General features: G+C 37.9%; 2 protein-coding genes across 7 annotated transcripts; one reads left to right on the forward strand and one right to left on the reverse strand.

Annotated features, from left to right (window-relative positions):
• The first annotated feature begins 38,883 nt into the window (after window positions 1-38,883).
• DMXL2 (Dmx like 2) lies at window positions 38,884-94,184 on the forward strand. 6 transcript variants are annotated; one of them, XM_075045247.1, is made up of 44 exons: window positions 38,885-39,111; window positions 47,970-48,095; window positions 49,831-49,902; window positions 50,594-50,672; window positions 51,308-51,461; window positions 52,430-52,496; window positions 54,365-54,543; window positions 55,259-55,442; window positions 56,445-56,619; window positions 57,390-57,623; window positions 58,721-58,998; window positions 59,202-59,898; window positions 61,698-61,819; window positions 62,907-62,996; window positions 64,366-64,483; window positions 65,233-65,352; window positions 65,816-66,043; window positions 66,769-68,448; window positions 68,754-68,864; window positions 69,610-69,779; window positions 71,117-71,214; window positions 71,377-71,542; window positions 72,485-72,749; window positions 73,480-74,576; window positions 75,680-75,871; window positions 77,517-77,593; window positions 78,251-78,381; window positions 79,073-79,321; window positions 80,920-81,101; window positions 81,453-81,583; window positions 82,508-82,593; window positions 82,838-83,039; window positions 84,099-84,216; window positions 85,021-85,083; window positions 85,479-85,565; window positions 85,650-85,771; window positions 86,525-86,663; window positions 87,266-87,326; window positions 87,413-87,540; window positions 89,106-89,183; window positions 89,776-89,867; window positions 90,458-90,510; window positions 91,620-91,837; window positions 92,698-94,184. In XM_075045247.1, the coding sequence occupies exons 1-44, from the start codon at window positions 39,025-39,027 to the stop codon at window positions 92,905-92,907; spliced, it is 9,216 nt and encodes a 3,071-aa protein (XP_074901348.1). In that variant the 5' UTR covers window positions 38,885-39,024; the 3' UTR covers window positions 92,908-94,184. The 6 variants fall into 6 exon arrangements, with proteins under 6 accessions (XP_074901353.1, XP_074901348.1, XP_074901351.1 ...); XM_075045250.1 differs by having other exon boundaries at window positions 74,197-74,576; XM_075045249.1 differs by lacking the exon at window positions 38,885-39,111 and adding an exon at window positions 39,339-39,668.
• A 400-nt stretch (window positions 94,185-94,584) lies between these two features.
• On the reverse strand, window positions 94,585-118,079 carry GLDN (gliomedin). Its single transcript, XM_075045253.1, has 10 exons — window positions 117,717-118,079; window positions 113,214-113,265; window positions 110,875-110,892; window positions 109,594-109,701; window positions 107,243-107,389; window positions 106,153-106,278; window positions 101,264-101,344; window positions 101,057-101,182; window positions 100,167-100,317; window positions 94,585-96,822 (listed from the first exon to the last, which is right to left on the reverse strand). The coding sequence occupies exons 1-10, from the start codon at window positions 118,077-118,079 to the stop codon at window positions 96,366-96,368; spliced, it is 1,629 nt and encodes a 542-aa protein (XP_074901354.1). The 3' UTR covers window positions 94,585-96,365.
• Window positions 118,080-130,501: the final 12,422 nt, after the last annotated feature.

Consider the following 130,501-nt stretch of genomic DNA (forward strand, 5'->3'; position numbering starts at 1 on the left):
GCTCTGAAAGCATGAACGGCTCTGCATGTGCAAATCATGTTTCACCACAGTTTAAGTACATATGTAACTATTTTCAAGCTATTATGTTCAAAACAAAAGTAATGGAAGTTTTGTGTTCTCCTCCCACTTGCATAATAACTGACTGCATTTAATTGAAACCTTCCTAAAAACTTTTGAGCTGAGACTAATGGTGGCAGTTTTGAGACAGCAGAATTTTTCAAAAAATGTAGCTGCTGTGGATAAAAAGAGAGCTATAATGAAAGTCCGTTTGCAACATTAACTAGAGCATTTACTGGTGCAGAAATACCAGAAATTATCAACATATATCTTTGCTCAGGTAGGCTGCAGACAAAAATTATATGGCTAAAAGGGAAATTCTTCACTGGATTTCCACAGGTTCAAGGTGTATTATCCCAAAAGCTTAGTGTGAAAGAGAAAAAATTTTAATTTTGATTTCTACAAGCCACTTGCTTGAGTTCCCAGAAGCAGAGAAAACTGCCTGTAGATGTACAACAAAAAGTCAAGGGCAAATCTTGAACAAATAAGAACTATGTTAGCATTTCTCATGTGAGTTGTCCCAGTGGTTGTTCAGGCATGAAATAAAGGTTTTGTTGATCACAGTAACAAGCAGTCAGTGTAGTGTACCAAAGCCAAAAATTTCTGTATCATTGATCAGTTTATACAGATATTTAGAGTCATATCTGGGAAAAAAAATAGATGTTTGATGTAAAGAAGACCTATCTCTGAAATAATTCAGTACTCTCTAAGCTAAGGTAAAAAGGTATTGAAAATTAAGAAATTGTAACATGTCCCAGTGCATATAGTTTACTGTTTATAGGAGATAGAGAGCTAGATGCAGTAAAGGACATAAGCTCAGAAGCCAGATTTTGACTTAGTACATAACCCTATAATAGCCTAACAGCCTTCCTCTTTTACTTAACGTCCTCTATGCCAATGGCGGGATTCATGGGACATCCAGATGCTTCCCTCCTGCCTAGAACCCTTCTGAAACATAGAAATGAAACATCCCTTTTTTCTTAGGAAGCCACCAAATGAGCAAATTTTAAAAGGTAGGGCGCTGTTTCTATGAAGGTTTCAGGACATTTTTTGACAGAAGCATGATCTGAGTGCAGATGTTATCTAGCTGTACATATAGGACAGGCTAATACTTGCAAACTTAAATGTTGCATTCTTGGGTGGGTTCTCAAATAGACCCAAGAAAGCCAGATCATGAGCTCTGGCTGGCTGGTGTAAAAGACAGAGCCAACAAACAGAAGGGGATCAGCAACTTTAACACAAAAACAGTCCTAGCCAGCATGCTGCAGGGAATGACATGGGTCTCAGAAACATCAAAAATGGCACCAAAGGAAAACAGGCATTTTCCCCACTTTCCCTACACCCAGCTCCTTACACCAATTCTGTTCCATTTTAAATAGCAGTCTTCCTGACTAAAGGAAGAGTAAGTGAATAAAAATTAATAGAACTACCCAGGCTTTCCTTAGGTATTTAAGAACACAACAACAAAAAACAACAAGAAAAACAACAAACACCCCCCCCCCCAAAAAAAAAAACCCAACCAACTGCTTCACTGTCTACAACTAAACCGCACATAGAAATATCTGTCATTGTCAAGCTCCTTCCCTTGGATTTCTTGCACTGAGAATCCAATTTAGAGGTATATTTCTGTAGTGCAATGATGCTCATTCACCTATTAAGTTAATCAGTGGTATTCGTTCCCTCTGGATATGTTTTTGAATATTATTTTTTTTTTAATCCAACCTTTCTTTTCAGGATGGCAGTGAAGAGGCAAAACAAAATTAACTGTGATTGTACTGAGCTACCAACCTGCGTGACTCAGCACTACAGATACTAAAAATTCATCTGTGGAAAGGTACAACATGCTCACAAATACCTGACAAAGCCTGTTTTTCTTTCTTGCCAAGCTGAGTCTCTGAGAAATTTCTTAATGGACTTGTAGCAGTGAGGAACAGGAAGCTAAGGATACATTTGTATAGGATGGACAGCCAATCTTGAGCTGATCCAAGCAGTACTTTACATAGCATAGCGCAGTACCACTCAGCAAGAGAACATTGGTGCAGTACTGCACTCAGGGTAACAGGTCCTGCTGAGCTCTGCAAGCTTGCATCACCTGCACAACTCCCCACTGCAAAAGAAGCCTGCTTCACATAGTTCAGAGATATCTATCTAGCTTAGTTAAAGAGTATAAAAAAGTCATTCAAAATTGTTGAGCCCCTGGCATAATGGGATATGGTAAACTTCTGCACCATCCAGAATTTCTATCACAATATCTCCCTTCCACTTTTGGCACACCTGACCACACAAGGCTTAGCTTTGTTCCTTAGATGTATCCTCAGAACAACACAGAGAAAACTGTAACTGCACAGTAGCCTGCCACAGCTATATAGTGGGTACCTTGACTATATGCAGCTGGCAAAAGACTGGTTTGTGTCATTTAGGGGAAGAGCACCTGCAATGTCAACTTGTAATTGTATCCAAGTAGTAGACTTTTTAAAGCTAATCAGCTGAGTTTTGCTTTGTGTTTAAACAAAATTTTGCACATTGAATCCCTGACATTCATTTAAGCCTTGCAGTAGCTACTGTAATAAGGAACAGTAATAACAGTTAAAGACACATCAGCTCTTAAAAAGTTTTTAAACAAATGCTGTCTTGAGAATGTTTAACCTTTCCTGCCTTTGGGAAAAAAAAAAAAAAAGAAAGAAAGAAAACACCTAAGGCTCTTGATCTCATGTTTTGTGACTAATACAGTAAGAGAAGTGGAAAGGATGTGTGTGCTATGATTCTTTAAAAAACCAAAGCCATAGATTTGATCCAGGTTATAAACCTGCCTAGGCAGATATGGAGATTTACTGCACTCTGATAACTCCAAGGAGTAGCTGCCCGCATATAAAATCTTCAAATAACACAGGTATGTACCGCAACTGAGTTTCCGGAGCAATACAGCCCTACAGATCTGTGTGGCTATGATATGCGAAAAGAAATAGCAAAGTATATCCACAGAGAGGCCAAACTCCATGCTGCATAGGTCAGCCTGCTCTAGTCCCAAGATCCATGACCTTACACAGCTTCTGTGGTATGCAAGGCTGCAAATCATTACAGCTTAACAGAGCTCTAACAGAAGGACCACGTCTGCTTTGCTCCATGCATCTCTGGAGAGAGTGAACTAACATCCAATAGAATGGTAATCAATACATACCTGACAAAAGCAATGTACATAAATTACAGATGAAAGATCATTTAAATACATTCAAACAGCACAGTTAGCCCTTCAGTTGCACTTGAAACATAGATCTTGTTATATGAAAACTGGTTTGTGATACATAATTGTACGGGGAACGTTTTTCAGTGGAGGCAGGTGACATTACAAACTCTGGTGTAGGCAAAAGGGACAGGCAGCAGACCTGCCTGCAGGTGTACCCAGGTGAAGGACCTCCTGCAGCAGGTGGCTGAGGTGCAGGAGGTGGTGAGAAGGCTGTGTAACATCAGGGAGGCTGAGGAGGAGTTAGATAGCTGGCTCCAAGCACAGTCAGCAGTGGACCCACAGCTCATGGCCAGCCAAAAACTCCCCCACTGGCACACAGAAGGGAGGGGGGCCAATAAAGCAGAATAATAGAAGCTTGCAATGGCAAGGACCTGCAGGAGGAAGAGACGTCTCCTGAGGCCTGAGGTACCCTTGCAGAACCACTTCACGCCTCTGCAGACTGAAGAGGAAAGACCCATCACATCAGGAGAGACAATGGAGCCAAGTGAGGCAGCCTGATCTGCTCCCCGTATAACAACCAGTGCAACTAAGAAAAGGTGATGGATGATAACAGCAGGCGACTTTCTTCCAAGAGGTATGGAGGCACCCATCTGCTGACCTGACACACTGTCTAGAGAAGCGTGCTGTTTACTGGGCACTCGTACCAGGGATGTCACGGGGAGACTACCAAGCCTCGTACAGTCCACTGACTATTATCTGCTGCTATTGTTTCACATCGGCACCAGTGATACAGCTGGGAGCAGTCTGAGGAGTATCAAGAAGGATTACAGAGCCCTGGGAGCAGCAGTAAGGGACTCTGGAGTGCAGGGAGTATTTTCATCAATCCTCCTCATCAAAGGCAAGGGGTTTGAAAGAGTCAGTCAAATCTAGCAAATCAACAAACAGTTATAGGACTGGTGCCACAGCCAGAGGTTCGGCTACTTAGACCATGGGACTCACTTTGAGAAGCTTGGTCTACTGGGGGCTGATGGGGTCCCTCTGTCAGAGAAGGGGAAGAGCATCTTCAGTCATAGGCTTGCCAAGCTGGTGAAGAAGAGGGTTTCAGCTAAAGTTTCCAGGGGAGGAGAACCTCAATCCATCCCACTCCTACCAATTCGATGCCAGTGCCAGCAATAGATGCCCAGAGCCTGGAGAGGGATCACAGGTCAGCAGGAGAGCACCTGAAGAGCTGCACAAAGGAACTCCAGCCATTCCAGCCAATGTCAGCTTCATTGGGGACCAAAATTAAATGCCTCTATGCAAACACATGTAGCATGGGGAATAAACAAGAGGAGTTAGAGATGTGCGCATGCCTGCAGGGCTCCTATTGGCATCATGGAGACGTGGTGGGCTGGGTCCTGTGACTGGAGCATTAGAATGGAAGGATACAGGGTCTTTTGGAAGGACAGGCAGGGGAGACGAGGAGGGGGTGTTGCCCTCTATGTCAATGACCAGCCGGAGTGCATGGAGCTCTGCCTGGGGATGGATGAGGAGCTGACCGAGAGCCTATGGGCCACGATTAAAGGGAGGGCAGGGACAGGTGACGTCGTAGTGGTTATCTGCTACAAGCCACCCGATCAGGAAAACCAAGCAGATGAGGTCCTCTATAGACAGATAGGAGCAGACTCATGTTCACAAGCCCTGGTCCTCATGGGGGACTTCAGCCACTCCGTTATCGGTTGGAGGGACAACACAGTGGGGCATAAGCAATCCAGGAGGTTCCTGGAGTGCATTGATGATACTTCCTTCTCCAAGTGATAGAGGAGCCAATGACAAGAGGTTCTATGCTGGACCTTATTCTTACCAACAAGGAGAGGCTGGTGGGAAATGTGAAGCTCAGCCTTGGCTGCACTGACCATGACATGGTGGAGTTCAAGATCCTTAGGGCAGTGAGGAGGCCACACAGCAAGCTCACTACCCTGGACTTCATGAGAGCAGACTTTGGCCTCTTCAGGGATCTGCTTGGTAGAGTACCAGGGCATAAAGCCCTGGAGGGAAGAGGGGCCCAAGAAAACTGGTTAATATTCACAGATCACCTTCTCCAAGCTCAGGAGCGATGCATCCCAACAAAGAGGAAGCCAGACAAAAACACCAGGAGGCCTGCATGGATGAACAAGGAGCTCCTGGACAAACTCAAACACAAAAAGGAAGCCTACAGAGGGTGGAAGCAAGGACAGGTAGCCTGGGAGGAATACAGAGAAATTGTCTGAGCAGCCAGGAATCAGGTTAGGAAAGCTAAAGCCCTGATAGAATTAAATCTGGCCAGGGATGTCACGGGCAACAAGAAAAACTTCTATAGGTACGTTGGTGATAAAAGGAAGACTAGGGAAAATGTGGGCCCTCTCCAGAAGGAAATGGGAGACCTGGTTACCCAGGACATGGAGAAGGCACTCAATGACTTTTTTGCCTCAGTCTTCACTGGCAAGTGCTCCAGCCACATGGCCCAAGTCACAGAAGGCAAAGGCAGGGACTGGGATAATGAAGAACTGCTCACTGTAGGAGAAGATCAGATTCAAGACCTTCTAAGGAACCTGAAGGTCCACAAATCCATGGGACCTGATGAGATGCATCCACAGGTCCTGAAGGAACTGGCAGACTAAGTGGCCAAGCCACTATCCATCATATTTGAGAAGTCGTGGCAGTCTGGTGAAGTTCCCACTGACTGGAAAAGGAGAAACATAACCCCCATTTTTAAAAAGGGAAAAAGGAAGACCTGGGGAACTACAGGTCAGTCAGTCTCACCTGTGCCCAGCAAGGTCATGGAGCAGATACTCCTGGAAATTATGCTAGGGCACATGGAAAATAAGGAGGTGATTGGTGACAGTCAACATGGCTTCACTAAGTGCAGATCCTGCCTGACAAATTTGGTGGACTTCTACAATGGGGTTGCAGCATTGGTAGATAAGGGAAGAGCAACTGACATCATCTACCTGGACACGTGCAAAGCATTTGACAGTGTCCTGCATGACATCCTTGTCTCTAAATTGGAAAAACATGGATTTGATGGATGGACCACTGGGTGGATAAGGAATTGGCTGGATGGTAGCACTCCAAGAGTTGCAGTCAATGGCTTGATGTCCGAGTGGAGACCAGTGATGAGTGGCGTTCCTCAGGGGTCAGTATTGGGACCGGTGCTGTTTAACACCTTTGTCAGTGACGTGTACAGTGGGATTGAGTGCACCCTCAGCAAATTTGCCAACAACACCAAGCTGTGGTGGCGGTTGACACACTGGAGAGAAGGGATGCCATCTGGAGGGATCTTGACAGGCTTGAGGGGTAGGCCTGTGTGAACCTCATGAAATTCAACAAGGCCAAGTGCAAGGTCCTGCACATGGGTCGGGGCAATCCCAAGCACAAATACAGGCTGGGTGATGAGGGGATTGAGAACAGCCCTGCAGACATGGACTTAGGGGTGTTGGTTGACAAGAAGGTCAACATGACCTGGCAATGTGCACTTGCAGCCCAGAAAGCCAACTGCATCCTGGGCTGCATCAAAAGAAGCATTACCAGCAGGTCAAGGGAAGTGATTCTCCCCCTCTACTCCGCTCTTGTGAGACCCCACCTGGAGTACTGTGTTCAGCTCTGGGGCCCCCAACATAAGAAGGACATGGACCTGTTGGAGCAAGTCCAGAGGAGGGCCGCAAAGATGATCAGAGGGCTGGAGCACCTCTCCTATGAAGACAGGCTGAGAGAGTTGGGGTTGTTCAGCCTGAAGAAGAGAAGGCTCTGGGGATACCTTATAGCAACCTTCCAGTGCCTAGAGGGGGCCTGCAGCAAAGCCAGAGAGGACTTTTTACAAGGTCAGGCAGTGATAGGACAAGGGGTAATGGCTTTAAACTGAAAGAGGGTAGATTTAGATTAGATGAAAGAAGTTCTTCACTGTGAGGGCAGTGAGGCACTGGGACAGGTTACCCAAAGAGGTCGTGGATGCCCAACCCCTGGAAGAGTTGAAGGCCAGGTTGGATGGGGCTTTGAGCAACATGGCCTAGTGGAAAGTGTCCCTGCCCATGGTAGGGGGCTTGGAACTACATGATCTTTAAGGTCCCTTCCAAACCAAATCATTCTATGGTTCTATGAAAAGACCAGCTGCTTCAGAGAGACAATACCATCAGATTAAGAACACAGTAAACTGCCAGGTATTTCCTGCTTTCCCAAGGTCCAGCTCCTTTATATTAACTGTAATTTACCTTAAGGTGAAGGCAATCAATACCAAAGTGTTTCTTGCTTAGTGATTCTATCCCATTCACTGCCTGTTTCTTACTTGCATATTTCTGCTTTTTTGATCACTTCAGTTTTCCTTCGGGCCAAGGAGTGCTGAAGGCACTACTAACAACATTATTCACCTGTAGGCCATCCCTTTGCTCAAGGACCTGAGCTAAATAAAGGCACACATTATCATTTTCATCTTGCTTACATCACATTTGCACCAGAATAATTCCTCCTGGAGCAGTTCCTCAGCCATGTCTCCTGTCTTCAGCAGCACTATACTGATTTACACTAGTTAAGCATCCAGCCTGTGAACTCTACACAAGCACAAGAGAAAAATCAAAGCCACAGGAGACCTGTTCTTTCTGTGGTGCCAGTGAGAAATGAACTGAAGCACTGACATAACTAGTCCTTGCATTTGTCGTGAGCTAACTTCTTGTTTTTCATCTTCTTTATTCATCTCTCACACATTTCTCCTCCACTTATCACTTGTTTCTCCTCTATTCTTTAAAGACTAAGTGAGGAACATGAGAAAGAGCAATCCAATTTGATTCAGAGTTATTCCCCCTCAGCTGAACAGGGAGTGGGCACTCTCAAAAATAGGGAACAATAGAAGTTTATTCTGCAACAAGTACCAGGCAGTAAGTTGTTACTCCAGAGACAATTCTACCTAAATCACAATAGGTGGCTACTTCAAAGGTACTTTGGATTAGTCTATCTTTATCTTGTCATATGCAAGGTGTGGACAATTTCACATGGTAACTAGTGCATTAGATAACTGTCTAGATCTAATTTTCTCACTAACCAAAAGTGTTAGGTCAGTGATGGAAACACCAAAAAAAAAAACCAACCCAGTTTCTCTTCCATTTAAACTTATCTGAAATCTTCCTTCTATCCCATGTATAATATACTCACAGCTTCTGAGCCCAATATGAAGAAACTGGAGAAAGAGACTATGTGCAGAGGTAATCCAGCACACACAAGAAAGAAAACTTGCAAGAGTAATTGATACAGAAAGTTTTGCACCAGCAAACACATTTTTATCACTGAGATCATGCCTAGCTTCTCTCCTCATTAACTTAATCCTTTTGAGGAATACCACTTGATAGCCTGCCCCTAACGTAGCTCTTACAGTCAAAATTACTTCATTCACACTTTAATACCTCCCAGCTTTTAATATCTATTCAGCTACATGCAAGATTGAAATATCCCATTAAAAATTTGACCAAGTAATTCTGTTTAAAAACTTACCTTTCCCTTACTGCAAAATCTTTGTCTAGTTTGAATTGAAGCTAAAGAAACTTGCTCTGCTCACAGCAGCAACAAAAGCCCATAAGCACAAGACTCAGTTTGGTTCCAAGAGTTTTACCCTACACAAGATGGTAAAAAACAACTAGAAATGCGCTAACCCTCTCAAACCCTGAGCATTCCTGTAGCATAGAGGAAATCCCTGGCTGGCATAGAGCTAATTCTACAGCAAGCATATGTAGTAACCTGGTAGATACCTAGAGCTGTTTCTGCAACAGATGAGTGCAAGTGCAGAATTAGTGCAAGAAAATGGACTAATCAACTGGTTAAATAGCACATAGCCTGTCTTGAGCTCTGTGCTGCCACATAGCTGTAATCCAAAACAATTCAGGTAAATTAGTACAAATTGCGGTCACCACATCTATATGTATACCAAAATAGATTCTTTTGATTCCAAGTACCCACAAATGCATAAAATCAGACCCGAAGATGATTATAATAGATCTGGATTAGCACTTCCAGTCCATATGCAGTCCTGCCTAGAATCACTCAGTACACACAAGCAGAGGATGAGGTCTTAATAAAGTAACATGGACTTCATGCAGTCCTCCAGCCCAGCATGAGCTTACTCCTTTCATCCAGGCCATGCCTTTCCTCAGTGGGAGAAGGGGAGTGTCTGTTCTAGTCAAGGACAGTCCACAAAATGCCTTTTACACCCAACTGCCAGCCTAGGTTGCTGGTGTGGCAGCCACTTCTGTCCAGCCACACTGGCCACAGGAACCATTCACATTTCCCCATTCTGCAGCCTCCCCCTTCACTTTCCCACCGGGAGAGCAGGAATGGGAGATTAGTAGAGGGGAAGACTGTTGCTGGGATTATTTACAGAATTACTATATAACGTGCATTTTAAAAAGGAGGTGCCTGTGGGAGCATTTCATTGCTGCAGTATGTGAAATCAGTTACACAACAGTTACTCAAATAAAAGGGAAGGCAGAAAGCATTAATAAAATACATTGAAGTTCTCTTGAATTGAGGTGATGGGATTGCACTGCCAATTGGCAGTCAGACAGTCTGGCAATGTCAGAGATCTTTGTGTCTCCTGATAAGAGAGAACACAAGGGCTAAACGTAACCTCTCTGGAGCAGTATCAGATATGACTGGTGGACATTTGGTTAAATGTTCATTATGCCTTTTTAGCCAAGAATTCAAAATGCAAATGCCAGGTACTGTAATTCACAGCAGATCAAGGTGGAAAGTATATCTCTCCACATATTAAACAGCCAAATAATCTAAGAATATTCTAGGTTAAATTACAATACAGATTTAGATGTACAGATGAAGTACATGAAATATGACATCACGTATAGATGTTAACTAGAACAAAACTGCCAGAGTTGAATTGGTCAACGATCAGTATGACTCTAGGCGGAAATATCTACAAATTGTACTATATTGTGCAAGAAATAAAAGCAGCAAATCCAAACATAAAAAAAAGCAAACTTGCAAAATGAAAGCACAGCAACATTCCCAGCTGCAACTGTAAATCTGGATACAGTAATTTATTAGTAACACTAAAGACATTCACAATAACAGCAGTTTTGACAACAGACTGGAGGTTAGAGGAAACCAGGTAATTCCTGACAAAGAATATCAAAACCCTACCATGACCTCAATATTTTTCACTTCCATAGCACACTAGGGTAAGAAAGCAACAGTGCAATCACACCTTTACACACATCCAGTTCATGTCATGCATGCCACCATATTCAGCCATATGAAGCAGGATTTTATTCTAGGTTTAGTGAAGCTGTGCTGTAATGGAAGAGAGGGAGAGAGAATGTGAGATCAAATGATGAGCTCAGCAAGCCCTGGCAGGAGTAACTGGGCTTAAATAAAAGCTTAGAGGTCAGAGAAGAAAAGAGAAGGAGTTCAGAGAGACAGGCCTATCTATCTTCTTTGAGTATTACCAAGGCATTCAGGCCACTTCCACTTCCTGGCAATGTCTACCAAATATTTAAGGCAGCACTAAACATGCTAAAAAGTGCTGAATGCACATAGCATCTCCCCTTTACTTGCTTCCTTTCCTCCTGTTTTTTTTCCTAGAATGATTGTATTTCACTCTTTTCTCCTTTTGTTTCATTTTCCCTTTCAATCTACAGTAGTGCAGACTGGTCCTAAAGGGAACTGCCTTGCCAAAGAGGCATTTAGGCCAAGCTTAATGTCGTGGTTTAACCCCAGCCAGCAACTAAGCACCACACAGCCGCTCACTCACTCCCCCCCAACCCAGTGGGATGGGGGAGAAAATCAGGAACAGAAGTAAAACTCATGGGTTGAGATAAGAACAGTTTAATAGAATAGAAAAGAAGAAACTAATAATTATAACCCTAGTAAAATGACAACAGCAATAATAAAAGGATTGGAATGTACAAATGATGTGCAGTGCAATTGCTCACGACCCACCGATCAACACCCAGTTAGTCCCCGAGCGGTGATTCCCCCAGCCCCCACTCCCCCCAGTTCCTATATTAGATGTGACGTCCCATGGTATGGAGTACCCTGTTGGCCAGTTTGGGTCAGCTGCCCTGGCTGTGTCCTGTGCCAACTTCTTGTGCCCCTCCAGCTTTCTTGCTGGCTGGGCACGAGAAGCTGAAAAATCCTTGACTTTAGACTAAACATTACTTAGCAACAACCAAAACCATCAGTGTTATCAACATTCTTCTCATACTGAACTCGAAACATAGCACTGTACCAGCTACTAGGAAGACAATTAACTCTATCCCAGCTGAAACCAGGACACTTGACTGTGCATGAGTCTACCCTCTTGCTGAGCAGGCTGAGTGAAATAAGCCAAAAACCTCACTGCACAAAGGAAGAGAGTCACTAGTAAACACAGTATCAAGTCAATCAAAACTATTCATAAATGGAGCAAATATTTTTGGCCAAAGGAGGAAAAAAAGTCTGCATAGCCTAAGAATGAAAATACTATGCCAAATATCTAAATTCTAATATCTAAAATACCTAGAATTTTAAGCAGGATTCCAAAGGTTAATTAAATGAAATAAAACTTTGTTGTTGACTAATGCAATTTTGTATCTTTCACTTTTATACTTGTCCATTAACAAAAACTCCACTTTTCACAAGTGAGCATTGCAAACTTAAGTTGCAGCACAGAATACAGAACCCAAAAAGCTGTACAACTGTTTTTATTAATAATATGAACTGCCCACACATTGAGGATGATATTGTTATTAGAATTCAGTCAGCTGTTTCACTACATAAAATAATACAGTTCTCTCTGAAATAAGTTGGTAAATACTACAAAGAATTCAAAGAGAAAGGGATTTTGCTATTGTACACATCCTCCAGTTGACCTCTAGATGTTGCTGGTCTGATGCGACACTAAAATAAATTATTATATTTTCCCATGTTTTCCTCATCTTATTACGAGTTTGATTTACGTATCATTTCTACTTAAATATAGTTTCTATCGTTAAGACTAATAACCAATATTTCCTACAATTACCTCAACAACATCTATATAAACATGTTACTTTAATGGTTGAAGATCTGGGTCTGGCCAACAGAATCTACAAGCTAGTATTTAACTACTTACAGTGAAAATAAATGCAGCCCAAACAACTACATGCCTCTAGTTATACCTACACATAGTCTTAACATTGCTTGTGTTTGACAAAGGACGTCACAACAGCTTTGCCTGCACGAAGACTTGAGTTACTGAGTGAGAAATCCGGGAGTGAAGTTGTGCCCGGGAAGAAGGGAGGGGTGGGGGGAAGGTGTTCTGAGATTTCGTTTTATTTCTCATTACCTTACTCTGGCTGATTTGCAATAAATTGAGCTAATTTTCCCAAACTGAGTCTGTTTTGCCCGTGAGGGTAATTGGTGAATGATCTCTCCTGTCCTTATCTCGACCCGCAAGCTTTCTGTTATATTTTTCTCTCCCCTGTCCAGCTGAGGATGGGGGAGTGATAGAATGGCTTTGGTGGGCACCTGGCATCCAGCCAGGGTCAACCCATCACAGCTTTAAAAGGAAAAACAAAAAAGAACACTTGGTCTCTAAAAGGTCTCTAAAAGTACATCACTTTACACACATCTAAATCACTGAGAAAGCCACTCTGTCCAAAACTCCACAAGACTTCTGAGGAAAAAAGCCATCGTAAGCACTGCTCAAACATTTCAAGAAAAACTCCTGAAACTTGCTAATAAAGACTTAAATTCACAATAGTCAATGATGCATCTTCTTCTTTGAGAAAGGAACAGACAAAGAGTACTTCCCTAAATTAAAAATCTGCCTAAGCATACATAGACATCTCAGTCTTTGTTCTGTCCAAAGCTTCATCATATTGCAGATACCAACAGCCTAAACTTCAACTACAATCCTGTTTTTCGAAGGTGGAAGTCTCACACTATAGTTTCTTCCTAGTTTGTTCTGTGTGTAGCAAATGCCAGCTCACAAGGGAAACTAGTATCCAGGAAAATATTTCTGAGACACTGAGAAGCATAATCTGCTAGATATATTCTGAATGTATCTTGAGATAAGCCTTAAAAGGCCCAAATTATGGAATGCCACTAGGCTCAGAAGTTAGGCACCAGAGTGCTTTGCTTTATCAAGAGCACTGAACCAAAAATATGATGAAGGGTGCCTAGGAAACATTACTGAGAAAAATCGAATTCCTCTGGACTTCTGGCAGGCTGTTCCAAGCTTGGGAAGCAACTGAGTTTCTTTAAGGACTGCAATTTTGGGCTGGGCTCCTAAATCCTTTTATGTTTCCAGCTTTTTATTTTATTTTGCTCATAGTCCCCAATACCATTTGGTTATGAAAGTTTTCAGTATGCTTTCACAGACATCCAATACCTGCTCAGTGCTACTATACTCGGTGTCAGCTAAAGCAGGCTATATCCCTGCAAAGGCTTAGAATCATAACTGTCCTTTTCTATACATCATTGATTCTACTAACAGAGCTGCAGTAATTCCTTATTGCAATAAATGAAATTTTCAATTCTTGCTCTGTGAGTTAAAGAATTACCTAAACAATTGTTATATGCAAATTCCCTGTAGAAGGGAGGCAGCAGGATATATTGCCATCTCATATAAACAAAAGCCTTACTGTAGAGCTACAGTCCTCCTTCCCCTAGAAACTAAAAGCAAAATACCTGCCATATTCATAAATCCCAGATAGCCTGTGAAGTCCCAAGAGCTACTCTGAAATGAGTTTCCACCTTCACAGGAACTACATTATTCAAAGGACCTTGCACTTCTAATTTTTCATTGTAATGTGTTCTTCAATACCTTGCACTGACATTGTGTAATTTGACAGTGTTACATGAATTGGTCTCTGAGGACAAGTTATCCAGTAATATTCCCAGTACCGTTAGTTTCACTGCTGAACACGGCCACTTTCACAAGAAGGACAGAGGATGTAGTTATTGCAGAATAATTATTTCCATATTGGTTAATTTTGTTACAGAGACTAAAAGTGGCCTCACTAAAGCTTAAACAACCTCCACCACCCTCTCTCTCTCTGACAGTCTCTTAAAGCTGAAACTGCTGAGACAGCAGTGATCAAAATTTATCATGTTCTGCAACAAAATGTTCTATTGCTTAAAAGTGTTTGGGGGTGACACTACTCTTTTTCATAAAAAAACACCTAAAAGGCTTTGTACAGTATCTCCACAGACTAAAACACATACTTCAAACCATGCATTGCTAACAAATCACTAACCATCAGCAGCATTCAGGACATGGCTGAAGTGCTCTACTGAGCAAGGGGTGAGGAAGAGAACAGATTTGATGCCAGTAAAGGAAGAACAGTGATGACAAAACACATACACCAAGTTTGGCACATCAGGGGATTTGCTTTTTATCTGGATCATTCTGTACTCTTCATTCACATTTCTCTTCAAATAACACACTGTTCTAACAGAGAGTACTTTTTTCTTTACAGCTGTTATCCATAGATTACTCTGATAATGACTAGACAAACAATGTTATCACACATATGTCCCTTAAAGCATATTTTAACATAGTTTAATTAAGAATTAAGGAACAGCTATCACCACAGTCATTGAAAAGTGCAACTCATTAGACCAGGCTATTATGGATGTGGGAAAAAAAAAACAAACTTATAAAACAGGCACTTAGCTATTTGATTATGTTTTAAAAAAATACCAAAACAATGATTATATAAAAATTACTGGTAACAAGTTTAGCAGAAAAATATATTGACATTTTAAAAGAACATCAGTCAGAACAAATACGTCTGTCTTCTAAGCAAAGTAATAGGAATTTTCAGCTTTGCATATAGCTTTGCTAAACTAGGGGTTGCAAAATTATAGCTCAGTTCCCAATAATTCAGTATACTTCTCCCTCTGCTGGAAAATCCATCCTACTACACAATGCAAAAATGCATAAAGATGAAGTATTATTATAACATTCTTCTCTGACTCCTCCTGCTGGGAGAGGTCAAAACTTTAACCTAAACACAGCTCAGTGCTTTTGTAATGAATGCTGCATTTCCTCAATAATTTATTAATTTTCACTTTGGGTAGGGGTTTCATTTTTGTGAGTGACTTGCAATCTGAAGTCAAGGGATTATAACAGTTACTAGTTAAACTCTTAGTTGATGACAACTTTAAAAATGATCATGCTTGAATTTTCATGATTAATGCACGCATTGCCTCCTTCCAGGCACTTTTTTTCAGAAATGAGGGAAGGAATACTGTATTTGAACAAAGTTCTAGAAGCCCATTTTTTCTTAAAAATGGAGAAAAAAATTAATCAGTATGCAATTACTTTATAAGAACTTCCACACATAGATACATACAAGATAAACTCCTAATTTTAGCTTCTAGAGATGCTGAAATTAATGCTTAGGTGCAAATTGATGGTTGGAACCAGTAACAGTATAGCAAGTTACCAAGCTAATTTGGAGAAAACTGTTCGCTAAGATGAAGAACTGGTGGAATTAGTTGCTCTGTAGAAAGATTTCACAACTAGCATAACTCATGCCACTGTTTAACACTGCAAAGAGGTTTCCGTAACATAGTGCAGTATAAAGGTTTTGGGGTAAGCATGTGCAAGCAAACCTCCATACAGACAAAATACATATGCAGAGATTAATTTTTTGAGACATGTCCATGCTGCTGGAAGTATCTGCTGCCAAAATACAACTGACAGACAGTGATGAATTTGGGTTGGATACCTATCCAGCCTCAAACCACTCCAATGTTTCCAAGAACCAATTACCAAAATTCCACTCGTCAGAAGAACAATCAGAAAAGGAATAAACAAGACATCAAAAAGCAATTTTTAAATGTAACATTTATTTTGTTTAATAGCTACATCATACGCTTTAGGATGACAGTCTTCAACTAAGTTGAAGTTGCATCATGATTGAACCCATTTTCTGAAAAGAGCAAACTGTAATGAGTTTTGCAAAACAGTAGCCTACTTGCCAGTCAAAAAAATAAGATCTTATTAAATGGAAAAGTAGTACCCCATGAAATTCTGAGAATTGCTTTCAATCAGCAAGGCCTGATTTGGACACCCTCTTGTGTTGTGTCTCCTCTTGTGAAAAAAATTATGTATTATCCTTCCAGATCTATAGTACATTAAATTCTTTGGTCTGCACCCACGTGTATCTGGTATGCAGCCAGCTGAGATAAAGGGCATAACCTGTCAGGTCTGTTGCTGGGAGTTTAAAAGGGCAGAAGAACCTTGCTACAACTCTTTTGTTCCTATGGCCCTAAGAGAAAAACACTTTCAAGTATGATGCAAAAACTTCCATCTTTCTCTAGTCTCAGTATTGTCTGCTTCTCACAAAAAAAAAAAAAAAAAAAGCCAGACACAAGTTCAAGCTGGATCAACACAACTCTTGTGACAATCCCAAGTCTCTGGACTGGGGATAAACCTGAAAAGCCTACACAAATCAAGTGCATTTGGATGATCAGATGCAAAATTGCCCCATGTCTGTTGGCATCAAGACTAGCTCATCCATTAGCAGAATTAGAATGCAAAAGGATTTTGCACAGTTGTCCATTTAGTATAAGGTTTCATCTATAGGCAATATTATTGTAATGCATCCATTTATAATACCAACAAAACTGCCATATTTTGAGACCCCAAATCTTTGTGTCCCCTAACCATTATTTAGTCTGTAAGATTCTAGCATATGAAAAGGCCTGTACTCTTCAGCATGGCACAGCCTGCATTCATACTTCCAAGCTTTATCAGTGCTGCCTATTGGGAATAGCACCTACCTGTGCTATACCCGTGAACACAGGGTGACTGCCAGCTGGCATGAACCATGGCAGCAAGCATGCTAACAGCTAAACAGTATGGAGTACCTCATGTCAATGCATCAGCCCATGTTGACACATCGACAGTTTTATATTACAGACTACTATGACCCTTCAGATGAATGCCAACTAGTATTTAGCATAGCATTCCTGTTCAGCTGGAACCAGCTAAAATACCTCATATCTCTGCACCAGAAGAAAACTGCACTTGAAGGAAAAAGCTTGTAGTCTAGCAATAATCACTAAACACTACAAAATTACATTTTAAAACCCCTCTGAATCACTAGTTTTCCCTTGCAAGTTGCTGATCCACACAAGGCACACATGGTAAGCAGTGCTGAAGACTGCCTTCTGACAAACAAGTTCCACCCAGAACATATAGGCAATACCATAAATCCCTGTGAACATCAAGGAATGTTAGTATCTTTGCAATTATTACTTTTTCAATCCAGGCAAGGGCTCTTATGAATGAGTTTCAAACTGATGAATTTTGGACATATGATGAGTGACTGGAAACAAGAAACAGCAACAAATAAAAATATATTCACAGACTCATTCAACTCAGAAGAAATTGGTAGGGGAACATAAAAAGTAATGTAGAAGATCTGAAAATTGAGATAACATCAACAGAAATATGCAAAGGAAACCAAACCAGAGAGGAACAGGAAACAAACTACCCTACAAATTCCACACACAGCTAGCTGCATAATCGATGATAAAAACAGAAACCTCTGAATAGGGGATACTTCTGTAGAGCTGTTTCAGAGCAAATCCCAGCTGGCTGATTTCTCTGCCTTTGGGAGTTAGAATTTTACAGTTTTAATTTAAAGAATATAAGAGAATCCAGTATTTCCTGCCACTTTAAAATGTGATCGCAAAAGATGTTGCTGTAGCTGCTTTTCAGGGCAGTCTCCTTTTTCAAATGGAATCAGCACAGTTTAGTTCAAGTAAGATATTGGACTGGGAATCAAAACTCATTAAACATTTTAAGTGCTTTGGCAGCATGCGTTAAACTGCCATACATCTTTGATCAAAATGCAAATAAACCCAAGAACAAAAAGGATACTTACAACAGTACCTGGGAAACACGACTGTTCTAATCATTGCCTACATTTCCCAGTAAGTCACTACACTGATTATGTCTGTCAGTTACACTGACCTAACAATTTTCACAAGAGAAAAAAAAAAAAAAACAACAAAAAAGCAACAACTTCTTCAAATGAGCAGCACTGATGATTGTCATTTCTTTGTCATTCCTCAGCAAGAAAATGATCGCCTAAATGTATGAAGACAGAGTGTAAGAATTGGTGAGGAGGGGAATGGAAAATGAGCATCAAGAATGACTGGGATTCTGTACTGTCCAGATCTTGTGGGTTATGCTGGATCGGAAGTAACAATCCAACAGCTTTCATATTTGTCCTATCCTATGTTTCTAGTTTCTCTTGAGATAGTAAAAAACATTAAGATCCTTTTCATTGCTGTGCTCTCTTACTACAGCAGGAACTGAACACAGAACTTTATCAACCTTTTTCTTCATGGAATGTCTACTGATCGCACCAATGATGTACAGCACTTTACAAAAAGATGAAATAAAATAAAAATCAAGTCAATGTTTCCTTATTCCACACTTGCTTTTGCTGATAACTTGGTCCCATATATTCCTCCAAAGTTTTGTCATTTAAAAAATAAATAAATAATTTTTCTCTATCTTTTCGTTCAAACCAATCTTTTTCAGATTGCATAAATAGCACAAATCTGCTCCCAAGTAATCTGAACATTTTCTGTGGATGGCCTCTTCTTAAAGAGTTTTACCTTAAAGCAAGGCCAGAGGACCACCAAATGAAAAGAGATGGCCTCCTTTGACTTGGGCTCTTTTTTCCAAGTATTCTTTTTTTGGGTGACACAAAATACCCATCAGTTATTAGCAGTTTAATCCTTTTAGCAAACCCATATAAGCACTGTATTTATTACAAGCATGATTCTTTTCAAGGGAATGCTACAGCAGCAGCCCTTCCATTCAAATAAGTAATACTCAATTCAAATACTGTATTTCAATTACAGCTTTCATAAAACAGTATTTTTAGAGCTTTTAATAATTTCTGGGGCAATGCCAGAAATTAAAGTATAAAAGATACAGTCCTATCAAATGACTAATCAATCTTTTCTATTTAAATAGGCTTTGGATCAAGTTCCAATATAAAAAAGTTGCTGAGCTTTTTCCTAATACCATTGTAAAATGTGTTAGAATGTGCCATAAAATATGTCACATTAATGGATTTTGTCCTATCCATAAGTGCTTTTCAACAGTTTCAGTAAATATTTTAAAATACAATACAAATGAGACAAATTATTTGCTGAATCTATGTTATTTAATAGCAGAATACTTATAAATATTACCTTAGTTCCAAGTGCCATCATCTTGCTTCCTATGCTACATTTTCAAACCTGGAAATATTTTTCTCCATAAAAGTACCTGTGCACTCAGCTCCTACTTCCATGCTAGGTAAATCTCAGACTACACACCTGTCTAAATCGGGGCGGGGCAGGAAGGGGAGGGTTGTTTTTTTCATATCAAGCACAGAAGAAACTCAGAACCAGCAGCAGGGCTTATTGCATAATTAACTCCAGTAGGAGACTGTGTATGCATGAACAGTTTTGGAATTTTTCTTTTTTTCTTTTTTTTTTTTTTTAAAGGACTACTTTGCCTCTAAATCCTGAGATTGATTTTTATTTTTAATTTTATCACAGGCATATTTAGTTTGAATTTACTGCCATGTTTTGTAAATGCTAATATTTCTTTAAAAGATATATAAACCTGTAATTTTGCAACATATCATGCTGATTCATTTTGAGAAACATATATTAAATGTAAAGAAATACTTCAGCAGTCTCTGGCAGTAACTGTTATGTTTGGAAACAATTTCTATTAATCTGAAATTAGAGCTACTACTATTTGTAACACATAAATATTTTGCTAAATTTAGCCCATTCTTCTTTTCCTGAATTGTTCATGTTGAATATTATTATTCTGAGCAACTATGAACTGTGAATGATGAATGCATATTTGCATGAACACACGTGAGCCAACAGGTTGATCAAGAATTGTGCGCTTTCCATTATTCCCCTTTTACCATGGTATAATTACCTAACTTGCCCCTTGATAGTATGATTTATTCTTCCGAATTCAGAAGGATAATAAGAAAAATAGTTTCAAATAAAAGGTAACCAATCCACATTCCATGCACATATGTGTTTCTCCTTCTTACAATAAGAACTGGAAACTCCCATGTTCAAAGGTAGGAATAACAAATGTAAATGTCATATTCAAGACCAAACCAAACAGCTGTTTAGAATTCAAGTGAACTTGAACTGACTGTGTTGTATTGGCTCCAACCCAGCAGAACGACTCCACCCATTCTATTTACATACTGCACTTCTCATAAGCATAATTTTTTGAAACATATACCCTGGGACTGAAATTTTTCAGACATTCTCTCTATCCAAAAATGAACAGTTTGGCAAAAAAATCCCCACCACACTGCCTCAGCTATTTCCCTTATCCGCCTGCTAGTGCCAAGAAACTGTAAACACTTCTCAACAGAAAGATACAACTGCTTGAAAATTGGATCGTTGGTACCAACCTCATCACCTCTGCTGGCTGGTGCCTATGTCTGATTTGTACATCAAAAAAATAACAAGACTTAAAACATACATTCTGGGTGTTCATTAGTTAAGACTTAAAATTTTGGTAGAGTCTAGCATATTCTTGAAATAACCCACAACCTCCTTATAAAAAAGTTATTCAGATCACACCACTCAGATGTATTTCTATTTTAAACAGAAAGTGCCTGTTGCAGAGGTGCTGTTGAAGATGCCTACTCCTCCTAGCAGTTGTTATTCTGCACACTGATGTTCCTGTATTTCTTCCCATTGGCTCCTATAGGTGCAGATTCAGTCCCCTAAAGTCTCTTATCCCCATTCTATTCTTCCAAACAGCTGAACCTAGCCAAGAATTTTAAATGCATCTCCTCAGTTGTAGGTTTTTCATGCAAAAGCAGGAGAAATTCCCTTGTCAGTTTATTGAAATTTTTCTTATCAGTCATAATTTGAGAAGAGAAAGACTCTTAGAGAGATTAAAGTCTGACTTAAACTTACAAAGTGTGCACACAATCAGCCAGAGCAAGCCATGTCATTTCAGTAATGGCCATAACTCTATGCTATCTGAATTGATAGCTGTGCTCCAGTCCAAACTCTGCCTTGGATCTATATTCTTTTGGTACAAACCTGTACTCAATCACCAGATAAGGCAAAAACATTTAAGCCCACAAAACTGGTGGGTGTCCACATATCCATACACTCTTCTGGTGATGTCAAGTGAAAAACAGCAGGCAGATATTTCATTTAGAAAGTCCTTTCTTGAAAGACCCGTCACTAAAGCAGATCGGATTTGTAGACAATCAGAACACAGACCACAGACTGTCTTTGTAACACTGAGAAATGTCACACTGAGCAACAAAAGTCCTACAGCTGTCACTGTGAAGCATTGCTGCTTCATCTTGCTGCGGTGTGCAGGCATATTGTTACACTTGATCTCTCACTTGATCTTCTTCCATTCACTTATCTCTTGTCTTTAAGCAGGCTTTCACACAGCACCATCTCTTCCACTAAAATTCCTGTTATGCATAGGAGTTCTCACATTTATAAGCTAAAGGCTAGTAGCCTAAGGCCATATCTCTGTGAAAGAAATATGTCTCATCACAACTATGTCACACTGGAACACACATACACCACATACATGCTGCACCTTCACAAGTTCAGCTGATATGAGCTTGACTTTATCTGGCAGCAAAACAAAATACATTGTGTAGCTATACCAGGAAGAACTACTAAAACACAGAATAGGCTTAAGATAATGAGTTTTTAGAGGTTTGGAGCTGACTGATGGTGACTCTCCATCAAGCTTCATAGCCTAACTGAATATATACTCAGTACTTTAAATGTAAAAGAGGATTAAACAACTCAGACTCCTTCAAAATATTCTTATTTCCCAGCTCCTCAACAAGGCTGCCTCCTCCCAGTATTGATAAGATGATGAGATGTATCAGACATCACAAAGAACTATAAGTTATAATTTTAATTTTATATTGCTAAGTTTAGTTAATAAGATCAGATGCTATTGCTTCTCTCTGTACATATTTCTTGTTGTGTTGTTTAGAAAGTACAGGCTATGTTTACAGCTTTGTAAGTACCTATGAATCTGACACCTTGTTTCCCAGCATTATTTTTCTTATTCCATCTTCACTGGCACTGTCAGAGCACAGCAATCTGCAGAGCAATCTCCATGCTCATGATTAAATAGCTCCTCGTGCTATTCATTTCTCTGGGAGATATGATAAATATATTCTGTAGTTAAAGGCATGTATCTGAAAAAAACATGATATTTGAATATTTCAGCTCAAGTCTTGATAAAGTAAGACAGATATAAGAAAATCAATCCCACACTGGCCTCATTTCGATTTCATGGATTCTCCTCTGCAATCATAAAGCAGAGTACTAGCCAATCTGAATGGAAATATTACCTGTTCTAAATTGATCAATATTACACAGAAATGGACAGTAAGAGCTATAGATACTACATGCTCAAGAGAGAAACTTTGAGGGCTGAGTGACTATTTTCAGGTTTATGGTCAGTTCATTTTGCTGCTCATTCCAAGACTCAAAATCAGCCCCTTCACAACAACAGCATCTCTTGTGAAACAGATGCTGAAGAAGTGCAGCCATGCTCTCTCAGATTACCCTTAGCATCTTCTGAAAAGGGACTAGCACACTTCCGGGCAAGAAACATACAGATGTTTCATTTTAAGAAACAAAGGTAATAAAAGTTTTGAACAAATTCATACAAAGGCAATGACACTGAAATAAGGTTATAAGTCATCCTAGCTAAGCTTTCCTTCTAAAATAGATATAAAAGAAACTGCTGGGTTTACTATGCTTGATAAACGATGACTGCCTTTGAAGGAAGTCTTAAGACTTCTAGTCTTCCCTAGAAGCAGTAGGATTTTATCCTGATTAAAATCAATGCCAACAGGCTTTCTCCTCCACAAAGCCTTCCCCCCCCCCCTTTTTTTTTCTTCATTCCCTTTACTTAAGCTTATTCAAACTTGTGAGCCTAAAGTATAGGCAGAATATATAACTGACAAAGGCACATGGACCTCAAACAGTTTTTCCATGGGTTCTCTGAGCTGCAGTTTTTATAAGGAAAAGAAGCTTAGCATAAATTTTGTAATGTATATTAGTCCATAACCGAATATAACCACTGGGTGTCACTAATGTTCTATAAAAAGGCAGCAAGTTATTGCATTTTACGAGTATTTTCTGGTGGAAATATTTCAGCATGATTTGGCAATCCTCAAGCCTTCATAAAATACCTGCAATATTTAGGATGAGCATTAAATTTAAACAGATGAATAAAGGGGAGTACAGAATCTCAGGAGCTCTGTGTGTTTTCCCAAGAATCAATACTATCTCTGCCTCAGCTCTGAATAGGATTCAATTTAGCAAGCAAGGAAATCCTGCCATAGAATAACAATACATGAAAGCAATTGTTTCTATGCAGTCATTCTGAGAACAGACCAACCTAATTAGTTGGTGTCAAATAGAACAAAAAAGCCAATGTGTTCCTATGGTAAAAATCAACAGATACTTTGTTATGATTTTTTTTTTTTTATCAACTGATACTAAAATCCAGCACTGACAAGAACTTTTCACTGTGCTTTGTATATCTGTGTGGCTGATCTGTAAATGAGGTTTAGAGGTGAGATTCTATAAACTAGTTCTTTTTTTGCTGTCAGTAAATTAACTTTCCACAAGCAATGCTCTATTTTAGCCTGAATAAAGCAAATGAATTAAAAGGATTTTCTTTCATCAGGTTTAGGGAAGGGGTTTGTCAAGTGTCAGGTTATCAGCCTGCTAATCGCTTAACAAAAGATATAAAAAACAATAAATCATTCAGGACAAAATCAACCTTTTTAAAGTGTTTTCACTATAGAATAAGATATAGTTTCTGCCAGAGTTGAACAATATTCAGTTTTCTAAGTGTAATACCTAAATAGTTCTTTTGATTTTAGAAAGATCAGGTGGAAAAACATCACTGTAAAACTACTGAGATCAAGTTTATCCTTGCAGTTTAAGCACTTTCTTTTCTCATTAGTAATTCTAATTTTTATTCTTGTTGATATTTTAATTGGTAAAAAGTAGAGCATTATCTATTCCCTTGATTCTTGAAAATTTATTATTATTCAAAGGGAATAAATTTTCTACTTTTTTTTTTCACAGTCTTGCTAGAATACATTAAATGTGAGGAATACAAAAATGTTACACTAATAACTGTACACCTCAGTATAAAGTTTTATACAATCACCAGTGGTTCCTTCTCTTCCATACATCATTCCAAACTCATCCTGTCCTGCTTAATAAAGGCTTCCCTTTGTGAAAACTGTATGCTGACTGACAGAAGATAGAATGTTTGTTTCCCTTTCCTCTACTATTCTGTGATTTCATTTTAACATCAGATATCTAACATGCAATTCTATAGGGTCATATGTAGACAATACATATGTAATGTATATGTACGCAATATATGCATGTTACTGCTTCCCTTTCCCCAGTGCTATGCAACTTTAACATTCAGCATGTATCACTCACTCCAAGAAACCTGGCAAGATGACATGAACAGAAGCAGTCTGGTCAAAATAAAGCACAGAGAAGCTAGCAAAGTTATCTTGCAATTTTTTTCCATACCTACACTTTTCATTAGATACTAAAAATATGTATTTTATGTTCTTATTAAAAGAAAGTGATACATATGTATGCATAAAGAAAATATAGATATATATTTGGATGGCATTTAAATGACATTGAGAATGATCCTGAAATGATGTAACCAGATATAGTTGAAAGACAGCAAAGCAGTGCTGGCATATATTAACTAAAGTCCAAAGTATCTCTTTGACACAGGGTTTCTAAACACACTTTTCTTGAGTACAGTATCAAGAAAAACATTCTGGGATCAGAAAAATGATTTCCTAACTGAAGGTTCTCAGGCACCTGTCAATTCCACAACAGCAAAAACCACACACTTCTAGAAAAAAAACAGAGCTAAAAGCCTGACTTGCACTACTAGAGAACACTAAAGATCTTGTCTCTCTCTTGAAAACTGAGGAAGGCAAAATTGTTCCATAGTCACTTCTTGACATAGGAAGCCCTATTCCTAAATAGGTGATTCTGACCATGTAAATTGCAATAGCCTTGGATATTCCATGGTTCTCATACTCTTTCAGTTTTACGGGTGGGAGGGGAGTTGGTTTGCAACTATCTATGTCCCTAGAGATATTTTCTTTAACTTATAAAAGTGTATAAAAAGTCTGAAAGGCTTCTGTTGTGTGTCTCTAGACATCCATTCTGTCAGTATATGTCCTTTCCGGAACATAACACATTATGTGATGTTGCCTCTGAGGATGCTTAGTCATTTTTCCAAGGCAGCTACCAGAGTATTCCTTGGGAAATTACTCTGATCTATTTTGCAGTATTGCTACTTACTAATTACTAGCAAGAAGGGACAGATTTAAACTTTCAGACACTAAATTAGAAACTGAATAGTAAGTGTTTGAGAACAGCATAACTGAGAACAAAGCTATACAAAGGTATATTTTTTGGCTAGCATAGATCATCAGAATACCACCTTCCAGATCTTGCCCCAAAAACAGTATTTGAAGAAAAGAATCCAGCCTTCCCCCACTCCTTCTTTTTGGTGGTTCTACTAGATACCCCATTTCTGGGCTACTCTTCCTACTGCTTGTTCCAAAAAGGGGAGAAGACAATTTAATGAAAGTGAAAACTCATTTCTCCTTTGATTAGTTACCGTAAACACAAGGTAAAGGAAAATCTAGTGAGTAATTTTGATATTTTTTAGTAGATATTCCAGGTTTTTGAAATAGCAAACTTAAGGTCAGCTGAACCCTGAGATGGAACTACAAGCAAAAACAATTTACAATTGCGTCTCACTGGACACAGTAACCAGATTGAAAAGTAGCAACATGAGACGTTTCTTTTATGTCCAGCATCATATCTGGTGAGACCAATGATGGTTTCTACCATTGACTTGACCAACGAGTCTGAAGCTCCTTGGTTACCATGACAAGCATTTTACCAAATGAATCACAGGACTTGCTCACCGCTAACACCATCTGGCAGAGTTCTGAAACGCTGAGGGTTGTATTGCCTTATGGATGCAACCCTTTCTAAATATGGTAGCACAATTTCCCTTCCCACTGCATCCAGGTAGCAACTGAAGAAATTTGAGGCACGGACAAACAACATGCAAAACATACTTGTACAGTTTTGCTGCCATTTCTGCAGTAATTGCCCTGTCCTCACAAATTAAAAACAAACAAACAAAAAAACAACAACAAATTAATCACGCTGTCTGTGCTGGCTTGTCATTGTTTCTCCCACTCCCATCTGTTCAGTTTCTCTCAGCTGGAAACAAGAGAAAAAGCCAGCAACATTCAACCACTCTGTTCCCTGGAAGTTGGAGCAGTCAAGAGACCAAAGTTTAGAAATGGACCCATATTGTAGATATGTTTTTTTAAATGCATTGGCAATTTATATATATTGCATATATGTCTTTTACCATCAGAAAAATACAAAATGTATAGCTGGCCAACATGACTGTAAAATGACTGAACAAAAGTGCAGATAACAGGATAATTCCCTTAGATCTTTGGGCTCTATATAGCAAAATACCTAAATCCTCTCACCTCTTTTCCCCATTAAAAAAAAAAAAAATTTAGAGTCACTTTCAGTCTGTGCACTTGGAACTGGAAAGGATTCCTGGTGCTTTTGCAGCACCATCTCCCAGGTTTCCCAAGTTACCCACCTTAGGTGGGGGGGGGGGGGGGGGGGAAATCACACTTCAGGCAGCTCAGCATCTGATACTCCCAAATACTTAAAAGAATTATTACTTGAACATTTCTTTGAGTTTTTTAATTCCTGCTTCATAGTTGCTCTGGTTTATATTTTTTCACTAAAATGTTTCAGAGTTTCCTTCAGAACAGGGATTCCGATCAACAGCCAGCTCTATAAATTAATCTGAGTTCTTTACTTCATTAGTACAACTGCACAGATGGAGAATTTACACTGGTGCTAGAGGTCTAAGCACCCAAGCATCAAATTAAGCTGTATAAACCATAATAAATTACAACTAGATTGCAAAGTAGCTGATTTGTATCTACTACATTTCTTGGTCATAGCAGGACCAAATAATACAGTCATTTGCAATGCTGAACCATCTCTCCTAGGCATCTCCCCTTTTCAATGTTTTTATTTATTTCGGACCAAGACATAATGGGAATAATTAATCTTAGTGCTGGCACTGGGCCCAGTTCAAGAACCAAATGGAGAGCACTCGACTACTCTTGAGCCTGCCAGCATTACTTTGGCTCTTTGATACAAAGCAGGCCAAATTCAAGGTTGACCTAACCCACTACTCGCAGCAACAGCTGAGGTGTACTGTGGTGCTACTGGTAAAAAGCAGTTGGAAAACACCGAAGTTCAGCCTGGATGTCTCCAGCTCCAGGGATCCCCAGAGAGGAGAGGCAGAAGGTAAGAGGTTGCAACTACTCTTCTCATCACCAGCAAAACACTTACAGATTCTTTAGCTAAGTGAAAGCTGATGACTCCAGAACAGATTAATGAGGCACAAAGAGGTGTTTGGATAGAGAAAACTGGAGACCATTTGAACATCAGAATATACTGCTTACAGATCCCATATGCTGTACATCAGATCTTTCAGTATGGTTCAGTAATACAGCACAGCTGGTGTCCAAACAGTTATCTGCAGATGGAAAAATAGTCAAAGATGCTGAATGGTCCTACTCATACTTGCTATTACACAGCTAGTTGTCTTAATAAAAACTTGTATTTAAGACCAGTTGACCTTACCTTTACAATATAGTATCTGATATTAAAGGCTGGTAGTCTGAGACCCTATACAAACAGACCACCCCACAGCCTTAGTTGGGCTGCACAGTCAGTATGAAAAATAATACTGTTTAAAATATGTTATTTGGCCAAGAATAATGGCAAAAACCCATCAGTACAAATGTGGCAGTGATTGTGATTATTCTATTTGATCTGCTTAACTCTAAAAATAAAAATATAGACCATCTGATAACTATGACTACAAGGTCATTGTGAAATGATCCCTTTTGGGTGCATTATCAATAAGATGATAGAAAAAAAATACCATATGATCCACATAACAGACTGCTTGTCCTGCTACCTTAATTGCTGAGCATACATATTTGATGGAATAGCAAAGAAAAAAAAAAATCAATGTTGATCAGATAGGGAAGAAAATATTATTTACTTAACTAAGGCTCCTTTACTTAAATTTACAACATCCATGGAAATTTCAAAATATGAAGAATAAATAGACTTAACCTGAATTCAGAGAAAATAAATATCCAGAGAAAAAACAAAAGTAAGTTTTTCCACAAGCTTTAACATAAGGAAAATTATACAATTTTCTGCGCCTCTCAATGCAGCAAACCTTTGTGAACAGATGGTAGGACATTTGTGTGATGCAGTGGGCAGCATTTCCATATCACGCTGCTGGCAAATATCACCACCATTTTACTCATTTACTCCTGTGCACAGCCTCAGAACACACGTATGCATTGCTGACCTGTCAGAGGTGTTTGGCACATAACACTCTCTACTCAATGGTAATGAGTGTTCAATACTAGCTTCTCCTTACATTGTACGAAATGAACAGCTAGTTTTTTCATCACTCCTTCGACAACTACAAAATGAACATTTGCCCCTGTTTTTCAGGTAAAAGCAGATAACCCCAATTCACCCATTCTAATTTAGCCAAAAGAAACAGAAGCTGAGATAGGTCAAGAAACCAGCTGCCACATGCATTTGGCTGGTAACACTAGAGGACCCCTTTTCTGTGAGATGAGTTGTTACATAAGCAGTGGAGCAAATGAAGCTTGCCATGGCCTGCCACCTCCTCAGTCCCCTTCTTACTGTCCTGCCATGTCCCTTGTGACATCAACTTTCTCTTTAACACCATCACTTCCTCTAACTGAAGGTACCGACATGCACTTTCCTCCTGTGCCAAACAAGACAGAACTGTCGGCCTCTCACTGCAGCTTTTCTATCAGTGGAGGCCTAATTAAAGTCTCTCTTCTCTACCCTGTCAAGAATTTGCAAACTATGTTCAAGGGACTTCAGCATTTGATTAAACTGAGTTTGGGAATTCAAGAGTTTGGGGGGAGGAGGGGGTGGGTGACAGGAAAGGAGAAACCAGGGTTGGGGGGTAGGACATGAGCTAAGAAAACACAAGAAAATCTCAAAGAAATATACACAAGGAAAACCTGAAACATTCTTCCCACCAACCAAGTCACTGGCAAGAACTATTCATTTATTTAGGCCCAAATTTCACCTTTTATTATCTTGACTTAATTTAAGGTATAAGACTGGATAGCCAGAGTGTGCTTTCAGTGAATTTGTTGCATGGCATAATTAATCATGGCTAGTATTCAGTTCATTTCTCATATCCTGTTCGCGGTTGTAGGAACCGAGAGGATGTTTTTCATAAGCATACATCTTTATTACAATCTCAGAATTGTCTGCAAGATCAGAACACACAGTTAACAATCCCAAAATAATCCTAGAGATTCTCAATGCTATATAATACGAGTCAAGCAAATTTCACTTTACCATGTACTGCAGCATTCTGCAGATCAGTCTGAAGACTAGAGCAAAACTCACATGTTCCTTACCAATATGTTGACAAAGGAATCAACAATCCTTAACTGTCTCTGCATTGAGAATCTTCACAGGTAGAAAGCTGTACAGACCTCTCACATTCTTTGGAGAGAGAGTACAAAGAACTGAGTTGTTCCATACATAATCTGGGAAATATATTTAGTTTATTATAATCAATAACTTGCTTTTTATTATTTGTTATGGGTAATACAAATCCCACAAAATAAGTCAGTCACCAGTTCAGAACTATGAAGTCCACAGAGCTTTGCAGATCATGTCATCCTGAAACTTACCGCTACCTCTGAGAAACCTTACGTGATGCATGACTTATTTTAGCAACTGAGCACGTAGCTTGCACTTTGCTCTTGAGATATGTTCCTTAGATGCCACTTTGAGAATGTAATTTACAAATATATAGTGCATATACCTTAAAAATTAATGCTTTGTATGTATTACCGCAAGAACTTTTCAAAGGCTCTTCTGTGGACACAAATTATGAGCAGGTGTTAAACCAAGAAACCGCTGCTGAAGTTCAGTGAACTTCATGGCAGTTACGGCTCACTAACTCCCCCAAGCAAAGATGACAATCCTCTGCCTTCCTGAAAAAGAAATTAGGATAGCTACAGTTCTAGATAAAATACCCTATGACTAAGTGGGCTCAGCAAGAAAGGGTATCTGGAGGTCTCAGTTGCAGTGCTTTTTAATACTTTGAAAAAAAACACAGCAACAATATAAATCAAGATACCAACTTCAATTGCAAGCTCCTCAGGACATATATTGAAGATCTTACCTGTTCACTGTCAAAAGAGCAAAGAACAGTAACATCCCACTCTATTTTTCTGAGTAAGTATCTAAGTGCTCTGAGTAAACTGCCCGCTTGCCACTTCAGCTACTAGCACTTATACATAAGTAGCATCTAGAAGTCCCATTCATCAGAAGTCATTGAGTCAAACATCAAGCAAATACATGTCAATCCCTTTCCTAATCAGGCAATTCACAATTGACACTGAACACAGGACTCTGCCTCTAAAATGTTTTTTTATCTAAAAATATACTAAAAATTATAATTTGACATTTCTTTCATTAAGAAAATGCCAGTAACTCAAACCTAATTCACTGAAAGACTGCTCATTGGTGTTACTGTTGCTCACTACTTCCTAAAGTTTACTTCACTAAGACTGTTTTAGAATGGGTAAAAAACAGCTGAATAATATTCAGTGGAACTGATTCCAATGAATTTAGTTTTCAGCTGGAGAAGCATATCAGTTCTTTGCTTCTTAGGGCTGCAAGGCAGCCAAAGTATAAGTATTTGAAAAAATAACAATTTCTAAAAGGAATTTTTTAAAAAAATTTCCATTTCACAGGAGATTTTGTATTTTCACCTTTTTACTCTGGTTGATGGGGGGGGGGGGGGGAATATCAGACTCTTGTACAGTCCCAGTTATTACTAAATATGTGCTCTGTTCTATATCCCATGCTTTTAAAAAGTCAATTAGACATGAGAACCTCCCTCAAATTTTAAAAATAAATTTCATCACTAAGCAGAGTTGGTGAGAGATGCCTCAGAGTTACGTTAGTAAGAAGGAATATTGAAAATTATTTTACTTCAAATGATTAATATTTGTCCTGACAGGCTCACTGGAAATGCATAAAGCAAATTAAATACTTGTGGTCCCAAAATTACGCACAGTAAACACATTCATACTGCCTTAGCCACAGCCCATATAGATACATTGCACTGTTGTTCTCAACACAAGAAAATGCTATTAGATTAATTAGCAATGGTTCAGCTAGGGCATCAACAAGGTCAAGAAGTTTGTGCTACAGACATGAGTACTTAAGAGTTAATTATTAGATCCTCAAAAAGCTACCAGACCAAATTAAACCCCAGCAATTGGCACAGTACATCAATTACACTGAACTGTGAGATGTTGCACAAGGGGCAAATTCACAGTCTTATTTTACACACCTCTTTTCATAATGTATTCCCTGTATAGTCAAGAAACTAGTAAGATGTTCCAGAGGGCAGTTTGAAACACCTAGCTAGGTACTCTACATGAGCTGTTGTTGCTCACACATGCTCTTCAGAGACTCTGCTGAGCCTACAAAGAACAATTAAGCAGTGTGGATACTGTTTCCACTCTTCTTCTTCACCCAGTGCAAATATACCTCTAGATTGAAATATAGTGTTTACTGGTTTTAATATTGAAAACAGAAGAAAATAAGAGCTGTTTTTCAACAGCTAACCATAAACAATTGCACACTTTATTTGCATCTGCAGTTCAAACCAAGCAAAAGTGACAGCTATAATGTTACAAGTTTGGTTGTTTTTACTTACAACTTAAAAACCCATACAACAATCTTTTGAAGCATAAATAATATTACAATAGGCTTGAGGTAGTTAAATTCTTACCAAAAGCCAGTGTGTCTTAAGAATATGTTGGTTTAGGATACATTCAGGTACCAATAGAAAATAAGTTAGGCAAAATGACACAACATATAACATGCAGATGCACATGTTGTTTTAAATATAATCTACATAAGTGCCAGTAAAATTCAAGAAGAGTACCACGTGGAAAGCAAAATGAAAATAACACAACAGAAAAAGCATTCCCTTACAGATTCTTTTTCTCATTAGAAGAATAATAGTTATCTTATAAAGTTACGATGTATTCATGACAAGGTACCTTGAAGCTGAAGTAAGACACAGTACAAGAGCTACTAAGAAAGCAATGCAAACCTAAAATGATGATAAGCTTTTCAAATGTAAATCCAAAATGTTTTGGTTTAAGTTCCCCGGAAAGGCTTTTAATTCAAGTCTTCCTCAGCCTTCACTGCAGAATTGTTCCTGTGGTATTTATAAAAGGGTTGGTGTTGAAGATCTGGTCTGTGCCTAAAAACACTGTCATGAGAAGTTTGTAATAGGAATTTTGGAACTGGTGTCCTCCAGTTCCTCAATATTAGTCTGTGCTATAAAACCCCATGCAACACCTTTCATTACCTCCCTAAGGACAGAAATGTCTGCGTGGAGAGATACAGAATTGAAATCTTTGCTGCAGCACAATACAACTCAGTATGCATCTGAGGTTTGTTTTGGTTTGGTTTTTTTCCTCAATAAAAGATCCCCAGAACATCTTTCATATACGCCTAGTGCCATCAGAACACTCAGTCTGATACAGAATGCTTGTTCATGTCAGGAAAGTTATTTGTGTGCAATTGACAAAAAAATCATTTGTCATTCTACTAAACCATCATTTAGAGTGGAAGTTAAAGAACACGTAGTTAGAATTAATTGCACGCAGTCATTTGTGACTTTACTGGAGGGATTCTATTTTCCAGGTGCTTGAAAGACATATATAAAGCAAGATACACAGATGATCAGAACTGCAAGAGTACAAAGTATTAATTCTTTTGCCTCAAGAAAAATATTTATATTAAAACAACAGTGCCTCCTACCATAGATTAGGATCCAGACACTCAGAACATTATTCTAAACATGTTTGTTCACTAAAAGTTTCACTAAATTTCTGTACAACATAAGCATTTAGCAAAGAGCACACAGAATAAATTCAGTCAATAGAACTAGTTAATACTTAATGTTATGTCATTAAAGTCCAATGTCATGCCAGATATCACTACTAGGAGTAATTTATGCTTATTCTGTCTCTGCTTTCTTAGCATCTAAGTACTCACAACTGAACAATCACCAAACAACTCCATAATTTCTTGGAAAAATCCCACCCCACTTCCTAAAAAAAATTCTACCGGTCTGGAACTGCCATCATGCTTAGACAGACTAGCAAGAAAACAAAAGCCTTGAAGCTTCTGAACAGAATTAACAGACAGCATTCCTAGACATAGCTTTCTCCTTAGCCATGGAAAAAGTCAGCACCTTCATAAGTGCCTCAACTCCCCTGTGCTGTCTAAACTATCTGCCCTTTTCCTTATTCCACCATTTAAGGAATTAGAATTTTTAGTCATTATTTCTTTCCTCCATGAGTACCTGATTGTGGTTTAAAAGAATTAATGAAAAGTTTCATTTGTGCTGCAATTTTTAATGCTATTGGTTTTTATTTTGTTATCATTTAAAATTGAAAGTGTGGGTGATGACTCTACAGGCCACTAAGGGTCCAGACAGGGGGAAATGTTTAGACGCTTATGCACTGCCAAAAGTGTTCAGCATTTAGATACTCCTGAGGAACCAAGACTGTCAGTTTCCATGAACATGATCTTTTAAAAATATCCAAGCAAAAATTGTCCTGTAGCAAGGTCTTTTCAGGAGTACAGAAGAAGTGACCAGCCTTCACAGATGAATGCCTTTAAGGTCTTCTACAGAAGCACACAATGAACAACAGTTCACAAATTAAGATTGCTTTGGAGGAAATCTTGTTATTATCAGTAATAACAAAGGTAGAGCAAAAAAACCCTGCATTACAGTTCAGAAAGTAACAGCAGAGAACAGGTGTTCCATCTCATGGATTGAAGAACATGATATTATCATAGATTCATTTAGGTTGGAAAAGACCTTTAAGATCATCGAGTCCAACCATCAACCATGCCCACTAAACCATGTCCTGAAGTGCCTTGTCTACGTGCTTTTTGAATACCTCCAGGGATGGTGACTCAACCACTTCCCCCGGCAGCCTCTTCCAATACCTGACAACCCTTTCAGTAAAGAAATTTTTCCTAATATCCAAACTAAACCTCCCCTCCCTCAACTTGAGGCCATTTCCTCTCGTCCTATCTCCAGCCACCTGACAGAACAGACCAGCACCCACCTCACTACGACCTCCTTTCGGGTAGTTGTAGAGAGCAATAAGGTCTCCCCCTCAGCCTCCTTTTCTCCAGATTAAGCAACCCCAGTTGCCTCAGCCGCTCCCCATAAGACTTGTGCTCTAGATGCTTCATCAGCTTCATTGCTCTTCTTTGGACATGATCCAGCACCTCAATGTCTTTCCTGTAGTGAGGAGCTCAAAACTGAACACAGTGCTGGAGGTGCAGCCTCACCAGTGCTGAGTACAGGGGAACAATCACCTCCCTGCTCCTGCTGGCCACACTATTTCTGATACAGATGTTCTCCAAGCTAAGTTAACAGCTGAATTTGAGTTCTAGAGAAAAACAGGCAAGTAGCTTTTCTTAAGGGAAAAATACAATTTATTCAAGAACCCAGTAAAGATTTGAGACAATCATCATGGATCATGAAGAAAATATTCACAGAATCATAAAAGCATTGTGCTCAGAAGCTGTCTGTTTCTTGTGGAAAGGTAAAGGCCTTCAGGAGCACAGAAAACTGGTGGAGTGGTTGAAACAGGGTGTGTTCTTCAGGTTTCAAGATACCAAGGCTGGAGTGCAGCATTTCACCTTGGGGAAAAAAAAAAGGCAGTCCAGCATAGGCATTTATCTTGCATGATGCCTCTTATGAGTCATGCTTTCCTTCCCTAGGCTGTATGCAACACATTTCTTTTGCATGTGCTTTAGGACTTCTTCTCTATGCAAATTCCATAGTAAAGTCTTTTGAGTTTTCTCCCTTTCCATAAAATACTCCACTTTTTGCCAAAAGCAGAAAATTCTCCTATTTTTTACCCCTAAGCAAATCTAGAAAAAAATAGTTAGACTTTTGTACATATAATCATAGTTTCTATATCAAAACATGGTATTTCCTTCTGATTATTTTGTGTAATACCACTTTCTTTTGCCAAGTGAAAATACTTCTTCCTACAGCAAATAGAACCAAGTTATTTCTCCATAGCATCTGCATAGCTCAGTGTCTGTTTTCTAAATTTGGCCATCTTTCCTTTGCCTCCCTCTCTTTTTGGAAGCAGCAGAAAAGATTAAAGTCTCAGCCTTTGAATACCTATATTTTTTTTTTTTTTTCCTTTCCCTGTAGTTGGAAAAGCAGAAGGCAAACCAGGACAGTCATCCTTATACGTGATGCAGACAAGGTCTTGAGAGGTCATCTAATGCATCCTGCTAGACTGAGCCAAGAGCAAAGTACCCTCTGCCTTCCTAACACATTCTTAAAGCTCCACTTAAGGCAGCTCCAACGGCAGCTTATTAGCATAAATTAAATAGACTTTTTGGTTCTATACAGCAACCACTCTCCTGAGGTAACAGAGCTTCCCCTCCCACAACTCCAATTAACTTCAAGCCAAAGCAGGGAATTCCTGGGCAGAATCCAGCAGAAGCACTGCAGGTACTTTTTCTTAGGGTTAAAAAAAAAGGAAAGTAATTGAACAAAGAAACAAGATAGTCAAGAACTAAAGGAAAAATTAAGAGAATGAAGGCTCCTTGGATTTTTTTTCTTTATTTTTTTAATATATATATACACACACAAGAGATTGCTTCATGCTCTTGGACATAGAAATCACTGTTACATGCAATGAAAATTACTTTAATGTGAGGTATTTAAGTCACTAACATGGAAGAATCAATTAAGGTAAATAAAACAATGTCAGCAAAACTCAGGTGAAAATATTTGTTTTCAGGAAGAATGTGAAGGCCTTATCTGCAGATACTTGCAGAATGATTCTTGCTCAAAGCTCTGTGCACAGCGTTAGCCATGTCTATTGGTTTCCACAGCCACAAAGAAAGTATTTTACTATTAAACCCATAAATTAGCATTATTTTTACTTTAAAGAGAAATGTTACCTGCTTCAGGATAACACACATTCTGTCCCACAGCAAAGTCTCAGTGGAATTAGAGTACCACACATGTCAAACACTGTGAAAAGTTTCTCACCAACCCAAGCAATAAGTTGGAAGTCTTTCTCACAGTTGGCATACCCAAGAGTTACTGGCAGTCTTACTCAGATTAGGTAACAGAAGACTGGGCTGAAAACCCAAACTCTCCCTCATCATGTCTGTTACACAGGAAGATTGAACTGATCCTGCAGGTTCTCTGCTTTCACTTAAGAATTTTTGCTACCAAAACCAGATAGCTTTACTACACCTAAGGAAGGAAAATGCTTTCCTTTAGATCATACTGTTCTCCTATCATCCTACTTAATATTATGACTGCCTGTGCCAATTCAAAAGCCAGCTGTCTTTTCAGACATCAGCTGGACTTTGTTCTACCCATTTAAAAAAAGAAACAAACAAAAAACCAAAAAAACCACACCACACTGCTTTTGCCTCTAAGTCTTGTTGCATGTATTTGAAAAAATAAATATCAGTTGTAAGTTAGCATACATACTATGTGGAAGAGCCTTCAATCAGAAAAGTTATGGAATAGTAAGTATCAGTGGAAGCATATGAACATTACATAGTGGTTTCATATGTAACCAGGTCAACAGAAGATCAAAATGTTTTTTTCCCCTTTCACCCCAGCTACTGTTCCCTTTAAAAAGAGATTGTCTTTAACAAGCATGGGAGTAGATAAAAATCTTAAGTGTTACGATGACAACATTTTTTTCTATTCAAAGATAACTTGAGTATGTCTTCATTTACCTCTACATTCTGCGTAAACTCACTTATTCTGTAAGAGATGTACACTTCCAAGAAGCAGTATAAGGCGAGATGAATCCTGCAGTCCTGACTCAGCGAAAACTGCCATAAACTTTAAAGGAGATTGAGCTTTGCAGCTTCAGTTATTGCACCAGTGGTACAACTGCAAGACTACCATATTGACCTAGTATAAGAAAATGGAGAATCTTCCTTGTATCATGACACACTGCATACAGAGTAATTCTCACTCCCCTTCAGAGTTTAGAATCCCTTCCAAACAATTTTCAGGATCCAGCCTTCTTCACACCTCTGAGACAGAAATGGATAGGCACATTTAAAGGCTTTTGTTTTCAGCAGTGTTTGGCAGTTATTACAAACAAAGCGGCAAAAGCCTCACCATATTTTCTGTGAGGCCACATTATGTGCATAAAATGCAACCAAACACCTTAATCAAACATGGCAGTCCTCCACCTCCTCGTAGTGTTCTTTCAGAATCAACTACCGGTAATTTTCTCACCAACCCTCTGTGAATGGAAATTTACAACGACCCTGAAACATCGTCTCTTTCTCACTAACACAAAGCAGTTCTGACTCGTAACGTCGGCCCCATACTCGAATCGATAACTAAAGTATAACCCCTTAAGGATCAAATAGGCGCTGCACAGCCAGCACACTGGCCAGCAGCTGCTGGTAGGCTCCGCGTACCCGCTATAGGCAGTATCACTGGCAGCTGGTGGGACGCTCATGGATTCCCAAGAGCTTCATAAGCTCTTGGAGACAAGACCAAACGTGAGGATCCTTAATGGAAAAAACCCCAAACCACCCTCAGAAGTACTACATATAACTAATAAAAGGCCGAAGTGCGAGACCGGCAGCGCACCGCCCGCACCTGCGGCGCGCAGAGCACCTGACCGCCTGAGGACACCCCCTCACAGCCCGCTATGCTGGCGCGGCTCGCCGGTGCAGCTGCGGACTTCCAGCCAGCGAGGCACTGCCCAGCCTCTCCGCTGACGGGAGACGCTTCCCTATCAGCACACTTACCGCTCCTCATTCGGGGGACACGCCTCCCCAGCCCGCCTCACGGCCGGAACGCTGCAGCACCAGATAAATCCACCCCCACTCCCCCCCCCCCCCCCGCCCCGACTCCTCTTTCTCCTCCCTCCCGCCCCCGTACGGCGCCCTGCCACCGTCTCACCTCGAGGCATCAGCCGAGCGCACCGCATCCCCCGGCTCCTTAGCCGTCCCTCCCTTTTTTTTCTCTTTTAAACCTAGCGCTCTCCTCTCTGCCCCGCGACACTGCCCGCCTCAGGCTGCCCGGCGCGGGGAGCTGCCGGCTCGAACCCCTCGCGGCGGGCCTCGCGCTGACAGGCTGGGCTGTGCCACCCTCCCCCCGCCCTTTAACTGCCTCGCGGGCGCGCGCACAACGGCCCTTCTCAGCGGCCGCTGCTCGCGCAGAGGCGGTGCCTGCGCGCGCCTCACCCGATTCAGGCGCTGCCCGGCGCGTGCGTCGCCCCTCCGCCCGCCCTCCCGCCCTCCCTCGCGCGCGCCCGCCCGCGCGCTCCCGGCGGCAGCGAGCAGGGCCTCAGCCCGCCAGGCGGGCGGGAGCGCGGAGCCATCCGGGTCTCGTCCGCTCCTTGCCGGCGGAGGCGGCGGCCGCGGCGCTGCCGTCCCCAGGAGAGCGGGGAGGAGCCGCGATGCATCTCCACCAGGTGCTCACCGGCGCCGTCAACCCCGGGGACAACTGCTACTCGGTGGGCAGCGTCGAGGACATCCCCTTCACGGTAATGGTGGCGATGCCAGGGGAGAGGCGGGGGCGCCCGGGCTGAGGCGGGCGAGAGTGGGGGAAGGGGGGGGAGGGCGTTCGGTAGGCCCGAGGAGAGCGGTGGGAGGGGCTGGAGGGGATTAACCTGCCGGGGCGGGGGGGGTGCGGGCAGGGTGGCTTGCGGGCCCTCGGACCGGGGTCGGAAATAGCGCGGTGGTCAGGGCGGGGATTACGAGCGGGGGCCTCGGGGCGGTGCGCCGAGCCGAGCCGAGGGCCGGTGGGTGAGAGCCGGCCTATTTGTAGGTGGGGTGGGGTGGGAGCGCTCCTGTGGGGCCTCGGGGCGCTCCCGGACAGCAGGGCTCGGGAGAAGACAGGCGTGACCCCGCCGCGGAGCGTCACCGTCTCGTACGCCCTACGGGAGGGGCCTTGCTGCTCGCTCTTCCCGGGGTGCCGCTGCAGATGGAGGCTGGGACCCGCGGGTGCAGCCGTCACCTCGGGCGAGCGCTCCGCGGATCCTCCGAATCCGAGTAGGGAGCCAGGGAAACCTCCAAACTGTGCGTCCCCACATTTTGCTGGGTACTCTTTTTTTTTTTTTTTTTCTCTCGTGTGTGTGTGTGCATCGTCCTCCTGCAAAGAGAACGTAGCCTGTTCCGCTAGGCTTCTCAAGAAGCCTGTCCACTATTGATGACCGTTTGGCTGCAATTACTGTGGTTAATAAAACACAAATTTGTCAAATGCTCCTCTTAAACTGGAACAGAAAAGAAATCGAAAGAGATATGCTCAGGAAATTTCAAGCGTCCAGTAGTTTATATAATAAAATCAGTTTAGCATCCACGGGCCCTTTCTGTCTACTCTAATGTCAATTTCCGCTTTTTTAGCTTATGATATGCTTCTCTGATTTTAGTGAGTGATCAGCTTATGCAATGTTTTGCACACTGTCATCTAATCAGTATGTTATTATTTGGGAATAAATTGTTTCATTAGATTTTATATTAACATTTATAGGATTATGTCCCAGGCACCAACCAATTCCAAGCTAAATGATACAAAGCATCATTTTTAGTGTAAGGTAACTGTCAGCAGACTTGTCAAACATTTAAAACTTACTTTAGATTATCACAGATGTCTAATTTCAGTAATGAATGCTTAGAAGTCTTAAGAAATAAAAGGTGCCATGTCTGTCTATTTTCCTTGATCTGCTGCTATACAGCCATACTGCTATTAAAGGGACCTCTGTTACTTTTGATATTTATATAAGAAGTCATTTACTCATATTCATATTCTAATGTTTCTTTTTACTGTGACGATTTGAAAAGTCAATCAACTGGTATTACAAAAGACAACTTTATGCTAATTCTCAGAACAGTTTTGATAACATAAAAAATGAATAACAATATATGTTATGGTTTATACAACAATTTCCCAAGAACCAAAGTCATGTTTTACAAAAAAATGCAGAATCATTTGGTAGCATGTTAATTATGGAACTGCATATAACAGACCTCACTGTCTTCTCTGGCTGCTGCATCCAATTTTTTATAATACAGTAAAGAAGGAACTAAAGGGATAAGTATGTTTTAATAAATGTATCTTCTGGACTTCCACATATGTAACTTTCTTCTTCCCTTTTTCTCCTTTCTCTATATTTGTGGTATTATTTCATGTTGTTCTAGACCTTGATCCTATAGTAAACTGTACAGCTAAAAAACATCTCCTTGCAGTTTGGGGTCTTATATCCAGATTCTTAGGAAATTAGTCGCCTGTGTGACTCTCAGTAGCATCACAGTCTACCATCCCACTGCAGGTGTCACTTTCGTTAGTGCCTAACCTTATATTCTGTTGGTCAACATCAGTAATACTGTATTGACATAGCTTCATCCCCCCAAACCATTAAGCTGTTTTGAGTCATAACTTTAACTCAGATTCTGAAGCCGGATTTGCACTTTAGGCAAGAGATCATCTGTACTGGTGATAGAGCCTGACTCTATAGACGTGCTCTTAAGACCCAATACCTGTCAGCCTCTAGAACGCAGCAGAAGTAGAGCAGTAAAAGGCAAGAAGGGAAATCTACACATTATGTGCTGTACTATATGAATCCATATGAAGTTAGGCTGTGGCAGAGGAGCCATTGTTTGTATGCGCATGTCCTTGCTTATATTTTGGTTAGGGCATTCGTTTAAAAAGTGTGAGAACTAGTTCAAAATTGCTACAACTGATTAATCACAGGGACTTGAAAATATGACTCTTTTGTGTGCAGAAATGAATCAATTATGTTAAAGTTACTCCACTTAACAGTAGAATAACGGCTTGAGTACATGTATATGTGTATTTACTAGTCAATAGTTTTGGAGCTAGTCCCTCCTTTTTTGAGGAGGAGAAGAAATGTCCTCTTAACGTGAACTTTCTTTAGATGCCTAACTCCAGCAATCTTAGGATTCTGAGAGAAGGAACACATTTTCTTCTGACCTGATTAGGGACACTGCAATTCTCAGGTTCTTCTTCATCCTTCCTTTCCTCTATGGTTTGCTCTTGGCTTGTTTACATGACTTCTTGTTGGGGATAAAGGTAAGCTTTTAATTTCCGAGTCAGTGTAGCTAAAGCTAAGATGATAACGTGTTCTGCCTTAACATTTTTAAAGCTTTGGTAAAAGTCATCTAGTTATTCTGAGAATAAGAAGGGGAAAAGAAATAATTTTGGCATTAATTTTTCTTTACCTGCTAAAAAACAAGTATTAGTGACTCCGTAAAGCAAAACAAATCCAAAGAAACAGAGACAGTTGCTGTAGGTTGTCTACAAAGGTTTTGTCAGTCTTTTATCTGAAATGCACCTAGTGTACTTTCCTCCTTATGCTCCCACATCTGCCTGCAGCAATCCTGACATACATCTAGCATTTCCCAAATAAGGGATGAAGGACAGAGATATCTGGATAACAAACTGGCTTGTGGATGTTGTAGCTGTATTGTGCCCGGTCTAGTAGAGTGGGTAATACACAGGGAAACTTGTTTGAAGGGTGATTAGAAGCGAAATAGCTTCATAATGCTGTTTGCTACCAGGCAGTCTCTTCAGCCTCCCTTTTTTTGAGCTCCAAGAGGGACGCTTCATAAGCAAAGCATTTAAGTACTAAATCACAGAAGTTCTGGTATTGTAATTTCTGGTAATAATTCTGTGTGCAATTCAAATTGCTGTTGCTTCATGTTCTTATTTCAGCAAATATTGTTAACTGTGTTTCACAAATGAGTTTACAGAAGGTCAGAGTTGAGCTTTATAGAGAAGGGCCTTACAGTACACACCCTGCCTAGACAGAAGAAGGGTATGTACTAACTGGCAGCTAGTAAGTTTTTAAAGGTAGTAAACTGCATTTTTCAAACCATGGTTGATTTCATTTAGTTTTTGTTGTTAAGCAGCTGTTTTAGGTTAAGCCAATTTCAGTCACTGACCCTAACCTCTGAGTGGGATCTATGTTACCAACCTGACTTTCTGTGATGTGGAGTAAGGTAGTTTCAAACAAAGAAGACAAGCTGTTCTGATTCTGTTTATATGACTTCTGCCTTTTGTCCAAGTTCAAGGTTGTTTTTTCCCCCCTGAAACTCTGAACAGAATGTAGCTGTTTCTATGTCAGTTTAGGTTAAAAAAAAAAATAAAAATCCATAGGTATGCCAATTACCTAAAGGCTAGATTCTAGAAGTATAAAAACTCCATGCTCTGGCTAGTGTTACATGACTTGTTGTAAGAGGTATCACTAAATGCACAAAATACAGAACTCTAAACATTATTAATGAAAAATCAGAATATCAGATTTTAGGGGTATCTCTACATAAGAACTTTTCTGATATAAGTAAAAAAAAATTAATTAATTATTTTTCATTTTTTAAAAGGAAAAGCTTCTTGGCATCTTCCGTGCCAGTACTGACATTTGGCCTGGAATTGCATGTAATGAATTTCAGAAGCTGTTGCAGATGAAAGTCTCCCACACCCACATGAACTTTTTTACCTCATTGAAAACAGCAAAATCTTCATTCACACCATTATGTCCACAAGATACAGCAACTGAGAATAGGTTTTCTCTGCTGTGTAGGGTTCTCCTCTACTTCATCCTGCTTGAAAAATTACTTCTTAAAACCCTTATTTGCAAATCCCTGTTATTACTACTTATATATATATCTGTATGTTCTCCACTGTGTCATGTTTATGTGAGCTGGATTACAGACACTTAACATCTGAATCCTTACTATGTTCTTTTTTCTCTGAAGCTCTGTGTGTAAGCATATTATAAAGAATTTAATCATGAATTCGTCTCATATGTCAATTTAGGAAAGCCTTTTGAACAGCCCAAAGGCTAGTAGCAGGTTGGGGTTTTTTTCAGTTATTTTGCGGTTTTCATTAAGTGTGCGTAATTCTACTAGTACTTAGCTGAGGGAGGAGGGAAGTGTAAGTGTTGTGTCCACTGATGACAGTTTCGAAATGTTTCAGAACTCAGGTGTCTGTCGCTAATAGGAAGGTGGAGGAATTTCTGCATCTTCTATGTTCACTATCCAATCCAGAAACTTAAGGATGAGTGTTGTTATAAGGGAGGAGTACCATAAGGCCAATAGAGGCTTTAACTGAGGTTTCAGTACAGATTTTAATTAATATATGTAATTTTAGATGTTTATGAACTTCATTTTTAATACCACTGTGGGCTGATTGTGATTCTTCCACATCATTTACCATCTTGAAATGTCTGTGTACCCCTAATAGTACACACTGAGGCTTGAGGACTTCTGGTCTATTTCACTTATGCCAAACTTGTAAAGAGTTGCAGGTTATAGAAAGAGAAGAATCATTTTTTACACAGAGAAAATTACTTATATAAAGAAAAAACAAGATGAGAATGTGAAGGAATAATTGTTTCCCTATCTGTTAGTTCCAGTGCTCAATATTAAAATTAGAGAACCAAACTGGAAAACTTGGGCAGCTAAAAAAGAGATGCACGTGCTGCTTTCATATTATCTGAAAATTGAGGATATAGCATAAACTGTTACAGTAGGACACAATGTCCTGCTTCTGTCTGGTGTTCCTGCATTCAATTAGAGCCTGGTCATTGTTCATTTCAGTGGTCCCAGATCTTGACAGTTAGAGCAGACATTGGCAAACTACAGCTTATTAGTTGCTTATGGATCCTGCAAGTCATCCTTGCATTCTGGCAGTTTTGCAACTCCATTTAATTTTCTCTTTGAAGTTATCAGTGACATTAGAAATGGTTTGGCAGATACTCCATGTGGGTGGTTTTTACTGCACTTGTTTCATTCAGTGACTGCTTATAATTCTGTTTGGCTAAGACCTCTGTACTGCTCCCATCCCTTACAGTATCTCAGCATCTTCTTTTCCATCTTTCCTTTTTGTATGGCTTACCAATTTTCCATTCCTTTTATCAGGCTGTGCAGGTTGTTAGTCAGTTCCCCAAATCCTGTGGCCACTGTTATTCTGGCAGGATAGACCTGTGGTGGCATGAATGATCTTCCTGAAGATGTTGTCAGCCGAATCCTCAAGAAGGAACTACTAATGTTAAATCTTATGACACTTCCGTATTCTTTGCCAACATAGGGTGCTTCAACTGCATTACCAGCTTAAGGAGTGAAAGGACAAAATGAGAAGAGGATTTAGTAGAAATGTGTTCTGTTCAAGTATAAACATATTAATATATTGAGTGTATTAGAAAAGCCTCATAAAAGTGATCAGATGGAAAACTTGTATTTAGATGTATAATGTGAAATATGGAAATGTCTTTCAGTACAGAAAAGTGTACTGACCTTTTATGTTTTGAGAAATTTGGAGACTATAAATGTGAAAAAGTGAATACTTGTTTTAAAACAAGGGGACACCTTTTCTCAAAGGTGGGGTTATAATAAATGTACTTCTTAAAGTAAATTTAAGATTTAAGGTAAATATACTTTAATATACTTTGAAGAAATGAGACACATTCTCAGAATATGTAACTACACTGAGAAAATGACCCCAGAACCAAGAGACAGCACTTCCTCAAAGAACCTGAAGGCTGATACCTGCAGTTGGGAATGTGTTCCAACTAAGGTCTCTAACAGACTAGATCCTCTCTGTTGGCTTAGGACATTTAGGTGTGCTGAGTCACTTGTTGGTGCAGTGCCAAACACAGCCAAAGAGTAGAAAGGATATGAGTGACAGTAATGATTTCACTTAGGAAAGAGATCTCTCTCTCAAGAAAAAATTCTACTGTAAACCACCCTTTTAATTCACAACGACCTTTGTACTTAACTTTAGAAAAATATGCTAAATTGTATAATTAGCTGGGAAAACACTGCCTTGTTGCTATGATAAGAAGTGTGGATAGGGGACAGGAGAGAAGAGAAACTAAAACTTTAAAAAAGGAAGACACTAAATTCTTTTGCTTCACAGAGTCAACAGACATACCCAAGTATAAAATATTTTCTGCTTCATACATTATCAACTATACACACACATACAAACGTGCATGTTTAAGAACAGTAACCATAAGGAAATTAAAGTTGAGAAGTCTTTTCCTTTCCCTGTATCACTTCTGAGACACACATCCATATCTCCTGCTAACAGGATTGCAACTAGTGATAAATTATGTTTACTTTGGTTTGAAATTTGCAAGTCAAGCTATCAATACCAACAATATAAAAATAGGGTATCCAAAAGGTTTAAGTCCTTGTTTGAAGTGGATCGGTAACTTTTTTTTTACTGTATTAGATAACAATTTAAATCATGTCTTTTAGTAGGTTTGTATCAGTAGTTATGAGGCAGACTGTTGAAAAGAGGGTGAGTCTTTCAATTCTTTGCTATTTTAATTGCTCACCCTCTGAAGTAATAGTAGGAGAATCAATTGCTTGTAAAAATTAGAATTCTGAATAAATTATTGGAACAAGAGGAGCTGCTTTTATTTTCCTGTCTACTTATAGGCATTCACATCCTGGTCTCCATCTTCTTCCTTCCTACTTGTGAACATTTGCTGGCCTGCCCAGCATTCCACACCACTAGTGGAGTTTGTTTTGCAACAAATTCCAAAGTAAAAAATAGGAAAACAACAAAATGAAAAGACTTTCTGTTCAGTGCCAGAACTTATCTCAGAATCTCATCTTTCTTTCTCTTACTTTCTGGAAATAATCCTATTTCATTTTAATAATAACTTATTCCCTTCCAGACTGGGTCTAATAATTGCATAGCCTAGTCATCAAGGAGCTAGGATATTCTGTTACATAGATAATCTCCCTCTAACAACATTTAGCAGTTGTTTTTGGGTTTTTTTTCCCCCTCTCCTGCTTACATTCTGAATAACTCCAGTATCAGTTCCTCAGAGCTTCCCAGAACAACAGTTGTGGTCTTGAGAAATCAGACAATACTGGATCACTACTTTATTTTTGTGAGATGACCTTGGAAATCTTTTAGACAATCTATGTTTTGTACACAGTTTTCATTTTTGTGCGTGCAGTTGTATGGTGTGTTAATTTCTGAGGCCTGAGTTTCTGCTTTGCTGCTTATATTGCTGTTCCTTTCTTGTTTTTAGCAGTGATTGTACTTTCACTAAATTAGGCCTTTTTCTTCAGACTTTCTCACTCGTTGCTCCTTCCCAGGAGGATCAGAAGTAGACATAGAGGGTCATGAGACGTAAATTGTCCATTCTAGTTCCCGTGGTTATCTTGTACCATTACTTTAGTGTGCCCATCAATGGGCACTGATCCTGTAAATCTATAGAAATACTCACAACTTCTCATACACTTCTCAAAAATAATACAGGTAGCCTTTAAACTGATTGACCTCGGAGGAGAGGGCTAGGACTCAGTAATTTGGAAATTATTGTGGAAGAAGCAGGGGATAAGTTAAAATGACAGAGTAATTTTGTACCATCTGAAATTGACTGTTGAGGACTTGCACCCCCTGCTTAATGCAGCTGTTGTAAAATTTCTGCCTACTGTATTGGAATCAGTGGAAAACTTACTTTAAGGAAAGAGACTTCTAGCTGTAATGGTTTACTTTAAAAAGGCTTATTGGTAGGTTGGTGCTGGGGAGGGATTTCTATGCCTGAATGTGGGAGTTCAGTGGAACAGATCATCTGGAGTGATTAAACTTTTTAGAATATTCTGGCATATGAGGACAAGTGAAAGGTTGGCAGACAGATATATATTTATCCTGCCAATAAAAAGTGCTGCAAGCTATCATTGTTCTATAACTTATTCTTAAACAATTTATTTAGACTGTAGTGTGTATTGCACAAGATACAATATATCCAAGACAAATTTTTGTTGGTTTCTAGTCTTATAGTAATGTGCACTTCTTAAAACACAGAAAACCCCAGAAATTGGATTCTTATAGAAAAGAATCACTTAATATTCTTTAAAAAAATGAAAAAAAACATGCAGGGCAGCATGACAAACACATATTTAAGAAAATTATATGCAAATTTAATAATTGCACCTGAATAGTAAACTCTTGGCTGCCTTGCTCTAAGAGGTAACAAGAAATGGAGGGGAGGAAAAAAAAAAAACAGCAAACAACTAAAACCTAACAAAATACACAAAACAAACAAAAGTGAAAGTATACACAGAGCTTAAGGTCTAGAAGTAGTTTGGGGTTTGTTTTGGGTTTTTGTTTGGCTTGGCTTTTTCCTGTTTCTCTTTGCGTGATTTAAACCCTGGAAGGTTTAAGGTCTCTTTGCTACTTTGTTCTTACTTGTTGCTTATTCTGCTGGTGCTGCTATATTGATGGGGACTAAACCTGCTACATAGTACCATCTTGTTTCAATGGAGATTTTCACAGATCTCTCAAAAGTGTAAGCCATCTAATAAGTATTTAGTTTTTTAAATAAATTTTTAATTGTATTTCTTTTAAAAAATATTTCAGGCATATGGCTCTGGTTGTGACATTGTTATTCTGGCAAATGACTTTGAATGTGTGCAAATTATTCCTGGTGCTAAACATGGAAACATCCAGGTCAGTTGTGTGGAATGCTCCCACCGACAAGGCAGGGTAAGGATTTTAATAAACCTGTATAGAATTAAAAAAAAATTGAATACTCAAAATAATTAAACAGCAACATAATATATTAATGGTATTAATGAGTCAATTTCATGACAAGGATCAGTTTTTACTGATATGTAACTTTCTGAGTAATACCTCTTGAGTTACTCAGAGAATTGTTTCAATTTAATAGTAATTTTGGGGTTGGGGGGAAGCAGGAGGCATCTTATATCAATGGTTTTTATTTCTTTCCAGGACCTGCAATAACAGGTCCCACAAAATGTGGGAACATGTATTAGTTACAGTTTAGTATCAGAACTGGAATGCTACTAAAATTATTGTTGTCTGCATTGTTGTATTCTTTCATCTAGCTAAAGAAGACATGGATAAATCATTCATGTATACATATATATACACACACATATGTGCATGTGTGTGTTTGTATGTCCTGCAAAGTAATGAATTAGAAATACTTTCTCTTTCAGAAAAGCTTAGGCATGTTTAATGTGTTTAGAAGTGCTACAGTATCAGCTGTCATAACTGCATGGCCCCTTGACTGGCTATGGGGTTTTATTTTTAATCCCTAAACAGTGCTAAAGAGGCAGTTTAGATTGCTGAGAAAAAAATACTTCCTATGAGTTACGGTAGTGCACTGAGCAAATTTTGTTTGTCAGTTGTCCCTGCCTAATATTAGTGAGTTAAAAATTGGTTGCGGTATTAAGAAAGCCTTAGTTAGGATTTGGGCAGCTTTAGGTGGCCAGGGCCCCTGCACTGCAGCAGTGCAGTCCCAGAAGGACTGGAAGAGAGGAGATTCCAGCTGCACAGGTGGCCCCTGCAAGATCACCATGAACCTCTGGGTGGTTCTGCATTCTGGACTCTGAATTCACAGTCTGTTCTTTTCTTTGGGAGTGTGTTGTTGCAACTTTCCCCCCGCCACTCCCCTTCCCCCAAAGAAGAAATAAGATTTCATAATAAATGTCGTGAAACTTTCGCATCATTTCTCTATTAAGGAAACCAGATGCTGAACGGGAAGAACTTAAACAGTTTTTCTTTTAGAAATCTTTTAAGGAAGAAAAAGGAATTTTAAACGTAGTCAAAAGTACTCATAACCATATGAGTATTAGGAACATGACCAGATAAATTCCTCATAAAGACCATATGGTGTATGGAGGTTTCTGTGAAATAAGTGAGTGAAAGAAATTGCGGGGTTCAGTGGTATAAGTACTTAAGTTTTTCTGTTTACCATTTGTCTCCCCTCAAAATGTATTTAACTGTTTAAAATAGAATTTCATTTCTTCCTGTTTCCTGTAATTATTATTTAGTGGTACAAAATGGAATCTGGGAACACTCTGAGACCCAGACACTAATAATTAATTTATTAGTTAGCTGTGAAGTAGACGAAACATGAGCAAAAGTAGTGAAGGCATCAGCTTTCCCTTATGCATTAGCAGTAGTTACTCTAGAAGACTATATTAGATCTGATTGACAGCATTTATCCCACTGAACAAGATGTCTTTCCTACCTAGAGTTAAAATCTTAAAGATGGGCTTGTTTGGAAGTATGTATTTCTCAACTTCCTTAAGAAAGTATACCTCTAACACAATTAATGACATTTGCATTAATTTCACTTTTCTTGAACAATGGCACATGTTGCTGGAAATTCTTTAGCTATTTTGGAATACTAAAAAGCGGTTACACTTACCTCCTAACCTTATGTTTTGAGTCTTGAATTTTTTTTTTCCAGATTGCAGCATCATATGGAAATGCTGTCTGCATATTTGAACCACTTGGTATAAATTCTCATAAAAGAAATTGTGTAAGTATGTATTTCATGATTGTAATTTGGTTTAGGTTTTTAGAAGAGGCAAAAGTCTGTCTGCTAGTTATTATTATTACATTACATGGGCACACAAAAGACTAATGGATAAACATTTTCCACCATCCATAATAAAATTGGATCTTCCGCTGCGTGAATCAAACTGGGAACTGTGCTCCTAAGTTCACAACATCTTGTTCTTGAATCTCATACTAGAATGACATGGTGACAAGTTGGTGTTTCTTTAACTTGAAGAGGTCGTCAGATCTGTGGTACAGAAATATGACTTAAACTTGTAGACGTGTACCCAGGCTTGTGCTTAACAGCACAGCCATGGTCAAGCACTCAAGCATTAAGTATGTTCTCAAGCAGGTTTCACAATCTTTGTTGCATCTATACTGCCATCCCTTATGTTGTTATGAAAGTATGACTTAACTAGTTTAAAGTAATCTACAGACATATTTGTATGTGTGACAGGTCCAGATCTGGTTTGCAGGGCACTCTGTGATGCATTTAATTTTTATAAAACAATTAAAGAAATTATTAAAACTAGATTCAACAATCTACCACTGGGTCCTGAATGTTTTTGCAACAGGCTTAATAGCAATTTCTTAGAGAAAGAAAGAAATATCAATAACTTTCCACTTTGCTGTTGATGTGAGAATTAATCCTTTACTGTTTTTAACTACAGCAACTAAAGTGTCAGTGGCTTAAAACTGGGCAATTCTTCCTCAGTTCTATGACTTACAACCTGGCATGGGACCCTCAAGGTAATGTGAAGTTTGTGAAATTATTTGTTCAACATTTGTAGTTAGGAGAACTTGAACACTTTATTTTTATTGTTATAAAGTGAGAGCATGAATATGGAAATTTTAGATTATCTGTTCTCAGGCAGTGTTGCATAAAATGTGAGGCTACAGTTAGCGTTTTTGAAGATGCTGTGCCAAGTGTTTGTCTCTCTTATGCAAGATCTTAGTTTGGGAATCACAATGCTAAGTTGCTAACTGACTTAAATTACCACTAATAATCATTTAAATAGAATTTTATCACATTTAAAGTGAGCAATGTACCTGGGCACAGATATTTATAAGATGTCTAACAATGTATCTTTATTAGAGATGTGAATGGCTATTTAGCATCTACAACATTCATTGTTAAATATCGTTTATCATTTGAAGTCACCAAAAAACCCCTTGATGTTCTTTCTTAAAAGGTATTATAAATTCAAAATGTTTTAATAAAAGCAGCTATACAATATGATTGAATACCCTATCATATTAAAATAGACTTTACAAAGTTGAGTTTTCAACCTGTTTTGAATAATCATCAACAAAATATGATGACAGGCTTAGTCTTTCAATATACATGCATCATCTGGGTTTCACAGCTTTGATATTACTTTCAGGTAACAGGCTGCTGACAGCAACTGACTTCTTGCAATTGTGGGCCCCTCCATCTAGTGACATTCTAGAAGAAGAAGGTGATGATCCTGACAATCAGATCAAAGATGATAAAGTTCTCCCAGTTCTAAATGACTGGAAATGTGTCTGGCAGTGCAAGTGAGTGAGATAATTTTTATTTTAAGACAAATTGTAATGCCACCTCATATATCAACCCTATCTTCTCTCCAAAACCATATTTTAAAATGAGCTTTTAAATCAGCTTAAAATACCATAAAATTCAAACAATGTGTGTTACTCCAAATAGAAATTCCTCACTTTTTCAAGTGACCTATCACCAGATAACCTAGATAAAGGCTTACCCAGACTGTAGCACTGGCAACATATAAAAATTGTCCCTGTTTTCTCGTCTTTGAAAGTAGTGCCTGAGATATTGGATGAGACTGAACAGAGGAGCAGTAGCAGGCAGATAGACTCCACTGAAGGATGAGAGCTGCTTCCTGAATCTTAGGAAGAGGGTCCTGAAACTCCTTCTACCCAGTTCTATTTGAGATCCATATTATGGAAGTGCTTTGTGATCAGCCATTTTTATATATATGCAGACTTGGGAAGCAGCTGCCTATGAACCTGTTTTCTCTTGACTTTTTTGAAGCCATTTTAGATTTTGTGCCCACAAAGCACGGTATAGGCTGCTTTCCTCTTTCAGACAGCTGAACCATAAGCTGTAGTCACAGTCAAATAGTATCACAAATTATCTAAAAGATCTTCATTTTCATTTCTTCCTACTATTTGTCTTGGCTTCACTGGGAGTAGAGGAGCAGATGGGACAAACTTCACTTCTGTGATCTCATCGGATCTAGCCTAGGCTTGCTGTACTTAAAACAATTTATTTTACGGCCTGTTTTTCTGTAAAACTGTGAAAATACTAAATATTTTGTTTCACTGTGGCAAATACTTTTTATGCTTCTGCTATTTCTAAAGTATGCATAAAGCAACAACATAGAATACTAATATATTTCATTTAAATAATGAACAGTAATACTTATTCAACTGAATACATATGGAATAATACTATAGAATAAATAGACTTTACTTACAACTTAAAACTTTACTCCCATGTTCTTTAGGACTGCAGTATCAGTACATTTGATGGCGTGGTCTCCTGATGGTGAATACTTTGCAACAGCTGGGAAGGTATGGACAAAAAAAGAATAATTAAATAAGTGTTTGCAATGTTAATGTTTTGCATTTGTTTGACAAAGTAAATAAGTAATACAGAATAGTCCTGGACTATATGCTCTATTGTAGTCTGAGCTAAGTTAAATTACCATCTCATGTAATGCTGTATTTTCATGCAATTCCATGAATTTCAGCAACAAGAAATTGGATTTAGCTGTGTACTCTTACTGAATACTGGAGAATCAACCTGGAAATACAGTGACAGTGATACAGGCTTGTATACATATATGCTTTAGATAAAATATACTTAGATGAACTTTCAGATATGCATAAACATATTTTTCTACTTCTATTGGAAGTAATGAGGATAAATATTATATCATTATGATAGAATATGTACACATTTTAACTGGTATAATATGCATATCTCAGTGGATAAATTAAAATATTTTCTATTTAGTGAATTCTGGGTTCAATTACCAATTCTTAACTTCTATTTCAGTTTGGCATATTTTTTGTTAAATTGCTATTCAAGCTAAGTTTTCAATTAATAATTCTCTTTAATGTCACCCTCTCATTTGAGTGATTCCCTTTGGTTTTCAAGTCTGGATAGGTAAGCATTCATTGCTTGCACTTAATGTCAGTTGAAAAATGAAATGAATTTTTGGAACCTTTGTTTTCTTACACTTACTAAAGAGGACAATTGAATCATGAGCTGCATTATTTTATGACTAAAAATGTATTTGCAACACCTTAATAAATATTACATTTAGAATTGTTGTTGTTAGAAAATTATCAAAACATTTGCTTCATTCCATATTTCTATTTCCCATGAATATACTTCTATATAGCTAAGCATTTGACAAAGTAGGTGAGGCAGATGGTTCCAGAAGTAATTTTCTGTCTGTAAGACAGCTCTGTATTAGTTGTTTCATGAGATACACAGCTTTGATCATAATTCTTAACAGGGCTGCCTGTCAGACTTTCTTCCTGCAGAACCTGTGGTCAGATACTGTACTTTTTGATGCTTGTCAAGAAATACTATCTTTTATTCACACTCTTAGACGTTCATAATTTATTCATTTATTTACTTTATTCTGTATCTCCAGAAGCAAGTCCTGAAAACCAGGGATATGGCATCCAGCTGTGTACAATGTACTGTTGTCATAATAGTAATGTTGTCCGTAGCTCACATTGGTATAGTCATACTCCAGTCTCACTTATCAGCATTTGTACTATTGCTGTGTCAGCATTTCAGTTTTGTTTCAATTAATTACGTTAGTGGTGCCCAACCATTCAAACCAGAAAGGTAGCATAGGTTGTCCTGGTGGAGGGGAAGGTTGTAATACATGTATCTGCTCCTCTGTTGTGTGCCTGTGCTCAGTAGGTGCAGTGCTTTCCATGAAAGTCAGGCTTTCTGTGTATGGGAACCAACAGGGACTTACAGTATGAATTGTCTCAGTGGAGAAACTGACTGTTAATTAGCTTAATATTGTAGTGTGAGTGGCAGTCTATTTCTGGCTTCTATCTTTTCAGGGAAATGGACATGGAACTTAAGCGTGCATATGTGCTATGCAGAAAATGCATAGTGAACCAAGAGAAAAGTAGGGGGCCAACTGGATTGGAAGAAAAATTCCTTATCGGAATGGAGTGTTGCCAGCAGAATAGTTCTTCAGTCCTGTAACTCATTCCAGGATGACCATCAATGAAATAAGTGGTCTTAGAAATGGGTTGTCTGAAAAACTGCAAATAGTTCTGGGACACAGATCAAGTTTCCATGAAAGATACCAGACTTGCAGTTTCCTTATTATTTGGGATCTTCTTTTTGTGATGTTTTGTAATTATAGCTAGCTAACCCCATGGTTTTTTATTGCTTTACATAGGATGACTGCCTCTTAAAGGTTTGGTATCCTATGACTGGTTGGAAGTCATCTCTTCTGCCCCAAGAGAATGAAGAAAAGAAAAAATGCTCAGGGGTTGTCCACTTCTCATTTGTTTATTTGGCACATCCTCGAGCAGTGACAGGATTTTCATGGCGTAACATTAGCAAGTACATGCCCAGGTTTGGAAGTTTTCTTTTTAAAAAAAAACAAGCAAGCCTTTGACCAAGTATTTTTTAACACTCTGCTTGAAGTTTGGCCATCAAGAACATGATTAGATTTCTCTGCTTATACTTTCAAGAAATAAAACATATCAACATTCTCCCATAAGCTTCTGTATTACTTAGTGCAATAGTGATAGTCATGTTAACAGGTGAGATTTATTCTAAAATATGGTCTAAACTTCAGTGCCTTCTCAAGTTATGTGAGGAAACATGGATGTAAGGCTTTGTCTTCACCAGATGGTGCTATGACATTGGAAATAAAATGCTTGTTTAAATGATTAGCATTTAGTAAGCTATTTTCTACACCTTGTTGTATATAGTGGTGTTTAATTAGCTGTTCAATTTCACTTTTCATTATTTAGTAAAATTTATGCATTCTTCGCATAGCTCAGCAAGTCAGATAGTTTAGGCAGTTTCATAACTGCAGTTTTATAATAACTGTTGCATTTATCAAATAATAACCATTCTGTGTTCACATGCACTTTTGCCAATAATCTATGGGTTTATCAGCATGCCAAAAATCCCTACTGATATAAAACCTTTAGTTAGGGGAGAGGCAGAAATTTGGATGAAACAATAACTACTAAATACTTGTATAATCCCCTAATTTCTGCTGTGTTCATATAGCTAATTTAATTACATTGGGTAGTAACCTTGATATGTCTGTCGTTAGGGGTTTGGTCTGTAATGTATTACTCACATCATGTCTTGATGGCATCTGTCGGCTGTGGGCAGAGACGTTGTTACCAGAAGATACTCTTCTCGGTGAGCAGATCTGTGAAACCAGCACTTCCAGCATTAGCAGCACTATCTCTCAATCTGGAAAGCAAAAGGACAAAATACAGCATGCGCTAGAGGTACAAGTAAATACTTACTTTGTGAATTTTTTATTTCAAGATTCTTAAAAAGTAAATATTTAAAGGATGTAGAACTCTAAGAATATGTATTATCTAGTTCTTATAAGCGTAACAGTCTGAATTACTTCATGTCAGTTTTTGAAGTCTGTTACTAAACAGTGAAGAAGTCAGAGACTTTGCAACTCTGCACCCAAGCTCCATGTTCTTAAAACTCAATCAACTTTTTCTACAGCTAACTAATAGTGACAGGAAGAGACAATGTTTAATGGAATAGTAAGTGATGGTTTCATTCTGATTGGGTCTGAAAGTCTGTCATTATAAAAACAGTGAAGGCAGTAAATAAACTCTTCTAATTTTTAGTTATCTGATTTAATAATTGCATTTCTAAAGGGTGGTATTATGGGGCTCTAAATTTCAGTGGCAGTCTTATCAAGTCTATTAAGTTTACAGTAAGAGAAAACCTATCATTATAAAAACAAGAAAACAAAACAAAACAAACCAACCACCCTACAACTCATTTGTAGACTATTACAATCAGACCAAGTTTTTACTTCTTACATATTATAATGATCAACAAATAGGAAGAGTGGAATCAAGTATGCTTTGCACCTTTGAATCAGTTGTGCTTTACATGTGCTCTCAGCAATTTTCAGTGACACAAAAATAATTCATTATAAAATTATATTGCAAAGGTTACTGCTTTTAGATTGTTGTAATATTGTTTATGAACATTACACAAAATAGTGTGTATTTTTGTGTTGTTGTTGAAGCAGATATTGAAGGAACTTTCAGAAGACTGTTAGAAGTGCTTTGCCTTTGGCCAGAACTGATGTACATAAGTGTTACTAATATCTGTTGAAATCTATTTAAAATAATCCTTTTGAAATTAGTCTTCACTTCTTAGGTAGAAGGAAGTTAAAAAGCTTTAGGCTTTATATAAGTGTGAATTTTTACCTTACAGTTTTTTAGTATTCATTAATTTATTTTTTATAACTATTTCAGACAATTCACCATTTGAAAAATATGAGAAAAGGACAAAGGAGATCTTCAGTTCTTGTTACCCACCCAGATGTATTGCCAGATCAACAGGGTACTCATGAAGTTCAGCGTCACATTTCACATCATGCAAATGCACTTGGTCACTTCCATATAGCAGCAAGCATCAACCCTAATACAGGTGAAATACAACCATTTATTAAACTGTACAATATATTTGTACAAAATGAAAAAAATAAATGGGATTGAGATGCATTCTTTGCTTTGCCTTATTGAATACAGGGAATTTGTAGGAAGACTGTTATTTCACCAGTCTGTTACTTGGCATAGAGTTTTGTAAGACAAATGAGGCTGAATTTATTCTGAATACCTTCAGCACTTTTAAAAGACAATTAAATTCATCTTTGCACATCAGAAAGCAAAAGAAACCTAAACTTGAAGTCTTCTTTGCGTTTCATTGTTGGGTTTTGGGAGGCAATGGTTTATGATGAATAGAGTATTTGCTTCCTACAGAATATGTAGTGAATGAAAAAAAACTGTACTAGATTTTTTGGCAGGAAACCAGCTACTTTTTATAGAATAATGCAGAATATTTTAAACAAGGAGAAGATTAAAGAGCAATCATGTGCCTTACCTAAAATTTGTACATGAAATGACAACACTGCAACATGTGAAACTGAACAATTAGAACTGTTGAGTATCATTTACCATTCACATAAGAATCAATTTTCATGTAAATTTATTGATGTTAAAATCTGTTTACATTTTTTTTATTACAATTGCAGGTAGAAACTTGATCCACATCTTACCTTTTCTAATCTTACAGGCACAAATTATGTTCTACCTGAAATAAGTTAAATATCTTAATTAAGAAATCTCTGTGTGTATATATAAATAAAAAGATGAGCAGTTTAATATATAGCTTTTTTATTTGTTTAAAAATCTCCACAGATATTCCATCAGTCTTGGCTGGAACAGCTTTTAATATAGATGAAGGAAATGGAGGCTTCGTTGTTCACTGGTTGAATAATAAAGAATTTAATTTTACATCCTCTATTGAAGTATTTATGCAGCATCTAAGAAAAATTTCTGAACAACAACTAGAACAAGATTTTGATGTTGAGGTTGAAGAAGAAGAAGAAATGGAAGAAAAAGAGAGAGGATTACATATGAAATTAGATCATGGTTAGTAATATCAAGATATGTAGCACAAGAATTATTCTGAAGCACATTAATGCAATAACTAATGCAGTTATTTAGCACAAGAATTATAAGTGCTAACATTTTATCACTAATCTAAAATAAATAGACATTTAGAGCTGCAATTTTGGCTGCTGTAATTGTAGGCATGAAAAATTCAATTATGTACGCTGTTGGAATGCAATAGTGATATACACAGTGAAAAAGAAAGGTAGCTTTTGTCTTTCATTTCCATTTTGGATATATTCGACTGAGCTATGAAATTATCACTAAGACCTGCTTTCTATTTACCTTACAATCTGATTGTCAGTAATGACATACCAACTTATGGCAAGCTTTAAGAAGGGTTGGACGTAGCTCCATTTTAATGCAACTGCACTGTTTCCAGTGCTGATAAGATTTACATCTTAAACCTTAGATCACCTGATGATCCCAAGTGTAGCTGTTCACAAAGGAATGGAGAGACATATTTTGAAATTAATGAGGGAAAACTTATCCTACCAGAAGTACTTTACATTGGTGTGGGAGGGTCACTTGGCCAGTAAGAATGTGTAAAAATAAAAATCTGTCTACAGAAACTAGTAAGACCAAGTAATCATAGTAAACCAATGATACATTGTGTCATTTATAATGCTTAGGTTCTTAAAATCTAGATTACTGATGCAGTAGTTAAGTGTGTGATAGTTATTACTGAACATGCACTACATACTAGTTCAATGATTATATACCATATATTTCATGATCACCTTCTAAATAAAAAAAAAAAATAAACAAACTACATTAATTTGGAACCAGCATTCATATGAAATGTGTGGGTTTGTATAGTTGACCAGAATAATCTTAGGCAGGGCATTACTCTAAGTATCTCGATTTTTACGGTTGTATTTATTATTACTTGTATTGCATAGTTAGAAGCGATAGTCAAAGGCAAGAGCCTCGTATTTTTGTACAGACAGACCAAAGAAAAATGTTTCTACCCTCAATGTGCATGAATGTTCTTATCAGATAGTACTATTAGCAGATAAAAACCAATAGGGAAATCTTTGCAATGGATAAAATGGCGCATTTCTTTTCTGTTGCAGACTTGTCTATAGATAGAGAATCAGAGACAGGGACTGGTACAGGCTCTTCAGAACATGAAGATGGAGAAAGAGAGGGAAGTCCCAAAACATCTCTACTAGCAGGCCCACGCATGCCTCTTCCAACAGTTTTGTTAGATCGGAAAATTGAGTTGCTCCTAACTGAATGGAACAGAAATCCAGATATGCTTTTTACTATCCATCCTATTGATGGTACCTTTTTGGTGTGGCATGTGAAATATTTAGATGAATACACTCCAGGCATCTTTCAACAAGTTCAGGTATTGTATATTTGAAATTGTTTTATTATTTATGATCTTAATCTACAATCATTTTGTCCTTTCTTTTATATCTGAACATCAGTATGAATTTAATTTTAAGTACTTCCTGTGAAACAGCTATTTAATCAGACTTAAGCTGGGTTGTTATATTCTAATTTTTTTCTTTCTTTTCTTTTTTTTTTCTTTTTTTTTTTTTTTTTTAGGTTTCATTTTCTTCTAGGATTCCTGTTGCATTTCCATCAGGAGATGCTAGTTCCCTTAGCAAAAATATTATGATGTATGCTTGCCCTGTCTTTGTAAAAGATAACAGTAATGCTGTACATCAGAAGACAATGGACTTTCCAGATAATACTCTAGCAAATAAAGGACAAAGCTTTGCCCAGGACAGTGCAAATGTGAATATAATCTCTCCCCTAGTAATGATGATTTCCAAACATGTAGATGGCTCTCTAAACCAGTGGGCAGTTACTTTTGCTGATAAATCAGCTTTCACTACTGTGCTAACTGTATCACATAAATTTAGGTACTGTGGTCACCGTTTTCATCTAAATGATCTAGCTTGCCATTCTGTTTTACCATTACTGCTAACATCTTCTCATCATAATGCTCTATTAACTCCTGAATCAGACAGTTCCTGGGACTCTGACAGGATAAACAGAATAATGGATCCTATTAAACATGTGAAAGGTTCTTCTAGGCAGCAACTTAAAAATGCAGCAACCCGTACATTCCATGACCCAAATGCAATCTATAGTGAGCTGATTCTGTGGCGTGTAGACCCTATAGGACCTTTATCATACACTGGAGGAGTATCTGAACTGGCTCGAATTAACTCTCTTCATACATCCGCTTTCTCTAACGTAGCCTGGCTTCCAACACTTATTCCCAGCTATTGCCTTGGTGAGTATACTTAGCATGTTTCCATATAGAGTTAATACTGAAAGTCACAGAATTAATTTGTTAAAATAAATTACTATTGTATTTAGAGTATATTTATATTAACTTTTCAGTAATTTCCTTGTATTATGCAAATTAAGCATTTTTATTTCATTTGAGGCTAAGTTACTTCAAAACATTTCAGCTTGTCTGAGTCTGTAGTTACTGTGCATCAGCTGACATTCAGTAACTTTTTTGTGTGAGTAAGCAATCATCACTCTCACAGACAACAAGATGATCATGATGCCCTTCCTCAGTGCTTTAGGCAGCTTCACTGAGTGTTCTCTGCATTGACATGGTATTAATAATGCAGATGTTCTCATGACTTAGGCATCTGGGTTGTTGGCCACATACAGCTGCAGGAGGCAGTGGGTTGAACAGAACTAGTTTTTGGACTGCTTGAACATCTGAATTATTGGGAAAGATTTTCAGCCAAAATTTACAGTATCAAAATCTTTTAACATGCTGGCTAAGAACTCTGCTTAGAAGGTCCTGAACCAATACCAAAATTCTTCAGGCCATCAGTGGTTTACAAAGGCCCGGTTAGAACACTGAGTATTTTTAAAGAAATAGACTTCATTAACTTTACAGAACTGCAAACAATACTTTTTCAGAGGTCAGGCAGTACAACATCTAATGTGTAATGCCCTAGGACAATTCTTCAGCTTCTCTATTTAATTTTAGGGCTTTCTATCGCAGTTAGGAAAATTGTCTCTACAAATGTTCCTCTATTCAGCCACTCAGATGCTTATTTTTGAATTATCATAAAGATGTTGTTGTAGTAGTTGTCATCTTTGTATACAGTACTAAAGATGTCGTTTGTGCATGGATGTAACGTTAATTTTATACTAATAATGCCAGGTTATTTTATTATGCTAAGGCCAGTCTGACCTTTTAAATGATTAAATGGGTGTCAAAGATTGTGTACAACCTCAAAAATCCTAAGTATGCTTAATAAATGCATAACGTAACTTTGATTCAAAATAAAATAAATCCATTTTCTCTGCTTACATAGTAACATTCTGTGCTGTCTGAATCCCACAAAGTCTTCTAAACACAAATAACTAGCTGCTTCTCTCTTATAATGTAAGGGGAAAACGTATATCAGAATAGAAAACCTTGTGTCAAGCCTGTTCTGTATACTGTAAAGAAGCAAAAAAGACAGTCTGTTACAGTTTTTCATATATTATTCACTACTGCAGATATATTTCTCCCTCCTCTTTTATATCTGCACTTTTAACTGGAGGGTAGAAGGAAATATTCATAGAGGTTAATATTACCCAAAGAGCCTAGAGACAGTAACCAAGGAAAAAAGCTGTAGCTAATATAGCTTTTCTGAACAGTTTACCTTAGACTCCTACTCTGACAACCTAGGGATGCTAGAATTAGCACTTCCGAGCACCTCCTTAGAGGTGACAGTAAAGAGAACATAATCATTTTAAGGAATGGCAGCGTTCCCTTAGGTGTACTACATACTTACTGGTTTTTGCATGTGTGAACGATGTTTGTAAACATATATAAATTCTGCTTAGATTATTCACTTTTATGAGGAGTTTCAGTTACATAAATGAGCAGAGAGTTATTTCAAAGTTCAAGTACTGGTGGCTTAATGCACACATTTGTTTAGGTTTTTGCTTCAGTACTTTATGAAAATTATGTTAGAAACATACTCAGATATTGTGAAGTGGATTGTAATAGACTACCTGATGCCATTTGACTGCCATTTTTTTCTCTAACTACAAAATTTTTGTGTTTTCTATTAGGTACATACTGCAATTCTGCTAGTGCTTGCTTTGTTGCATCCGATGGCAAAAACCTGAGACTCTATCAAGCCGTTGTAGATGCACGAAAACTTCTAGATGAATTATCTGACCCTGAATCATCTGTAAGTTTTATGTAGCAATGGTTTGAAAGTATTAAAATAAAACTAATTAAGGTAACTTTTTTTTTTCCACACCAGTGGTTTGTCTTCACTTAGTTCTGTATAATTTTTATGCCATTCCATGTATAGGATCTTATGCATTACACCTTGCAGAATTACATTTTGCAGCTGTCTGTAAACATTAGCAGACAGAAATGCAGCTATTACTACTAAAAGTGGCTGGACTGAAACAAAATTTCCCTGACAAGTTTCCCCAGCCTGTAGCAGGTGGGGGGAAAGGAAAAATAGGATTTTTTTTTTTCTTTGTCTTCTCAAAATAGGGGATTTAATAGCAAGTAGGAAGGTGAAGACAGAAGAGCAAGACTTAGGTGTATCCACCTAAGTTACATTTATATATCAGGAAGGGCAGAGATGGTAGGATAGGAGGGAATCAGCAGGTTTTTGCCAAGAGTAATATTAGCTCTTATTTTTTCTGTAATAAGCAATTTTTTCATCCTTTTTTAGCTTTCATTTCTGTGACTTTAAGCAAAGTAAAGCTTGACCTTGCACTGTTAAGTGTATAAAGAAGCACATCTTTCCTTTTTTTCCATTCTTCTGTTATTTTATAAGCTATCCAGCAAGATAGAGCCTGTCACTATTCAGATCAGTCTGAGGAATCTGTTCTAGGAACCATGACTGTGAACATTCCAGCAAAAATCAATAGACCCTTCAGTTTATATATAAGCTGTACTGATTTATTTTTTTACATGTTGTGACAAAACCTGAAGCTTTAAAGAAAAGTGAAGAAGTGTATTTGAGTTTCTCATGGCACAGATACTAAGCTATGCTATGAAAGGATAAATCTTTAAATAAACAACATTTAGTTTCCATAAAAACTGGTGTGCTATCCCCATGAATAGCTGCAGACTCACAACAGTGCAAATGTCCTGATAAACACATTATTCATAATTGCCAAAATGACAACAGGAAGAAGTCTGTTACAGTTTACGCCAGCAAGGAAAATCAAAGCATCAGTTTATTGTAAATGACTGCAATTTCCTTCTGTCTAAAGGAAAAATATACTAACTCTTCTTGTTTTGCTCTGTTTCAGAAACTTATTGGGGAAGTTTTTAACATTGTGAGCCAACAATCTACTGCTCGACCAGGATGCATTATTGAACTCGATGCAATAACAAACAAAGTAAATAAATAGTTAACTCTTTAAGGGTATCACATAAAAGGTGTTTAATAGCTTTGTCTATTAATTAACCTAATCTGTTGAAAAGAATTCTCTATGGTGACAATGACTGCCTTGAATTTTTGTGAATGTTGAGATACCTTGAATGTTTTAGTCAGACAACTTTCTTTTAGCTGCTAGGAGCTCAAAGCCCATTCTTAGTGTGTAACAGTATTTTCTAAGCATAAATCTTGATGAAAACAAAACTTAACTAAAGACTGGTTTACAAACCATCATAATTTAAAGGAAAAAAAAACAACCAATCCCCCCCAAATACAAACAAACAAAAAGATGAACAACGTTAAAAAAAACAACCCAAACCTAAAAACTAGACCTAACTATTCAAAAATGTAGGAATCATAGCCATGTATGACTTCAGTTTTTTTGTCTGTCTTGTAAGACAAATTTTTATATGTTAACTAATACAGCTATACATTTCGAACAATGAGGGGATAGTATTATTACACCTTGTTCTCACTCACAGTTCTTTTGATCATATGTGTACCAGTGCTGTTTTCTGTTAGGAAGCAGCCTGTGGAAACAGTGGTTTACCATTTCTTAATTAGACATCTGGATGTTTTTAACATATATAAAGACGTATTTCTCTGTCAATAAATTTTCCTGCCTTTTAAGTATTAATCACATAAGATCTTCAATTTTAAGTTCAGATTTACAAAATATTTTTCTAGGATTTTTATAGATGAGTACAGGGAATACTCTTTTTCCATGTTTCTGTGCAAAAAAGAGGGTGTTTTGCAACATGAAACCTTTGCCATCACTGTCTTTGGAGGACGTATTTTTCCTTGCCTGCAGGAAAGGATTTCATGCTAGCAGCCTCCTTTGGAGAGAGATGGAGGTACTGCAAAGAAATCTGTTGCTGTCAGGAAGGACAGCTCTTGAGATATCCAATTCATGCAATTCATTCCCTTTTTTTAGATTTCCCAAGCAATTCACTGCAGACATGTCTTCCCACTGAAGAGGGGTAAAAGTCTAAGAGTTTTTGCCACTGTCATTTGTTCAGCACCTAAAGAAGTAAAAACCAATCAGATACTAATTCATCTGTCAATAACTGTGGCAAAAATGTTATTATGTAATTTGTCTAGCATAGTAGGTATCAGTGAAATTATTTGAATATACAAACAGTAGGTTCTAGAATATGCTGCTCTTAATATAAGAGGAAATTGGTTAGTTTTCCTGATGCATTGAAATAATTTTCAACATTATAAAAGAAAATGATCCTCATCAGTCGCTAGATTGCACAAAAGAAATAATTGCGTTAGTACAAAACGTTGCTATACTGTTCTGGAAGCATAACTATTGCTTAATGTTTCAGTGTGGCTCAAACACACAATTGCTTCATGTCTTTCAAGAAGATTTCATTTTGGGATACAAACCACATAAGGAAGATGTGGAAGGGAAAGAAACAGAAATATTTTTCCAGCCATCACAAGGTATAGCATAAAAATAACTACTATGAATGAAGTAGGTACCAAAAATGTTCTTAAAGAATACTGAAATCTAGCTGGCATATGCTAGTTTCCTTTTTAATGAGAATCTCTAGAATTCAGTATGATGGCTGTTTCATGTTTCTCATATGAATTGTTGTTTACATAGTTAATGGTATTAAACAAAGGTAATTTGCTTAGAGTGAAACATTTTAACTTATATGGCAAAGTCTATTTTTCACAGTGCTGTATATTATATGTAAAAAATGTGTACAAAATAAAACAGAAGTGTATTTTCTGCATCAATGTGTTGTTCCAGGTGATAAGATGAATATATCTGACTTCTGAGTTAATACAATAGAAAGTAACTGGGGAATTTGGTAGTAGGCTTAAAACTTTAAAAGAAAAAGGAAGAAAGCAGGCAGGTGGAAAAGAGTTTTTACAATCTAGCAAAATAGTTCAGACTGACTGGGAGACCAAATATATCTAAAATTAGATTTGCCACTAATACTCAGGTTGTCTGTAAGTCAGTCTATCTTGTTATTTTTGTAATTATTCTGTAGCCATGAGCAAACAAAATGTCAATTAAAAATGTTATTAATGGTAATGTTTGAATATTTTGTTTAATAATCAAGCAGTTTCTTTCAAAGAGGAAAACGGGGGGTTTAGTACCAATTTTTAGAGAGTCTTCTGTTACTGAAAATTATTTATGTTGAACATAAACTTCATGATAGTGATAATAGGTTTAATTACAGGGTATCGTCCACCGCCTTTCTCAGAAAAGTTCTACCTAGTAGTAATTGAAAAAGATAGTAATGGCTGCTCTGTTCTTCAGATGTGGCATCTTCATCTCAAATCTGTGCAAGCCTGTTTAGGTGAGTGAGTGACTATCATTTTCTTAGACAGACGTTTCTTTCGCATTATTTAAAGTAAAGCTTGGTGGTTTATTTTAAAACAAATTATGTCACCTTTGTCAAGCAGAAGCCTCAAAGTCAGGAATCTTTGAAATAATTTATCAATGCAATAGAAGCAGGAAGATTCTTTACAAATGTCAGTTGCATTCTATACCAATAGCAATATAAAAATTAGTTGATAGGGTGAGTAATGTACTTAAGCACTGGATTCTTTATTTTAAACTATCAGTATTTCAGAATGTTACGGGTATCTTAAAATGAATAGTCACAGCATGCAATAAAACTAATGCAGCCTGCACACACCATATAATTATTTAATATGTGGCTTAAGCACTGCTAAAAAAATAAATCTGGTTATAGGACATTCATGCCTTGTCCTTACTTATAAACAATTTTAACACTTATGGCAATTTTTTTTATATAGCAAAACCAACTGAAGCTACTTCATCAGAGAATAAACTTAGTGTACCTGAGCAAAAGACTGTGGATTCTTCTCCAGATGTATCACCTGGCATAAGTCCCATTCCACGATCTTCATCAATTGCTAATCTTCAGACTGCTAGTAAACTCATTCTGAGCTCCAGACTTGTGTATAGCCAACCTCTGGATCTTCCTGTTGGTGTAGAAGTAATAAGAGCAACTCCATCAGCAGGTAAATTTAACATTTTTTTTCTATCCAGTTGGTCCACTAGTTTTACCTCCCAGTTTTTATAGGATTGTATCTCCTTGGCCTATCACATTCTGATTTACTGATACAGGGAATGCAGGACTAAAGAGGCTCTCTCAAATCATTGTGACCTTGTCATGTTGCTCTTTCACAAATGTATCAAGTCCCCACTGGAAAGCTGTTCCTGACACTTAATGCTGTAGTAGTTGGAAACTTAACTTCCATCCCTTATTTATTAATGAACAATTTATACCTGCTTGTTCATTGGCCAGCATTAATGTGTTGAGTATATAGTGCTTTTTTTACCTGATGCACTTACACCTTCTTTGTCTGTCTGTCTGTGTTTCTCCTATCTTAGGAACCCTCTTAGGTTTCATTTTTGTAGGCTATATGAACTTAATCTTAACTTCCTTAATCTCATCTGATTAAGGCTTTGTATTCCTGTCATTATTCTACCAACCGTATTCTGAATTAGTTCAGTTCCAGCTTATCTTCTTTGAATAGTGACCAGAAATGCAGATGATTAGTAATGTTCAAGCTGCAAGACTGTTATCAGTCTCAATACATTTGCCCTACCCAACTCCAAATTAGAAAAATAATACCAGGTTGTAAAGCTCTCTATCAGTAGTTAGACAGTGTTATGACTGCCTTTTTCATGTAGGCATTCTACTTTGTATTACTAAAACTAAATATGTTTGTTCTAACTTCAGGTCACCTGAGTTCTTCATCAATATACCCAGTCTGCCTTGCACCTTATTTGATAGTAACATCGTGTTCAGACAACAGAGTGCGGTTCTGGAGATGTGCTGTAGAGACAGACCTAAACAGCAAAAATGAAGAAAAGGAAACATATCATTGGAGAAAATGGCCTTTAATGAATGATGAAGGAGAAGACAACAGCAGTACAGTGAGCATAGTAGGGAGGCCAGTTGCTGTTAGCTGTTCTTACACGGGACGTCTTGCAGTAGCATACAAACAACCCATACAGCATAATGGTTTTGTGTCCAAAGAATTTTCCATGCATGTTTGTATACTTGAATGTGAGTCTACAGGAGGATCAGAATGGGTTTTGGAACAGACAATTCATCTGGATGATTTAGTTAAGGTTGGAAGTGTACTTGATTCAAGGGTCAGTGTAGATAGTAATTTATTTGTTTACAGTAAATCAGATGCTTTTTTGAATAAAGACAAATACCTGGTGCCCAGTATCAAGCATTTGGTGCATTTGGACTGGGTATCAAAAGAAGATGGTTCACATATATTGACAGTTGGAGTTGGTGCCAACATCTTCATGTACGGAAGACTTTCAGGAATTGTAACAGATCAAACTAGCAGCAAAGAGGGAGTAGCTGTCATTACTTTACCACTAGGTGGTAGCATAAAACAAGGTATAAAGTCAAAGTGGGTGTTGCTTAGATCCATTGATTTGGTATCATCTGTAGATGGCACTCCTTCACTGCCTGTTTCTCTGTCCTGGGTGAGAGATGGTATACTGGTAGTGGGAATGGACTGTGAAATGCATGTTTATGCCCAGTGGAAACATGCTGTCAAGTTTGGTGATGGGGAAAGTGATGTTTTTACTACTGAAGACTCAACGACACAAGATCCACTCAAAACAAGCTTGATAGTGAAGAAGACCAGTGTAATTGATGGGGCAGGTATTGTGGATGATGTTTTTGGCGCTCCAACTGTAATTCAGGATGGTGGCCTTTTTGAAGCTGCTCATGTTCTTTCACCTACTCTACCCCAGTATCATCCAACCCAGTTATTAGAACTTATGGATCTGGGTAAAGTTCGCCGAGCCAAAGCCATTCTATCGCATTTAGTTAAATGTATTGCAGGAGAAGTTGCAATAGTTAAAGACACAGAAGCTGGAGAAGGAACTGGTCCTAAACGCCATCTTTCTCGCACCATTAGTGTAAGTGGTAGTACTGCAAAGGATACTATCACAGCTGGAAAAGATGGTAGTCGAGACTACACAGAGATAGACTCAATTCCCCCACTGCCACTGTATGCACTGCTTGCTGCAGATCAAGATGCCACTTATGTTTCTGAAGAAACTTCTAAAATACCTCAGGGCTCTGAAGATCATGCTAAGAGAAAAACAGAGGATCAGTACTCAGATCTATTCCAGATTCAGCCTGTTACAACTGAAGACTTCATTGATTTTGAGCCTGAAAAGAGGGAGAGTAAATCAAAAGTTATTAATCTGTCACAGTACGGACCAACTTACTTTGGCCGAGAACATGCTAGTGTCCTTTCAAGCCACCTGATGCACTCAAGTCTGCCAGGCCTCACTCGACTGGAGCAGATGTTCCTTGTAGCTTTGGCAGACACTGTGGCCACGACAAGCACTGAACTAGATGAGAACAGAGATAAGAATTACTCAGGTTAGTAACTGACGTATTACTGAATTAACATTCATTTTCTTCTTAGCAAAGGTAAACTTAGTCCTTGGGTATTTTGGGATAATAAAGCTGAAAGCTAGCATCGGTTATTTAGATTAGATACAGTAAGAAAGAAAAACACTTAAATATAAATCTCTACTTATATTTCATACATAATAAATAACTTGAAGTTCAGGTTCTCGGCAAGTTTAGAAACATACATTCCTCACACACTGCATATAGTAAGTTGTATATATGCCTCTTGTGGTCACCTGTGTATTCAAAAGTCAGTATTTTATATTTCACAGGAAGAGATACCTTAGATGAATGTGGCTTACGATATTTGTTGGCTATGCGCTTGCACACCTGCCTTCTGACATCACTCCCACCTCTGTATCGAGTTCAGCTGCTTCACCAAGGTAATTTCTTAGGGCAAAGTATTGCTTTCATTTGATCCACTTGAGTTGACAGGATCTGGTTACTTTTGATCTATAATATTATGATATTTCTATTATCTGCATATTAATTTTAGATTATATCTATTCCACTAACACCCTTACCTTGCAAAGGCTTAGTATAGGCTTCCCTACATGCACTGAATAGCAAAAAAAGTATAGGTGTAGAACAGAAGAAAGATTCTGCCTCATTCAGTTTGAGGAATGAATAAGTTCCTCAACCAGATGACATACAGATTTTATATATATTTCATTGTTTCTGCTGGAGGAATGAAGATATTGCTTTACATAAGCATGTCTTTATCTTACCTTAAAGATTATTTTACTGTTTTCATGACAGCAGGTTGTGAAATACAGGAAAGAAAAGCAGGCACCACCTAAACAGCAGAGAGAAAGGTTTCTGGCCCAGAATGGGTCTGCCTTTGTGATAACAGAATATTTTTCCTTCAGTCTTTCGCCATATAACTCTAGTACAAATACGAATGCGGTTCTGGAAAATGATGGAAGAAGCACTGAGGAGAGGACATCCCTAGTGAGCAAAAAGATATTTCAGCTGTTCCTTTAGCAGCTCTACTTCCTGTTGAGGGAAACCAGTCTCTCTCAGATCTACCTAACTCTTGGGTTGGTGATCCCACTTTGCATCTCTGACATATTCCATTTGCTTATTAACAAGTCTTAATCTTCTGAATTTTATTATGTTATTGTTTAGGCCTATCTACTTGCCATTTTGCATGGGCTTTTCATTCTGAGGCTGAGGAGGAGCTGATCAATATGATTCCTGCTATCCAGAAGGGAGACCCACAGTGGTCTGAATTAAGAGCTATGGGTATTGGTTGGTGGGTCAGGAATATCAACACACTCCGAAGGTGCATTGAGAAGGTACTTCTTATTGCTTACAAATTATAGTTACATGCTGTTAGGTATGCCTCAACAGATATGCACAGTGACTTGTATATAGCAGATTCCTTTGTACTCCAGCCCAGCCAGGAGACTGTGTTACTAGTTTTTTCTATGCCAACTGATGATGGTAGTCCTGGCTTACAAATTTCATTATTCAATAGTAAGATATGATACAACTGATCTAGGGAAAAGCCATTTCTGAAGCACCTAATTTCTCCCCCCCCCATATTTTACAGTATGTTAAAGGTGATATTAAGTACTCTATTTTGAGAATAACCTTGTGTTCAGATAGATGAGACAATATATATCTGTATATTAAACAGGGAATTATGCTTTGAATTCAGTAGTGGGTTTTATTTAAGAAATAAATATATCTAAAAATATTAGTCAATAAAAAGTATATAAAGGGTCTTTTTGCAAATTTTCTATTTTTTATAATGGAGTACTATAGAACATAGAGCCAAACTGCAAATAAATGCAGGTTTTACTCTTCTGAAGAGTCACAAAATCACTGTTTCACAGAAATATGCACCTATATTATGTAAAACCAAAATAACACCAAATCTCATTTTCAGGCAGAGTATTCTTATGGGAGAATAATGGATAAAATGCAATGTCGTTTTGGATAATATATAAAACTCTTTCTCATAGCTACCAATGAGATTTAAATCCTTGCTTTAATAAGAATTTCAGCTTTCTTGTAACTTGAAGTTTGATGTATTTGAATAATTACTAGCTTTAGCTTTGTATTACAACAAATAATGCAATCTCTGAAATGGTCTGTGGCACAGAAATACTTACTAGTTTACTGAATTTCCAAGTCATCTGTTGTAAAAATACTTTTTAAAAATTTACAGGATACTGAAAAGAACCCAGGAGCAAAACTTAATTATCCTAGTACTCCAAATCAAATACAATTACATCTCTAAGTCCTATATAAAAACCAGTGTTCATTAAAAAAATACTTGTATTGGCTTAAGTATATGGAAATAATGGATTGCAAGTGGAATTTCACCTAATAGCATGAGTTACTGTAACATTTTTAAAGAGAAGAATTTTTATTTGCACGTTTTTAATGTCCCACTGTGGTTGAGAGGGGTTACTATTTGCAGTGCTGCTGTTTTTCTGACTCTTAAGAACATTTACAGTGTAATGAGAGCTGTCACATATGAATAAAACATTCTGACAGAAATTATTGTTGCTTTGTAGAAATAATACAGTCACCTAGATTATCCTCCCTAACAGAGAACATATGTTATTTAGCTAAAAGCAGCCTTTATATTTTCAGTAATAATAGTAGGTTTTGTTTACTACAGGTTGCAAAAGCTTCATTCCAGAGGAACAATGATGCCTTAGATGCTGCACTCTTTTACCTTGCTATGAAGAAAAAGGCAGTGGTGTGGGGTCTGTTTAGGTAAGTTCTGCTAACTGTAAGTTTGATTAAATCTTAATTGAACCAGCAATGCAAAGCAGAATTTATTCAAGATTAGAGTTTAATTTAAAGTGATGTTGTTTGAGTGATTGTATGCTAAGGTTATCTAATAAGTAGTTGTACACATTGTATTTCTTTATGCAGGTCCCAGCATGATGAAAAGATGACTGCCTTTTTCAGCCACAACTTCAGTGAAGATAGATGGCGCAAAGCTGCTTTAAAAAATGCTTTTGCTTTGTTGGGAAAACAACGCTTTGAACAATCAGCTGCATTTTTCTTGCTAGCAGGTTCACTGAAAGATGCTATAGAGGTATCTACTTTTGAGAAATTAAGATTCAATTTCTAATTTGACCTATGTAACTGCATCCTTACAAGCTATTCTCTGCTGAAGTTTTCACAAATTGTGACAGCACAAATGGTATGGTATGTCCACACATGACCCCCTTGTGCCCTGCAGACATACCATTTACCTCCGCACTACTGTGAAAAGCAGCTTGGAAGCTGATCTGAAGGCCAGAATAATTGTTCAGATACATCAGTCCTCAGTGGAAGCACTCTTGGGAATACCAGTCATGACCCTTCTGGCAAAACTTTCTGTTTGATCAGCACAGTTAAGCTGTAGCACTCTGCTCAGCCTCCAGCTATTCTGCATGACCTATTGTTACAACTTTAAGTAAAAAAAGTAGTCAGAGTTCTCTTCTGAAGCAGCCCTAGGTTCCCTTTTTAGTGGAGTTGTGAAGTTGCCTGCCACAAGGGAGGCGAGAGCTGTAAGCAGGATCATAACCTAAGCGGTACCTCTCAGAAGAGAATGGGAATTAGAGAACCTTTAGTTATCCTGCCTATTTACATGCAGTATGTTTGTCTTCACCTGAGAATGTAAAGAATTTTCCTCAGAGGTTAATTCTGCAGATGAGACAGTGTGAAGAATATCTTACTATTAACATTAAAGTTGGAAGTTATGTTTATTCTAGTAGGTAGAATAAAAATAAATATCTTCTGCCATATTGATTTTTGACATGCTGATGTACTGCTATGCATGTGATAGTTCCTGAAATAGAAGTACACTTCTTTCCAAACATGGAAGAAAATATGTTACTTAGATATATATCACTTACCACATTTTTGACCCAAAGAACAGATATGATGAGAAAAAATTATCTGTTCTGTAAACATATATTGCTATACCCTTCACTGTTATTTAAAGAACTACTTTTCCCTCATAAAGCAATCTTTTCCCTACTTCTTATCATAGGTGTGCCTTGAGAAAATGGAAGACATCCAGTTGGCTATGGTTATTGCTCGTTTATATGAATCAGAGTTTGAAACCTCTGTCACATACACCTCCATTCTTTATGAAAAGATTCTGGGTTGCCATAAGGATGGAACTGCGTTCAGCTGTACTAAATTGCATCCTGATCCATTTCTGAGAAGCATTGCATACTGGATAATGAAAGATTACACTAGAGCACTGGGCACGTTATTGGAACAAACACCTAAAGATGATGATGAAAACCCAGGTAAGGGAAAAACGTTAGCCTGATGGGACAAACTTATTAAGGCAAAGTAGAGAAGGAGAAATAGTTTCTGTGTATGTATGCAGTCCCTGCCATTATGCTGAAATCATTAAATGGCTTCTGTACTGGCCCACTCAATTTCTACTCCTTAAAAAAAAAAATTAAAAAAATTTCCAATTTATTCTAAGGACTTGTCTCCAACCCCCAATACCGAACTTAGTTCTGCTGTCAAATAAGCTCAGGAGGGCCACCTTTGTTGGGTACTTCCCTACACTACCTCTCTACTGAATGCTGGCTAGTCTTTATTCCAGTGGACTTAAATTCTCATTCTTGCTTCTAGGAATTAGCAGTATTCTGTAGCCGGATTTCCTATCCTGTCTCTTCTGAGACTAATGTTAAGTGATAGGTGGCTACATAGGTTTCTTGTGGCATATTCCCTCCCTTGGGGAAATCTCTACCTGGCTGATTACCTCAGCTTTTTTTAGGCTTAGCTGAGTGGAGTATAACAGTGAGGCAAATGACAGAATTCAGTATCTTTCTACTCATCCAGCTCATACCTTTAATCTTTTGGGGGGGAATAAGTAATTCTTTAATTTTGTTTTGGCAGCTAGACCCAAAACTGTCTTTGTTATTGTGTTTTGCCAAATCTCTGTAATGCAGGAAATACTGCAAAACAGAATAATACCATTTTAAAGCTATTTTCAATAGATGTCATATCTGTTTAATTCCTTAGTTATTGTCAAGTCATGCAATCCTGTGGTATTCAGTTTTTACAATTATCTTCGGACCCACCCTTTGCTCATCCGAAGATACTTCAGCTCACCAGAAGGGACTTTGGCTACCTTAGGTCTAAAAACTGAGAAAAGCTTTGTTGATAAAATTAATCTTATAGAAAGGAAATTATTCTTCACTACTGCAAATGCTCATTTTAAAGTGGGCTGCCCTGTACTAGCTCTTGAAGTCCTTTCCAAAATTCCAAAAGTAAGAAAAAAGTCTACTGTAGCTGCAGAGAAAGATCCATCTAGTCCTCCAATACAGGCTGGTGTTTCAGATTCCAAAGCTGTAAGGGATGGTGCTGGAAGTGGTGATATAGACTGGTCAAAGCCAGTTTCAACTTCCTTTGCTTTGGAGAACACTGTTGAATCTTCAGCACAATTTGACTGGAGTCAACCAGCAGTAAAATTTGATGATGAGCCCCTTACTCTTGATTGGGGTGAAGACAAAGATGGGTCAGACGAAGAGGACAAGGATGTTGGTATAATGATGAAAAATTCAAAATCTGATTCTAAGAATGGAGAAGTTGAGAGAAACTCAGACACCAACATCCCACAAACACCACATGGGGAGATTTCTGATGCAGGAGACACTGAGGTTGATGTTATTGCTGAACAATTGAAGTTCAGAGCCTGTTTGAAGATCCTTATGACTGAACTGAGGACTTTGGCTACAGGTTATGAAGTAGATGGAGGAAAACTCAGATTTCAGCTGTACAACTGGCTTGAAAAAGAGATTGCAGCTATGCATGAAATATGCAACCATGACACAGGGGCCAAAGACTATTGTAAAACGTATACCAAAGTAAATGGGGATCTACTTGATCACGACGATATTATGGATAAGCCAGACATTGGTTCGTATGAACGGCACCAGATAGAAAGACGTAGGTTACAAGCAAAACGAGAACATGCTGAAAGACGAAAGTGGTGGCTGCAGAAGAACCAAGCTCTTCTAAGAGTTTTTCTAAGTTATTGTAGTCTTCATGGGGCACAAGGTGGTGGTTTAGCATCTGTAAGAATGGAGCTGAAGTTCTTGCTGCAAGAGTCACAGCAGGTAAAACAAATTCAAGTAATTTCTATTCACAAGTGTGAACAGTTCTGGACTGTCACTTTTGTCAAATGCTTAAGTTTGTGCCTAGATGGATACTTCTTATGTTCTGCAAGTCTTATGGCCAAGATCATTTTAATGTTCTTGGAGAAAGAACTTGGTATTTAAGCATGCTGCTTTTCCACATCTTGATTATTTGGTTCTTAAGAATCTGTATATGACATTGAGGATTAAGCTACCTATAATTATGGAATATAAATGTTGCTGTTTATACTATAGCTGCAGCATTATATGTGTGTTTTAATAAAATTAAAATTTTGATCACAATATTCTGGCTACCTATGTAATAAATTAAATTCACAGTTGCTGAAATATGACAAAATCTCATTCCCTGCACCTCTGCAAATCATGCAAGGGAGCTACAAGGAATGCGGTCTTAGCTGCAAGGCTCAACAAGTAATACCAAGTCAGACAGGGTAGTGCTCCCTTTTACTATATTATGACATCTTCTACATTTATTTCATACAAAAAGAAGTATTTTCCAGCAAATGTAAATGACTAACCTGAGCTACAGCAGATAATCTGATACTGGGCAAGTCATTTAACTTGCTCTAGTCCTCAATTTTTCACATTTCAAATAGGAGCAGTAGATAACTGTTTTGGTGGTACTAGGCTTAGCACAATCTTTTAAAAATAATAAAAAAAAAATGTTTGTTTCCACTTGAGGAACTCAGATTAGTGCAAATTTGACTTCTGTTATAAAACTCAGACCAGTGAGTATTATGTCAACTTATGCTACTGCAAGTGCATTTTTAGTTAGTGTTTCTTAATAGACAATCCCAACACTTCCTAATGAACTACATAAAAAAGCTCTCCCTGCACTAAACTGAAAAGAGTTCCAGGAAACTTGGCTATCAGGTCTGATCCATATTATTATAGTAAAGAACTTACTTTTGACATCAGTCACAATAAAATCTTACCTGTACTGTGTAGACAGCAGTGGAGGAGGATAAATAACCCTGGAAAAACATTTAAGATGTAAAATTGTAAATTTTTTAAACTTTTTTCTGAAAGCAATAAGTTTAAATACAATCTTTTCTTCTAAACAGGAAACTACTGTAAAACAACTTCAGTCTCCACTTCCGTTACCCACAACGCTACCGTTGCTTTCTGCAAGCATAGCATCCACAAAAACTGTGATAGCTAATCCTGTGCTGTATTTAAACAACCACATCCATGATATTCTTTACACTATTGTGCAGATGAAATCGCCACCACATCCTAATATTGAAGATGTCAAGGTAATGAAAAGCCTTCAGGAAATGCTAAATCATTTTTTATAAAATGGGGAGTGAGCATGAGAAAAATAAAATGTGGTGTTTGAGTTAACTTTTCAACACTTACCCTTTCACAATACTGACCTTCTGCCTTAAGTCTAGTGACTGAAAATGCTAGTTAACCACTTGCTTTCTGACATCTTTTTGAATCTGCTTAGTTCCCTTTCATCCAAATTCTGGTCATTCTCAGGGAACTATTCCAAATGTGAATGTTTGCTAAAACACTGAATTCTTGGCTCTTAAAACAACATGATCATGTAAGTTAACTAATTATTATCATTCTAGTCAAATACTGTAGGGAGATTAATGAAAGTAGAGATGGGAGACTGTAAGTTACCATATAACCTTCTATTAAGATAGATATTGTAAACCTTACTCAAGTGTGAATTTCCTCAAGTGTACTGGTTTTTAAGGAATTGTGGTGAATTACTTTATCTGACTCCATATTCAGGACTGAATAACTTCTGTTCAGATTCAGTAAATAGGGGTGGGGGAGGTGGGGGGGAAGCCAAAGAGCCTGAGACTATGACACAGTTAATTACTAAGAAGATAAATCATTATTTTGTACATTTAGATCAGTATTCCTATTCATTAAATTAATTTGAATTTCTATTAACTAATTAAATTGGGGAAAAATTAGGAAACTAAATGGGTTGTCCCACTGCAAGGCAGTTAAATTTCTAAAATTGTAACCCAAGCTCATTTACATCTCATTTTCTCTGTTATAGCAGTTGACTCCTTTTCCATCCTGCATTATGCTATAGCAAGCATCTTTCTTACTCTAAAAACTCATACTTCACATCACATGCATTTTCTTTTGAAAGAGAATTCAGAAAGAAGAGCTGACATCTCCTAACTGCAAAACAACTACTTAGAAAATTCATAGCTTGAAGCTAAGGTTTAGCATTTGATTAAATGGAAAGATAGTAGGAAAAGATGGACATGAACACAGGGTGGGTTTAAAAAAGTTTACATTTTTAACAGTTTGACAGTACCATTTTCTTCACACTGTGGATTTCATCGGACTTTCCAAGAAATCCTTGCATTTCTTCTGTTTAAGAACTGGAATGTTTCTGTTGCATTGTGAGGCAATAACGGAGTATTATTCTTGTTACTCCTGGAGACTTCTGGAAATGTATAAGCACATAACTGAGGTAAAAAAGAGATTATAGATAAAACAATCATACAATGATTACACAAACTTTTGTATTTTATGCATATTGAGCAACTACTACTACATTGAACTGAAATGTTATATAATACAGCTTCCAGGAACCATTGTATCAAATTCATTATCATAAGAGGACATACTTAATCATTCCTTCAGTATACTCATTCATTGTGGCAGTTCTATATTAGAATAAAGTTAATTATCTTGACATAATATTAGAAGGTTTTGACTGCAATCAAATGATCTTGAACAAGCAGTTATAATTTTCAAAGTACTGTATTGTAAACTTAAAGTAACATGCAGTTACTATTTCCTGCACTTGTGTTAAAACTAGGACATTCCTGCATAACAAGTTTCTAATGCTGTTTAGAAAGAATTGTAGTTTACTCACCTTTTATATGTAACTTATGTGTAATTTATTGGCTGTTTTTATTTTAGGTGTACACACTTCATTCTTTAGCAGCTTCGCTTTCTGCATCCATTTATCAAGCACTATGTGACAGCCACAGCTACAGGTAAAAATGGAAGTGTTTTTACAGTCCTACATTTGGAGTATACTTTGCGTATCCAAAATGGAAATTCTTCATGCATGTGTCTAAAAAAGGGATTAAATATCCATGTATGGGTATAGATACTTAAACAGTATACACATTGCTAGCTTTGATATGCCAGATCAGTTTTACCCAGATAAAATATCACCAATCATTCAGATTTTTTCCAATAAATAATAGGAAGATCTGGTGTCACTCTCACTTGCGATGCTTGTGAAAAATATTTCATTCATTGCTGAATAGGGGTGCAGGGGAAACATTTGAGCCTAACTGAAGTCAGGTTTCAGGCAGTTTATATTCCAAACTGGAAGAGAATGCTGTAAAAACATTCTTAAAAATTCTTCACAACAAATATATTATTAAAACTTTTGAAAAAGTTTTTTTCATATCTGGAGCTATGCATATAACATATTAAAATTGATAATGCCACAGGGAAACATTTCAAGTTTTAATAAAAAATGTATTTTGTGTACCATGAAATTATAAAATTCTTGACTTAGTCCTATAGAATTTTAAATGTTGCATTTTCTGATTAAAATGAGAAGCGTGTATATATACTATACTTTATTACAAAAATATTATAAAATCCTTTCTCATTAAAAAAAATTAATTTGTATTTAGCAGTCAAACAGAAGCGAATCAGTTTACAGGGATGGTTTATCAAGGACTGCTTTTGAGTGATCGACGCAGACTGAGGACAGAAAGTATTGAAGAGCATGCAACTCCAAACTCATCTCCTGCTCAGTGGCCTGGTGAGACAAGAATAAGGTTACTTTTAGCACCACTGGACCAGCTCCACATTTCAAAATTATTTCACTGTCCTCTAATATGATGGATGAAATGACAGATGATCAATGATGGATAAGTGTTTCTGATTTAGTTCTCAAATTAATAACAGCCTTTAACTTTTTCACTTATCAAAACAAATAAAAATAAACTTTCTATGTGGCAAACATCTTGCTTGAAGAAGAGCCCCCGATGTTTAGGATAAACTCAAGCTGATAATTTCTTATCCTAAAATGTTTTCTTCCAGTCTGCCTCACCCCCTATCAGAGCTATTTCTGTTAGCTGTTTCTACAGTACTGTCTTACATCTATACTTTACTTGCTATAGCTATCAAAACAGCTACTCCCAATGTATGAGTATAAATTTAGTATTTTGAGGTCAACTGTGGAAACAGTGCAGGAATTTCATAGGCAAGCTGAAGTGCCCGTAGTATTTGCAGAGAAGTACAACAAAGTCGTCCCAGACCCAAGAAGGCTTTTTTAAATTTTGATCTTTATGATTTTAAGAAAAATATTAATAGTATGTTTCATCTGAATAAAAGTATCACGTGGCTATTAGTATATGTTTAACATATAAGGTAGAGGTGAAACATTTCCCTTTTTTCCATTTGTACTCCTACTCACTTAACGTAGAACTTTTCCTCTTTTCTCTTTGCAGGTGTGAGTTCACTTATAAATCTCTTAAGTTCAGCTCAGGATGAAGATCAACCAAAGCTAAACATCCTACTTTGTGAAGCTGTTGTAGCTGTCTACCTGAGTCTCCTTATACATGCCCTTGCAACCAACTCATGTAATGAATTATTTCGACTAGCAGCCCATCCTTTGAACAGTCGAATGTGGGCTGCTGTTTTTGGTGGAGGAGTGAAACTTCTCGTAAAACCTCGAAGGCAGTCAGAAAATATTCCAGGTACTTTGTTCTGTAAAGGTCATACTAATAATTTGCATTTTATACCTTTTAGTAACCTAGGAGAGATTTGCTTCCTTTTAAAGACAAAAACCAAGCAAGGAGAATTTAAGTATCTAGTGGCAAGCAAAACTGTTATTTTAATTAAAAAGCAGAAAAAATATTAGTCTTTCAGTAGTCCTTTCTAACAGCACCCAGCACACTTTGAATTTGCCATAAAAACTGTACAGTTGTTATATTGCTATTATTATTAGCTACTTATAACACTTTTCAGGACTTTCAGTCGTTATTTTTTAGTGAAAAAACAGATGGTATAAATCAGTGTTAACACCTATGGTTTTCTGTACATGAGAGGTGAGTGTTACTGTTTAACAACTGCTGTAACTTGGAAATGGTATTTCTGAAACCAGTTTCTATTGTAAGAAATTATGTAAGAAATTATTTCACCTTGCAGAAGACCACAGGGAAGAAATATCAACTTCATCTGTCAGAGGAATGGTTCATGCGTATGGCAGGTCCAGCTAAAACCAGGAATTTTGCAAAGGCAGATGAGCATGTCTTAATGAGGAAAAGCAAAATTGGAGATTGAATTTAGGCTCTGGAAACAGAGACGAGTACAACCACTTGTCATAGACTTCATGCTTGCAAAAATACTGAAAATCATGTCACACAGACTTTAAAAACAACAATAGGCTTGAAACTCACGCAAAAAATAGATGTTCCATATCTCAAATATAAAATAAAACAGTAATAAGGCAATGCACTATTATAAGTATGCACAACAGGTATTTGTCATTCATGGAATAACTTAAACACACTTAGGGCAGTTATTTTCACAAGATGTTAACACAAATAACTTATATAAAGTCATGTCTTCATTTGAGATGTATTCTGTTTTCCTTTAACCTACAAGCTGCTACAGTTCCTGATGTTTCAGAGGATGGTAATGAAGGTTTGTAAAAACTTGCAGTGTAGATGAATCTTAGTAATGGCGCTTTTTTTTAAAAAAAAAAAAGGTTTTAAATATCTAGCTCCTTTGTAATAAATTAAGTGTGATCTTCAATGTTGCCTAGCCAATAACACTTTGAAAAACAAATTCCACATTAATATTTTGGTAACTATTAAGACATTTTAAATCATAACACGTCAAAACAGACTTCAGTTGTCAAAAGTCTGTCTATTCAAATTTTCTTCACTATCTTAAGAGTTCTTTGGCTTATATTTTTAATAACTACTGTTTCTTGTGCAGTTTACAGTTTAGTGAAATTTTATATATTTTATTTTGCAACAAAATTTTTTAATTTCTTTTTTGAGAAATCTTTCAGCTAAAAGCTTTTTATTTAAAAGCTGCATCTCCTGAGAACTTAAAATCCAGATAATAAAATGTATTTCTCATGATATTTCCAACGGATAAATACAGTTATTGAATTAATCATAGGTGAACTTTTTGTATGATTACACTTACTTTATTTAGGCTGGCTTTGATTTCTGAATTAGTAGAAATTAGTACCAATAACAATGGGTAGTTGCTTCAGTTATAACATATAGCCATTTCTGAAGTTGCAGTATTAACATCAGCTTTTCAAATTACCTGAATTTAGCACCACCTCTTCCATCAGAAGAAATGGATAAACATCGCCGTCGGTTTAATATGAGAATGCTAGTGCCAGGAAGACCAGTAAAAGATAGCACTGTACCACCACCTGTACCTGCAGAAAGACCCTCTTACAAAGAAAAGTTTATCCCTCCAGAACTCAGCATGTGGGACTACTTTATGGCAAAGGTAATTTAAAATGGAAAATAGAAGTTACAGTTCATAAAAGCATCTTTCTTTGTTAAGTTTTAAAGGACAAAAATAATGTGAAAAATTTTGAGTGCTTTTCATAGTAAGCTGCAGAATATATCCTCATAATAAAAGATGAAGAGTCTACAAGTCTATTACTTAACTTTGAAAATGTCTCTTGTCAATAATAGGGATTAACGCTTATCCCCTTGCTACTTGTTTATGTTTTAGAGAAACTTATTTATAGGTTAACTTGTCATTTAAACTCTATGACAGCAATAACTAAAGTAAGAGCTGACTATTAAGAGATCAGAAAATTCATTTATAGCAGACTGTTATTTTGCATTGCAGCCATTTCTTCCTTTATCAGACAGCGGTGTTATATATGATTCTGATGAAAGCATTCACAGTGATGAGGAAGAGGATGATGCTTTCCTCTCTGATGTACAGATCCAGGAACACAAAGATGCCAATTCTTACAGGTTAGCAGAAATTGCCACTATTTTAGAGTAATTACGTTGTGTGCTTACCTTTGCTTCCAAATTAAGAAAATACAGGTCCTCTGCACCATCCAGACTTATCTGTGGCAATGGGATTACAGAAGTGACAAATTCTCATCACGGTAACAGTTTCCCATTTACTTGCCAAAAAAACAGGATTAGGAAGTCAAAGCTGTGTGGTTTGTGTTTTTGGGGAGGGGAAAATACAAATAAAAAACCCCTTATCTTCATTTTTAAGACACAAAGAACATGAGGTACCACAATGCCAGCTCTAGAATGATATTTTAGGCTACTGCTTAAAGTATAATGTCTAGTTTTTGAATGAGAGGCAGATTAAATAGAACACTTAAAAGAGAAAATGTTAAAAGACAAAATAAAGTGGATGATCTCAGCATTATAATAATGGAGAAAAATGATGGCTCTTTTATGTGTTCGAGTGTCTCATTAGTCCTTACAGCTATACTGTGTAGGATTTGTATCTTTAATATCTGTGAGACTCTTTCACTGTGAAAGCTTCTGCCATGAATGCCAAACTCAAGTAGTGTCTTGTCTGTATTCGTTGTGATTTCATGGAAAATTTCAGGAGATGTTTCAGGGGGCTTGTACTTAATTCTCAGTCTTGCAAAGGCTCATGTGTGCATACTTTTTTATCTGGGGGAAGAGTACAATAATCTGGGATTTGTAAAAGAGAGAAGGGGATACTATCTGTTACAGTGAGATGCCCTTAGAGGCACCCTTATGTTGCATAGTAGATATATAAGTAGCTTTCTCTATGTGTCTGGTAAACCTCAGTGAACCATCTACACTGTTTCTCTAATCTGTGTATTTGGTAGAAGGCAAAAAATATTCTGCAGATAACTGTGTTAATGTTGTTTTAACACAACTAAATCTATACTTTTTATACAGCTGGGCTCTTCTGCATCTGACAATGGTAAAATTAGTTCTGCACAATGTTAAGAACTTCTTTCCCATTGCTGGTCTGGAATTCACTGGTATGTTAAATTCTGCTTTACATTTCAGTTTTCTGTGTAAGTGGCTTTCTGTCAGACTTTGCTTTTTAATTTTCATTTTTAAATTTAAATAATTTAATAAATTACTTTTTACGATTACCAACACGTACACTTCCTTTCAAGATTTTTTTTTTGGATGTTTGTATTATTCTGGGGTTTTATACACACTAACTTAAATGATTTTTTTTTTTTCTCTAAGCCTTACTTTATTAATATATCTGTTTAGATCTGCCTGTAACATCACCATTGGGCATTGCTGTAATAAAAAATTTGGAACACTGGGAACAGATTCTTCAAGATAGAATGGACCAGTTTGAAGGCCCACCACCAAACTACATCAATACTTATCCTAGTGACCTTGGCGTAGGTGCAGGACCAGCTATTCTCCGCAATAAAGCAATGATTGAACCTGAAAACACACCATTCAAGTAAGTATTTTTTTCCTAGCAAGACCACGTTCTTTGATCATAGAAATACTAAAGAGTATTCCACCTAAAGTTAAACAGCCAAATGAAGTTTGGCTAGATCTTAGTTCTAGCCAATGCTTTACAGAAACCACTTTCCCATGTCCCTTTGTTCCTTCTTATGCAGCTGTTTCCTGCAGCAGCCTTTACTTATTCTGCTGCACCTTTCACAACTGCAGCAAGAAAGAAAAATAAGAAGAGTGGAGCTTGAAGGACTACAAATCAAGGGCAACAGCTGCTGTTGGGAAGACCCTATTCAACCTCTTTTACTGTTCCTCTAGTAGCAGCTGTCTCCCACCCTACCTCAGCAACAAAAGAGAAGAGTTATATAATACATGCAGATGTCAGGAGGAGGAGAGAAAGAAAGTTGTAGTACAGTCCTTGTAAAGCCAATCCTCCTGTGTTTAGACCAATGTCATGCTTGCAGGTATCTTAAAATGCAGAGAGTGAACCATGTTTTCAACTCAAAAATAGCTTGCTTTTCTCAATATACTAAAATACAACTTTAGGTTACTTCAGTATATATGACTTTGAATTTGATGCTGCTATAGGATTTTATTAAAATATTCTTACAAACATGCACTGCTTCTTTAGAAATATTTGTCCTCAGATCTCAGGCAGTGAATTTTATTTGGCTCATATGAGCTAAACATTTGTGAATTCTTTTGAATACTGAAAGAAACATGTGAGGAAATTCTGTAGGGCCAGCATAATTTCAACATAAAAGCAGTTTTAGTAGAATGTAAATATAGACATAAATGCAAGTTAGCAGATTACACTGTAGTATGTGCAAGTTAGTAACATAACTTAGATTTTTTTAAAAAATGCAAGAAAAATGTATATCTTGATATTTGCCTTGAACAAATTACAGCTTAAACTTTGGTGGTTGGTTTTTTTCCTTCAAATTGGAATTTAGCTGAAGTCAGAGTCTTTCTTTAGATTTTTTTTTTTTGTTTTGTCCGCCTTTAATTACATGGAAGCTTTTTCCTTTTTTTTTCATCCTTCTTCTTCTGTTTTATGCAGATCAAAGGATTATTCAGCTCTTCCAGCAAAAAGGCTCTGGCATTTTCTTGTGAAGCAAGAACTTCTTCAGGAGACTTTCATAAGATATATATTCACAAAGAAAAGAAAGCAAAGTGAGGTAAACAAAGGATGTAACTTTTTTTTAAAAGAAAGCTCAGTTATAACTGTTCCTCAGTCTCTTCAATATTTCTTTTAATTTTTCTTTCCAATTTTTGTTGGCATTTCAATTTCCTTTCTTTCATTTAACAGTGTGGTTTTTTTTTAAATCAACATGACTGTCATGTTGTTTATTGAAATATCAACTGAATCAAATATTTTTAGACAAGACATAACTCACCTTACCTTTATGTATTTGAATACTGTCTTAATAAAGAAACAGAACATTTGCAATAACTGTAATAAGTAAATAAATTTGAGTCTTCATAATTTTTTTGTGTCATATTGAAAAACAAATTTAAATAAGCTATTACTTTGTGTATATGTATATATGCATGAGTAATATATACATATAAAAGTAATATTATATAGCAATATATAATATGGGACTTTACAAATTGTACCAGTTACAACTGTAATGAGTTCTAACTGAAAATTTAAACCAACACATAAGTACCATGGGGGAAAAAAAAGTATACTATTTAATATCTTTAAGAATTCCTGTAAGTATGGAGTTTGTGTGTGTATTATTCCTCCTTTTATTTACTATATCATACATTTTGTGTTCATCTAGGAGGCATTACATTTTAAGTGAGTTTGTTTAGATTCCTGTCTTAGTTTCTGTGCCTTTTATAAAAAGTTGAAAATACATTTGTCATCATTTACTGACAGAGTGGCCTTTAAAATCTAGTTTGGAATGTTTCATTCTTCTTTTATATTTGTTTGTGCATGTGTTTTGTGTTTGTGACTGTGTGATGTTATGTAGTCTGTAGAAGATCGTGTGGAGCAGGTCAAACAAAACTGCGTAGCAGAAGATCACAAAAACAAGGTAGTATCCCTTCTCCCAAACCTCTAGCATATTCTTAAAAGTTCTGTGGAACTGGCTTTCCTTTCTCTAATGTGACTAACAGAAGCTATATGTTCTGTGTAGTCTGTGTGACAGGCTTTTAATCAGTGAATTAACTTTGGATGTCCTGATAATTGGGATGAGTGAACACCTTGTAAATAGTGTTACACACACAACTTTGTGTTTCTTACACTCAAATATAACTTTTGGCTTCTAGAACACCAAAGAGTATGAGAAGTCTAAAGTCTAGCTTCCTAAACAATGCTGAGGCCACTGAACTTTTCTTGCATGAATTTTGTATAGATTTTTGCAGTCTGAATGTACCACTACAAAGTGGATTTTCATGCTAATTTAAATTTCTTATAAATGTTTTGTAGGTTGAAGCAGATCTTGGCTACCCTGGAGGAAAAGCAAAAATCATTCACAAAGAATCAGATATGATAATGGCATTTGCAGTTAATAAGGTAAGCCTCAAATACTACAATAAGTGTAATAAAAAGATCTTTTTTAATTATAGTTAGTATAAATTTTCTATTTGTGTTGCATAGGCAAACAGCAATGAAATTGTTTTGGCATCTACACATGATGTTCAAGAGCTTGATATTTCAGCTCTACTGGCTGCTCAGTCATTTATATGGATTGGGGAAGAATATGACAGAGAGTCTAAAAGGTAGGATAGTTTCTTTGTTGTTATATTGAGAGTATTGGATTACTGTGAGGCTGCATATATAATACCTGTGTAAGCACAAGTCAATCATACAAAAAAAGTTTATTACTCTTCTTCAGTAGGTTTCAGATTGCTTTACAAAGGAGTGAGGGAAGGCAAAGAATTATTACTACTGCCTTTGTTTTACACATGGAGAAACTAGGGTTTTGAGGGGTTTGAGTATTTTGGGCATGTCTGCACTGCACAGTGAAGCAAAAGCCCACGGTGTCTAAGCTAATAAAGGAAGCATTGCCTTAAAAACACTGCAGTTGCATCATTGCAGCATTGAGTCTAGTTGTGGTAGCTGATGCTTGTTGTATAATGCAATGGCCTGAATTACTGTCTCCTCCATTATTGTGCTGGCAACTGTGAAATGTATCAGTTGCAGCAAGCGCTCATCTGTACCACACTCTATTGTACAGAATAGATATAAATATAGACACATGGGTCAGGAATATTTCAACAATATTCTTCTCAAGAGAGTTTATATTCTCAACATCAACCACAGTTAGGATCATCTGTTGACGTTAAACACCTATAGCTTTGGAGCACATAGAAAGCATTTGTACAATATAAGTGCAGGAATTATCAATTTATAGTTTCATTATCACCACTTCCTCTATCCACTGCCATTAGGCTCTTGACAGTAAGATAAATGAACAGCACTGGTAGCAAAGAAAGATTTGTTTAAAGCAGAACACTGCTATTCTTTTACAGTTCTGATGATATTGACTTCCGTGGTTCTACCACAACACTAACTCAGTCAACTGCACCATCTTTTGGAGTGAATCAGATACAACCATCTTCATCTATGCCATGGTTAGGCAGTGGTCAAACTAGCACTGGAGCTGGTGTGGTAAGTACTTTTGTTGCATGCAGCTCAAGGAGACTGTTACTTTTTTTTTTTACTGTGTTATTCAGTAGAGAGACCTAGTGTGCATTAGTCATCATACTGTTAATTCAGTGTTGTAAAAGGCCTACAATAACCAAGACCTAGCCAAAAAGAAGGCCAAACTAAGCATTTTCTTGTATATTGTGCCATAGAAAATAATGGGACAATCAGTTTTTTCTGTTTATGGGAACTTTGAGGTAGGACCTGGAGTTTCTGGAGACAAAACAAAACAAAAATAAAAAGCCAACCAAAACCAGAGCAATCCCAAACTTAAAATTCTTGCATTGGGAATAATATCAAAAGCATACACATCAGCATGTGTTTAAGTTCTTTGTATAAGAGAAGATAACATTAATACTGTTTGAACTTTCATGTCTAAAAAAGCTGTCATAAACAGGCTTTAATTACTATACTGCAACTACACATAATTAGATGCAAATAATTTTAGCTTAACAAGCTTTTTTTATCTGGGGGACACTCACTAGGTAGTAGTATAAACAAAACTGAAGAGTATGTTTGTGTCTTTTTTTCAAAATTATTTTAATTTTTATTTGTTTTATATGAAGCTTATTAAAAGAAATCTGAATAACGTCAAGAGAATGGCTTCACATCCAGTCCATCAGTATTGTAAGTGAATCATACTTACTAGTACAGAGTAGATAATTTTCTATGAAATACTGTAGTATTAATGAGCATCTGTCTTTTAATCTTAGATCTTACAGGAGCACAAGATGGTAGTGTTCGAATGTTTGAGTGGACAAGGCCACAGCAGTTGGTATGCTTCCGGCAGGCTGGGAATGCCAGGGTTACAAGAATGTATTTCAATTCCCAGGGCAATAAGGTAGGTACAACATTTAGAATTTTGCCTTTTTTTTTCCCCCTTTTTTTTTTTTTATTCATAAGGAAACATTTGCTTGTGCTGTGACCTCTAAAACAGTTTTAACTGGTGACACACAAAACTCTTAAGATGGCCTAGAATGATGGTATAGGCAGTATCATATCATTCATTTTGGCTGCATAAGGAAGCTTTGTAATAAACACTGACCCTTACTCTCCTTTCCCTTCTGTCAGCTTCACACTGCTATCCCATTTGCCACATTTTCAGACTTTTTGTTTTCCCTGTTCTGAAATCTGTGTTCTCATATGGTGACCTTTTAAAAAAAAAAATACTGAGCTTGCCTACTTATTTTATAGAAGCAAATTTGTATCAATCTAGGCAGGAGTTTACAAGAAGTACTTCATTCACACTTCACATTCTGGCCAAAATAAAGTTTTGACAGAATGCATTACCTACAAGATATATATAATACAGCCTATTAGTTGAAGAACGCAAGTATACTGCAGTACAGTGGAGAGCAGGAGAGTACAAAAGAGCTATACACTTTGGCCAGAAACGACTCTGTGAGGTATATGAGATGCAGAAAACAGAGTGGACAAAGAAAGAAATTGGGAGGAATACCCACCCTCCTCAGGTTTTTCATGTTGCCCATTCTGTTATTTTAGCAGGTCTTGTCTGCATTTTACTGACAAACTATTTAACTTTATTATAGTTAAAAGCCATACAAAATGAATTAAAGGAGTTTGGGCATGACTGTAAGATAGCTATAAAACCGCAAAGGTCAACATTTAGAAATAGCTGGAAATATAAAGTATCTCCCAGCATACCTATTTTCAGGTAGCATAAAATATCATTTAAACCTTTTTTAAAAATTAGTGTTTTGATTGTGTTTTGAGATGTTGCAATCTTAACATCACATGAGAATCAATTTTAAGTAAGAAATTAAGATGTACTAGTTGTCCCCACTGCTTCACATGGAGGTCACTCAGGCAGGACTCATGAAACCTAACTAAAAGGAGAAAATATAAAAAATAATTCTAAATATTTCTAAAAACATTTTGTAAAATACTTATAGAGTATGATGTATAGAATATACAGCATTAATTGTTATGCATTTTCATTAACAAATATAACTCAGTCATTTTACCATTCATGATATGGTACAGTCCTTCCATAATTGTTGTTATCATGCATTTATGGCATACTGTCATGCATCGTACTTTACTAAGCATTTTCAAGTAGAGTCATGGAGCAATGATACCTCTAAGCTTTAGCATTTAACACTAGGATTTGAAAGATAAGCTTGCACACTTAAAAAGGCTCCATTTCTAGAAAAGCATTAGGTATGTAGGAGACCATCAGTCATTAAATAATCATTAAACATTCAGCACTGAACTTACTTGGCTTCTAAACTACTTTTTTGTACATGACAATTGTTGATATTTAATATGCAGGCAGCAGTTTGGTGTGTTAGGTGGGATTTTTCCTGAAGTCAGCTGTTTACTGTCATGAAGTGAGCACCCAGTAACCAGTACATTACGCTAATAAATGCAGTTTCTTCCTTGCAGTGTGGTGTTGCTGATGGTGAAGGGTTTCTAAGTATTTGGCAAGTAAACCAAACCACCTCAAATCCTAAGCCCTATCTGGTAAGTAAACAGAAATTTTTATTTTTATTTTTTACAGAGGAAAGTTAAGTCTTTAAGACAGGCTAAGAGTGTAAGAGTTTCACTGAGATGTTTTTGATTTTACTGCTTTTTAATTGGCATACTTTGTCAAAACAACTGTAGAGTTTCAGTGATACGTCTTTGGAAGACTAATTGTCCATAACCATAAGCTGCAATGTAATTACAAATACTACTTCAGCAATACCCTTGATTAAATTAGAAATCAGAGCTGACAGTAATGATTTTACAACACCAAGACTTAGTAAAAACACACTCTTCAATTCTTTTCACTGCTTCTTAACTGTACATGAAGACCATGCTTAATTTGAAATTCAGGCTATTGTGATATATTGTGGATTTGTTATAGTTAACTTTTTTAGCATCTTTTTATTTTATACTGGATTTTTAATCCATTGTTCCATTCTCTGAGGTTTCAAACTGCATTGCCCATCAGTTTTTAAACTTTGTTTAAAAGACTGCTTCTGTTATGCTATCAGTGACATCAGACTGATAGTAACTTTTGATGCAGACTACAACTAGTAAGATTGCATCTTTTTTGTTTTGTTTTTAATAGAGTTGGCAGTGCCACAGTAAAACCACAAGTGACTTTGCATTTATAACCTCTTCAAGTCTAGTTGCTACATCGGGACAGTCCAGTGATAACAGGTGTGTTTAAAGAAACAATGAGGAATTTCACCAAACCTACCTATTCATCTCCATTAACTTGCTAGCTCTTGTGCATTAATGTGTGGCTGACATTTTAAGGCTCAGTGTTGTAAGCTTTATTACAGCTTGAACTTGCCAGATGATTTCTTTGAACATCATTCCTTCAGTCGCATGTTTCCCAAATTTATTTTTTGTGAGGAGTGATCAACAGTTAACCAGTTTTTTGAAGGTGTATTCCAAATGCAACTGGTTTACCATGATGCTGTTGCTGGGGTGAGAAATATGTTCAGCAAAGGCAAGGTAATTCTTTTGCTCTGAAAAGAATAACTTCTATAATTTCTTGGTACAACCTAGGATTAGTACACATCTTAAAGGTAGAAAGTATAGTTCCACTAAGAAGCATAAAAGAGCATAGAAAGAATTAAAGCTCTTAACTCTTTGCATATGCTGTCCAATGACTGCAGAGAGTCACAGGCTTCTTGTTCAGTTCTGCCTTCCAGCCTTTGACATAAAAAGCAAACGCTTTCTGAGTCATGTCACCCCATGAATCACTTGGCAACAGGCTGTAACGACTTTTTTCCCCCCCTCAGAAACGTGTGCCTCTGGGACACCTTGGTTTCATCTGGTAACAATCTTATACATGGTAAGTACTACAGTGAAAGTTAGACTTCCTATTGACTAAGGAAATATACCATGTGTATGCATTTGGGGCAAGGGGAAAAATTTGCACTGGGGAGCTGGTCTAAAGCGTTGCACACTAATGCATGCACCAGAATTAGTACTATATAGTCTCTAGCATGATGTTAATCTGTTCTATACAGAAAAGTATGAACAAAGAAGGTCATACACAAAGCTGGTTTTGTGACAGTATTAGTAAAGTCTGAAATATATGAATAGAGTCCTGAAAAAAAAAATTAACAGCTAATTAAGTCTGCATTATTGAACTTTTATGTGTATGCAGGCTTTCACTTAAACTGGCACTTATTAATTAATATACCCAGTACTCTGTTGAAGCACAGAGGAAAAGATACTTGTCGGTAATAGTAGAAGCAACTCCTTCCATCTACTGTCCTTGTCTTTCAGCACTTGGACTTGATTCTTAAAAAGATGTTTGTGTCTGTTTGACCAAGTGCAATAATTTTATCTTTATGTAACAAAGTAAAGCAAAATCCTATCATGTTGTGCTATGAAAGAAAAATACATACAAATCCAAATATAATATCCTGGGCTTTTAAAAGAGCAAATTCAACCATCATAAGCATCTGCAAACAACTGCAGTACTTGAATAAGCAATCAGTGCATTCTGAGATTCATATTTTAAAACTAGCAGATTGCACGTTTCAGCCTTATTTTAAAGAGATTGAGTCAGGGCTCCTATGAAAAATAGGTTGGGAAATTAGAATATAGTAATACATATCTATAATGTAATTAATATTTACTTTAATTTTTTAATTCAGGAATTTAACTGAACTTAATATGGTGAATTTTATATTTTCTCAATTTTTTAAATTCAGGTGTGTGCCTGCATTCTAAAATAAACTAGACCACGTATCATCCTTCCTTGTGCATTAGATCTATATAGCTTTCAGGAGAGCAAAAAGCTGTCAGCTGATATGACACTACCCATATGAAGGAATGTACCTGTCCAAGTTAGAAAATATTCAGATAACAATTTATAGAAGAAATGCATTTTAAGATCGAAAGCTACTTACAGTTTCAAATCTATTAAATTCTGACATTTTTCTTCTTCAGCCTTTACTTGTCACGATCACGGTGCCACAGTACTTCAGTATGCACCTAAACATCAACTGCTAATTTCTGGAGGTAGGAAGGGATATATCTGTATCTTTGACATCAGACAGAGGCAACCCCTTCACACCTTGCAAGCGCATGAATCAGCTGTTAAGGCCCTTGCACTGGATCCTTCTGAGGACTATTTTGTTACAGGCTCAGCAGAAGGTAATATGAAGGTAAGTTATCAGAGGAGCTGAGTTGTATAGGAGAGTATTTAGCTGAAGTAGTGTATTGACATATGTTGATCAGCATGCTGTAAACAGCCAGATGAATGCGGTAACAAAACAAAAACAAACCAAAAAAACCCAAACATGCATTTGATATACAGGATGCTTGCCTTAAGTTTATAATGTAAACTTAAATATACTAATATCCTTCTAAACCAAGTAGGTTTTGTTCTCTGCTAAAGAAGATTAAACAGTCTTTTTGAAGTTGTGTGACTGAATTTTAAGCAGATAAAGCAAAGTGCATGATTCTGAAATCTTACCTTTATTTGTCTCTGTTAAAAATGTTTTGCCTTTGGATATTTCCCTTTGTAATACAGGGGGCGCTCAGTAACTTCAACATTGTGTAAAGTTTCTGTAACGTCAAGTTCTGTGTTTTTTCTCTTGATGCTCTAGCCTCAGACAGCTACTGAGATGTCATAGTAGTAAGAAACAAACAACAAACATCTTGGACAAAAATGGAACCTGTCCATTTCTGCACCTTTCATGGGGCGGGGGGGGGGGACGGGGGACGGAGGGGACGGTGTGTGAAGCTGGGAGGGACACTACTGATAAGGTAACACAGGGCAGCTTCACCCTGCCGAGTAACCAGCTGGTCCACATTAAGGTAGCCTTACACCGTCTTGCCTTATGCTTCATCAGGAGACTCTCAAGATGCTTGGTCTTGTTGTAATTGTTGCTAATAGACAATAAAAAATACACTTTGTTTTTGTTGAATAGGGTTTAGAACAGCCAAGAATCTGAAACATTAGGGAAAAAATACAAATCCTAATTTTAATCTCCTTTTGTCATTTGTCATTCTTTTGATACAGGTGTGGAGACTGACTGGCTATAATTTAATTCATTCATTTAAAAATGAACATGCTAAGCAGTCCATTTTCAGAAATATTGGTGCTGGTGTCACCCAGATTGAAACTGTGCAAGGCAATCGTATCTTCTCCTGTGGAGCAGATGGCACGCTGAAAATGAGGGTTCTTCCCAATGCTTTCAACGTACCTTCAGGCATTTTTGACATTCTGTAGTGTTATGTGAGCTAATCCTGTTTTTATATAATGTCCCTTTAAGTAGCTAAAAACAGTGATATGCACTGTGGAAAGGAAACATTTTGTTTCCTTTCAAAGGAGTTACTGCAGCATTAAGTATTATGGGGGAAAAGAGTAAAAAAAAAAAATACTTTTACAACAGGTATATTTTGAGTATGCCCATAAGGATCACTGGGGTGGAAATGCATGTACTGTACTGTAAAAGCAAAGAATTAAACCTAGTACAGTCAGTCACAGGTGGGGTTATTGCTTAGTAACCCACAAGCTGCATTTAAGTAAGTGTATTGTAAAGATTCTGACAATTGTCAGTCACTTAAAAAGCACTGTGGCTCTACAAGTCAGTAAGCATTTCTGATGTGATTCTGATTATTTTTATCCCAGTTCCCACTAATTGAAGCATGTGTACAACTTCTCATTGTAAAATAGTTTAGTTTTAATTAAAGGTACTCAGTGTATTTGACTTTTGCAAGAAAGTGTAATGGATGCAAATGCCGTGGAATGTGTGCAATCAAGAATGTACTATGAGACATGTATCATTTTATGCTGAGATATTTTTTTTCCCCAGTTAGTATTAATACACAGTTGATACTGTAACTTGCACATCAACACATTTTTAAATGTGATGTTTTTTAATTTGCACACTATTTTCCTTTCTTTCTGACAGCTATGTTTTCTATTAGACACCTGCCTTTACTTTAGGAATGTATTGTAAGCACTAAATGTTTGTAGTGAAGACATCCATGATTCTAGTAAGCTTTTAGTTTTGAAATTCATTTGTCCAGAAAATACTTCATTAAATGAAGCTGTTAAGAGAATACCAATGGAACATATAATGCCACATTTCAGATGAATGTCAGGCTTTATGTGGCCAGCTAGTAAATAGTGGATAAAACTGGTAATTAAATTATTACCACAGTATATTGTATAAACTATGCAGAGTTCAATATTGTTTGCTTGTAATATAACTAGCTACTGTTGTCAGATGTATTTTTCTGTTGTAAACAAAAAACATGTTCTTAAGAGACTGGAACGGATGTCTGTGTATTTAAATGTTTAACAAACTGTCTTATTCCTCCAATGAAAATTTTGATGTCTGTGCTGTATTGTAAAGTATACTAGAATCAAAAGCACCTTTCTCCAAAGGTGATTTTAAATTGCAGGCTGTGAAGTATGAGAAGTATGAAAAGAAAGAAGAGTAAATGTCATTGTTTAGTTTTCCCTTTGTAATTTAAATAAATTACTTTTATTTCATGGAACAGTCCATTCCAGAACTCTTCCTTTTATTTAAATAGATTTAACTAAACCTCCAGCAGACTAACTGGATACTGCCTGAGCTAGCTTTAACTTGACCTCACACTATACTGAGATAAAAAGGATTAGCTGTTTGCATTTTATTTTCAGCTGTCCTAGAAAAGCATAAGGCTAACAGAATTTAGTTCTTCATTTCCAACAAAGGCAGCTGCAAGAAACAGAGCCTGGTTCTGTCACTGAGAAAAGAGGCAGAATTTGCTGGCCCTCATCTTCCAAGAGGTTGATCTGAGTGTTTCAACAATGACATTCAGAAATTTAGCAGCATTTAAGGTAGGCACATTATCTAAAAACTGTCACATCTAGCTTGAACTGTATTTGCCCAAGTATATTGCTGACCTTTTTTTTTTTAGCCAAAAAGTCTACTTTGTTAGTACCATAATTCAATTTTTGAAAAAACACCACACAAACACACCATGAAAAAAACTTACCAACAAAAAAAAAGCCACAAAAGTCAAAAGAAGCCCACGTACACAAAACCGTAGCTCTGGACAATGAAGTTTTGCACTCTTTATAGATATAGATAGAATTCTTGGTATATGAGTTTTGATGTATATACTAGTTCAAAGTATTAATTATGCTTTTTTGTTTCCCTCTGCATCTCTCCCCTTAGCACGCAAGGCCTGAATCCTGGCCTTAGTGCAACCAGCCAGTATGCTGAGAAGAGAGGATGCAGCCCAGGCCCAACCATCACTGTATCACACACTGAAGCTCAGCTGCCACAGAGGTATTTTTCCAGCACATTTGCTAGACAAGGTTCTGCTGGCATAGACATTCCCAAATTCATTAATCCGTTTGATGGTGCCTGGATGTCACACAGGTATTAAACAGCTTAGTGCAGTTCAGGGTTTAAGTGATACTTTGCTTGTAAGTATTTGGATGAGCTCCATGAACTTTACCAATATACACAGGCAGCTTAGAAATTCAGACAGGGATTTTCTGAGAGCATGATTCTGAATGTAGATACATGAAGCAACAGTAGGGATTTGTGTTTCAATGTTAAATTTAGAAATCTGAAATACCAGAACAAAATTAAAAATCAAAAAGTTCCTATTATTTCTTACCTCCAGCTCTCAAAAATTTGAATGTGAACGGGCAATCTCTGAATTAAGATTAACAACACATTAAGTCACTATGCACTGTGATGAATACATGCATTCCTGCTCCAGATACTTTATTTTTGAAGAATAGCAGCAAAAACGTATACCCTTCATTTTATGATTTCGTTTGTAGGGATGGATGTAGGGAAAAATTTTTTTAGAAATATACCTTACTATAATTAAGTATAGTTATAAGCAAGTTATAGTGGTATAGTTTACATGGCAGTGAGGGGCAAAGAAGAGTCTGCAGCAATACAAGCAACTCAAACACTGTTAAAAAGGGAATTTTAATCATAAATTTTACATCTTCTCTTCAATTTTAATACCTCGCTACTTTTCTTCCCACACTCCATTTACTAAACACAATTTAATGTATATTCAATATTTAATAATGCCATTATTCCCATTTTCCTTGTACTTGGGCTGGATTTTGCTTTTGATTATGTAACAGTTCACTGGACTTGTCAAATTTGAAGCTTTCTGCTTTTTTCCTATTTAAACAACTATTTCCATCCCCATTAATTTTAACAGCTGTATATCTTTGTCCAAAAAAAAATTCACAGAGAATCAGTGAAAAGTATTAAGTGAAAGTGACAGAAGTATTTGTACACAAAAGTTCATTATTTAGACATTTATACTAGACCATAATCACTGACTAGGAAATGATTGCAGATAAGATGATTGCAACTGAAAGTTATAAATAGTCTCTACTGAGCACATGAGCACAGAATAATCAATGTACATTAGATATAATTATCAGCTGAATAACAGGGGAAAAACAAAAGCAAGTTTGTGCTGTGTGCCAGCTGCAACATTGAACAGCTATTCTTTTAAAAAGATGAGAATGGCCTATATAATTGAAGTGTGTTTATACAAAGATGCCTAATCTCCCTTTTATGCACACTCACAAACCACCATCAGCGAACAGAAAATTATACCAAGAGACCTCCATGTGTATATCATATAGCTTTAAATAATCTGTTTAGTCAAACATGGCTCCCATACATGACATATTTTAAAATATATTCATCAGCCAAAATGTACAGGGTATACCATTAAGCTCCCATTCTCCCAGGTATACAAATTCTTATCTCTTAGACTGTATGAAAGCATAGCAAGAACAGACTGTGAAGACCGTAACTCAAACCTTGCATCAATCTGCTTCTCTTTCAATAAATCAAAAGCAAAACTTACTGTCATATCCTTAGTATCAGTCACATACATAATCCCACATGCTATGAATGCATTACCAGCCTTAGACTTAGGATATGTAGTATTGATATGCCGAATGACTGAAAATGTTTCTTCATCAATATGTGCTACTATTATATTTTCGTCAGTGCTTGAGGCATATATAATCCAAAGACCCTTCTCATCCACTGCTACGTTGAAATAAGTCTTCGAGTTAGAAAAGAGGTAGTTACGACCATGATATAAGGCATTTTCAATTAGCAGTGTCCCCAGCGATGCTTTATCAAGCCCAAGTCTGAAATGAGATAAAGTAAGTATTTGGTATGTTATGTTAAAAATTGATTCTTATACACACTGTTGGTTGAATCAATTCAGAGTGCATTATTACTGATAGAAGCATTGTTGAAAATACATGAGTTCAAGGACCATTCTGATGTCTTTTAAGATTAAGTACTCCACTCAAAGCACCTTCCAAAACACTATGAGAAAATTCCAAAGTAATAGCCAATCTAAAAGGTGCACAAGAGCATGAACTCGCTTTGGTAAGTTTCACTTTATTTAGTGTATGAGCTTTATTATCACTAGGATGAAAGAAGCAACTAAAACGAATGGGTATGAAAAAGGATTAGATACTAGGTGAAGGCCCAAACTTGTGAAATGGAATCTGTACAGAAGTTTGCTTTCTACTAAGTGGAAACTAAAGGGAGAAAATGTGATTGACCAAACCAGCATGAATACTGGGCAGGTTCACCTAGTCTTAGAATTCCTCTTTTGAAAACAGTTCAGATAATGCAGTGATTTGCTCAAGTGAACATCAAAGGAATAAAAAAAATCTACTTTTGCAGAGCCAAAATTGTGACCTCATGCTAGCTTCCAACAGGACAGCCTGAATGTCTCATCTCTGATGCATAAAATTGTTTTTATTCCTTGAAATTCCTTATTAGGATGATAACCTGAGGACAGCAGCATTGAGCGGCTAAATTGAGTTCCTCTACTAGTTTAAGAGGATAATCAGCTGCTATCAAGACACATTTGGAGTTAGCATTTAATCACTGAATAATTCAGTGCTTTAGCAGAAAAGGCAGAGAGAGTATGCTTTATCCTTTTAAGTAATGCCTTCTGTAACAAAGCACTTTTCATTGCCTGACTTCTAACTGTATAGCTCCATTCCTCAAATGGATGAAAAACATTACTCAATACAGGAATCTCCTACAGTTACAAAAATTTTCTTAAAAGACAGGCTTAATGACAGGAATATTTCAGATCCAGGAACTTACAACAGAAGGAAAAATACTAGAAGGATAATTTTTCTGTGGAAGAGATGTACTGGAAAAATCATCCTAAGTCAAGAATGACTAACTAGATGATTCCCCTCAGCTTTTATAAAACTCATTGTCTGCAGCAACTCCATGTTCCAGCAGCATGTATGTGCAATAAAAAAGGCTTCAAGGCTGGAGAAGATTTCTGAGAAATATGTGTGTCAACACAGTTAATCTTTTTAGTTGCTTCACATTTGTAAATAACATCCTGCAAGGACAAGGGCTAGAAGGACAGCCCTTAGCAGGAATAGTCACATAGAAATGCAGATTTTTTTTCTACAAAGAGCCAACAAGATAAAAAGCATCTCAAGAGTCATTAGGAACGTGCAAGTCCTGCAACAAAGAACACCCTGTCTTTTCCCCTTTTATGTGAAAATCCTGAAGGGAGCAGAAAAGTGAGATTCTCTTCTGCTCCCCCAGTCAAGGATAGTCTAGCCTAGAACTCCAAATGCTTCAGAAATCCCTTAATCTTCTGGCACCTTGGGGTAAATGACAAGAGATAGTGTAATATTTTCATCAACCACAGGGAACTCAGGCTACAAACACTTCTCTGATTGCTAAGATGAATAAAGTCAACCAAAAACAGAGGAAGGAAAGCATGTTATGAAACAAAGGAAGAAAGGACAAAGCAATCAATGTCAGGGATCTGACCGTCATGAGAAAACCTGCCAAAGGTCAGACATAGTCTTACCAGCTTTCAAATATAACAGGAAATTCCTTTTAAATATTTTTTTCAACATCTGCAAACTGAACCAACAAGGTCCTCACCTGTTCTTTCCATTAAATCAACACAAAAACTCCCAGAAGCTTTTATGCAGCCCAAAATCAAGGACTTCACTGTCACAGAATTGATAGTGCCTCATTCTATCTGTGCTGAAGGTAAATAATCTTAGAGTGAATAACTGAACAGAAAGGCCATCTCTCAGCAACTTCACAGAGGTTTTGAAAATTCCACAAATAGCTTGCATTCATCTGTATGTCAAGGCATTTCCCAATTAACAGTATCCAAGCAAAGGTGAGGAACCTCTCTCCTACCACTATGTATCGCTTGGACAGAGATGGTCTTTTACAGATGTATAAACAAAAAGCCCTGAAGATATTTAAAGGAGGTTGCCAAAAAGTGGGCTTGTCTTTGGCAGAATAAATATTATAGAATCCAAGCAGTTTGCTCACATTCCTTGGCATCCAAATGAATATGGGAAGGCAGCACTCACACCTGCTTGGGAATAGACATCAAAGTATAGTGATGTTCTTGGCTCAAACATCAGAGTCATGTAAGAGAACTTGAAAGCAGATGCAATCTTTCACTTGCCCTTGGACTGTCTTTCTTTGGCTCTCCCCACAAGACGAGATTTTGGTTTTGATTTGTATTGTCTGTCTCTGTACTCAGTAGAAACTGAAGAAACAGAGATTAATTTCCAGTTCCAATTCAGGGAGATACATTGGGAGAGTTGTAGGAATTTCTTATTACAAGGAAATCAAACAGTGGAGCCACTCCTCCACAATGGAACGTGCAATTCACCAGGTCGCCATGTCCTCAGCTGGTGCCTTAGTGCATTCCTCTGCACTAGCACCATTAACTCAAGCCCTACCAGCTAAGAACAGTGCTATCCGAGAGCAAAGCATGTGCATCAACCCAGCAAGAAGTGCTGGAAAGCCAAGTTCCACAAGTGGGCTACAATCACATAACTGCTCATCTGCATCCCCCAAATTGCAGATGAACAAATTCTTAACTCTGATGCAGGTAGATGCACAGCTTATTTAAATCAAATACTTTTTTCTGACCCCCAAATTCTTTAATCGGTTCCCCTTTCTTTCCTGCAATTATGAACACAGCAAAGAATCCAAGTGCAAGGACACCCACAGCAATGTAATGTATAATAGAAACCCACTGGACCCCAGGATAGCCAAAAGAAAAATGTCACCGCTGCACATGGCATCTTGTTAATCTGGAGGCCCAGTTGTCCTATCACGTAGTAACTATGCAGGTTAACCACTTAGACACAGCGCTGAACTATGCTTAAATAACTGACTCTCACAGCAGAGTAATGGACCTGCACTACCTTTCCCAGTTCCTCTCCTCCCACAGCATCTGCACAGACAGATGGAAGGCCAGTGGCCCACATTCTAGTTACAAATTGGAAAGAATTAGTAGTTCTGTTCTGGAAAGAATTCTGAACCATTCATCCATTCTTTCAAAAGAAACATAAAACAGTAGAAAGAAAGTGGTCTGCTTTTCTGAGGTTCACCTCGGTCATTCCAACCCACTGTTTCTCCTTCCACAACATCACCTGCCTTAAGCCAACTATGTTTGACTTACTTCAGAATGACATTGGTTCCTCCCTTTTGATAGTACAGATGATTGTTTTGTACTGCATGACCACATCCATAAAAGAATCCTGTGATGTTAATGATCCTGTAACTGTCATTCAGCAAGGCATTGGAATTCTCATATTCTTTTACAGAGTTTCCTAAACATAGGGGAAAACATGAAAGGAAAAAAAAAGACTATCATTTGGTTCATCTGATTTTGAAATCTCTATCCTAAAATTCAAACTCTACTGAAAGTCAATCTCAATCAAATATCTGACAGACAATTGTATTTGTGTTTTCAATAGTGATTCAACTTGCTGGAAAAATAAAAATAAAATAATCCAGAGACAAACAACAAAAAAATTTGTAGAATTGGCGTTCAAGGGCCTGTTTCCCAAAGACCTGATGGGCCCTAATTCTGAACACAGTTGGTAAATATACAGAAAATATTTCCTTTTTCCACTTAGGTCCTGAAAATTTTCCTGCACAAAATGTAGCTTATGCAGCATCTGATTAATTTTCATGCCTAGCCAAGTGAAAAGGCAAAACTCCTAGCTACAATTTAGGCAAGTAAAGCCATAGGAAACTGTTGAAAGAAAAGAATAAAAAGACATGAAACAACAGGTATTTAAACTTGGATTGGTAAAAAAACCCTCTAAAATCCTTAAACTATTTTCAAAATCTGATGTTGACTCTGAAAATGTCTAAAAATACCACAAATGTCTACAACCATATGTATAGTCAAGTACTATACAGGTAATATGGAGAATATTCTGAAAAAGATGTGGGTAAAAAATCCATCATACTTGATTAGAAATATTAGTTTACGTTGGAGGAATTAAGAAACCAATGTTAACATAATAACTGATTTTTGATCAGTGACTACTACTAGTGTACCTGAAAAATGCATGGTAAGCCAAATCCTTTCATCGCTTATATTTGCAGGTTCCCGCATCCAGGTTCCAAACGTTTGCTGTACACTAACAAAGTGAACAGGACTTCCTACAGATGTTATGACACATTCTAGTAGAGAAAAAGCACGTGTCCATTATCTGTGACATTAAAACAGTAACTTGCAGTTAGTCACGCTCTGTAGGAGGTTACCAGCTTTTTTTGAAGGACCAGGGGTTCTGTCTTCAGCTTTTCCAGCCAGGGTATCATCATTCGGTACAGCACATGTCTCACCTAGAGTTGAGAGAGAAAGGGTAAAACATGTCATTTTTCTGTATTTGACATGACAGATATGCACATCAGTGACTGCATTAAAATAAAGGAATGACAACTGGGATTTTGTTTCATCTGGGAAAAAAGGCTTAGGTTGGTCTGGTCAAAAAATGAGATTGAAAAAAGACTTGCTCTCACTTCCACCAAGGAAATGAAGTGTTCCGGCTGGTTTGTTTCCTTAATGTTGTCACGCTGACAGTCAACTTTGAAGACTAACTAATTTTGCTCAACAGATTTAATTCCTTAGCTGTGAGTTTCTAAGTAGCTGCTTAGAAAGACAGAGTTGCCCCTTTTCTTAGGTAATTTCAGACAACTGAGATAGCTGGCAGCTGGCTGGTTTAGCAGTAATACCAAAAATGCTTTCTTGGGAATGAGTGATGGCTAAATTCAAAAGCTTCATGCCCATATCTACATACACCTGCAGAGGGGGTGTATTCTGTAAGCAACACTGGGAGTTTTGCTTGTGCTGTTAATGCCCGAGACAGTCATAAAGTACTAACACATACACTGAGCACATAATGCGTAAGAATGCAGGTCAGTCATCCATGCCATTAAAGAAACAATACAAAAGACTAAGGGAAATTATACACTATATTCCTTGCCCACATAGAAATGGTTCACATTAGAAACAAACACCTGGAAACATTTTTCCCCATCCCTCAACAATGTAAAGAGTAACCAGTTGGTTTTTCTCTTAGCATTTACTGTTAAAACAATGCCTGAATGAAATTATTTATGGACTTCTTTCTATAAAGCCAGATACCTCTTCTGCCTTTAAAACAATGCAACACATTTCAGTTTGCTTAGAGTGAATAACCACAGAGAACAGTTCTCAGCTCTTTGCTGAAGATACCCTAATTTCATTGTTGCCTTGTTTTCTAGTTCCATTCTTAACTTTCATCTCCTTACATGTTTCACACTGCTTGACATGCAAATTCTTTTGGATGTACATTTTCGTTGTTGCCTTCCAATATATTTCTGGGATTTACAGGGCTGTGATGAAGTTTAAATGAGAAAGACAGTAAAAATATGAAATAACTATAAAGTAATGCTGAAAAGGTACTGTGACATTCAGGAAAGAAAGGACAGATTATACTGCATTGTTGTTTTCTCCTTTAGGTTATATCCTCTCTTTGTTCATGCAGAAGAAAAATACTCCAAGACAGAGCACGAACAACATGTATTTCTCCCACCCATTTATCTAGGACATTTGGTGATATGACATTAAAAGTCTGTAAGCAATCACAGTGCATCTCCAAAACAAGGCACAAACAGTCAATCCAACCACAGGACGATGAATGCCTATGGCTAGAATCAAGCAATCCCTCGAGATCCCTTTCCAGCTTCTGATCTCAAAATATTGTCAAAATATCTCAAAAAGAGGAACCCACTCAGCAAAATTATAAGTTGCAGTGCGCAAGTTAATTTCCTTGGGCTGAGTCTGATATAGTTAACTGAATGAGCAGTTCCCTATACAGGACTTTATCTAAGACTATAGAATAGACAAGGACCAGGTCAGTGTTTGTAGTGAAGCTGAGTGCACTATTTGCATTTGAGAATATCTGCAATTCTCTCTGAGGACTTCCAGCAGCATGAAACAGAAAGCAACTAAGATTAAAAAGACAGTTTTCAATGAGAGACTCGTTAAATTTTCACTGCTTTCTTTCCATTAAAAAAAACACAAATATCTTACTGATTCCTATCATAAAATATTCTGGCTGAGAGTTAATGGAGTTTACAAGACATTAAAACTATTGATTTGGTCTGTCTGGGGAGGATGGGAAGGATGGAGTGAGGGAGTGTGGAGCAGGGATGTTTTGTTTCTTTTTGAATTAGCTAACAGTACCACTGAGAACAAATACACCTGAGCTTCCAACTAATGATTCTCTTCTATTAAAGAAATAAAGTTTTACCTGATTCAAAATTTAATTTAAAGAAACCATTCTTGTATTCTTATGTAATAAGTTAATTACAGTTATAAATCAGCATGAGTATTCTCTTTTCTTCGAAGGGATGTGCATATTTAATTAAAAAAGCTGTCTCATTCTTTGAATTTTGGTAATAAGACCTCACAGCCTACTGCCTCACAAAACGTAAATGCTCACTGAGGAAGATTTCATCTTTGCTGAGTTATCTGAGTATAACTCCCATTTGCACACTGGGATTTAAAATCCATCAGAAACCCATCAGATAGCTTATCCTCCAAAGCACTTCAGTCCGTTTCAACACTTGAAAAGAGGCTACCTGAGTAAATGGTCCAATTATATCCTGTACAATAGTTCATGCATTTCTGAATTTCAAATAGGATGAGATTTCTGTCTCAGCTATCTACTTTCCATTGTAAGGAGGCTCTTTGGGCTCTGTTCTGATACTTCAATACCCAGAATCACCTGATTTAGATTTTTACATGCTACTACCATTACAATGACATGCTATATTAAAAATAAGAGGTGGAAAAAATTGATATGTGTTCCACCCAGTATTAAATATTCACTGGTTAATAGCATTTATAATAATAATTAAAAAAAGATTTTTCATCTAAGCAAACTATGCAGAATGATGGTGACAAAAAAAACATATCACCCTATTAATGGTGAGACATACAAATTGCTCTGCTTGTTTCACAGATAATAACTGCATGAGTTCTTGTGCTATTCTCTTTCGGTATGCCTATCAAGAAACCACATTCCCAGTTACAGAAGAAACCCCACTTTACCAAACACTTTCACAGATAACTCTCCTTTTCTCCAGAAATGTGAAAGATTGGTAACTGAGACATGCTTTCCTATTTTTTTATAGGATTACTCTGACCCCCCTGAAAACAGGCATCTCAGCTGGGAGGAAAATTTATCCCAGAACTGTAAGGATAGCAACAGTCACTGAAAGCCACAACCATCTTGAATGCAATACCATCCAGGGGTAAAGGAGAAGGACAGCCAGATCCAGTATGTAGATCCAAAACCAAAAGTTCGCTTCCATTCTCAAGCTGGAGTAAGCTAGTAATACAATGCTGTTCTTGCACCAGCTTCTCTTTGCTTTCCATAATCTGCTAATACCTTGAACCAAAATTTTCCAGTTACCACAATACCACAGTGTTTGTGGAACCCATGTTCCTGAGCATCCAAATCACCAGCTCCTCTCGTCTTCTACTGCTAATTCTGCACTGGCCAAAAATAAAAAGGCTCTCCTCTTCCAGTATGTGTAGAAATGATTTGAAATGCCAGTCTCAAAACCAGATTTTTTTTTGAGAGTTTTCAGGAATGGATGATAACATTTTTGGCCAAAATTTTCAGAAGTCCAGCAACTACATACATCCATCCTGAAAAACTTTTAACACATAGCTGCTGATTTTCACAACAAAACAATTAAGAACATCCTTCATTTCCAAGCACCAGTCTTCCCAGCCACACCCACTCCCCCCACCCCATGTGCCTGAACTGGCACTAAAAAGCATTAGAAAAATCAAACTCTCATTTAATGCTTCTAATTCCAAACAGAATTGTTTAGAGCATTAGAGAGATCAAAGACCACAGAGATTACATTTTCTTTTCAATGTTGTTGAAAATAAAGTTGATTACAAAACTTGTGAATACTTTCAAAGAGTCTCAATGTCCCTGTAAACCTCTTAGAAGCTATTCCCACTCAAACATGCAAAAAGAAATACAAGCCTATCTGAAAAATCCAGTTTAAAATGAAATGTTTCTATGATAAATATATATATCTGTAAAAATACAGTAAGAAATGTATTTACTATAGAAGGGGTTTAGAATATTAATATAGTCTTTGGTACCACACTGACACCAATGCTTTCTTCCACAAAGTATTTACCTATTATTAATATATTTAAATTCATATAAACTTCAGGCATGGAAAAATATGATCAGTACACTGTATCTGTCAATATATTTACAAAATACACTGTTCAAGACACCCGAGTATTTCCAACCCGTTACCTGCTGGAGGAGATACCTGCCAACTAACTTTCTCTGTATGTGCTCCACGCAGCAGAGGCAGAGCTTTACTCATTAAAAAATGCACGTGGGCACAGGCACAGACACACATGGATTGCATCTGAGGCACAATTTTAATCTATTTGAGAAAAAGATCTTCGAAAACATGGATAGAAGTTGTGACATGAAACACTGACATAATTTTTCAACAACCCACAATATCAAGTTAAAATCAAGAGGATTTACTACTATCCAGCACACCTGATAATCATGCCAGAGATATCTCATAGCAAACTCTTAATTATGTCAGCACCCTAATCAGTGACTTAAAAAAAAAAAAAAGCATAGCAGCTGCTACACTTCAGCGTACAGTCTATGACCTGGCAGTCTGGATACTGATATTTTGGTTCTAACAGTATCTGCTGTGCAATTTGCAGCCACAGTTTGAAGGGAATCTACTATGTCTTTAATTATTCCTGAGTATTAGAATTAGCCATATATCTCACCAACACAGCTACAGTAAAGGAAACAAACAAGACTTATGATCCACCTGTCATTTGGGATACAATAACGATAAATACCAACAACGGAAAAGAACTCAAGATCACCCTGCTCCAAAACTTACATATTCAAATAGACACAAAGCCTCAGAGAATCCTTTTGTATTCCTCCAGCTTTTAAAAGTCTTAGCTAGTTCAAGCTTGCTTCAGTTCTGCCAATGACCAGGCAATTTCATTTTGTAGAATACAGAGAAATGCAGCCTGGTTAAGAGGTGTTATAGTTACATGTAAAATTAAAATTCAGTATTTAGGAACTAACCTGTGCATTTGCTGCTGTATATGTTCTCCTGAAGCTGTGCTTTGCCTTTACCTTTACGTTTTCCTGGAGGCCCTGGGGGTCCAGGTGGTCCAGGGGGCCCTGGGGGTCCAGGTTCCCCTTTTGAACCTATGTACAAAACGGAGTACAATGTCACAGGCCCCATAGGCAACAGGCAACCTGCAGAGTACTGTACGTGTCCACATGATGGACTTTGAGAGATCTCAAAAACAGCCTCTCTCTTCTTAAGAGGTTTCTGCATACAGAAATATGGTGCAATAAACTCATTGGGATACTGTTTGGTAGAAGATGAACCATGCAGAACTTCACAAGTTGTAGGACATCAATGCAATTTATCTGTCTGGATTACAGGCACATTAGAGCACTATAAAGCACCGTTACCTTTTACTTACTGTATCCTAAGACCTTGTCCTGGTTTCAGCTGGGATAGAGTTAATTTTCCTTCTAGTAGCTGGTACGGTGTTACGTTTTGGATTCAGTATGAGAAGAATGCTGATAACACACTGATGTTTTCAGTTGTTGCTAAGTAGTGTTTAGACTAAGTCAAGGATTTTTCAGCTTCTCATGCCCAGCCAGCGAGAAGGCTGGGTGTGTTTCCCCACACTGGGTGGGGGGAAGTGAGCGAGCAGCTGCATGGTGCTTAATTGCTGGCTGGGGTTAAACCATGAGAGACCTCAACTTCAGATGCTACAGTACAACAATTTTACACAGCTTATATTCGTGGCTGCTTCATGTATTCCCGAGTGGAAATCTGCCCCTCATTTTCTCATAGAAAAATAAAACTACACTGCAAGAGCGAGCAGGAGGAGGTCAACTGTCTGGAAGTGTACTGGAAAGGGTGGAATTCATGCACGCCTCAACCCAAAGCCCAAGCAGAAAAGTTTTTGTGAAGACTTGCATTAAAAAGAGGACATAATCTCCTGGACAGAGCGATACTCAGACTTCACTGTGGATAAGGTGGTTATGCTGGTTGGTCCTACTCCTGCAGATCACATTCATGCTTCAGAAGCAGAGTATATCTTTTTCTGTCAAGTACACTTGCAAGAGAGCTCCTAAGAGCACTTCTTCCTACCTTCTAATATCACATCATTGTTTGCATCCCCCTTTTCACCCTTTGCTCCTCTTGCACCTTTTCCTCCTGGCATACCATCCTTGCCAGGTAAACCCATTTCTCCAGGTTCTCCTTTCTGTCCTTGGTCACCTTTTGGTCCTGGCACACCTAGAAATAAAAAGCATTTCAGTACCAAGAACACTGCTCCAGTATTAAGCATAGATCAATACATTTTTTTAATAGAAAATATATTCAATCTAGTTGGTTTTTTCACCTGTATTTAACTAGGTAGCTGTAATTTGTTCTGATTTCAAAACAACCTTGTAACCTAATATGACGAAGGGAAACTGTGTACTATCATGTGGCACAAATAATACATTCTTTACCTAGCGATCTCTGAGTTTTGAACATGAAATATATAGACCTGGGCCTCGTTAACACTGGCTGGAGAGTTTCTAGTTAAGTAGGAATACTAAGGGAAGATGTGAAGCAAAATATTTATTTCACATTTGTAAGGCATTAAAGAAGGACATTTTCATGGTTCCTCTAGAATTTTTCTTAATTAGGCACTAATGTTACAACACACATTGCACTTCTAACATTTTCCACTGTCCCAACAGAGCATAGAGCTACCTAGTAACATATTCACGTGGCTACTATAACCCTCCCTCTACACTTGTTAGAAGCACGATCAGTCCGCATACTTTTTGCACTTCATCATTTAGTAAAGTAACATATCTAAGAAGGTATTCCTTTGTCCTGTGTGATTTAGTTGTGCAATAAGGAAAACAACGGTGTGTTTGTACAACTGACACACCAAATCCTTGCACCCTCTACTTTTGTTGCAGTTAGTATTTTCTTGCTTTAGGAGAGAGAAACGTAACAGTTGTACAAATAAAAATGTCAGTGTTCTTGCAGGCATAGGTTTCAAATAAATTACATGTCTTAATACTCGAGAAGAAAATGTTTGGTTTTCTACTTATGGTTCTTCTATTTAAATAGATTTTGTGAAATCAGAAACAGAATTACAGTTTTGGGGTGAAATCTGAAATGTGTCTTTGGCACAGTTGCCACCTGACTCTCTGAAGACTGGTTCTCACTTTCATTTCCATTTTTAAAAATCCGTTGAGGATACTGAAGCGACAGACCATGTCGTGTCTCAAGACATAGTAGACAATTGTTCCACTTGTACCTGCCAGCAAGCCCGCACGGCTAGGTGCAAAAGCCAGGATAATAAATGGGCCCCTCTAAACACCAGCCGGCTAACGTCAGCCTGCCTACTCATCAACATGCCCTTCCTCTTCTCTACCCGCTCTCAGTTCTACCCCTCTGATGCCCTTTTCTCTCCTTACCCTCCTACCACACACAACAAGCTGCTTTCTCACTCTGCCTTGAAGACACCAATTATCCGTCGGTGCTGCACATAGCTATTGTGCGTCAGATAAGCCAGGGGATAAACCAATTACTGCTTCACAACTTCACAGTAGTTTACAGGCTCTGAGCGCAGGAACGGCCTCCCTGCCCCTCCAGCTACCGCGCAGCGATCTGTTGCATCTAGCATGCCAGGTCTACTACTGTTCTCTATAGCCAGCCTTTGCCCCGACCCATTTCCTCACGTGCTGATGAGCTGGACAGCTAAGAGACGACAGCACTTCTGCTGCTGGTTCTCTCTGTGCTTAGCAGAAACGTGTCACGGTGACATCAGTAAGTTAGGCCAAATAGTTTCCTCGACCAGCACGGAAAATTGCTTGTGGGCTACACACAGCCTATGGACTATTTAGCAGAGCTGCTCTATCCGTGTCAGCTACATCAAACTAGTACCTGGAGACCTAGAAACAAAGTTTATCGGAGACTAAAAAAAAAAGTTTCCTGCTCCAAGAGTTTCCAGCCTAAATGGACAATACAGAAAAGAAGAAAAATACGGACATACACTGCTCCTGCCATAGTTATTATGAATCTGGAACCAAAACTGTGGTAACAACTTCCACCCCCAAATTCTGGCTTTCTTTTTTTAACACATCTGAAGTCAAAGAGCCATTATGTTGACAGGTTGAGGGAATGGAAATATTCTTACAATAACAGTATTTGCTAGCAAGTTCAGAATACTAAGATTCAGTTAAGTGCATTCACTAGCTTTAATGTGCAATATTCTGTAGTGTACGTATACCATCTTCCTCACTGTGGAGTAAGTCTGAAGTAATCTACCAAAGCTTAGTATAAGACAACGAATGCTACAGAATTCTGTAACGTGCAACTTCTTTGTAAACACTGAAACCCTTCTCCCTGTACAAAAGTCTGAAAGTAACTACATCTGAATGTAACAGTAAGAAAGGATTTCTTTTTTAAAAAACCACTAAAAAAAAAAAAAATACCTATTTTTCCTCTTTTTCCATTTATTCCTGGTTCTCCCTTTTGTCCTGGTATACCTGGGACTCCATCTGATCCATTGTAGCCAGGCAGTCCATCAAGTCCAGGAGGTCCTGAACAAACCAAAATTCAGCATAACTGAATTTTCACTGTTAAATGCAATTTATACTTAAATCTACTATATTTACATATAGTGTGTTTGTGGGTTGTTTTTTTTCTTAGACATACAAATTCCTCTACTGGGCCATTACGTTCTCCATGCCAACAGAGTACCCTCCTAAAACACACCAACAAAAAACCCACCGCCAAACGAAACCAAACAATACAAACAAAAAACACCCACCCACAACAAACAAAAACTGTGAAACCAAGCTTGTTTGCCCTGGCCTTAGCATAAGAAAACTGACTGAAATGAATACTGCACACATTTTGCATTAAGGCCAACACACAGCAGCCTTTTGGATTCCACCTCAAGGACAAACACAGTGGAACCCATCCTGTTTCTGAATTTGGTAGTGACTATAACATCTTCCACAAGCCACATCAGCTTTAGTGTTGCTTATGATATTGGCCAGGCTAATCTAACACAAGAAAAGCATTTACCTACTTGTCCAGAATACTGTAGTGCCAAACCATGACTGGTTGATAGAGAAGACATCACTCCCTCTTCGTCGCTATTTGAACCCCCAGAAACAAAAAGCACCTGATAGTTTTCTGATACAGAGATTTATTCTAAGCAGACCCACAGCTAAAGAAGCACAGAAAAAAAGCAAGTAACCATTCATATAGCCTAGCAACCACAGGAGTGAGAACAGAGTGAGAGAATTAAATAAGAAAGGAAGAAAAATTATGGGGGAGGTGGGAGGGTGAAATTAGTAACAAACAATTTTTTAAAGAGATGGTTTTAGTGTTAAATTATAACATCAGTTTACTTGGGGGATGTGTGTATATATATACATACACACACACACACTCATCTCTTCAGCTGAATGCTACTTAAACACTCAGTTCTATCTGGTTTTGATCAAATATGTTTTAGCAAATGTGAAACTTTTCTATTCCCTCCCCTAGAAAAGTATAATGTCTAAACCCACCCCCCTCTCAGAAGGGGCATGGGCTGACCTAAATACAAAACTCATAAAGGCAGGCAGTCATTCAGCCCTCCCTCATTCTAATTAGCAAAGGAAGACTGTTCTGTAAAAGATACATTTCTACATGTCAACAGTTTGTACCAACAACAGTTTCGACTACCCAAAAATGTTACTGCAATTGTCCAAGTATCTTACCTGGGGGACCTGGGGGTCCTACAACAAGAACAAGAACACAAAAAAGAAGAAACAGTGAGTTTAACCCAGCAAGAAATCAAAAAGCAGTTCCCAACTGAATTAATAAGCATTAGATCAGAACAGTAAAAGGGGAGGAAAGCACCTCAAATTTCAAAATTAACACCTATGGATTTAACTGCTTTGTATTATAACTATTTGAGCATTAGCAGAAACTCAGACTTACTGAAAGAGTATCTTTAAAAGCAATTAGATATACACATATGTTTTGCTTTTTGCAAATTTTGGTTCATAAAGGTTTGATAAACAACTACCTCTACAATGTAATCTCACTGTCAGGGGCTTAGGTGCCTTTACAATGCCAGGATGCAAGGCATCTAACAATCAATACATTTCCTTTATGTAAGTGTTCTCCAAGATCCTGTTAAGTAGAAAAAGAATAGCTTTACAATAGTGATGAATGTCACAATTAAAAATCCTGTTGAAAATACACATTAAAAATACATGCTACACTTCTTCATGTTTTATGGATATTTCATTGCAGTTCACAATTCAGACTATTTCAATAGAAAGAAAAAAAAAGGAGGGGGAGGGGTGCATCATTCCTATTAACTACATCTAAATCACAATCAGGCTTTTCCCATGTAATTGTTCTCCAGACCAGACCAAGCTCCTCACAGAACCTGGTTGGTGTATTAGAAATTGGACTGGCTTCAGTTATTCAGCAACATGTAATACAATAAAATCTGTCTCACTCTCTCTGACTTAGTTCAAGTATAGGGCCTTAATGGGAAGAAAGCATAGCAGGCAAGAGTAAACCAGAAAACGTTTCTGGAACAAGATTTATCTTACATGATCCCCAACACACATTTTTAAAAAAAACAAAACAAAACAAAACAAAAAAAAACAAAACCAAAAAAAGACCACACCACAAAAAACAGATGAGAAAAGCAAGTTAGGAGAATACAAAGAAAGGTGGTAGTTGCAATTAAAGAACCAAATTAGTTCTGTGAACATTTTTATCCAGCCAAAGTACCGTTTTGTTTCAGCAAAACTCTCTACAACAGAAAGTAACAGTAATTACTAGATTTCCCTAAAGAAGACAATTTTCAGCATTAATTAGAAAGCGCTATGAGGAAAGTGAAAACCATTTTATAATACCATTACAGCAATTATCCCTTTTAATCAGTACAGGCAGTAACATCAGTTAACATCTTTCTGCCAATTTTCCAGTAAATGACCATTTTTTTGCACCCTACAGTATTATGTCCATTAATGCGTTCAATTACGTCCTCATCTCAAAAACTGCTGATCTTGATTATCCTTGTATAAACATAAGATAAAGAGGAAAGGTGCTTGAAAAGTAGCAAACGTCACAGAGGCCTATAGCAGAGAAAGCCAGTAATGGAGACAAAATTTAATAGTGTCAAGAGAGCAAAAAGGTGCAGAAGGCACCAAGTAGCATGAATTCAGAAGTCTGGAGCCCAAAGAAGCAAACTTTTAGGTTGTCTGCTGTTCAGCCTCAGTTGCAATCAGAACTGATCTACAATTTCGGAAGTAGCATTTAGCATCTGTGTGTACTAAGGTAATTCTCATTTAAGTTGAAATCAGTTGAGCCAAATGGACCTTACAGCCATTTGAAAACACTAACCAGACAGCAAGTGAAGCATCTTCTTAACCTCATAAAAAGTGGCTTATTTCTGATCTTCTCATTTCCAAAAAGAACAAGACTCAGTCTGTTACAGACTTCGAAGCTGGACCATAGCCCTTAAATTGGCTGCTACCTGACATTCTCTTCACCAAATCACATAGAAACTTCTCACATCTTCTCCTGTCCCAGCCATCAGCCGTTCAGACTCCTCACTGGTAACACGTGAAACCCAACCTCCTGTTACCGTGGTCCAACGCAGGGGAGGCAAACGCGCTGCTCATCAAAGTCCCGCTACTCCACGGTGGTTTGAAAAATGGAATCCCGTTTCTACACTCTAATACGTTCATCCCATGTCAGCCTTGAAGTGTGGGGACATACACAGAAATACCAAGACTGAACCTCAACTAAGTCTATGAGATTTGCTTATGAAAATTACATGGGAAAGAAACAGCTCCACGTAATGTCAACTGAGCTCCTTAAATTCCAGCATTTATAGTAAGGAGGTATAGACAACTCCCAAAGTAGCACCTATTATCTTTTTTAAAATAAATAACCTAATTGATATGTAAATTCTGATAGAATAAATAGCATAGTTCTTTGACGCAGTCATTGACCTCAAGTTCTCTGAAAACATTGTAATTCTGTGTTCCAGAAGATAACATAGGTGTAATGCTTAAGGCAATAAACATACCTGTTAAGCAGATCCCTTTTGTGCTGTTACATAAATCCACCATCACTCGGACCTAATATTGCAAAGAAAACAAAGTTGAAAACGATGCATGCCATAAAAGTATCTAGTTTACTTTGCCTACAGAAATAATTCCAAAAACAAAGATACAACTGTCCCCTCTGTACTTGTAAGAATAAACTGTTTAGAACTACCTTAACATTGTGACACCACCCATCTCTTCAGGCAGCAATTCTCTTGTAGAAATCTGTTCAATATACCCCATTTTAAACCTTACTGAAAACACGAAGGAAATACTGGGCAGACAACTCCATACATCATCTAGGCATTAAAATTCACACATTACTGTAAAACGTGTGGTTGTCCATGCATTGACTCTATTGGTGGAAGGTATTAAAAGCCAACATAAGCCAATAAAAATTACATTCAATTTTATTTTATATTGGTATCAACTCATGGATACTTTTCCAACACAGTATATCCAGTGAGAAAGATGACCTATGTTCCAAGTAAGCGATTTCTTATCTTGGAATGACCAAGATCTGCAAATTTGGAATGGACCTTCATCCGTTCAAAACACTTCATCCCAACAATGACAGACTTTATAAAAACCAAGCTGGAAGAGATAGTCATACAGATGCTTTTCATCTACAATAGACTAAAATTTATCAATTAAAAAGTCATCTTTGCAAAATACATGGGTTTTGGCTGGGCCAAAATGTAATTCACATTACATGTCCTGCATGCTGAAAGTCAACACTCTAAAATGTTTTGCAACTCACAAAACATCCAGCAGAAATAAGAGTATTATGAACAGGAGCACTGAAGTGCCTCAACTCTTTATGGGAAAGTCTAATGTTCATAGTTAGGAAAGAAAAAGATTGTTATTTCAGGGCTGTGCAACATATGATAATTTATGAACTGTTTACCCAGAGTTGCACATTTATTCATCTTTGTACAATTACTCCACTTACAAATAATGGAATGCACTAGTCCCAAAAGACAGAAAAAACAAGTGCAAGTCAATCTGAAAGGCAGACTGATGTTTAATCCCAGCATGGTTATTTGCTGTCATCAATCTTTATTTTTACAATTAATGCATCATTAGCTTCAAGTGACAAATCTAACAGACTCAAATAAAGGACAATTATTTTGATGGCAAGTATTCTTTTGCTGCAAAATCAAGCTATGTTTGACTATGGGTTTCAATTCTGTCAGATACATACTGAGAATTTACTGGATTCCAGACTGTACTAGATCAGCTCTTATATTTAGAAGTTTTAGACTCAATTTGAATTAGCTGAGCAGAGCTAACTTGTTTTGAACATCAGAATTTGCTTGTTCTCCTTCCCCTCACACCCCTCAAAAACACTTGGCTTCTACCCTGTAATTTGTACAATACACGTTGTCCACGTGCGCGCTAATTCAAACTGCGTTTTAATCTAAACGGTTTTGTTGAGGTTGCTGAAGTGATTACGACTTGCTTTGGGGCCCTCCAATTATCTCAGCACCATTATTTTTACCAACCAGTGCAATTCAGGTGATAACTAAAAAACGTGGCACTGAAGAAGTGAGCGTGTTACAGCAAACAGCCTACAACAGAACCTCCAGCTTAACTATGAAAGATGAGTACACCAGTCATCCAATCAGCCAGCATCACCTTTGCCATGAAGAAAAGCTACAGATAAAAGTATCTTATTTAATTTCTAAACGCTAAGTTTTCTCCTGAAGAAAAGGTGGGGGGAAAAAAAAAAGACAACATAAACTACGAAGCAACTACTCAGATAACTACATATCCATAAGCCACCACCTCTTGCACTGTCTTAAATCTCACTTTCAAACTTACTGCTCTCAAACTTATTAGACTATTACCCTCTCATCAGCCTCTCTACAGCAGCAGATTTGCCATTTTCCTATTTTTATTCTCTTTCAACATAAATATATATATTTATAAATACAGAAATAAATAAACAGAAGGCCCAGAACCAAAAACGTACTCGCATTATGAAAGCTAAAATATGATTTTTTGATGCCTAAAGTTATTTCAGATTCTTCAACAGTGGCCACAACAGATGTCCCTCGCCCAGCAGTTGTGTAGAGCAGTAGGCTATTGCTACCTGCAGCACCGATCTGCAGAAATCTGTGCCTCCGCTACAAGGGAGATCCCGCTCGGGCAAAACCTCCATTCAGGCCCCACATTCAACAGAGGCTGGAACTTATATCCTAAGGCCCACCAGTGTAGTAGCAATCACCTCACCAGCTGTAAGGAACTCTGTCTCACGCTACAGAAGTATTCAAGCCTTCATATTACGTTAGTGGGAGTTGGATACAAAATACAAAAATGCAGGAGTGGGAGGGGGGGTGCCTGAAAATTTTTCTAAGGACTTTTTTCCCCTTGAGCAAGTGGGTCTGCACACAGTTACACACTCTTCTGAGCAGCAGGCAGAATGAAAAATATTTGATGGAAATCTTGTAAGAACAAAAAGGCACGACCCCCCTGAGCGACTCCCTGTGGGATACACACATTTAAATGAAGCACATCGCCCACAGCAGTAGTCACAGCGGTGATGTAAATGGAGGAGCTGCACAAGTGGATAGTCTTGCCACATGCTGTTAAAATATACACCGTGTCACTCGGTGCTATTCGGAGGGGGCAATAAAACTCATTTAATCCATACATGCTACCTAATGACAGGGGAGTAGCATATTTAACTGCCACTGTCAAAATCATCCAGACATCCAACTGCCATTAACGATTGAAGTCTGAACTCCTAACAGCAAATGGCATCAACAGTGTTCAACCCCTATCAGGATCTGAATCTTTTCTCTTATAATTTTATTTGTGGATTCCTTAGACTCAAAGAAGAAATTCAGATCAGATGGAACAAAATGAGCTTTGGCTGCCAAACACAAAGATGATTTCTTAAAAGAAACAGGAAAATGTTTTGTCTAAGTGTTTTGATGAAAAGCTTAGATACAGCACACAAAAATGCTTCACTAGGGCAGCTATTTATTTAACGTTACCTGATCCAAAAAAAAAAAAAAAAACTAAAGAAAACACACTGGTTTTTTCCAATTTTTTTATATGTTTCTAGAAAGTCGTTTAAGTTTTTGAATTTGAAATAACCCTGTTCAGTAATAGTAACTTGAGAATTATGATCCAAAAAAATAATGTTTTACCTTCCACTTTGACCTAAAATAATGTTTAATTTTTTTTTCTGAATTGCCAAAGAGCTGAAACGTGCATTATTCATGTTATTTTTAAGACCATTTTGGGTACAAACCCATGTGATTTTAAGACTACAGAAAATTAAACGCTCTGGTAAAATGCACAGAGTCCAGCGAAAAATGTTGCTACTTTGATAAGTGGAATTGGAAACTAGAACCGAGTATCTACTATCTTTCAGTTTTGCCTCTCAATAAAAAGACATCCTTTGAATTGCAGAAGTCTTGTACTGCAAATTCTCAACTCAGAGCATAAGGCCTTAAATGGCCTAAGCTAAAAAAAAAAAAAAAAAAAAAAAAAAAAACCACATTATTTCTTCTAATCCCCCAAACAACTGCATAATCAGAACTCTATGCTACGAACACCTCTGCTCTGCAATCTCATTAGCTCTAATATTAATGGAGATGTTATCACTGTAAAATCATCATTGCAATGGTTTATTAACAAAAACGCCAGCAGAAGATTACAGAAAAGGTATTTTCTGTAAGTAATTTTTTAAACCAGTAACATTAGTTACATAAGTAAGAGCTTGAGTTAGCCTTTTCTGCTTTTTTGTGGGCCTAGGCCTGCAATCCTTACTGGGGCAGAATCTCTGCTAAGGTTCCCTCAACAGTGGTATTTTTCTTGCATTTCTTCTGACTCAGAACTTAACGGCTTTTCCAATCTACTCAAAATGTTTCAACTATACGACCTGTATAATTTCCCAACTACACAGCCCAGCTCCTACCGTGCAAGGACAACCTTTTCCACCAAAGAGCAAAACACTGGGTGGTTTTGCTAGGGAAAGAACACACGGTTCTCCTCTTCTGGCCCGTCAAGTTCCACCTGAACTTTAGCGCTTCCTGAAAGGGCCCCTTCAGTTTCAAAGAAACGGGACGGTAAAGTTGGTCCGGTGCCGAACACCATCACACACACACACACACACGCACACACACGGGGTTCCGGCAGCGGGGCAGAGATTTAAAAACCTGAAGCCTTGGAAACCAGAAGGCTGCCTTTTTAGTGGCAACCCCCAGTTCTGAAGTGTCGTTCAATCCACGCTCCCGGCAACCAACCTCACTCCGTCCGCCTGCGTTACTGTCGCCTTCAAAGTTTCATCCTAACCCGCTTCCTCCCAACCCGTCCACCCCGCCACCTCCGCCCATGCAGGTGGCAGTAGGCAGCTACTCTTTCTACGCCTGTCGCGGGGGGCAGCGCCCCGCGGGGGGCAGCCGCAGGCGGGCGCCCGCCCCCACGCCCCCCGCCGCCCCGCCGGGCCGGGCCGGGCGCCCCGGCCCTACCGGCACCATGGAGTAGGTCATCAGCATGAGCATCTCCTCCGTCTCGGCGCGGACGTGCCCGCGGGCGCGCTCCCCGCGGCGGCTCCGCTTGCTGCGGGCGGCCGCGGGGGCCCCGGGGCCGCCCGGGCGGTCCCGCAGGAGGCCGAGGCCGGCCGGCAGGTCCCGCAGGGGGCCGAGGCCGCCCGGGCGGTCCCGCAGGGGGCCGTCGCCCGCCTGGGGCCGCGCCGCCTCCAGGTCCCGCAGCGCCGCGCCCAGCTGCCGCCACTGCGCCAGCAGGAAGAGGGTCCCGGCGGCGCTGAGCGCCGAGAGCAGCCCGACGGCGGCCAGCAGGCACGGCAGCGCCCGCCCGCCCGCCGCCTCCATCGCCGCGGGCTGCCCGCTGCGCTGCCGGCGGGGAGGGATTTATGCCCCCCGGACCCCCCCCCCACCACCACCACCACCACCCCCGGCCCCGCCGAGCGCCGCGGGCCGCCGGCGGGGCGGAGGGGAGTGGCGGCGGGACGGGGAAGGGCCCGGCCGGCCGGCGGCTGCCCCTGCCCGCCGTCACGGCGCGGTGGTGAGCCCCCCGCGTTGCACGCCGCTTCCCGCAGGGACGGAGGCTCTCCCGAGCTTCGCGCCCCAGAGCCGCGGTGCAGGCGGTAAGTGGCGCCGCGCCGCAGAAATCCCTGCCGGAGGCACACGCTGCCCTTCTGCAGGTGGTAGGAGCACGCCGCTGGTCCCAGGGCATCGTGTGGCATTCGCTAGTAAGACTGCGCCGCTCCCTTTAGCTGCTGGAGCGGAGACCTCTCCCAGATTATTCCTGCCAACCCAGTTAATCCATAGTGAAGACAAGAAAATGAATTTTTCACCATTGTAAAGGACAGCAGAATTTGACCGCGTATGAAGACTTCGTGAAGAACACGAACGGGACTAAACTCAGAACATTTTTTAGAAAAGTGATGTTAAAAGCTGGCATTTTAATTTCAAAGACAAAGCAGTCGTGCTTTCTTACGCTGCTACTGCTTCGAATCCACCTCGAGAAGGTCACAGCTTTTGAATGCCAAGTTTCCTACAAGGGAGGGTTCTTGAGCCTAACTTTGGCAAAGTGACAGTTCCCTGCAGATCTCTGCAACTCATCAGGTACACCATTTTGTCTCCATTCTAACTATGCCATTGACCTGCAATTCATGCTAAGCCCACACTGCACTGAAGGGTGAACTATTAGGTCAAGTCAAATTTGAATTTAACACACGCAGTTCTGCTGCGGTCAGTGAAACACAGGAGAGAAGCCAAGACAGGAAAACAACTCTGTCATATCAAAGTTCTCATCTCTCCGAAATAAAAAACTGCAAAGCGTTGGTGTCCTCAGTCATTGCATTGGAGACTCTTTCCTTCTGAAACACTTGTGATGGGTTTAGGTAGAGCAGGGTGAAATTAGAGGGAACAAAAAGCATTCCATCTCTTCCCATAATGACAGAGGAGATGGAAGAAAATTGTCATACATCCAAAGGGGTGAGGCTCACCAGCACAGAATCACAGAATGGTTTGGCTTGGAAGGGACCTTTAAAGGCCACCTAGTCCAACCCCCCTGCCATGGGCAGGCACATCTTCAACTAGATCAGGTTGCTCAGAACTGTGTCCAGCCTGATCTTGAGTGTTTCCAGGGCTGGGGCATCTCCCACCTCTCTGGGCAAGTTGTTCCAGTGTTTCACCACCCTCTTCCTTGTATCTAGTCTGAATCTACCCTCTTTTAGGTAAAACCATTAGCCCTTGTCCTATCGCTACAGGCCCTGCTAAAAACTCTGTTCCCATCTTTCTCATAAGCCCCCTTTAGGTACTGGAAGGCTGCTATAAGGTCTCCCCGGAGCCTTCTCTTCTGCAGGCTGACCAACCCCAACTCTCTCAGCGCTTCCTCACAGGAGAGGCGTTCCATCCCTCTGATCATTTCTGTGGCCCTCCTCTGGACTCGCTCCAACAATGCTAATCTCTTTCTCAAAACTCTGAACAGGTGTCCTGTACCATCACTACTCTCGTGTGTGCGGTAATACAGGATCACGAGGATCTATTTGGTAGCTCGTACATATTGCAAACATATACAAAATGCCTTTTTCACCCTGTACGGCAGACAGATTTGGGAAAAAATAAAGTTTCACTGTATTGTGCAAATACTTCCTACCTTATGGTCTCGGAACCAGTTACACTTTCTCAGATCTGTTCTGTTCAACTTCTGCCATATCACAGTAAGTTTTTCAGATTTCTATATTTTACAAAACAAGATCAGGAATCTAATGCCTCACTTAGCATTCTCAGAAACCAGTACACTATTTAAAACTTAATTTGGCTATTAAAAAAAAAAATATGCACCAAATACTGACAGAACTGCAACTTCATTATCTGATCCTGTTTGTATTCCCATTACTTGCCTCCAATGAAATGTTCATCAAAAAAAGAATCTCACTGAAGTTTAAATTACTGCTTGAGCTCTTTACCATATTGTTGCAGACAATCTATTTTATGTAAGACTACTAACATCACACAGATGTGCGTATCATTTTGCAGGATGAATAGTCTTAGAATGTGTTCCACCAGTAAAATATTGACATTCTAAGGAACAATAACAAAACCAAATATGTAAAAACCTCCTGAAAAATTACTTCTGCCGAGGCCTTGGGAGACTAATCTGAAGCTATCACAAACTTCTACTTACATGTGAATAGTCTTTCTGATGCCAATGAAGATTACAAGAATAATTGTTTACTCTGCAGTTGATATCCTAGCTTATCGTAGAAGTGCATATTTCAGTTTTGCTTATAGTATTAATCTTGTGAAGGGAAAAAAAAAAAAAGAACTTGCATAGGAATTCCCAGAAGACATTATATCTTAAGCAAGCTAAGTTTATAATTCCATAGATATAATAAAACTAGTAAGTATCTATCATAACATCAAACTAAAGCTTGCTTTCTGAGAACACGAACAGAACTGCACTCCAGAGACCATATAGCATAACAAACAGCAATTCTTCATCTTTATTGTCCATTTCAGAGCATAATGATTGAGTAAAAAGAGTATAATAATCATGAGCTACCATTTGGAGAACAACAGAAGCAATATAGCACTCTTGTTTCCCCATCTGTCTAATCTTGCAGGATTTTCTCTGCATTACAATTAGAAAGAAATGGAACGTTGTTCATCTTAAAAAAAAAAAAAAAAAAAAAAAAAAAAAAAAAAAAAAAAAAAAAAAAAAAAAAAAAAGTGGGCCATTGGATCATTGTGGACATCCTATCCAAGGCTGTGGTACGGAACCTGCTCGGTTGGCAGAGTTGCAGGATTCTTCCCAGGCTGTTAAGGGCTCCAAAGCTGCTACCTATGTGACAGATTATATGGCAGCCTCTGCAGTGCTGTGCTTACTTTGCTGGGACACAAAGAGTTTCACCTCAGTCAAGAGATTGCCCTCTTTTTTGAAAGCCAGGAATCAGTTGTCAGCACAGTTTTGTGGCAAAGAGTTTCCCAAGCTTCGAAAGTCCTATTGGCTACTCGGGTGGCAGAAGCAGCTGTCTTACAGGGCTGCGGGCACGCCTTTCCCAGCTTGCTACTGAGTCTCCCCCCATCCCATATAACCAGCACTTCATCCAAATGTCTCCATACCATCTCATCCTCTGCTACCACCCTATAATCCTCTGTCTCCTTCTAGATCTCTCGTCCCTATATAACACACCTGAAATGTTGGTCCATCCGTACAGCACTTGTCATCAATTGCAATACAGCTTCGTGCTTGATGGCTCCATTCCTTCTCCATGATGAAAATCAAAGGTCCCAATGGTAGACTGGTGATCAGCAAAGCAGAAGGGAGGCTTGGGAATGCTGCTGCCAAGTTCTGGAAACCTTACTCCTATTTCCTTACCAAAAGGACAGAAAATGTATGCTTAGTAACAATCTAAACCAATCTGAGAAAACTATTGTCCCATATACCCATCAGTCTTTTTTTCAGGTAGGCAGAATGCCAGCAAGCAGCACTTCAATTATTTCCCGGCATTTCAGAATTTGTTTCTCTAAAGCATGTCCTAATACAAATGTGCCTCATAACTGACATGCAGTGAAGCATGGCATACAAAGATGATGTAAATCTGCCCAAGTTATATGGGAACTAGAAAGAAACTACCAATATAAATAAGCAAACTGCAGATTCGACGTCACGTTTACACTTTTCACAATTCCAGCTTAGTCGTACAGTTGAAATAAATTGTTAGGAGATAAAACATAGCTTTACCACAAGAGGTATTTTTGTATCCAAATTGCACACTATGTGTATAATAAAGACTATCGACTTGATTATTCTGACGCTGAGAATGTATTCAGGTGGTGTCACACTTAACTAATGCTCCCACTGATGTTTTACTTTGCAAAAACTGTTATTACTGAAATCTCATCTATTTAGGCAGCTGTCCCAATGATAAAGCACATTGGAGTTTGGCGTGTTATTTTCACTTGGATGACTAATGCTGAAAGAGGGACTGAGTTGCTGAGGATGATGCTCTTACAAGATAGATCACCAAACTTCCTCTGATGATGCCGTTAAAAGATTATACAGAGTATAATCTTTATGAATGCTATTAGAGAGAAGATAATCTCTTTTCCTGAACTAGTTAAAGTGAGAAAAGGTCTTACAAAGCTTTCGTAACCTCCCATGATAACTGAAAGATTGTATTGAATCCCCTTCTTCTCAGGAAATGTGATAGAGGTTTCATAGATTTGTTTCAGGATTCCAAATCTACTCTACTCTCCAAACCTACAAAGGGGAGGATCGTTCTTTGGACTCTCAAACTGATGAACAGTTAACGCTTTTCAGTAGGTTTCTTGTGCTCTCCCTTTGCAACAGCTGATATCCGTTAACTGTTGCAACTGTATGTTCAGCCTGGATGCACTCGGGAAGGCAAGCCCCAGCAAGAGCTGGAAATGCCCTTTCTCTTCATCTCTGTTATCGCTGCCCAAACCATGTCACACGCTAGCCGCTGAGCAGCTGCAGAGTTCCTCCATCCAAATCACAGTTGCAGTTCAACATTGGCACCAAACCCAACATTGTTTCTATAGCAAAGGCTTAGCTTTACAGCGTTAAAAGGGTTCTGACCACATGCAAAAAGAAAGGCTTGATTTTGAAATTCTTATTAGGTCCTAGTCTATTCATGTTTAGAAAAAATAGAATACGTAGGTTTGAAATGTCTTTGCAATAACTGTAGGTCAGCCACAATAGCAGACTTACAGTGATTCAGACGACACTAAGCTCCATGATTAACCTCGCCCCACAGAATTACTTCAGGCTTGTATCAGTGACAGACACCAGAATGCAACCCACTCCCTTTCTGCACACACATTCCACACAGATTATAGCATACTGGATACACAGGCTTACTTTTCAAGGGTGGGGGGGAACAACAACAACAAAAACAACAAAAAAACCCACAAGTATTTTTAAGAATTAAGGGGGGGGGGGAGAAACACCACAGAAAATGGTATAATTCTGATCATTTTATATCAGAAGAGGTGGGGTTTTTTCATGGAAGAAACCTTGTGTGCTCCTATAGAATACTGCAGAAAGATTAATGCAATCACTTTTGTATATCAACCTGTGGTGAAAGGTATTAATAGGAAGAAAGGTGCGTGGAATTATCTTTTCATTGTTTTACTTTGCCAGGAAGACTTAATCATTACTTCAGTTCCAGCAAATGCATGGGCCTTAAACAAATGTATGTTACAACCAAAACAGCAGCCAATTGGAGAAAAAAAAAAAAAAAGTTACAGATTGAATAGTACTGGAATAAGTGAAATTAACGATAGAAACATTTGATTAGATAGGGTAACATCCTTTCAAGCAATATTTTACAGACAAATAAAAATTCTGCATGGAAATGGTTGGAATTGCTAGAAAATGCTTAACAAATTACTACCTGAAAAAGCTGGAGCTATACCCCAACCCCTTTAAGCTTCCATTGTGTATTTCAGTGGCACAGGGTATAAAGCTCTTTAAGGAATCAGCAGCATATACCTTAAGTACCTCTGATTTCAGGAAATTCCTACTTAACACAGAGTTGCAAGGATAAATAAATTTATGCAGAGCAAAGGGTGTTCAAGCTGTTATTTTGGAATATCCGGTCTTAATAATAACTCTTAAATTAAGAACCAATGAAAAAAATTTCTTACTAGGTCAGCCAAGCTGGTGTGTAAAATTCAAAATAAACCCCATAAATATCTGCAAGTAGTGCAGCACAATGAGTACTATTCAATGGCATCAGCAGAATGTTTCATTGTCTTTGAATGAACATTCAATAGTCTTGGAGGAAGATGCCTCAGAGATGCATCACTAGGGCACTGGCAGCTAAAGACTATTTTCCCAGAAAACTGCTCAGAATTCCCCCAACACACGTGTTAGAAAACAATCAAAGCTGAATCATAGAGCAAGATGGCTTAAGGAGCAAAGTCAAACAGAACAATTCAAACACCACAGCTACAACCACCTATTCATAATTTAAACTGTGGGAATAAAAGCAACTGATCAAAACACATGACAAACGATAAGCAGCTTGACAGATCTATCACATCTTTGTAACACCATTGGAATCTGAAAACAATGAATAGAACTGGAAAAATCCACAGATGGCTACCCTTGAAAAATAGTCCTTGCTTTTTGCAAAGGGTTCTGCAGTTCAGTAAGGTATTAAAGGAAGAAGAGGACACTCCTCAACCACCCCAAAACCCAGTCAGGAAATAAATACTGAATATTCATTATCAAACAAAGTATCCAACCTAAATTGTCTCTATATTGACAGTGGCACACAAAACAACAGGGAACATTTTTTGCTAAAGGTATTCCAACTACACAAGAAAAATTCAGAGTTTGTGCGCTATGGGAACTCTTTTCCATCATCCGCTTCCCAGGAATCTGTCCAAGGAGAAAGTGTGGGTGTGTCTGTGGCCCAAGGATACCAGACTGGAAGAAGAATAATAGTTGGATATAAAGTAGAGCAGCATTAACATTGCTTCTCTACTTCAGAAATTTCTCCTTCTCTCCACATTCTATCGGTTATACATTGCGTCCATCCCTCTTACAGCCAGTATTGCATGTAGTGCAATCTAACACAGAGCTGAATAAAGCTGTCTGTATCTCTTGGTAATTTTCAACCCAAAGGTATTGAATACAAACAGTATTCCAAACTTGTTTCTCCTCAACTTTCTGTCATTCATTTTATTTACCACTGTGATTCACAGGGAATTAAAACTATTTTTGCCTATTTGAGCACTTTTAACGTATTAATTTGATATATCTCTATACACACCATAAATATACATCGTAAGACTATTTATAAAGCCAAGAGAGAGAAATAGCACTATATAATCTGTTTAACAAACCATACAGAAGAAATTTCAAATAATGAATTTACTACAGGTATCTACAACTTCCAGAAATCTGAACACAATAATAGCAACAAACACAGCTGCAAAAGAAATGCACCAACTGCACTGGGATAATTTCTAAACGGAGAAGATGTCAATGCAGTCACAGAACATGCACAAGAAAAAGAGAACTGCTAGCCATATTAGGTAGGTTATTATAGGCCTATATATCAGCTCAAGTCAAAACCACAGAACATACTCTTTGAGGTCTTGATAGTGAAACACATTGTAATTTTAAAGGTACAGAGGGGTAACTGAAAGACTATATTAAAGATAGCAGTAAAATCATGCATTAGCGTGACATTAAAAACAATTATATTAAAGCAATTAAAATTAATCTGCCATTTTCATCTTTAAAGTCTACCAATAATCTAGAATTGGATCTTCTTCAGTCAGAAGAGTTACAGTTTCCATCAGTAACCAAATAATTACCAACTAGCTATTTACCCATAATCAGGATAAAAATCACATACACTGGATTAACTAAAGAGAAGCCTTAAATAAACTTATCCATGACACCTCAGTGCCTCTTCCAGACAGGCATGGAAACTAACTGACCACACAGACTTCTACCTGAAAATAAGATGAATCACATCCTAGAAATGACTGCTTTTCCCTCTACTGCTAACAAAACAAGCCCAGAGGACAGGTTTAGACATATGTGTCTGAAGTTAAGGAAAAAGAATCGTATCCATAGCAGTATTACCACTTGGGGAAAGTGGGATACAAGGATAGACACATTTCCTAAAAGATCGTCTCTATTTCAAAGATTTTATAATCTCAAGTCATCACACAACAGAAATAGGAACGAAGCAAAGAAGCAAGAGATGGAGTCCTTATATATTAGGTTTTAATTATTAGATTAGACTTTATATTTAAGTTGGTTTTTTTATATACATTTTCAGGAAAGCTGCACATATAACTCAATAACAGAATGTACACACATAAAACCGTATTTTGAATATTTTGCCTTATTTAGGGAGGAAGTGTGCGTGGAAGGAACTGACATTTTTCCAGGGGGGCAGAAGGGGAACATTCCCTCCCCTTCCCCCAAGACCCCTTGTTTCAGAGCTGTATATATCTTAATTTGCAGAGTAGAAAATATGCAAGTCTGTGCAGATCTCAAAGTGGCACATGGCTATGACACAACATTCAAATTGTTCTGGGAATACAGGATGGAGGGGGCACTCTGGCAGAATACTTAGTTCCTTTACAGGCATTGTAACTACAGCCCACGTCAACAAGCAAGCAATTTGGCACATTCCACGTCTGGAAAGAACCCCCTCAGATTGCACCGTCTGAATTTACGTTCCTTGTCTCCATATTAAAAGATCTGAAGATGCCACAAAAGGCTAAGAAATACCACAAATCATGACTCAAAAAAATAGTAATTTTTTGAAACAAGTAGATCAAGTCAGAAAGACTTTTAAGAAAAGAGTCATTTTATCAGATTTCTGAATGTGCGTGACAGACTGGATGCTATAGGACTGCAATCTCAAAGGTGCTGAGCATCTACACCTTCTGCAGGTGCAAAGGTCCTCTTATAAAGAAGGGGTTGGGAATAATAATCAGATCTAACAATATTCTTGATAGCAGTAAGAGGTTGTATCGGCAGGTACATTTTGTATTACAGACAACAGCAACAGAATATTTGGACAGCTGAGCTCGAACTTTTCTGCTATACAGCCTTTTTTACTATATGGTCTTTTAGCCTTAAGCTAACATCTTTTGCTATGTAACCTATACTATGCTATTCAGTGTCTCCATAAAAGAGGAACAAGAGAGCTAAATATAATTGCCCATCTTAGTTCAGCATCTCAGGAAACTATATGTAAAACAGATGTATTTAAAGTTTTACAAAAAAATTATAAACTAAGGATTTAATTATAGGATAAAGGCAACTAGCACCGCAACATGATTCATGTTGATTTCTACCTATGTACTACCACTATATTTTCTAATGTAACAGCCAATTAGTAGGTCATTCAGGAAATACTTTAGTGGAGATCACTGCAAAGTAAGTTTATGATTCTCAGAAACATATTGGTAACTTGCCTTTTCTTCTTCAACAGTTTTTGTCACTGTGGTATATACAATTGCACACTCTTTCCACTTTTGTTCTTACTTCTAAATCAAGATTAGGATCTTTGTGTCAACAAATAGACCTAAAGAAAAATTATTTTTGTCTCAGAAACACGCTTTTTAATTTCTCAAGCTCTTTTTTATTGCTTGCCTTTCATCAAGGGTTTTTTCTTGAAGAAAGAAAAAGAAATTGCACCACAAACAAGAAGTACCCAGGACATTCATCCCTTCTATTCATTTCCTCCGTTCCCCCAGTTTTATTGTTGTGTGGTTATTTTTGCACTGTCGCTTTGAAAGTTTTGCATTGTTCCTGCATAAGCTAGTTTATTCACATATTTTGATAAAATCTTCCTTAGGACAATCATGCCCCCCTCCGCTATTTTTGTTTTCCTTGTTTGTTTAAACAAAATATGTCTACAGGACGTGATACTGACTTTATGTCTTATCAAAGCAGCATTACCAAGAATACAGAAAAAACAGTGCTGACACCAACCCAGGGCCTTGTATTTGTATCCTGCACTTTATAAAGAAAGCAATCTGAACTGCCTATTCAGACAGAAAGTTCCTTTTTAGAACCCTGCAGTTATTTGTTGGCTATACTAAAAGAAGAGTTTAAGACTTCATCTGTGACAATGAAAAGAACTATTAAGAAACCAGACCAGATATCTATAATCAGGAAGAACAAGGCGGAGGTTTTGCTCAATTCATTTGCACTCTCAGTTATGACTCAACTCCAAATTCTATCAATGGACAGACCATTATCTTGATTCAGAAGAGACTCAACTGCCCACAGCACAAAAGAGCTTCCCATCTCTCTTTGTATGTATGGATAAATATGATGAAAAAAGTAAAATGGGAGTTTAACTTCTACCAGATATTAATTTCTATTTTCATGTAACAGAGCTGATTGTGTTTTCTAGTTTCAGATTATGTCCTATTTGTCACTTCTTACACACACAGATTAAAGTAGAAAGAAAAAAAAAAAAGAAAATCGTTGCATTTCCTTAAAAAAAGTTTTAACCTTTCCTCCATAACAGAAATGAGCACAAAATTTAGTGTATTTCTTATCTGTATGTAGATACTGATTTTACAACTATGTTAGGATAGGTTTAATATCAATGCAATTAAACATAATTATACAGTTCCTTCAGATAGGAAAGCTGGATACCAGTACTTAAGTTACTAGGTAAAAGAAGTTTAGCAGTGAGGAAGAACTGCAGCATCTCCCCAGCCAAATCAGCTACTTTAAAAAAATAATTAAAAAATTGACAGTTCTAGAGTGATTCATCACAACACATTACTCTTCCAGCAGAGATCAGATGCAGCCTGATTGTGGGCTAATCCTGGGATTTTTACTTTTTTAAATTTTTTTTTTGTTATACAACTTTGAGGCTGATGAGTGTTTTTGCGTAGCTAAGTGATATAAAAAGCTGGCTGGTTTGTCTATTTGGATACAAATTTTAAAATTAATGCTTTTATGCATAAGTGATTATCATTTATGTCTTATGGAATTAGATCAGCGTCTATTACAGGTATGTAGGGAGTCTGCTGGTAAGCAGAGGTGAGGATTACTGAACATATCAATTTTTATATGAAGCAATGCCACAATGACTGACTTGGTCTTTCATTAGAAAAGAACATTCATATTCTGCAATCCTCTAACCTGATTTTTACTGCTTATCACTCAAACCTTTGATCAATTATTTACTTGGGTTTTATAGAAGATCTACTGGACCTGGCATCTCCTGAGCCTAAAAACATAATCTAAATCATTAAGAAAAATATGGACCAGGAGATTTCCTCTTCACGAGATACATCAGCCATTTCACCTTGAACAGCAAAGCCAGTGATTTCAGTCACCCAACCCCCGCAGAGAAACTTCCGTCCGAGAACATTTACTAAGCAGCAGAGTGAGTTATGACAGGCAGAGCACCAAACTAACCTGGCCAGCCTCTGGGAGCCGCCAAGAGTTCATTCCTCCAGAGTTAGCTGAAGTATTACTCTGGAGTACCGCTGTGTGCAGTGATGTTGTGAGACCGTTTACAAAAGCATCATTTAGGACTGCTAATAATCCTGACTGTTTCAGGTATTAGAATTGACTGGATTCCACCAAACACTGAGTCTGCAGAGAGGATTTTGCACTGTTTCCATTATGCTGCTGTCTCAGACATAACCTTCAGCAAACACGTCTCTTCAGGAGAATAAATTTCAGTACTGCTTCTTCAGTTTGAGTTTACCTTGTTATAACTAGGTTTTTAGAAAAAAACGTTGTGTTTTACTTGTGTACACACACCAGTAATTGTGAGCAATTTTGTAATGGACCAGTTAACATTTTCTTGTAGGACTAGCTGATAAACATAATTACGGATGATTCAGAAGTCTTACCTGTGCAGGCTGTGATAAATTCTGCTTTGCATTTCATAGCTTATCAGAAAGGACCCGGATTAAGCATATTTACCTCATATAACTTTAAAGTAAAAAAAAATATTTTTTTACAGATCTCAGCATTTGGGATATATTCTGGGTCACATGCTAGATTATTCCCTCAGAGCTCATGAATCCTGAGCTCACAACCAGAGGGCGATTTTGGTTGTTTTGGTACATACTCACATGTAACTGTTTTGGTTTTGCCAGCAACAACTTCTGTAGAAAATTACAGTTATTGCACTGTGTTGTAGAGCATGAAGTTGTAATATTCCATCAAACACTTACATGAGAAGGCCTAAACATACAACATGTGTGTTTCTACAAAACTGACTTTCAGCCTTTACAAGGTGAAGGTAATACAGAAGCTTAGAACAACATACTTCAACACAGAGGGAATTATTTTAACAGAGCATTTTCAACCTGAATTTCTACACAGCTTTAAGTTAGATTCATTAATGTTTATCGTATTTTTTCTCCATAGACCATTTCAAAACATATGCTTCTTGAATTTGCCAAAACAGCACAGATGGAAAACCCCAGCATTTTATGAGAAGCTGATCAGTCAGAAAATACTTCATAACTTGGACTGAAGTACAATCAAATTTATGTAACACGTAAAAACCACTTACTGAAACCCCCCCTTATATAAGCAATAAGTCCTGCGCGCAGGAAATGCTTTTGCAGACCGGCTCTGCCTTGAAGCAATGCGACGGGCAGACAGCAGGTGCAGAGAGGCTTCTCTGAACCCTGTCCACTTCAGAGCTTGTGCAGCCAAGCCTGTCTTGACGGAGAAATCGGTACCATTAGCAGAACAACCAGCAGCACTTGAAGAAGCAGTTTAGAGGACTCAG

Source organism: Buteo buteo, chromosome 13 (assembly GCF_964188355.1).
Source record: "Buteo buteo chromosome 13, bButBut1.hap1.1, whole genome shotgun sequence".
NCBI classification, from domain to species: Eukaryota; Metazoa; Chordata; class Aves; order Accipitriformes; family Accipitridae; genus Buteo; species Buteo buteo.

What these genes read in the sequence shown, in the direction of transcription:
- DMXL2 (XM_075045247.1), top strand. Translation starts at nt 39,025, where the DNA reads ATGCATCTCCACCAGGTGCTCACCGGCGCCGTCAACCCCGGGGACAAC. An exon ending in AAGCATCAACCCTAATACAG is followed by an intron (nt 56,620 to 57,389) that starts GTGAAATACAAC and finishes AAATCTCCACAG; the next exon opens with ATATTCCATCAGTCTTGGCT. An exon ending in ATCTCCTGCTCAGTGGCCTG is followed by an intron (nt 78,382 to 79,072) that starts GTGAGACAAGAA and finishes TTCTCTTTGCAG; the next exon opens with GTGTGAGTTCACTTATAAAT.
- GLDN (XM_075045253.1), bottom strand. Translation starts at nt 118,079, where the DNA reads ATGGAGGCGGCGGGCGGGCGGGCGCTGCCGTGCCTGCTGGCCGCCGTC. An exon ending in TGGAAAAAGAGGAAAAATAG is followed by an intron (nt 107,390 to 109,593) that starts GTATTTTTTTTT and finishes TTTTATTTCTAG; the next exon opens with GTGTGCCAGGACCAAAAGGT. An exon ending in GCTTACCATGCATTTTTCAG is followed by an intron (nt 100,318 to 101,056) that starts GTACACTAGTAG and finishes CCCTATGTTTAG; the next exon opens with GAAACTCTGTAAAAGAATAT.